Source organism: Pseudophryne corroboree, chromosome 10, assembly GCF_028390025.1.
Source record: "Pseudophryne corroboree isolate aPseCor3 chromosome 10, aPseCor3.hap2, whole genome shotgun sequence".
Taxonomy (NCBI): Eukaryota; Metazoa; Chordata; class Amphibia; order Anura; family Myobatrachidae; genus Pseudophryne; species Pseudophryne corroboree.
Window position 1 is genome coordinate 84,568,198 of NC_086453.1, and position 144,179 is coordinate 84,712,376.

At 47.2% G+C, this 144,179-nt stretch overlaps 1 protein-coding gene across 3 annotated transcripts; it reads right to left on the reverse strand.

Moving 5' to 3' along the window:
* Nucleotides 1–24,301: 24,301 nt before the first annotated feature.
* Nucleotides 24,302–119,309, reverse strand: RIC8A (RIC8 guanine nucleotide exchange factor A). Of its 3 annotated transcripts, XM_063942560.1 has the most exons (11): nucleotides 119,107–119,309; nucleotides 108,402–108,449; nucleotides 85,402–85,494; nucleotides 70,361–70,975; nucleotides 44,327–44,421; nucleotides 42,833–42,983; nucleotides 41,701–41,796; nucleotides 40,933–41,077; nucleotides 29,290–29,434; nucleotides 27,407–27,526; nucleotides 24,302–25,090 (listed from the first exon to the last, which is right to left on the reverse strand). In XM_063942560.1, exons 1-11 carry the CDS (start codon nucleotides 119,188–119,190, stop codon nucleotides 24,970–24,972), a joined length of 1,713 nt encoding a protein of 570 aa, XP_063798630.1. In that variant the 5' UTR covers nucleotides 119,191–119,309; the 3' UTR covers nucleotides 24,302–24,969. The 3 variants fall into 3 exon arrangements, with proteins under 3 accessions (XP_063798630.1, XP_063798631.1, XP_063798632.1); XM_063942561.1 differs by lacking the exon at nucleotides 85,402–85,494 and having other exon boundaries at nucleotides 119,107–119,308; XM_063942562.1 differs by lacking the exons at nucleotides 85,402–85,494; nucleotides 119,107–119,309 and adding an exon at nucleotides 109,147–109,209.
* Between the last annotated feature and the right edge of the window lie 24,870 nt (nucleotides 119,310–144,179).

The window sequence follows — 144,179 nt, forward strand, 5'->3', positions numbered from 1 at the left end:
CTTCTTGGACCGGCGATACATCGAGGGGTATACCCTTGGAGAGGTCTGATATCGTTTCCTGCTATCTGCAGGGAAAGGATAGGAGACCAAACAATGTTTGATACCTGAAATTGTGTAATCGGATGTCTCCAGGCCGCCGACTGGAGCATATCCAGCTCATCCGAAACTGGACAAATCGTTGTCATTTCTTCAGCGGCGCCGAACTCCGCGGTACGTGAAGTGCCCGATCTCTTTACCTGCAGTACCAGATGAACTGCTGTACAATGCACCTCGATATCCTGAGATACTGGTTCAGACTCCACCGAAAACCGACGTCATCAGTATCCTGGACATCTCTCGCCTCCTCCAAGAGAGGCCTCTCATCCGCAGAGTCGTGTCACATGGAGGTTAGCAACCTACTTATAGAAACCTGGAGAGGAGAAATGATGTACGAGGTCTCTGGTAAACAGCGACATTACCTGCATAAGCCGAGCTGTTCAAACAGTAGCGTCCTGCAGCTGCGTGGAGGGCTAAGCAGATGGCTCCACCGCACAATCCACACCTAACAGGGAATTCTCTGACTGACCCAGGTGATATGTTCAGTAAACGAAAAGAGAAAAGGTGGGTTAAAGAAGCATAGCCCTATGTAATGTCTGCACTATAACGTGCAGTAACAGATACGTTTCAAATAAACATTCTGGAGCAGCGGAAACTTGAACCGGTAGCGCTGCGCTGCGGGACAGGAGTTTTAGCCACTAGGCTATAGGCGCTTTAAAGTAGGTTGTTGTCAGATGTCCCCGCTACTAGCGTACTGAGCCACAGCGGCTATTTGTCTGATACCCCACACATTCCCCAAATTACAAACAGTATTATTACCAAGTGAAATAAAGGAATAATAAAGGGAAGATAACACCCGCCCTGGATGAAAAATTTTATGTGACGAGGTGAAGATATGTGGGACGTGAACCCAGGTCTGTACCCCTATCCGTTTGATAGATAGACAGTGTCTAGTTAGACAGTCAATAGATAGACACCATATATTAGACAGACATTAGGTCGACAGGGTCAAAAGGTCGACAGGGTCAAAAGGTCGACATGGAAAAGGTCGACAGGTCAAAAGGTCGACAGGCCAAAAGGTCGACATGGTCAAAAGGTCGACATGAAAATTGTCGACATAAAAAAGATAGACAAATGTTTTTTTTTTTAAATGTAACATGTTTTTGGATTATTTCATACTTTCTCTATCCATGTCGGCATAGAGTTGGTTATAAACCTTGTGGCGAGCGCAGCGAGCCACCGTGCCCGAAGCGTGGCGAGCAAAGCGAGCCCCGCGAGGGTATGCCTTTCTACAATTGGGGGTCCCAGATGACAAAACTATCCACACAAACCACAAAACTGCAAAAAACATGGTGTCTACCTTTTTCATGTCGACCTTTTGACCCTGTCGACCTTTTGACCTGTCGACCTTTTCCATGTCGACCTCTTGACCCTGTCGACCTTTTGACCCTGTCGACCTAATGTCCATCTAACATATGGTGTCTATCTATTGACTGTCTAACTAGACACTATCTATCTTTCATACCGGAACCCACTTTGCTCTAACTTCACACCATTCCCTTGCCCTGCGCTAGCGCCGTTGATTTTAAATATAGGTGCCATAGCGGGGGCGGGGCTTATACCCAGTGCTCCATTGTCCAAGGGGCTAGTGACCGTTATAGCCGGTTACGACTCACAACTCCTCCGCAATTTAATATAATAGCAGGGACATCCAGGTACAGACGGTTCCGGTATGAAAAATCAACGGAGCTAGCGCAGGGCAAGGGAATGGTGTGAAGTTAGAGCAAAGTGTTATTACTGTAAAATGTAATAGTTTGTACTTGGGCTTATCACTCTAGTACCTGTCTCTCTGAAAAACACTTTCACAGCAAGCAGCGGAATCCGGGTAGAGGAAAAGGCCGCCAGCGCATGCAGAGCCGCCGGGAGCTGAGGACCTCCGGGATTAAGCTCCGCCCCCCACATCATGGCGCCCATTTTAAATTTAACAAACTCCAGCGCAATCACAGCGGGGAGCGGGCGATGCTGAACCCGCTGTGCAGAGCGGGACTAAGCTCCACCCCCCCGCTGTGGCGCTCAATTTAAAACTAACAAGCTCCAGCGCCATCGGAGCGGGGGGCGTCGCATTCCCCGCCGGCAAAGTGCCGCTGAACCCAAGTGCCGCTGAACCCGCTGTGCCGAGCGGGACTAAGCTCCGCCCCCCCGCTGTGGCGCTCAATTTAAAACTGACAAGTTGCAGCGCCATCGGAGCGGGGGGCGCCGCATTCCCCGCCGGCAAAGTGCCGCTGAACCCAAGTGCCGCTGAACCCGCTGTGCCGAGCGGGACTAAGCTCCGCCCCCCCGCTGTGGCGCTCAATTTAAAACTGACAAGTTGCAGCGCTATCGGAGCGGGGGGCGCCGCATTCCCCGCCGGCAAAGTGCCGCTGAACCCAAGTGCCGCTGAACCCGCTGTGCAGAGCGGAATTAAGCTCCGCCCCCCCGCTATGGCGCCCAATTTGAAAGTAAACAACTCCAGCGCCATCGGAGCGGGGGGGGGGGGACCCGCATCCCCCTCCGGCAATGCGAGCCGTGGCCGGTGAGCTGGGGGATGCCGAAGCCGCTGTGCAGAGCGGGAACAAGCTCCGCCCCCTCTGTAATGGCGATGAGCTTGAAACTGAATAGGCGCCTCTGCTTAGTGCTGTTTTTTTTAGTGGAGGGAGCGGGGGGGGGGGGGGGGAGGATTCACCACAAGATGTAAACCATTGGTGAGCCACAAAAACAGGAAGTCCAGATTAGAGTTTGCCAAACAACATCTGAAAAAGTCTTTACAGTTCTGGAACAACATCCTATGGACAGATGAGACAAAGATCAACTTGTACCAGAGTGATGGGAAGAGAAGAGTATGGAGAAGGAAAGGAACTGCTCATGATCCAAAACATACCACCTCATCAGTGAAGCATGGTGGTGGTAGTGTCAGTGTCATGGCGTGGGCATGTATGGCTACCAATGGAACTGGTTCCCTTGTATTTATTGATGTGACTGTTGACAAAAGCAGCAGGATGAATTCTGAAGTGTTTCGGGCAATATTATCTGCTCATATTCAGTCAAATGCTTCAGAACTCATTGGACGGCGCTTCACAGTACAGATGGACAATGACCCGAAGCATACTGCGAAAGCAACCAGAGTTTTTTTTTTTGTTTTTTTAAAGTTAGAATTTTTATTGAGACTGGTCAGTGTCCAAAACAGTAACAGTAACAAAGTTGTACAGGTTGAGGTAATGAACATGAAGACAGTTGGTGTACATATTATACCAGCATAATAAAGACAATTCTATGGTGATACAGGCTAACCGGTATTAACAAAATGTGCCTTGTGTAAGTCCGAATGTGTACCTGATCAGTCTCATTTTATTTTTCATTTATCGGATCGATTCTATATCAAAACAGAGTATAAACCTATGGAGGATGGAAGCAAGAGAGAGAAAGAGGAGGAAGGGAGTGAAGAAGCAAGAAAACGAATGTTAATAGAGGAGGAACATTGAGAAAGTTCCCTATAGGGAAGCAAGAGGTTGGGAACAGTCTTCTGTTTTAATAACATAGGGAGGGACAATTGGAGTGCTAGAGGTAATAGTAATGCTAGCAGTATTAGCAGAGTCCGGGCATCAATAAAGAACGTGCGAGGTACCAAGGAGACCAGGTGTTGTGGAACTGAGCCACAGTGTTATTCCTTAGGCTTGTAATGTATTCCATATTGGCTATGTGGTTAATCTTGGTCAACAGTACAGCCTTGGAGGGTGGTTTATGATCTTTCCAGCATTTAGCGATCAGTGCTTTAGCCGCCATGCAAAGTTGCATGGTTAGCTTGTCTTGGGTTTTGGGTAGTGACGGTATGGGGGCGTGAAGCAAAGCAATTTCAGGGGAGAGATCAAGGTTATGCCCGCAGGTTTGAGCAATAAGTGCTCCAACCGTGTTCCAGAAGGGGCGGATAGAGGGGCAAGTCCACCATATGTGAAAAAAGGTGCCCTCCTCTCCACAGTGTCTCCAACACAGGTTTGATGTCGTGGGGAAAATGGAGTGAAGTCTGGAGGGAACCAGATACCACCTGGTGTAGACCTTATAACATGTTTCCTTAAGTGCCACACTAATAGAAGCTTTAGCGATGCGCATTCTGATTTCCTCCCATTGATCGTCTTCCAACGGATGGGAGAGATCTGATTCCCAAGCTAATTCATGGGATTCACGGATTGGGGGGTCTGGCGCCAAGATTGAGTTGTATATTGTTGAGATATTCCCCTTTTTGCCAATTGAACGTAAACACATATGTTCAAAGGAGGTGGGTGGTTTCAAAGGGGTAGTTTTAAGCTGAGATTTGAGGAAGCTAAGAATTTGGACATAATGGTATTGACACGAGGATGGGATACCAAAGCGTTCTTGAATGTCTCCAAAAGAGGTCGGTGCTGAGTGGCCTTTAACATGGATAAATCTCGTAATACCCTGGGATTGCCATGGGGCAGCTATTCTTCGCTCGCATCCTGGGGGAAAGGCGGGGTGACCCCAAATGGGTGATAAAGGTGAGGGGTATGAAGATAGATTGTGGGTGCTGCGGAGTTTGTCCTACAGTCCGAGGGTGAATTTAATCGTGGGGACTGAGTAGGCCGAGGCTGGTCTGCAGGACCTGGGGAGCCATGTAAGAGAGTCGAGGGGGACACCCTGATATATTGAATTCTCGATATCTACCCATTTTCTTATCCCTTGGGGGGAGTGCCAGGATACTATGTGGTTAAGATGACAGGCGTTAAAGTAAGCCTGAAGGTCAGGGTATCCCAAACCACCTGAGGTGGCACTCTTAGTCAACATTGTTCGTCGTAATCGAGATTTACGATGAGCCCAGATAAATTTGTTGCACAGTGATTGCAGGGACGCCAAAGTCACTCGGGGCACCATTATTGGAATGGTCTGAAACAGGTAAAGAATACGGGGGAGGAGATTCATTTTTAGGGCATTGATCCGTCCGATCCATGAAACAAATAAACGGTCCCATTTATCTAGGTCTTGAGTGAGAGTTTTAATCATGGGAACATAATTAGCCTGATATAGGCTGGTGTAGGATTTAGTAATAAAGATGCCAAGGTATTTAATAGCCGAAGGTCTCCAAAGAAAAGGGAAAGAGGAAGTTAAAATCATATGGGTATGGGATGGAACATTAAATGTAAGGGCCTCGGATTTGGTGTGGTTTATTTTGTAGCCTGAGAGGGAACCATATAAAAGTAGTTCCTTCTGTAGGTTAGGGAGAGAAATCAGAGGGTTAGAGAGAGTCAAGAATACGTCATCTGCAAACAAAGATATTTTATACGAGTTCTGTCCCACTGTGACGCCCCCAATGTCAGTATTAAGTCTGATTCGGGCCGCAAGAGGTTCAATGCATAGAGCAAAAAGTAGGGGTGAGAGAGGGCATCCCTGCAGAGTACCATTCTTCAGGTTAAATCGATGTGAGCTCAAGCCATTGGTCAGGACCGCGGATGAGGGGTTAGAATAGAGAGCCGCTATTGCTGTGATAAAGTGACCATGGAAGCCAAATGCGGATAAGGTAGAAAACAAAAAGGGCCAAGAGATGCGATCAAATGCCTTTTCGGCGTCTAGTGCCAAAGCAATCGCTGGTGTTTTCGTCGAGTTTATTTGATGAATCAAATTAACAATACGTCTGGTGTTGTCCGAGGCCTGGCGGCCGGGAACAAATTCCACTTGGTCAGGATCTATTAGTGATGGCAGGACAGCGTTTAGGCGTGATGCCAGTATTTTGGCAAAAAGTTTGAGATCGGTATTTATCAAAGATATGGGTCTGTAATTTGAGCAATGCGAGGGATCCTTTCCGGGTTTTGGGATTACTATAATGCGGGACGTCGTGGAGTCAGTGTGAAAAGGTGTGCCCTGTAGTATTTTATTAAACAAAGAAACCATGTGAGGAATGAGTTGAGGGGCGAAGGTTTTATAGTACACCATCGGATAGCCATCCGGGTCAGGTGCTTTAGAAGGCTTCTGGGTTTTTAATGCAGCCTCAATTTCCTCAGCAGAGATATCAGCATTGAGAGCAGAGTTAGTCTCCTCGTCTAACCGAGGGAGAGCGCATGTGTCTAGATATTGTTGTGTCTGGTCGGCTTGTGCTAAAGGGTCGGACGGGGGATCAAGATTATAAAGTGTCTTATAATAATCAAAAAAGACACTATTAATTTTTTTGGGGTCGTAAGTAATATTACCTGAGGGTTGTCTAATAGAGTGGATGCATTGGTTAGTCTTTTTGGCACGTAAGCGATTGGCCAACAAAGTGTGTGCTTTGTTACTTTTGTCGTAAAACGATTGGTTAGCCCATCGAAGTGAGCGCTCAATGTTCTCCGCCAAAAGTGATTGTAGGCCATCGCGTGCTTTAGAAAGTTCGGCTAGAGTTTTTTTAGAGCGTGTACGTTTGTGTTCCTGATCCAATGTTGCAATGTTATTTGTTAAAAAAGCAATTTGGTTTTCCCGGTTTCTCTTACGGCGGGATGCAAATTGGATAACAGATCCCCTGATGACTGCCTTATGGGCTTCCCATATAGTGGCTATGCTGCAATCACTTTCCACATTAACCGCAAAATATTCCCGAAGCTCAGTTTTAATTAAGTCTTGGAACTGAGGGATCTTCAATAACGTCTCGTTAAGTCTCCATGTCGGTCTACCGTCAGGGATATCAAAAATGTCAAATGTCGCAGCTAATGCTGCGTGGTCAGTCCAGGTAAGTGGGATTATCGAGGAAGAGTGAGCGGTCCGGGAAAGGGGTGCACAACTCAAAAACATATCAATGCGAGAGTACACATCATGTGGATTGGAATAAAAAGTGTAGTCTCTGGTGGTCGGGTTAAGAAAACGCCATACATCGAACAAACCAGCCTCGGCCATGCACCTGTGTAATACTGAGGAGTTTAGGGTTTGACCACTACGCAAAGGGCCGGATCTGTCCATGTTTGCGAGAGCCATATTAAAGTCACCTCCGACAAGTGTTTTGCCTCATCTATATGAGTAAAGGTCGTGAAAAAACTTACGGAAGAATTTGGATTGGGCAGTGTTTGGAGAGTATAGATTAGCCAAGGTAACCTCCTCGTGTCCAATTTTTCCTCGCACCATTATGTAGCGTCCTTCATTGTCACGTTTACAATCTAGAAATTGGAAAGGGACTGACCCTCTTACCAAGATGGCCACCCCATGTCTTTTTGCTGTGTGATTGGAGTACCAGGCCGTGGGAAATTGTTTAGATGTCAGGGAGGGATGGGAGTCAGCTTTCAAATGTGTCTCCTGTAAGAAAATCACGTCACCTTTTAACGTTTTAAGAGATCTGTGCAGATGAGAGCGCTTCTGGGGAGTATTCAGTCCCTTGACATTGATGGACAGGCATGTTTTATCAGCATGGTTGAAGCAAGAGAGGGAGTGGTTCGCTGGAAATCTTTAGGGTCCCGGACTCTGCTAAGGTGGACGAGAAGAACAGAAAGGAAAAATAGAAAGGGGGAAATGGAAATGTATGTTACTGTACACGAACAATACTTAATAACTAGGTCTGTCTGTCTGTGAATACAGAGATGTCAACTTGCAGCTGTACTGTAACGGGGGCCTAAGGGAGGAAGAAAATAGGAGAAAGAGAAACAAATAAGAAATAAGCAGGCGTAGTATCCAAGAGGCAGGATACTCGACTGCCAAGATTGAGCTCTAGAAAAGAGAAAGAGCTCACTTGCGGGATATAAATGCAGTATAGCAAAAGAGGGTATCAACCCACTATGTTTGAATGTACCTTTGATCCCTATGAGTCGGGGGAGGATGTATCAAGACAGAGCACTGACACCCCCCACCCGAGACCATTAATAAACAAAAATAATGGACCTTCATGTAGCTAACTAAGACTTAACTCTGGAGCGGAACAGTCTTGGATACAAAACGCTAAAGAAAAAGTAATCATGTTACAGCTAGTATCAATAGGATAATAACATAATAACACCAGAGCATACAGTAAAGTCGCCGAACAGGTCGGCGTCCAGAGACAGGCTCCATGGCGTCAGAAAAGGAGTCAATCCAGAACTCCATTCACAGGGCCATGTCTCCGAACCGCCGGCCAGACCGGCGAAACAACAACGCAGCAATGCGTGGAGTATATAAAGGTCCGCCAACAAGAACATTGTGTGAAAAAGGTAAAAGGGTCGTTAGTGTACTAAAACGGTATCTAAATCATGGATTACATGGCAGTTGAGCAAAGTTGAGAGCAAAATCAATTATACTAAACGTTACAAAAACATAGAGTTTAAACGTAAACGTAATGAGCGACATATCTATGAAGTAACAGCTGGGGACAACTGCAGCTTTCGAAGAAGCTTGTCCCCTTCATCAGGAGAGCGGATGGTGTGAACTTTGCCATCAATCTCCACAATGAGGCGAAAAGGAAAACCCCAGCGGTACTTGTAACCATTGTCGCGCAGTGTAGAGGTAACGGTACGTAGATCACGCCGTTTAGCAATGGTCACCGGTGACAAATCTTGGTAGATCTGAATCCGGGAGTCTTCAAATAAAATTGTGGTTGAATTCCTGCACGCCAGTGTGATACTATTTTTAATCTTGAAGGACAGAAACCGGAGGATGACGTCGCGGGGAGGGTCCGAATCCTTCGGTTTAGGTCTCAGGGCGCGGTGCGCTCTCTCTATCGAGATGGCAGAATCCGTAAGCGACGGGACCAAGTGAAGGAACAAGCGTCGAAGGTATGGTTCCAGTTCGGATGTTGAGACAGATTCGGGGATATTGCGGACGCGTAAATTATTCCGTCTTTCGCGATTTTCGCTATCCTCAACTTTATCCTTGAGGAGTTCCAGCTCGCTGGATAGGTAACTCATGTCCTCGCCCACTTGTTTGCGGAAATTTTGTTGGTGGTCTTCCCGTGATTCCAGCGCGGTTGTGCGGGAGTCTAGAGCCGCCATATCTGATTTTAATTCCCCGATCGCTGACTGAAGAGCTGTCGTGAAAGAGTTCTTAAGGTCTAAGATCATGTTCTGAAGGGATTGAATGTCCGCCTTGGTTGAAGGTGCTTCCGTCTGATCCATAATGGGGGTAGGCATCGGTGGGGGTGGAGATGAGGTTTCAGACAGTTTTTCCCGGCGTGAGAAATGTTGCGAGATATCTTGTGAAGCTCCCGGATTTTTTGCCCTGGTGTTCGCTCTGCTCATAATATCTGGTAGGATTAAAACGTCCGTTTAAGGATTGGTATCGAGAATGGTCTACTTGGATGTTACGTGTTCAACAATTGGTCCAGGTGAGGGGGAAAGTCAGGCATCCGTAATACTACATAATTTACAGGACCTAGGTCCTATTTATCTGTGAGATCAGTGAGAGGGATCCCCAGGAGAGCGTCCCGGTTTATCACACTCCCTTCCCTGAGTGTATGGAAAGGTATACCAGCAGCTACAGGTTTAAGGATCTGGACTGTTAAAGCAATTTAAATAAATCTGTTAGGGCAAGGAACTTGTTTCCATATAGCTCCAGCAGGGGCAGCACAATTCAGAGGAGAGGGGCCTGTCCTGCCACCTCCAAGATGGCCGCCGTCCGCAATGTGCAGTGAGTTTCCCCACTGGTTATCACAGCTTAGTCTCTGTGGGGCCAGACCCTCCCGATGCTCCTGGTCTCCTCAGCGCCCTCCGCCAGGTCCCCTCTGTCACCGTCGCGGCCCGCCGGTTGGTTACTACGATGCAGCATCTGATTTCCAGCAGACGCCACATCCAAGATGGCCGCCGCCACCGGATCTCCGCAGCGCTGTTTGTCTCCGGCCCTGCAGCTCCCGGGGCACCCAGGCTCACCTCGGCTCCACGTCCAGGTCTCCCCAGGCAAGGGGCACACAGCAGGACGGCGGGGTAGGTTCCTACATGATTTTTAAAGCGGACGGAAGTCGATCACTCTTGGGCGGGGGTGGATGAAAATTGAGGTCCCGGCTTCACCTCACAGGGAGGGCCGCAACCTGCAAGCACAGGGCAAGCCTGTGCTCCGGCTCCGCAGCTTGCTCCCCAAGTGTCCCCAGTTGTAGATGTTAATATGGGACAATATCTGGGAGATGTAGGCAACGTAAGGGCAATTTTAATGTATTATAGGGGCTTGGACCAGCGGAGCTCTCCAGGGGCACGTCCTCTCAGTCAGGCCACAAGCCACGCCCCCCTGCAACCAGAGTTTTTTTTAAGGCAAATAAGTGGAATGTTATGCAATGGCCAAGTCAATCACTTGACCTAAACCCGATTGAGCATGCATTTCACTTGATGAAGACAAAACTGAAGGGAAAATGCCCCAAGAGCAAGCAAGAACTGAAGACATTTGCAGTAGAGGCCTGGCAGAGCATCACTAGGAATGAAACCCAGGGTCTGGTGATGTCTATGCGTTCCAGACTTCAGGCTGTAATTGACTGCAAAAGGATTTGTAACAAAGTATTAAAAAGTGAAAGTTTGATTTAGGATTGTTTAGTTTGTCCCATTACTTTTGTTCCCTTAAAAAGTGGGAGTCACATATAGAAACCGTTGTAATTCCTACACTGTTCACCTGATTTGGATGTAAATACCCTCAAATTAAAGCGGAAAGTCTGAAGTTAAAGCACATCTTGTTTCTTTCATTTCAAATCCATTGTGGTGGTGTATAGAGCTCAAAATATGAGAATTGTGTCGATGTCCCAATATTTATGGACCTGACTGTAGATTTGCTATTCAGTGCATGCACAATGGGGGTAATTCCAAGTTGATTGCAGCAGGATTTTTGATAGCAATTGGGCAAAACCATGTGCACTGCAGGGGAGGCAGATAGAACATGTGCAGAAAGAGTTAGATTTGGGTGGGTTATTTTATTTCTGTGCAGGTTAAATATTGGCTGCTTTATTTTTACACTGCAAATTAGATTGCAGATTGAACACATCCCACCCAAATCTAACTCTCTCTGCACATGTTATATCTGCCTCCCCTGCATTGGACATGGTTTTGCCCAATTGCTAACAAAAATCCTGCTGCGATAAACTTGGAATTACCCCCAATGTCTCCAGTAGATAACACACCAGATAAACTTTTATGTATTTACCTTATGTACAAGTTTTTGTACTTTTATACTGTTTATTTTTTTATTACTAAACTATTGCCTCTGCTTATTTCACTGTAATTGTCCAGTTTATTTCCAATTTGAAGATCTGTATGGTGTACTTGCTGTACTATTTTGTGAGTGGTCTTCACAATTTTGGTTCAACACATCAGATGCACTTGCCATTAAAGCATTTAACTACGCAGCCTACATTATAAGGTTTTGCTGTATCTACTACACTATAAGTGCTCTGTTGTGGTTATAAATTCCAATTTATTTCCTTTCAGTTTACTGCGTAAGAATGGAACTTTTGTGAATATTATTACAATTCAAGTACCTACATGCTGAGTGTTAAGACTGAAAACGTGAGTGGGCTTCAGTCCTTTTTACTATGATGTGAGTACCGCCGCCAACTACGATGTACATCGTAAGAAAGATGATTTCCGCTACACCTGGAGGGCACTAGCGGATTTTATGATAGCTACACATGGAGGTGTGGAGTGCTACTGATTGTTCTATATATATATGTATATGTGTATATATTATATATACACATTTTTTTTATATAAGATTTTACTTACCGGTAAATCTATTTCTCGTAGTCCGTAGTGGATGCTGGGGACTCCGTAAGGACCATGGGGAATAGACGGGCTCCGCAGGAGACAGGGCACTTTAAGAAAGAATTTGGATACTGGTGTGCTCTGGCTCCTCCCTCTATGTCCCTCCTCCAGACCTCAGTTAGAGAGACTGTGCCCGGAAGAGCTGACAGTACAAGGAAAGGATTTTGGAATCCAGGGCAAGACTCATACCAGTCACACCAATCACACCGTATAACTTGTGATAAACTTACCCAGTTAACAGTATGAACAACAACGGAGCATCAGATCAACCCTGATGCAACCAAACATAACCCTTATGTAAGCAATAACTATATACAAGTATTGCAGAGAGTCCGCACTTGGGATGGGCGCCCAGCATCCACTACGGACTACGAGAAATAGATTTACCGGTAAGTAAAATCTTATATTCTCTAACGTCCTAGTGGATGCTGGGGACTCCGTAAGGACCATGGGGATTATACCAAAGCTCCCAAACGGGCGGGAGAGTGCGGATGACTCTGCAGCACCGAATGAGCAAACTCAAGGTCCTCCTCAGCCAGGGTATCAAACTTGTAAAACCTTGCAAAAGTGTTCGAACCTGACCAAGTAGCCGCTCGGCAAACCTGTAATGCCGAGACCCCTCGGGCAGCCGCCCTAGAAGAGCCCACCTTCCTTGTGGAGTGGGCTTTTACTGATTTTGGAAGCGGCAATCCAGTCGCAGAATGAGCCTGCTGAATCGTGTTACAGATCCAGCGAGCAATGGTTTGCTTTGAAGCAGGAGCACCCAGCTCTAGCCGTTCTGGCTACATAAACCTTCAAAGCCCTGACCACATCTAGTAACTCGGAATCCTCCAAGTCACGAGTAGCCACAGGCACCACAATAGGTTGGTTCATATGAAAGGATGACACCACTTTTGGCAGAAATTGTGGACGGGTCCGCAATTCTGCCCTGTCCATATGGAAAACCAGATAGGGGCTTTTATGTGACAAAGCCGCTAATTCTGACACACGCCTAGCTGAAGCCAAGGCTAATAGCATGACCACCTTCCACGTGAGAAATTTTAACTCCACGGTTTTTAGTGGCTCAAACCAGTGTGACTTCAGGAAACTCAACACCACGTTAAGATCCCAAGGTGCCACTGGAGGCACAAAAGGAGGCTGAATATGCAGCACCCCCTTTACAAACGTCTGGACTTCAGGAAGAGAAGCCAGTTCTTTTTGAAAGAAAATGGACAGGGCCGAAATCTGGACCTTAATGGAACCCAATTTTAGGCCCAAAGTCACTCCCGACTGTAGGAAGTGAAGGAACCGGCCCAGCTGGAATTCCTCCGTAGGGGCATTCCTGGCCTCACACCAAGCAACATATTTTCGCCATATACGGTGATAATGTTTAGCCGTCACGTCCTTCCTAGCCTTTATAAGCGTAGGAATCACCTCATCCGGAATGCCTTTTCCTGCTAGGATCCGGCGTTCAACCGCCATGCCGTCAAACGCAGCCGCGGTAAGTCTTGGAACAGACAGGGCCCCTGTTGCAACAGGTCCTGTCTTAGAGGCAGAGGCCATGGGTCCTCTGTGAGCATTTCTTGCAGCTCTGGATACCAAGTCCTTCTTGGCCAATCCGGAACAATGAGTATTGTTCTCACTCCTCTTTTTCTTATGATTCTCAGCACCTTGGATATGAGAGGAAGAGGAGGAAATACATAAACCGACTGGAACACCCACGGTGTCACTAGTGCGTCTACAGCTATCGCCTGAGGGTCTCTTTACCTGGCGCAATACCTCTGTAGCTTTTTGTTGAGGCGGGATGCCATCATGTCCACCTGTGGCAGTTCCCACCGACTTGCAGCCTGCGTGAAGACTTCTTGATGAAGTCCCCACTCTCCCGTGGTGGAGGTCGTGCCTGCTGAGGAAGTCTGCTTCCCAGTTGTCCACTCCCGGAATGAACACTGCTGACAGTGCTCTTACGTGATTCTCCGCCCAGCGAAGAATTCTGGTGGCTTCCGCCATTGCCACCCTGCTCCTTGTGCCGCCTTGGCGGTTTACATGAGCCACTGCGGTGATGTTGTCTGACTGAATCAGCACCAATTGGTCGCGAAGCAGGGTCTCCGCTTGACTTAGGGCGTTGTATATGGCCCTTAGTTCTAGGATATTGATGTGAAGGCAAGTCTCGTGACTTGACCACAGACCTTGGAAATTTCTTCCCTGTGTGACTGCCCCCCACCCTCGGAGGCTTGCATCCGTGGTCACCAGGACCCAGTCCTGAATGCCGAATCTGCGGCCCTCGAGAAGGTGAGCACTCTGCAGCCACCACAGAAGAGACACCCTGGCCCTGGGGGATAGGGTGATCAGCCGATGCATCTGTAGATGTGATCCGGACCACTTGTCCAACAGATCCCACTGAAAGGTCCTCGCATGGAGCCTGCCGAAAGAAATGGCCTCGTATGATGCCACCATCTTTCCCAGGACTCGCGTGCAGTGATGCACCGACAACTGTTTTGGTTTTAAGAGGTCTCTGACCAGTGTCATGAGTTCCTGAGCCTTCTCCGTCGGTAGAAAAACCTTCTTCTGGTCTGTGTCCAGAATCATGCCCAGGAAGGGCAGCCGTGTTGTAGGAATCAGCTGCGACTTTGGAATATTTAGAATCCAGCCGTGCTGTTGTAACACTTCCCGCGAGCGTGCTACACTGATCAGCAACTGCTCTCTGGACCTCGCCTTTATAAGGAGATCGTCCAAGTATGGGATAATTGTGACTCCTTGCCGTCGCAGGAGCACCATCATTTCCGCCATTACCTTGGTAAATATTCTCGGTGCCGTGGAGAGACCAAACGGCAACGTCTGGAATTGGTAATGACAATCCTGTACCACAAATCTGAGGTACTCCTGATGAGGTGGATAAATGGGGACATGAAGGTAAGCATCCTTTATGTCCAGAGACACCATAAAATCCCCCCCTTCCAGGCTTGCGATGACCGCTCTGAGCGATTCCATCTTGAACTTGAACCTTTTCAGGTATATGTTCAGGGATTTTAAATTCAATATGGGTCTGACCGAACCGTCCGGTTTTGGTACCACAAACATAGTCGAATAGTAACCCTTCCCTTGTTGAAGGAGGGGAACCTTGACCACCACCTGCTGAAGATACAATTTGTGAATTGCAGCTAACACTATTTCCCTCTCTAAGGGGGAAGCTGGCAGGGCCGATTTGAGGTAACGGTGAGGGGGCATCTCTTCGAATTCCAGCTTGTATCCCTGAGACACAATCTCTATAGCCCAGGGATCCACCTGGGAGTGAACCCACTTGTGGCTGAAATTTCGGAGACGCGCCCCCACCGAGCCTAGCTCCGCCTATGGAGCACCAGCGTCATGCGGTGGATTTAGTGGAAGCCGGGGAGGACTTCTGTTCCTGGGAACTAGCTGTATTGTGTAGCTTCTTTCCTCTACCCCTGCCTCTGGCAAGAAAGGACGCACCTCGGACCTTCTTGCCCTTTTGTGATCGAAAGGACTGCATTCGGTAATACGGTGCTTTCTTAGGTTGTGAGGGAACATATGGCAAAAAATTTGACTTTCCAGCCGTAGCTGTGGAGACCAGGTCCGAGAGACCCTCCCCAAACAACTCCTCACCCTTGTAAGGTAAAACCTCCATGTGCCTTTTTGAGTCGGCATCGCCTGTCCACTGCCGAGTCCACAGGACCCTTCTGGCAGAAATCGACATTGCATTTATTCTAGAGCCCTGTAGGCTAATGTCTCTTTGAGCATCTCTCATATATAGGACAGCGTCTTTTATATGCCCCAGGGTCAGTAATATAGTATCCTTGTCCAAGGTATCAAGTACCTCAGATAAGGTATCTGTCCATGCTGCTACAGCACTACACATCCAGGCCGACGCAATCGCCGGCCTTAGTAAGGTACCTGAATGTGTATAAATAGACTTCAGGGTACCCTCCTGCTTTCTATCCGCAGCATCTTTCAGGGTGGCCGTATCCTGTGACGGCAGGGCTACCCTCTTGGATAAGCGTGTTAAAGCTTTGTCTACCCTAGGGGAGGATTCCCAGCGTAACCTGTCCGTTGGTGGGAAAGGATACGCCATAAGCATCCGTTTGGAAACCTGCATTTTTTTATCAGGAGATTCCCAAGCTTTTTCACATAACTCATTTAGCTCATGTGAAGGGGGAAAGGTCACCTCTTGCCTTTTTTCCCCATACATATAAACCCTCTTGTCAGGGACTGGGGTTTCCTTTGTGATGTGCAACACATCCTTCATTGCTATAATCATATAACGGATGGCTCTAGCCAATTTAGGCTGTAACTTTGCATCATCGCCATCGACACTGGAGTCAGAATCCGTGTCGATATCTGTGTCAACAATTTGGGATAGTGGGCGCTTCAGAGACCCTGACGGCCTCTGCGACATAGGATCAGGCATGGGCTGAGGCCCCGGCTGTCCTAAGGCTTCAGCTTTATCCAACCTTTTATGCAAGGAATTAACATTATCATTTAAAACCTTCCACATATCCATCCAATCGGGTGTCGGCGCCGTCGGCGGCGATCCCACATTCATTTGTTCCCGCTCTGCTTCCACATAGCCTTCCTCGTCAAACATGCCGACACACGCGTACCGACACACCACACACACAGGGGATGCTCTTTTTGAAGACAGTTCCCCCACAAGGCCCTTTGGAGAGACAGAGAGAGAGTATGCCAGCACACACCCCAGCACTATATGTCCCAGGAATCACACAGTAACTTAGTGTTAACCCAGTAGCTGCTGTATATACTGTTTTTGCACCTAATTTATGTGCCCCCCCCTCTCTTTTTACCCTCTTCTACCGTGTTTCTGCAGGGGAGAGCCTGGGGAGCTTCCTCTCAGCGGAGCTGTGGAGAGAAAATGGCGCTGGTGAGTGCTGAGGAAGAAGCCCCGCCCCCTCAGCGGCGGGCTTCTGTCCCGCGTTTGTGTAAAAATATGGCGGGGGCCCATGCATATATACAGTGCCCAACTGTATATATGCCCACTTTTGCCAAGAGGTCTCTAATTGCTGCCCAGGGCGCACCCCCCCCCCCCCCCCCCTGCACCCTATAGTGACCGGAGTATGTGGGTGTAGTGTGGGAGCAATGGCGCACAGCTGCAGTGCTGTGCGCTACCTCAGTATGAAGACTGGAGTCTTCTGCCGCCGATTTCGAAGTCTTCTTGCTTCTGTCACCGGCTTCTGTCTTCCGGCTCTGCGAGGGGGACGGCGGCGCGGCTCCGGGATCGGACGACAAAGGGTGAGATCCTGTGTACGATCCCTCTGGAGCTAATGGTGTCCAGTAGCCTAAGAAGCAGGACCTATCTTCAGTGAGTAGGGCTGCTTCTCTCCCCTCAGTCCCACGTAGCAGAGAGTCTGTTGCCAGCAGATCTCTCTGAAAATAAAAAAACCTAACAAAATACTTTCTTTTATAGCAAGCTCAGGAGAGCTCACTAAGTAGCACCCAGCTCGTCCGGGCACAGATTCAAACTGAGGTCTGGAGGAGGGACATAGAGGGAGGAGCCAGAGCACACCAGTATCCAAATTCTTTCTTACAGTGCCCTGTCTCCTGCGGAGCCCGTCTATTCCCCATGGTCCTTACGGAGTCCCCAGCATCCACTAGGACGTTAGAGAAATAATTATATATAGATAGATAGATATAAAAACTCTGATCCACTAAGCACTAATATTTTTGTGTTCACATTTTCTCATGCACCCTATTCTAACTTTTTTTTATTATAGCTTGTGCCAGCTGTTCTCCTAGGTGCTTTAAAACAGTTGCGTTGGTAGTTGTCTCACCTATATAAGCAAAGCTGCTGTGAGCTTTAGAGCAGGTAGCATACCTAATGTTTAACACTAATGTGATAGCTATTTTTATGATAGTGGGGTCCCTTGTCGGGGGCTGCAGGCTTAAATGCATTGATCAATACAAAACTAAACTGTTTATTAGTGTTAGTTAATATAGTGAGTGCAGAGCCTCTGTGATATGATTTTTTATATATATATATATATATATATATATATATATATATATATATATATATATATATATTGGGGTGCAACATTGTATAAGATGCCACAATCGTCACTTAGGGCCTGATTCAGCATGGATCTCAAAAGCCCATTAGAGAGAGATTTTGCTTTTGCGATCCATGCTGAATCAGGAATAAATGGAGATATAATGCCAACATGTGACAGAATGTGAGATGCAGAGATTTCATGGATTTAGCCGCAGGTTGGTTTTATATTGTAAAAAAAGGTCACTTAATTGCTAACCTAAGACTTGGTGACAAGTTGGTGAGAACTTGGCACTCAATTAAATTTGGGCCATAGATGTCCAATACTACTGACCACTGCACTAGTGACAGCAAAATAGTCAACATGCCACAATAATGAATTTTGTATTATGTTCTGGTTAAAAAATGACAACTGATGCCCCGAGCTGTTTGTCAATCACTGCAACCCCCCCCCCCCCCCCCCCATGTTACTGGCACTGCACAAGTGACCAGTTCAGCCCCTTTAGGAACAGCACGCACCCAAAAAGACACATAAGGGGAGACTTGTCAAAGCCTAGAGAGAGATAAAGTACCATCCAATCAGCTCCTGTCACAGCCTGTGAAATGACAGTTAGGAGCTGATAGGTCCAAACCCCCCCCCCAAAAAAAGAACAAAAGAGAAACACACTTTGAAATAGTTGGCTATTTTATAAAACAGGTCATTGATAATTCGCTACAAGTATTTATTCCGTGTTCAGAATTATGCTCAGTGTGGTAGGACTTTCTGTTTGTTCATAGTCTGATCATTTGGAGCCAAGTCTAGCGAGAGAAGGACAAAGTAATACACCAGAAACATTGCTAATCTGTCACAGACATTAAACATTGCAGTTCTGACATCCATATATTGTGACTGTAACATTCTGTTGGTGCCCACCTGGCGTAGCTGTGCCATGATCCAGAGTCTGGAGATCAACATTGCCACCTATATCTTAGATCAAATCACCAGCTCTCGTGTCCCTTTCAGGTGATGATCACCTTGTGTTTCTCCCTGCAATGTGTAATAGACTAGAATCTAGACAACATCTTTGTGACTAAGTTGCACAATATAGGAACTGGATATAAAAATAAGAATTTACTTACCGATAATTCTATTTCTCGGAGTCCGTAGTGGATGCTGGGGTTCCTGAAAGGACCATGGGGAATAGCGGCTCCGCAGGAGACAGGGCACAAAAAGTAAAGCTTTCCGATCAGGTGGTGTGCACTGGCTCCTCCCCCTATGACCCTCCTCCAGACTCCAGTTAGGTACTGTGCCCGGACGAGCGTACACAATAAGGGAGGAATTTTGAATCCCGGGTAAGACTCATACCAGCCACACCAATCACACTGTACAACCTGTGATCTGAACCCAGTTAACAGTATGATAACAGCGGAGCCTCTGAAAAGATGGCTCACAACAACAATAACCCGATTTAGTTAGCAATAACTATGTACAAGTATTGCAGATAATCCGCACTTGGGATGGGCGCCCAGCATCCACTACGGACTCCGAGAAATAGAATTATCGGTAAGTAAATTCTTATTTTCTCTATCGTCCTTGTGGATGCTGGGGTTCCTGAAAGGACCATGGGGATTATACCAAAGCTCCCAAACGGGCGGGAGAGTGCGGATGACTCTGCAGCACCGAATGAGAGAACTCCAGGTCCTCTTTTGCCAGGGTATCAAATTTGTAGAATTTTACAAACGTGTTCTCCCCCGACCACGTAGCTGCTCGGCAAAGTTGTAATGCCGAGACCCCTCGGGCAGCCGCTCAAGATGAGCCCACCTTCCTTGTGGAATGGGCCTTAACAGATTTAGACTGTGGCAGGCCTGCCACAGAATGTGCAAGTTGAATTGTGCTACCAATCCCACGAGCAATCGACTGCTTAGAAGCAGAAGCACCCAGCATTGTTGGGTGCATACAGGATAAACAGCAAGTCAGATTTCCTGACTCCAGCCAACCTGGAAACTATATTTTCAGGGCCCTGATAACATCCAGCAACTTGGAGTCCTCCAAGTCCCTAGTAGCCGCAGGTACCACAATAAGCTGGTTCAGGTGAAACGCTGACACCACCTTAAGGAGAAACTGGGGACGAGTCCGCAGCTTTGCTCTGTCCGAATGGACAATCAGATATGGCTTTGTGAGATAAAGCCGCCAATTCTGACACTCGCCTGGCCGAGGCCAGGACCAACAGCATGGTCATTTTCCATGTGAGATATATCAAATCCACAGATTTGAGTTGTTTAAACCAATGTGATTTTTTAGGAATCCCAAAACTACGTTGAGATCGCCCAGTGCCACTGGAGACATCAAAGGGGCTGTATATGCAGTACTCCCTTAACAACTTCTGGACTTCAGGAACTGAAGCCAATTTCTTTCTGGAAGAAAATCAACAGGCCGAAATTTGAACCTTAATGGACCCAATTTGAGACCCATAGACACTCCTGTTTGCAGGAAATGTAGAAATTAACCTAGTTGAAATTCTTCCGTGGAGCCTTCCTGGACTCACACCCTGGCACATATTTTCACCTAAGTGGTGATAATGTTGTGCGGTCACCTCCTTCCTGGCTCTGACCAGGGTAGGGATGACCTCTTCCGGAATGCCTCTTTCCCTTAGGATCCGGCGTTCACCCGCCTTGGCGTCAACGCAGCTGCGGTAAGTCCCGGAACAGACACGGTTCTTGCCGAATCAAGACCCTTCTTAGTATCTCTTGAAGTTCCGGGAACCAAGTCCTTCTTGGCCAAACCGGAGCCACGAGTATAGTTCTTACTCCTCTCCTTCCTATCATTTTCAATACATTGGGTATGAAAAGCAGAGGATGGAACACATACACCGACTGGTACACCGACGGTGTTACCAGAGCGTCCCAGCTATTGCCTGAGTGTCTCTTGACCTGGCGCTTCAGGTGGGACGCCATCATAACCACCTTTGGTCTTTCCCAACGGTTTACAATCATGTGGAAACTTCCAGATTAAGTTTCCACTTTTCCGGGTGGAATTCATTTATGCTGAGGAAATCTTCCCAGTTGCCCACTCCCGGAATGAACACTGCTGACAGTGTTATCACATGATTTTCCGCCCAGCGAAGAATCCTTGCTGTCATTGCCCTCCTGCTTCTTGTGTCGCCCCGTCTGATAACGTGGGCGACCGCCATGATGATGTCCTACTGGATCAGCACCGGTTGACTTTGAAGCAGGAGTCTTCCTAGGCTCAGAGCATTGTAAATTGCCCTTAGCTCCAGTATATTCATGTGGAGAGAAGTCTCCAGACTTGACCACACTTCCTTGGAAATTTTTTTCCCTGTGTGACTACTCCCCAGCCTCTCAGGCTGGTATCCGTGGTCCCCAGAACACAGTCCTGAATGCTGAGTGTGCTGCCCTCTAAAAGATGAGCACTCTGCAGCCCCCACAGAAGAGACACCCTTGTCCTTGGAGACAGGATTATCCGCTGATGCATCTGAAAATGCGATCCGGACCATTCGTCCAGCAAATCCCCTGAGATCTGCCGAATGGAATCGCTTCGTAAGAAGCCACCATTTTTCCCAGGACTCCTGTGCATTGATGCACTGATACTTGGCCTGGTTTTAGGAGGTTTCTGACTAGGTCGAATAACTCCTTGGCTTTTTCCTCCCGGAGGAACACCTTTTTCTGGACTATGCCCAGAATCATTCCTAGGAACAGCAGACGTATCGTCGGAAAACAGCTGCGATTCTTGGAATATTTAGAATCCAGTCGTGCTGTCGTAGAACTACTTTAGATAGTGCTCTTCCGACCTCCAACTGTTCTCTGGAACTTGCCCTTTTCAGGATATCGTCCAAGTAAGGGATAATTTAGATGCCTTTTTTCTTTGAAGAAACATCTTTTCGGCCATTACCTTGGTAAAAGGCCCGGGGTGCCGTGGATAATTCAAACGGCATCGTCTGAAACTGATATTGACAGTTCTGTACCACGAACCAGAGGTACCCTTGTTGAGAAGGGCAAATTTGGACATGGAGGTAATCCTTGATGTCCAGGGACACCATATAGTCCCCTTTTTTCCGGTTCGCTATCACTGCTCTGAGTGACTCCATCTCGATTTGAACCTTTTATGTAAGTGTTCAAAGATTTCAGTTTAGACTATGTCTCACCAAGCCGTCTGGCGTCAGTACCACAATATAGTGTGGAAAAATAATACCCTTTTCCTTGTTGTAGGAGGGGTACTTTGATTATCACCTGCTGGATATACAGCTTGTGAATTGTTTCCAATGCTGCCTCCCTGTCGGAGGGAGCCGTTGGTAAAGCAGACTTCAGAAACCTGCGAGGAGAAGATGTCTCGACTCTCCAATCTGTACCCCTGGGATAATACTTGTACTATCTAGGGGTCAACCTGCGAGTGATCCCACTGCGCGCTGAGACTCTTGAGACTACCCCCCCACCTTGAGTCCGCTTGCATGGCCCCAGCGTCATGCTGAGGACTTGGCAGACGCGGTGGAGGGCTTCTTTTCCTGGGAAGGGGCTGCCTGCTGCAGTCTACTTCCCTTACCTCTATGTCTGGGCAGATATGACTGGCCTTTTGCCTGCATGCCCTCATGGGAAAGGAAGGGTTGAGGCTGAAAAGACGGTGTCTTTTTCAGCTGAGATGTAACTTGGGGTAAAAAAGGTTGGATTTCCCAGCTGTTGCCGTGGTCCCCAGGTCCGATGGACCGACCCCAACTAACTCCTTCCCTTTATACGGCAATACTTCCATGTGCCGTATGGGATCTGTATCACCTGACCACTGTCGTGTCCATGACATCTTCTGGGTGATATGGACAACGTACTTATCTTGATGCCAGAGAGCAAATATCCCTCTGTGCATCTCACGTACATATATATATAGAATGCATCCTATTAAATGCTCTATATGAATAAAATATTTTCAGTCAGGGAATCCGACCAAGCCAACCCAGCACTGCATCTCCAGGCTGATGGCGATCGCTGGTCGCAGTATAACCACCGTATGTGTGTATATACTTTTTAGGATATCTTTCCAGCTTCCTATCAGCTGGCTCCTTGAGGGCGGCCGTATCTGGAGACGGTAACGCCACTTGATAAGCGTGTGAGCGCCTTATCACCCTAAGGGGTGTTTCCCAACGCGCCCTAATTTCTGGCGGGAAAGGGTATAACGCCAATATTTGCTATCGGGGTAACCCCACGCATCATCACACACTTCATTTTATTTTATCTGATTCAGGAAAAACTACAGGTAGTTTTTTCACTCCCACATAATACCCTTTTTTGTGGTACTTGTAGTATCAGAAATATGCAACACCTCCTTCATTGCCCTTAACGTGTGGCCCTAATGAGAAATACGTTTGTTTATTCACCGTCGACACTGGATTCAGTGTCCGTGTCTGTGTCGACCGACTGAGGTAAATGGGCGTTTTTAACGCCCCTGACGGTGTTTCTGAGACGCCTGGACCGGTACTAATAGTTTGTCGGCCGTCTCACGTCGTCAACCGACCTTGCAGCGTGTTGACATTCTCACGTAATTCCCTAAATAAGCCATCCATTCCGGTGTCGACTCCCTAGAGAGTGACATCACCATTACAGGCAATTTCTCCGCCTCCTCACCAACATCGTCCTCATACATGTCGACACACACGTACCGACACACAGCACACACACCGGGAATGCTCTGACAGAGGACAGGACCCACACTAGCCCTTTGGGGAGACAGAGGGAGAGTTTGCCAGCACACACCAAAACGCTATAATTATATAGGGACAACCTTATATAAGTGTTTTCCCTTATAGCATCTTTATATATATCTCAATATCGCCAAAATCAGTGCCCCCCCTCTCTGTTTTAACCCTGTTTCTGTAGTGCAGTGCAGGGGAGAGCCTGGGAGCCTTCTCTCCAGGCTTTCTGTGAGAGAAAATGGCGCTGTGTGCTGAGGAGATAGGCCCCGCCCCTTTTTCGGCGGGCTCGTCTCCCGCTATTTAGTGAATCTTGGCAGGGGTTAAATATCTCCATATAGCCTCTGGGGGCTATATGTGAGGTATTTTTCGCCAAAAAAGGTTTTCATTTGCCTCCCAGGGCGCCCCCCTCCCAGCGCCCTGCACCCTCAGTGACTGCCGTGTGAAGTGTGCTGAGAGGAAAATGGCGCACAGCTGCAGTGCTGTGCGCTACCTTTAGAAGACTGCAGGAGTCTTCAGCCGCCGATTCTGGACCTCTTCTTACTTCAGCATCTGCAAGGGGGCCGGCGGCGCGGCTCCGGTGACCATCCAGGCTGTACCTGTGATCGTCCCTCTGGAGCTGATGTCCAGTAGCCAAGAAGCCAATCCATCCTGCACGCAGGTGAGTTCACTCCTTCTCCCCTAAGTCCCTCGTTGCAGTGATCCTGTTGCCAGCAGGACTCACTGTAAAATAAAAAACCTAAGCTAAACTTTCTCTAAGCAGCTCTTTAGGAGAGCCACCTAGATTGCACCCTTCTCGGCCGGGCACAAAAATCTAACTGGAGTCTGGAGGAGGGTCATAGGGGGAGGAGCCAGTGCACACCACCTGATCGGAAAGCTTTACTTTTTGTGCCCTGTCTCCTGCGGAGCCGCTATTCCCCATGGTCCTTTCAGGAACCCCAGCATCCACAAGGACGATAGAGAAACTGGCATTAAAGCTTTTATTATAAAGTATTGATGGGATTAAATTGTGTACATGGTGTAAGGGAGATTCGGAACAACTGTCCCCCCCTTGTAGTGTGCTCTTTTGTGAATGATTCTCTGTACTACTTTCCTGTTTAAGACAGGCCAGAACTAGCGTAATGGCACGCTGAACACTTCATACACTTCTGGGGTCTACCAATCTCTTTCATTGTGCCACAGCAGCACTGCTCTCTAGTGGGGAATGCTTGTTTTGTGCTAAAAATCCTTGGACTTCTGGAGAGGACGACTCACGAGCTGGAAGAAAGACACATCTACATAAGCAGAGCAGCTAGCACTCAGTGCCAAGTCCCTCAGGCAGCTGGGGTTTCACATCGTCACGTCCTCGACGGCTGAAGGTGCTCCTAGAAGGAACGTGTTACACTACAAGTGTCCCAGTGACCAATCTACAGCCGAGGTCTCAGAGATACATCTACAGTAATCTAGGTTTGGTTTCCCCTTGTGGTTTATGGGATCTGAGTAACTGTCCGCGGTTCTCATTCTCCGGCTCGGCTTCTGTGTTGGTCGGAATCTGGACTGTGCACTTCTCTTGTGAGATGGATCAGTCGGAGTCGGTCTCCAGGTCAGAGGACTCCTGCTGCTGTAGCATCTTCTGCGCAGCCTCATCTAAAGGTTCCAACCTCCCATCAGATGTCACCCCCATTGGCTGGATGATCTGTTCCCTGTTCCAATAATAAAAAAACAAAACCGTTTATGATTTGATATATTTATAAAGTCACAAACAATAATGCAAATCTGTACACCTGGCGCTGTCACCTACAAAGTGAGGGCAGCTAATCTTAGGGGACTTGATCCCGAGTTTCCCCAAAAGATAAAATAGCTAACCAAACAATAAGACAGCGCTTCTCACTTTGTAAAAACAATTTTTACTTCATATATATATATTTTTATATTTTTATCACAATAAAGCACCGGCCAGTGCTAAAATACTAAAACATACAAAATAATGTTAAAAATTGTGTTTTGTCACATACAAATACTATATTTTTTTCCACATGAATAAAGTGCACTGTGTAGATGTTATAATCCCTATATGGCTTTAGTTAAAAAAGACACATAGGGATATAGTATACAAATAAACTTTGAATTAATAGCACATAGCAAGCTTATATAAGCCGATCTTCATTAGCTAGTAAGTCCCACATGTGAAGTGTAAGATGTTAATTCAGCAAGCAGCATGAATTTTTTTTAAACCAGTCCACATGCAGGTAAATTACGATGTTAATCAAGCAGATGTCACTGATTAGAGTCCATCCTTATTAGTTCTTTATAACGTTGTTAGTATAATCAATAAATAGCAGATAAAGCTGAATTCTGCTGATATAAAAGCATATATGTGGGAGGCAGTAATTAAACACTGCAGTCCAAAGTCCACCTAAGGTACATTAGCTGTGTACCTCGGATTGGCACGGCCAAAGGAGCTGTGATAGCAGAATGCAGTGATTCAGACGGCCAAAGAGTCAAACGCGTTTCTCCGCCTACCCTCCGGCTTCAGCGGCTTCCTCAGTGTGTAAGCCGCTGAAGCCGGAGGGTAGGCGGAGAAACGCGTTTTCTGCTATCACAGCTCCTTTGGCCGTTATTGCTACATTGGAGAGAGGCTTTTTCCGAAAAGGGAACACTGCGCTGGTCTTCATCTGTCCACCGGTCTCCATGAATCAGGCTGCAAAGCCCTTCATCAATTAAGGAGAGGTATCAATCCGAGGTACACAGCTAATGTACCTTAGGTGGACTTTGGACTGCAGTGTTTAATTACTGCCTCCCACATATATGCTTTTATATCAGCAGAATTCAGCTTTATCTGCTATTTATTTATTATACTAACAACGTTATAAAGTACTAATATGGATGGACTCTAATCAGTGACATCTGCTTGATTAACATCGTAATTTACCTGCATGTGGACTGGTTTAAAAAAAATTCATGCTGCTTGCTGAATTAACATCTTACACTTCACATGTGGGACTTACTAGCTAATGAAGATCGGCTTATATAAGCTTGCTATGTGCTATTAATTCAAAGTTTATTTGTATACTATATCCCTATGTGTCTTTTTTAACTAAAGCCATATAGGGATTATAACATCTACACAGTGCACTTTATTCATGTGGAAAAAAATATAGTATTTGTATGTGACAAAACACAATTTTTAACATTATTTTGTATGTTTTAGTATTTTAGCACTGGCCGGTGCTTTATTGTGATAAAAATATAAAAATATATATATATGAAGTAAAAATTGTTTTTACAAAGTGAGAAGCGCTGTCTTATTGTTTGGTTAGCTAATTTATAAAGTCAAGTAGGTAATCTACCATGTTCCATGATAATCTAGCCATGGGCACTTTGACATTTTATCTGATGTCAACTAAACTTGCGGAACGGTAGCTCTCACTAATATAAATATTAATTAGATCAGAGGATAGCAAAATTGACCATATATTATGTGCATTGTGTCTATGGGCAGAATGTATTGTACTAATGGTAAAATGCAGTCAAACCTACAAAAACTTAAATATATATATATCAAGCTCTGCTTGTACCAGATAGGCAACACCATCTTTAGACAGCGTTGCCTATAGGGTTCTATGTGCTCCTTTCTGCACAAATCTCCAGACAATGATCAAAACGATCCCTCATCTCCCACGGTCCATCCATCCCCTACCTGCCTGGCGCTTGCCCATACTCAGACCGCCAGCTGCACATACGCAGGAGGACTCTAAGGTCATAAGCCCAAATGTCCTCACAATGCCAAGGACATCTCTTATCCGAGCTGCTGTCCTTTGCATTAATATTTGGAATCATTCATGCACACGTCATGCGATAAGTGGCGGGATGTAACACATGCAATATGCAATGCATTCCGACCCAAATCTCATTAGGTTTACCTAAATGCCTTAATATTACAGAAACTCTACGTACCTTAAAATGCATAAATAAAACTTGAGATGTTCTATGGGCACTACACTATACAGATCTCTCACCTAGATAACTTGTCAAACATGCTGACCAGCTTCATAGCTTCATATTCCTTCTGCTCATCCGTCATCCCATCCATAGGGTTGGGCTGTTTCTCTTCTACACGTCCCGTCACGGGGTTGATGCTACATAAGAATACAAGATGTAAACACAGTCTTCAAGATGTATGAACAAAACAATGGAATCCGCAGCGACACAACATAATGCCAGTAGTTGTAACAATTCCCAACAGCCACTCTTGTCAAAGTCTGAGATGTCTCAGAGGTTCCTCCCTTCCTCAGTCACTGCTGACGAGGACACACGCACTCATGAAATGTTGTGGCCTTGAAATCAGTGACTGGGATGGAAGATAGACACCGTCATGCAGAGGAACCAAATCCAAGGCAAAAAATACTCAGGCAGGTGTTCATTGAGGGCCACCTACCAGCTCCAGATGAATACGTGGTAAGAACGGTACCAATACTATGACTTAAAGAAATAGAAGCACCTGTGAAGAACTGTGCACACTATGGCCAGGTCAGCACAGCGCTGTCACACTGTAGATCATAGCGGCCGCTCTCCTGCAGTCCCTGGTCCTGCAACCAAATGTGCCCAGGACTGCAGCACTTCAACTTAACCTAAAGCCCAAGCTATAATGTTACTTGGGAAAGGAGTCAAGCGTTTTCTACCGTCTGACCCTGGCCTCAACGTAACTGGTCTCATGATCATTTCACGTAAGTGTAGAAGGAACACATCCTATAGATACGTGTTCATCCAAAGCACTTTGATTCATCTATAAGCTTATTACATGGTACTCATTGTATAATACATGCTTGCAGGCACAATTCGGGCTCATCAAAAAAAATTGCAACTGCAATTGTTATATGACAGGTCAGCAACATCAGCATATGTTCCAGGTTTACACCAGGCAGACATCACACACATTTAAGACCAGGGGCGAAATGTAATGCCGCCTGAGTTCGCCGGACGTGCGTGTTGCCAGCCGAACTGACTTTTTTGAGAGGGGCAGTCATTTATAAGGCATGGTTTTGCCTTGAAAATGACTGCCCCTTTAAAAAAAATGTCCGAGTTCGGCTGGCAACCCGCACGTCTGGTGAACCCGGACAGCATTGCATTTCGCCGCCATGTTTTAAATAATTTGTTTTGTATGCCAAATCCACATTCACTATTGAGAATGAAACGTCAAATACTTGAGTACAGTGATGTGCTCATACACCACGTGGCAACACTTGTATATCTGTGCGCGACGGAGTCTAAATCTGTACACGAAATACCACGGAACTTGGCATGAAAGAAAGCTGCTGCTGCTGCTGCTGTATCGTAGCACTTCTTATACAAAGTCAGACTCAGTTGCATAAAGATATACAAGCGTTGCGTACCAAATGATTCAGTGCAATTGTGTGAAGCAGTTTTGTCGCAGTGCGATTCAGATTCTTATTCGAGCAAAAAAGATCGGCGCAAACAGTGTCTTAGGGGACCTGGTGCGCCGAGAAGGGATATTTGGCACGACTGCAGCAATAGCGAATGAGGATACATCTGTATATGGGAAAAGTAAAGAAACAGTGGCCTAAACTGGCGCACCAGAGTATAATACATACCTGATAAATGCACCAATCAAAATCAATGGTGCATTTGCAAACAGCCAATCACAAACGCCCCACCAGTGCTGGCAACCTTTAGCACAATCCACTAACTACTCACAAATAAATACAGCTTTCCCAGGCATGTGGCTATAATAAAAGCAGCTGTTCTGTGCCTTATTACGCCTCTGCAGGCATAGGTGGTTGCAAGTGCAAGGTTCATGCAAACCTTCATAGGTGCATAGTCATCAGTCACACATCGTCTGCATAATACTCTATGGGCACAATGGGCCGGGAACTGCACTCACTTAGGTTTGGCTTCTCTGTATTCTTCTGTATCTGTGTCTTCATCCTCAGAATATCGCCCTTCTCCGCGTCCGCCTGCCAACAGTCCGCGGGCAGCAAGTAGCCCAGCAGCATTTCCATATCCCGTGTACTTCACAAAGCGAGACACTGTGTACCAAGACCGAGAAAAATCAACCATGTATCAACATAATGTCAGAGATAATATATAACCAACAAGATAAACAGATCCTACTTAGAGGTACATATACAACAACGCTCGTAACTTGGATCATGATCTTTTCTGAAGGGTCCCTAATTCTAAATGGCTGTTTCTTTTATTGTTTACATTTCAGATTATTCAAATGTCTATCATTTTACACTCAGAGTTTGATTTATTGGGTCTTATGCTACTAGGATATTTATTTCTGATGCTGAACACGATTGGCACACAGGGCCTAATTCAGATCTGATCGCAGCAGCAATTTTCTTAGCAAATGGGCAAAACCATGTGCAATACAAGGGGGGGGGGGGCAGATATACCATGTGCAGAGAGAGTTAGATTTGGGTGGGTTATTTTGTTTCTGTGCAGGGTAAATACTGGCTGCTTTATTTTTACACTGCAATTTAGATTTCAGTTTGAACACACCCCACCCAAATCTAACTCTCTCTGCACATGTTACATCTGCCCCCCCCTGCAGTGCACATGGTTTTGTCCTTTAGAGAACAAATTTGCTGCTGCAATCAGATCTGAATTAGGCCCACAGTTCAGACCCACAAACACTGATTTATATGTGCGAGTTCAGGGTCAGAAGGGCAAAAACAGCAGAGAGTTGGTGAAACAGCAGCAGACTAACTCCTGACATTTGCTTATGGCCTGTATTGGGACAGCCTACATCCACATCCAGCACATACATTCCCGGGTGCTAGGCACAATTAAGTCATTTATTTATGAACTTACAGTCTCTCATTTACCATTATGCCTGTAATCATATAGTGGTTTAAAAAGGCAGCTTGTATATATAAAAAGGCAGCTTGTATATATATCAGTTAATTATATAGCGCACCCATATTCCACAGCGCTTTACAGAAACATTGTGGCCATTCACATCGGTCCCTGCCCCAGTGAAGTTTACAGTCTAAAAGGCTTGATCAGCTTCAGTTTTGCAAAATTGCGAATTGGCCGATTAATGGATGACTGCGCATGCTCTGCGAATGCATTGAAACGTGTGACCAGGATGCGATCGAATGTTGATTGACAGGCGGCGGGCATTCACATGGCATTTCCGGGGAGTGGCTGAGAAAACTCAGGTGTGTCATGGTCGTTTTCAGGGCGTGCATCTGTAGTCAGCTGCTGCGACTTAAAACATGGCGCCCAGTGCAACTGCATTCTCACTATTCTGAGTAGCAACTCTCGATTTTTGCGATGCACTGCAATTCTGCGAGCGCATCAGTGGGTGGTTTGTTCTGTGCTGAGCGGCTCTTGCTGTGTGATTCTCAGCAGTTTTACTACAATCGCAGCACTGCAACTGAAGGTGAATAAGGCCCTATATCCCCTACCAAATGCACATGCTAGGGTTCATTTTGTTGGGAGTCAATTAACCTACCAGTATATTTTTGAATTGTGGGAGAACATCCACGCAAGTACGGGGAGAATGTACAAACTCCACACAGTTAGGGCAATTGAATCCATGACCTCAGGGCTGTGAGGCAGTAATGCTAACCATTATACCATCTGTATGTATAATAAAAGACTACTTGGAAAGTGTGGACAAAGGGCCTAATTCAGTAAGGATTGCAAATTCTGCTAATTAGCAGAATTTGCAATCCTTTGGATCGCATGCTGGGGGCTGCTGCCCTTCGCTGTGCAAGGAACGCCCAGCATGCTGACCGGAGCCTCCCCCTGTTGAACAAGCAGAAATTGTGATTGCATCGCAATTTCTGCTTGTTAGCAGAAACTAAAGAAGACTCCTGCTGGCGCAGCTTAGCTGCTCCTGCAGGAGGCCCGCCGCCATCTTCCCAATCGCGGCGGCTGCGTGTGAAGTCACGCAGCCGCTGTGATCACGCCCCTGTTTTGCCGCCTACGTTTTCACAACGCACCGCCCCCACAATGCTTCGTCTCCTCCCGGGAAACGAAGCGTTGAACGCCCCCGCCCCCTGATTGACAGGCAGAGGCGATCACATTTTCTGAGGCCCCCACACAGAAAATGCGGATGCATACACAGGACGGGCGCTGCGCATGTGCCCGCGGAGCGATTGTAAAAATTCCGGTTGGATCGCGATTTGCGAATCAAACTATTAGCCCCAATTTCTTCTTTATACAATATATTCTGCTGATTCCATTCAGTTTGTGTATACTGTAATGCACTCTTTGATCTTTATTTTACTATTTATATATGACATTATAGCATTCCTTCATGTGTATATTTGTTATTAGGTTCAATGTCTATGTATTTATTGCTCCATATACAGAGTGTGCCCTCATACACCAAGCCTCAATATGCCTAGCAGTGCACGAACGCCTGCCGCGAGTGCCCGGTGTCTTTTTCATTCAAATGTGCATCTTAAATGCAATGGCATCTGACTCTGTACACAAAGAACAATGGAACTTGGACCTGGTGCACTGAGAAGGAATGTTTGGGGCGACTGAAGCAATAGTGTAGGAGGACACATCTGTACTTCAGTCTATCTCAAATTTACTAATCACCAGCAATAAGTAATCTCAGCTTTTGGGGGTGATTCAGACCTGATCGCTGCTGTGCGTTTTCACACAGTGGATGATCAGCGATCAACTGCACATGCATATGCACCGCAATGTGCATGCGCGTCACCAAACATCGCATCGCCGATCAGTGACAGGCTGCTGCGAAAATTGTAATCGCACAGCCATTCGTATGATGATTGACAGGAAGAGGCCGTTTGTGGGTGGTAACTGACCGTTTTCTGGGAGTGTCAGGGAAAATGCAGGCGTTCCCAAGCATTTTCAAGGAGCGTGTGTGACGACAGCTCTGGCCCCGATCAGCCTTGTTCTCAATCCCTGGGAATTTGCCTCAGTTGTCCTTGTGGGAGTGTACGCCGCCCCCCCCCGCCTGCGCGAACGAAGCGCTGCACCACCTGGCCGTATGCATGTCCGATATAGAACAAAAACACCCAGACTCTCTGCTTATAGTGCTGGGCAACTTCAACAGAACTAACCTGAGCATGGAGCTACCTAAGTACAAACAACGTCACGTGTCCCACTGGGGAAGGGCGCACCCTTGACCACTGCTACACTACCCTCAAGTCTGCCTTCCGGTCTATCCCGCGTGCTGCACTCGGCCTATCTGACCACTGCCTCATCCACCTACTCCCTACCTATACACAGAAGCTAGGAGCGGTTAAGCCTGTCGTCAAGACTGTTAAGAACTGGACCAACGAGGCTGAGATGAAGCTCCAGGCCTGCTTCGACTCCACGGAATGGGGGGGTCTTCGAAACCTCGGCAACCGACCTGACAGACACTGTCCCATCCTACATCAGCTACTGTGAGGACATGTGTGCACCTACCAAGACTTTCTGTATTTACAACAACAACAAGCCCTGGCTCAACTCCCAACTCAGGCAACTTCGTCGGGCCAAAGAGGAGGCCTATAGCAGCGGTGATAGAGCACTATACAACCAAACTAGGAACTCTCTGACTAAAGAAATCAGGCTAGCAAAAGAGCATCTCTCGGACAAGCTGACAAACGATCTCTCCACCAATGACCCCGTATCTGTATGGAAAGGAATGCAATCCATAACCAACTACAAGAAAACATCTAAGTCCACCACCATGCACCAAGACCTAGCAGACGAGCTGAACCACTTTTATTGCAGGTTCGCAAAAGAAGTCCCCTGCGACCCAAACAATCACCTCTACGATGCCCCGAACACCGACGGCTAACTCCAGGCACTGAAAGTCACCCAAGAAGAGGTGGAGGCACTGATCAAAAGGGCCAAACCCAGGAAAGCATCTGCCCTGAGAACATGTGTGGGTCAGCTCGCCCCCATATTCATTAAGATCTTCAACAAATCGCTGGAGCTAAAGAAAGTCCATTCCTGCCTCAAAAGGTCCACTATCGTCCCGGTCCCCAAGAAACTCTCTATCACGAACCTGAACGACTACAGGCTGATAGCACGGACGTCTGTGGTCATGAAAACATCAGAACGTCTGGTTTTGAATCCCCTGAAAACTGTGACTGGCCCCCAACTGGACCCCCTACAGTTCGCCTATCGAGCGAATTGGTGTGTCGAGTATGCAGTCAACCTGGGCCTGCACTACAATCTACAGCACCTAGACATTCCCGGTACCTACGCGAGGGTCCTGTTTGTCGATTTCAGCTCGGCCTTCAATACAATCGTCCCCAGCATCCTCCACCCCAAATTACTTCGCCTAGGGGTCCCAGAAGCTACCTGTTCCTGGATAGAAGACTTCCTGACAGATAGGACACAGGTGGTGAAAGAGGGGGAATTCACCTCTCAAGCGCAGTCCATTAGTACAGAGGCCCCTAAGGGCTGTGTCCTCTCACCCCTGCTCTTCTCCCTGTACACAAATGACTGCACCTCGGAGGCGCAATCAGTAAAGACCATCAAATTCGCCGACGGCACCACCATCATCGGCCTCATCAAGGACAGGGACGAATCGGCCAATAGATGGGAAGTAGACCGGTTTTCCAAGTGGTGCAGCCACAACAACCTTGAGCTCAACCCTATCAAAACTGTCGAGATGATAGTGGACTTCAGGAAGAAGTCCGCTAGTGCACCTCCGCTAACGATTGCTGACAGTATGGTATCGATAGTGGACTCCTTTAAGTTTCTAGGGACCACAATCTGACGCCACTGTCGGTAAAGCGCAGCAGAGGTTGTTCTTCCTCATGCAACTAAGGAAGTTCAATATCCCACAGAAGCTCCTGCTCCTCTTCTACTCCGCGATTGTGGAGTCGGTACTGTGCTCCTCGATACTGGTATGGTACGGCTCCGCCAGCGCGAGGGACAGATGTAGGCTCCAAAAGGTGGTCAGAACCGCAGAGAAGATCGGGGCCGACCTTCCCTCAGTCCAGGACCTGTACCTATCCAGAGTTAAAAAGCGGGCAATGAAGATAGTAAAAGGACCAGCTACACCCCGGCCACAGCATGTTTAACTTGCTTCCTTCAGGAAGGTGTTACAAGACCGTCCCCGCCGGGTCCACCAGAAGCAGCAAAAATAGGATTTTAATTACCTACCGTTAAATTTTTCTCTCGTAGTCCCTAGAGGATGCTGGGGTCCACATTAGTACCATGGGGTATAGACGGGTCCCTTGGGAGCCATGGGCACTTTAAGAGTTTAATAGTGTGGGCTGGCTCCTCCCTCTATGCCCCTCCTACCAGACCCAGTCTAGAAACTGTGCCTGAGGAGACGGACATACTTCCAGAGAAAGAAATACACAGATAGTGGTGAGATTCACACCAGCTCACACATGACAAGGCAAACCAGGCCAACCAGCCTGAACAACCTCAGCAACAGCTGAATAACAGTACTTAACCAAGTAACAACACAGTACTTAACCAAGTAACAAGGCAGTACTGAACCAAGTAACAACTGCAGGAAAACAAAGCGCTGGCCGGGCGCCCAGCATCCTCTACGGACTACGAGAAAAGGATTTACCGGTAGGTAATTAAAATCCTATTTTCTCTTACGTCCTAGAGGATGCTGGGGTCCACATTACTACCATAGGGATGTACCAAAGCTCCCAGTACGGGAGGGAGAGCGTGAAGGCTCCTGCAGAACTGATTGACCAAACTTTAGGTCTTCAGAGGCCAAAGTATCGAACTTGTAGAACTTGGCAAACGTGTTCGACCCCGACCAAGCAGCTGCTCGGCAAAGCTGTAAAGCCGAGACACCCCGGGCAGCCGCCCAGGAAGAACCCACCTTACGAGTAGAGTGGGCCTTAACAGATTTTGGACACAGCAAGCCTGCCGTAGAGTAAGCATGCTGGATAGTGAACCTGATCCAGCTAGTATACGTCTGCTTAGAAGCAGGACACCCAATCTTGTTGGGATCATAAAAGACAAACAGAGACCCCGACTTTCTGTGACGTGAAGTCCTCTTTACATAAATCCTCAAAGCCCTCACAACATCCAAGGACTTTGAGGTAATTGAGGAGTCAGTAGCGACTGGCACCACAATAGGTTGGTTGATATGAAAAGCCGACACAACCTTTGGAAGAAACTGCTGACGCTCCTGAGCTCAGCTCTATCTTCATGGAAAATCAAGTAGGGGCTCTTGCAGGACAATGCCCCCAATTCAGACACACGCCTAGCCGAAGCTAATGCCAACAGTATGACCGCCTTCCAAGTGAGAAACTTGACCTCAACCTCCCGTAGAGGCCTGAACCAATCCGATTGCAGGAACTGTAACACCGCGTTAAGATCCCAAGGTGCCGTAGGAGGCACAAAGGGAGGCTGGATGTGCAACACCCCTTTCAAGAAAGTCTGAACCTCAGGGAGTGAAGCCAAATGTTTCTGGAAGAAAATGGATAAGGCCGAAACTTGGACCTTATGGATCCCAAACGCAGGCCCACATCCACACCTGCTTGCAGAAAGAGTAGAAACCGTCCAAGTTGAAACTCCACCATAGGAAACTTCTTGGATTCACACCAAGACACATACTTTTTCCAAATGTGATGGTAATGTTTAGACGTTACTCCCTTCCTAGCCTGAATCAGGGTAGGAATAACCTTGTTCGGAATGCCCTTCCGAGCTAAGATCTGGCGTTCAACCTACATGCCGTCAAACGTAGCTGCGGTAAGTCTTGATAAGCGAACAGCCCTTGTTGCAGAAGGTCCTCTTGAAGAGGAAGAGGCCTCGGGTCTTCCAGCAGTAACTCCAGAAGATCCGTGTACCAAGCTCTTCTTGGCCAGTCCGGAGCAATGAGGATCGCCTCAACTCTTGCTTTCTGTATGTCTTTAGAATTCTTGGGATGGGTGGAAGTGGAGGGAAGACGTACACTGAATTGAACACCCACGGAGTTACCAGGGCGTCTACCGCCACTGCGTGCGGATCCCGCGACCTGGAACAGTACCTCCAAAGCTTCATGTTGAGGCGGGAGGCCATCATGTCTATTTGAGGTACACCACAAAGACTTGTTACCTCCGTGAACACCACCGGATGGAGGCCCCGCTCTCCCGGATGGAGATCGTGTCTGCTGAGGAAGTCCGCTTCCCAGTTGTCCACTCCCGGAATGAAGATTGCTGACAACGCCACTGCGTGCTTTTCTGCCCAAAGGAGGATCTTTGTTACCTCCGACATTGCAGCCCTACTCTTCGTTACGCCTTGTCGGTTTATGTATGCCACAGTCGTTACATTGTCCGACTGAACCTGAATGGCCTGATCTTTCAGAAGATGTGCCGCCTGTAGAAGACCGTTGTACACGGCTCTTAGTTCCAGAATGTTTATTGGAAGAATGGATTCCAGACTTGACCACCTTCCTTGGAAGGTTCCCCCTTGGGTGACAGCGCCCCAACCTCTGAGACTTGCATCCGTGGTTAGAAGGATCCATTTCTGAATCCCGAACCTGCGGCCCTCGAGAAGGTGAAGCATCTGTAGCCACCATAGGAGCGAAATCCTGGCTTTCAGCGATAGCCATATTCTCCGGTGCATGTGCAGGTGAGATCCCGACCACTTGTCCAGGAGATCCAGTTGGAAGGACCGTGCATGAAATCTTCCGTACTGTAGAGCCTCGTAGGAGGCAACCATCTTTCCCAGAAGGCGAATGCACTGATGAACCGATACCCGGGCAGGCTTCAAGACATACCGGACCATTGTCTGTATCACCAACGCCTTTTCCACCAGTAGAAACACCCTCTGCACTTCCGTGTCGAGGATCATCCCCAGGAAAGACAATTTTCTTGTCGGCTCCAAATGAGACATTGGAAGATTCAGGATCCATCCATGATCCCTGTATGTGAAGGTACGCATCCTTGATATCCAGGTATACCAGGAATTCCCCCTCCTCCAGGCCTGAGATCACCGCTCTCAGAGACTCCATTTTGAACTTGAATTCCCTCAAATAAGGGTTTAATGACTTCAGGTTCAAAATTGGTCTGACCGAACCATCCGGTTTCGGTACCCCAAATAGGTTTGAATAGTAACCCTTGCTTTCCAGGTGAGGTGGGACCATAACAATGGCATTTGACCTTTCCAATTTTTTAATGGCTTCCTGTAGGATAGCCCTTTTCTGTCAGCAAAACTGGTAAGCCTGATTTGAAGAATCTGTGAGGTGGGAGCTCTTGAAATTCCAGTCTGTACCCCTGGGACACAATATCCTGCACCCAGGGATCCAGGCCGGATGATGCCCAGACGTGACTGAAAAGTCTGAGTCTCGCTCCCACCTGCCCGTTCTCCAGGCTGGGAGGTCCACCATCATGCTGAGGATTTTGAGGAAACAGAGCCAGGTTTCTGTTCCTGGGAACCTGCAGTTGCAGGTTTTCTGGATTTTCCCCGACCACCTCTGAAGAAAGTGGTAGGGGCTTTGGACGTCTTAACCTTTGCGGTCCGAAAGGACTGCATAGTAGATGCAGAAAACAATTTTTTCAGTGTCTGAGTGGCTGGGGGAAGAAAGGTTGACTTACCCGCGGTTGCCATGGAGATCCACGCATCCAAAGCTTCCCCAAATAGAGCCTGACCTGTGAAGGGTAGGTTCTCCACACTTCTCTTGGATTCCCCGTCTGCAAAACACTGGCACAGCCAGAGTCCCCTGCGTGCCGAGACAGCCATGGAAGATAGCCTTGCATTCAGATGACCCAGGTCCTTCATGGCCTCCACCATGAAACCTGCAGAATCCTGTATGTGACGTAAAAACATTTCAATGTCACTTCTATCCATAGAATCTAATTCCTCTAGTAATGTGCCTGACCACTTTACTATGGCTTTAGAAATCCATGCACAGGCAATAATGGGCCTTAACGCCATCCTATAGCAGTGTATATGGATTTGAGGGCAGTCTCAGTCTTGCGGTCTGCCGGTTCTTTCAACGCAGTAGACCCAGGGACCGGTAAAACCACCTTTTTAGACAGACAGTCTAGATACAGAAGCGTCTACTAAAGGGGGGTTTTGCCACTTTTTCCTATCCTCCTCAGGAAAGGGAAAAGCCACAAGAACCCTCTTTGGGATCTGTAATTTTTTTCTCCGGGTTTTCCCAGGATTTTTCAAATAACGCGTTTAATTCCTTAAGACGCAGGAAAGGTCAGGGAGACTTTCTTATTTTCTGTAAAGTAAGCCTCCTCTACCTGCTCAGGTACTTTGTCAGTAATGTGTAACACATCTCTAATTGCCTCAATCATGAGTTGCACCCCTTTTGCAAGGGATGCCTCACCCCCCACGTATCAGAGTCGGTATCAGTGTTGACTTGCATAATTTGGGCAAGACCACGCTTCTTTGGGCATATACCAGGGGAGTTTGAGGAGGTAGTGGGAACAGAAACAGACAAAACCTCTACAGATTTTTTTTAAAACCTGAGTTTCAGTCTCATTATGAGCTATCCTAGATGAAATCTGGGATATCATTCCCTTAATTGAACATGACATTACATTCCTGCGTACATGGAACGGATTCCCCTGGGGCAGATACATACTCTGCAGCACAAGACACAGAGGGGGTAATTCTGAGTTGATCGCAGCAGCAAGTTTGTTAGCAATTGGGCAAAACCATGTGCACTGCAGGGGGGGACAGATATAACATTTGCTGAGAGAGTTAGATTTGGGTGGGTTATTTTGTTTCTGTGCGGGGTAAATACTGACTGCTTTATTTTTATACTGCAATTTAGATTTCAGTTTGAATACACCCCACCCAAATCTAACTCTCTCTGCACATGTTATATGTGCCCCTCCTGCAGTGCACATGGTTTTGCCCAACTGCTAACAAAATTGCTGCTGCGATCAACTCAGAATTAGGCCCAGAGTCCCTGGACATGGTAATGTGAGAAATATGTACACACACACATAGGAAAATGTCAGACACAATTTCCCCCCAGGTACCTTCAGAGAGACACAGAGTTAATGGAGCTAGCACCCCCACAGCGCCCCAGTAGGCAGTAATATAATAAAAGCCTGGCGCTGACTGTGCAACCTTAATAGACTACACAGTGTAAAATAGTGACTAACACTCTCTCCCCCCCTTCCATAACCCCCTGGTACCGCACAGGATAGCTGGAGTTATGTGGAGGGTCAGCGCTCCCTGTCAGCGTCTCTTCGGATTATAGGATTATATTGGCCTGAGGTAAAAACATTGCTAGCAGTAGAAACGCTTCCCTGATAGCCCAGATGACCAGTTGTAAGGGTATTGCGCTGGCCCAGGGCGCCCCTCACAGCACCGCACAGCAGTACCTCTGAGCCCCCCGGAGCGCAGCTTCACCGCTGCGCTCCTACCATGGTGCCGCCATACTCACCGGTTCCCCGCTTGTCGGGTCGCCGGCAACCTACTCACCACTGACGTCTTCTGGCTCTGTTAGGGGGTGGCGGCATGCTGCGGGAGTGAGCGGTCGCCTCGGGGGCTTGCGATCATCACCCTCAGGAGCTCAGTGTCCTGTCAGTGGAGATAGTGGCCATTAACCTCAGAGGGTTGGACACTACTCCCCCCCCCAAATCCCACAAAGCAGGGAGGCTGTTGCCAGCAGCCTCCCTGTGCCTAACTCTAATAAAAAATAATAAAACTAGAAAAACTCCTAGGAGCTCCCATAGCTGTGACCGGCTCCACATGGCACATTTTCTAAACTGGGTCTGGTAGGAGGGGTATAGAGGAAGGAGCCAGCCCACACTCTCAAACTCTTAAAGTATACCTGGCCAATAAAGCTGATTCTGAGTAAGTCCTGGGCTGCGCACAGACTGCACACAGTGGAAAAATCATTAATTCATTGAGTGAGGTGCGAACGGATTCGCAGCTGTCCGCTGACTGAGGGATTTTTAGTCGCTCGGCGTACACATGCGATAGCACACTTGCACGACGAATATACACTGCCCTTGGGCAGCGACTATCTGAACGCAGGACAACAATTTTAGCAACCTAGCGATCAGGTCTAGACCTTAAGAAAAGTATATATTATATGGGCAACACGGTTGCTGTAATGGTTGGCATTACTGCCTCACAGCACTGAGGTCATAGGTTCGATTCCCACCACATCCCTATCTGTGTGGAGTTTGCATAGTCTCTCTGTGATTGCGTGGGTTTTCACCAGGTTCTTCCCAAATAAGCTGGTAGGTAACTGGCTCACGATAAAAAAAAAAGAACCCTTAAGTGTATGTGGGGAACATAGATTGTAGGCTCCACTGGGGCAGGGACTGATGTGAATGGAAAAATATTCTTTGTAACGCGCTGCGGAATATGTGTGCGCTATATAAATAACTGGCCATTAATAAGAATACAAAAATATCGAACCATCAATGTTAAATCACTAGCAGTTTAATCTATCTGTTGGCACTATTTTATAACCAGACCTATGTATTGTTACCGAACCACAAATCCATCTTACCCCAAACCAGATTTCCAACCCTACTTCCTATATATTGACTCCCATACCTTTCCTCCATTCATTTTCACTGCACTGTATCCTAACCTGCAGTAACACCTTTACCTGTCCTACCCCCACCACCCACACTTAAATATGAATAGTTTGACTTACCATTCTCCTTGCACAGGACAAAGAGGAATTCGGCAGCGCAGTGTTTCACATCAGTGTCTACGTGGGTCATTAGACGAACCAGTTTATTGCGCAGGGTATTCCCCACCTCAGGACGGTTCTTCACATCTCTCAGAGGGGGTAAAACCTGGAAGTAAAAAAAATGCCTTAACTTGTGCAAATGTGAATTGTGTTAAAAATTATCAGCTGCATCTGTTATCGAATGTTTGCCACTAATTATGTAAGAATGGCTGCAACATCTACGACATATACACCTGTTTGAGGCAACTAAACGCTGGATTAATACGGATTTGGGATCACAACGAAACATCAGCCAATTTCGGCTTGTAGCATGCAGTATTATCAGAACAGCAGGTTCTAGAACTGCGGGGCATGGACTTTCTATTTAACCAGATAGTCACTGAAATTGGGAACACGGACATGGGACATTTACGGTAGAGGAAATTGCAAGCATTGGACTAGGACTCTGGAGGCGAATACAGACGTCTGTGCTTGGGAAATGAAATAACTAATTAACAGCACGGCACAGCAACTAATTAATACTGATGACCTGATCAGAGTCCTCCCATTCTCCCCGAATGCTGTTCAGTTGGGGAACTTTCCCATTAGAGTCTGTCACCAGCAGAGAGTGCAGGAGCACCAGTCTGCAATCTTAGATGGACAGCTTAGAACCACCGAGCTGGAGTGAAATTAGGATATCTATAATTAGCTATATGAAGCTCTTGACCGTCTGACTGGCTGTCGTCTCACCTTAGAGCGGAGGAACTTTCGGGTCTCCCGATGGACACGAGAACTTTCAGTAAGGAGATTCAAGACAGGGGTCAGCGTCTCTCGTAACTTGTGGCCCTGAGGCGGCAAAATATAAATACAGGATTGTAGCGGGAAATAAATAGGTCCTAGTTAATCAGTTAAACTCTAAAAATGTAACTTTTAAGTGAGAAGCGAAAAAATTCCCCGTCCACTCCTCTATTTAATTCACCTGTGTTCACTAAAAGACCGCAAGCCAATTGCTCCGCCTTCTGCACTGCTCCACAGAAATGTATGGAGGTATAAGCGCTGACTATTCTATTAACTGTAGGCCTATTATTCATGTCAGCACTACATACGCGTTGATACTAATGTTTATTTGCTCTTTTAAGTAGATTTAACCCCCACCATAAATAAGTTTCCAAACTCCATTCAATGACGATGATCCGAGGCACTGATAGAACAATATGTTACAAATACAGGTTGAGTATCCCATATCCAAATACTCCGAAATACGGAATATTCCGAAATACGGACTTTTTTGAGTGAGAGTGAGATAGTGAACCTTTGTTTTCTGATGACTCAATGTACACAAACTTTGTTTAATACACAAAGTTATTAAAAATATTGTATTAAATGACCTTCAGGCTGTGTGTATAAGGTGTATATGAAACATAAATGAGTTGTGTGAATGTAGACACACTTTGTTTAATGTACAAATTATAAAAAATATTGGCTAAAATGACCTTCAGGCTGTGTGTATAAGGTGTATATGAAACATAAATACATTCTGTGCTTAGATTTAGGTCCCATCACCATGATATCTTATTATGGTATGCAATTATTCCAAAATACGGAAAAATCCCATATCCAAAATACCTCTGGTCCCGAGCATTTTGGATAAGGGATACTCAACCTGTAGTCCAAATGTGCTGTGACTGAAACAGTTATTGAAAGAGAAGAGGAAGAAAATCCAATGGTTGAAGGGTTGCAGTACACGTTATTGACCCGTGTTATTAAATGAGAATCTAAGGCAGGTCGTTCAGGTGGGTACTCGGCCTTAGAGGAACACAGCATTGCCTAAACCTTGCCCCCTCTGCACACACACATTTATAGTACACTCCTCGTCACTGACCCTGTCCAATCGCCTGTCCAAGAACTGAAGCAGAACCTCCACTGTGTCCATATTCATTCCCATGTATTCCACAGAGCCCAGATCCACCTTTGGAGTCAGCAGAACATCTAGACACATTAGAGGCAGGTTCACTAGTAGGTTTACTGTGTGCCTGTATACAGTAACAGAAATAAAGAGGTTACCAGCTCTGGATTACCACCACAAATTATTATCCCCCCATAAAAGAACATTTTATTTTAGGATTTAAATATAGATATGGTTATCAATGCCACAAGGCACACTTTATTTTGTCATAATTTATTTATACAACGCCACGTAGCACTGTACAGAGATTATGGGCCAGATGTAATGACGCCTGAGAACGCCGAAAGTGCAACATGCCGGACAATCTTGGGACTTTTTTTTTTTTTTTAAAGGGGCAATCACTTACAAGGCAAAACCGTCCCTTGTAAGTGATCACCCCTTTAAAGAACCACACATACCCACCGGGGCTAATTCTGTCAGAAGCCAGCAAGCCTACCAGTATGTTTTTGGAGTGTGAGAGAAAACTGGAGCCCCCACAGGAAAACCCACGCAAACTCAGGGAGAACACACAGACTCCACACAGATGGAGCCCTGGTAATAAAGTGAATGTATGATCTCAGTGCAGTGAGGCAGTAATAATAGCCACTATGCCACTGTGCTTTTCTTTCTGTTCTATACCTGAAGTCACTTTGTGCAGGTAAAATTCACCAAGTAGGTGCCCAATGACGATATTTATCATCAGTTCCCTCCCGTAGCCTGTCTACAGGCAACACTATCCGTCAGTTACTGATAATACTCAGTGAGGAAAGTCAGCAACGCAGGCAAAAAAACTACAGGCCATATAGAATCAGGGACAGAAGGAACTGTACTATAGACACGTATTTATAGAATATCTTAGATGGTCTTAGATTGTCTCCCTTTAATAACTAGGCATAGTATGGCGGCCGTATGTAGGCTGAACCAACTATAATGAGAACACAGCCTCTGAAATCAGTCTGAACCAGTGCTGCCAGCAAGAACAGTCATTCACTGTCCAAGTGGTGCCAATGCCTCCAGTGAGCCCACACCCCGCATGCTACACATCCCACATGCTACACTTCCAGGCAGGCGCATGAGACTTCAATCTTCAATTAATGGAGTGGTACATACACATTGGCATTTTTAGTGTGGTTCTCCGCTGGTGGTATTAATGTTCATCACTGATCTCTATGGTAAAAGAAGTGTCAGTATAAATAGTCACTGAATTGCAGAATGGATCATTAACGCTTGAAAAATAAAAAAGTGTTTCTGATTATTTTGCTCTTCCCAAAATTTTTTATATATAAGGACATTTACCACACAGATCGGTGATCCCTATAATTAGATCAGTTCAAGTCCTGTTCACAATGCGTTGGGACACACCTGGATGCCACCAGAGGGAAACTGCACTGAAAACTCTAGTGTGTACATACTCACTGTGTCCAATCTCACCCATGGAATTCCTCCGTTCGCTCTTCTCCGTCACTTTCCCTGAGCAAGCAGTGCCTAAGGATGGCTGCCAGGTGGCGATAGAGAGCTGCATCTTCCTGCAATCATGGAGAGAAGCAGAGTTAGTAAATGGAGGTGACAGCCATGACAGACTAGATCATAGGTCTGCAAACTCGGTCCTCATTACCCCACACAGTGCATGTTTTGCAGATAACCCAGCAGATGCACAGGTGTATTCAGTGGCGTAACTAGAAATTTTTCTCCCCCAAGCCAAAAAATTCTTCGGCGCCCCCCCCCCCCCCCCCCATCCCTCATAATTGGCACTATTAAAGAGATAAATGTGCGCCGCAAAATAGGGTGTGTGGCTTCGTTGGGATGGGCGTGGCTTCACATAAAGGGGCGTGGCATTGCCGGAAAAGACTACGTTATACCCCAGTTTTCCAACCTGCACGCCCAGACGTTAGCCACCACGGGAAAGAAAAATAATCCTGATTCAGGCCCCTTACATTATTTGTAATTTTTCCTCCTTATAGTAATGCCCAGTATACATTATGCCACATACTGCAATGGCCCTTAGACATTATGCCACACACAATAATGCACATACCATAATGCCCCCGACACATTATGCCACACACCGTAATGCCCCCGACACATTATGACAGGAATCGCAATGCCCGTTATACATTATGCTACACACTGCAATGCCCCTGATATAGTATACAACACACCGTAATGCCCCCGACACATTATGACAGGAATCGCAATGCCCGTTATACATTATGCTACACACTGCAATGCCCGATACATTATACCACATACCACAATACCCGTGATATAGTATACAACACACCGTAATGCCTGACACATACCGCAATGCCCGTTATACCCTATGCCACACACCGCAATGCCCGTTATACATTATGCCACACTGCAATGACCCTGAGACATTATACCACATACCACAATGCCCGTGATATAGTATGCCACACACCGTAATGCCTGTGACACATTATGACACACACCGCAATGTCCGTGATACATTATGACACACACCGCAATGATCCTGAGACATTATATCACATACCACAATGCCCGTGATATAGTATACAACACACCGTAATGCCTGACACATTATGACACACACCGCAATGTCCGTGATACATTATGCCACACACCGTAATGCCCATTACACATAAAGTCGTACAGTAAGGCTTCTAATTACTTTTAAATTACCTGCTCATTGCCAGGGGTTTCATGCACTGGGTGTCATGCTCGTTGCCAGGGGTTTCATGCACTGGGTGTCATGCTCGTTGCCAGGGGTTTCATGCTCTTGGTTCCATGCACGGTGCCAGGGGTTTTCATGCTCAGGGTGTCATGCTCGTTGCCAGGGGTATCATGCACTGGGTGTCATGCTCGTTGCTAGGGGGTAGTGCTTGTTGCTAGGGCTGTGCTCCCAGTGCCACATATGTCCCCAGTGCCAGATATTACCCCACGGTGCCAGGTACTCACATGACCCCAGTGCACAATATAGCCCCCCCCCCCCCCCCCCTATGTGCCAGGTACACATATACCCCCCCCCCCCCCAGTGCCACATATGCCTCCAGTGCCAGATATTCCCCCTCAGTGCCACATATGCCCCCAGTGCCAGATATCCCCCTCCCAGTGCCAGATATTCCCCCCCAGTGCCAGATATGCTCCCAGTGCCAGATATCCCCCCCAGTGCCAGATATGCCCCCAGTGCCAGATATTCCCCCCCAGTGCCAGATATGCTCCCAGTGCCAGATACCCCCATTCCCCCTCAGTGCCACATATGCCCCCAGTGCCAGATATCCCCCCCAGTGCCAGATATTCCCCCCCAGTGCCAGATATGCTCCCAGTGCCAGATTCCCCCACCCCCCCAGTGCCACATATGCCCCCAGTGCCAGATATTCCCCCCAGTGCCACATATGCCCCCAGTGCCAGATACCCCCCCCCCCAGTGCCAGATATGCTCCCAGTGCCAGATTCCCCACATATGCCCCCAGTGCCAGATATTCCCCCCAGTGCCACATATGCCCCCAGTGCCAGATATCCCCCCCCCCAGTGCCAGATATGCTCCCAGTGCCAGATCCCCCCCCCCAGTGCCACATATGCCCCCAGTGCCAGATATCCCCCCCCCAGTGCCAGATATGCTCCCAGTGCCAGATTTCCCCACCCCCCCAGTGCCACATATGCCCCCAGTGCCAGATATTCCCCCCCCAGTGCCATATATGCCCCCTCCCCCCTCCGCCGCCGCTGCTACCCCGCTGGTTTGTGTTGGAGGGACACGGAGGGCACAGCGCGCGCCTCTCCTGTGTCCCTCCTGCATATTCTCCGGCGGCCGCGGGTCTAATAAACGAAGTGCCGGTTCGTGAGCCAATCAGAGCTCACGAACGGCACTTCGCTTATTAGACCCGCGGCCGCCGGAGATGATGCAGGAGGGACACAGGAGAGGCGCGCGCTGTGCCCTCAGTGTCCCTCCAACACAGCAGGGAGGGTTAGCAGGAGCAGATTGACATGCGGACGCTCGTCCGCATGTCAATCTGCGCTAAATCAGTGGCGCCCCCGCAGCCCCTCGCCCCCAAGCCACCGCGAGGGCTGCGGGGGCAGTAGTTACGCCACTGGGTGTATTAATTACTCACAGACACATTTTAAAAGGTCCGCAGGTGGAGTTATTATTTCACTTGTGATTCTGTGAGGAGACCTGCAAAACATGCACTGTGTGAGGTAATGAGGATCGAGTTTGCAGACCTATGAACTACTAGATGTACAAAGCTAGTGCAGTCACTGAATTACTGTGTCGTAAACTCCACTAATAAATGATGCCAGAGTTGTGGGAAAAGTCCACAACATTTAACTGACCTGCCAGTCACAGGGGTAAATGTAATAAGGTGCGAGAAACCGAAGGTGCAGGAGTTTTAGGGGTATATGCAATTGCGGTTGAATTCCCGAAAATGTCGAAAAACGGGTCATTTTCGACACACAAAAAAAAAATCGACAATGCAATACAGTACTTTTCGTCAAAAAAACGGACTTTTCAGATTCGACTTTTTGCAATTCGACATTTTGAAAATTCGACATGTCTGCAGCGGTAAAAATGCGGCAATTCGACAAAAGTATATTCAATTGAAGAATGTGGATTCGACTTTAGTGCTTTTTCGACAGTAATATCGTCAATTTCCTTCCGCCTCACTTTGCTGGCGGAATCTAATAAAAAAAAATTAAAACATGTTTTTTGTGTGTTTTTTTTATTGCTAATAGCATATCAATTTATATTAGAAGGGATTATGTACTTGGTTTGTCTATTAGAGGGACACAAGTATTATTTTTATATTTTTTAAAAGATTTTTTTTTTTAACTGACTAAAATAGAGAGAGCATGGTTTTTAGTGGGAAGGGGTGGGAATGGGTTAAAATCAGGAAAAAAAAATGCGTGGGGTCCCCCCTCCTTAGCATAACCAGCCTCGGGCTCTTTGAGCCGGTCCTGGTTGCCAAAATACAGGGGGAAAAATGAATGACAGGGGATCCCCCGTATTTTAACAACCAGCACCGGGCTCTGCGCCTGGTCCTGGTGCAAAAAATACGGGGGACAAAAGACGTAGGGGTCCCCCGTATTTTTTGTACCAGCACCGGGCTCCACTAGCTGGACAGATAATGCCACAGCCGGGGGACACTTTTATACCGCTCCCTGCGGCCGTGGCATTAAATACCCAACTAGTCACCCCTGGCGGGGGTACCCTGAAGGAGTGGGGACCCCTTCAATCAAGGGGTCCACCCCCCCAGCCACCCAAGGGCCAGGGGTGAAGCCCGAGGCTGTCACCCCCATCCAAGGGCTGCGGATGGGGGGCTGATAGCCTTGAGTAAAATGAAAGAATATTGTTTTTTGCAGAAGAACCACAAGTCCCAGCAAGCCTCCCCCGCAAGCTGGTACTTGGAGAACCATAAGTACCAGCATGCGGGGGGGAAACGAGCCCGCTGGTACCTGTATTTCTACTGCAAAAAAAATACCCAAATAAAAACAGGGCACGCACACCTTGAAAGTACAACTTTATTACATACATGTCGACACACACACATACCTATGTTGACACGACGTTCGGTCCACTTGTCCAAGTAGAATCCACGGGGTGTACCTGAAAATAAAATTATACTCACCTAAATCCAGTGTCCAGTGATATTTGTAATCCACGTACTTGGCAAAATAAAAAAACGCATTTACCCGATCAACACAGACTGAAAGGGGGCCCATGTTTACACATGGGACCCCTTTCCCCGAATGCTGACACCCCCTGTGACTCCTGTCACAGAGAGTCCCTTCAGCCAATCAGGGAGCGCCACGTCGTGGCACTCTCCTGATTGGCTATGCGCGTCTGAGCTGTCAGACAGCGCATCGCACAGCCCCTCCATTATATTCAATGGTGGGAACTTTGCGGTCAGCGGTGAGGTTACTAGCGGTCAGCCGCTGACCGCTAGTAACCTCACCGCTGACCGCAAAGTTCCCACCATTGAATATAATGGAGGGGCTGTGCGATGCGCTGACAGCTCAGACGCGCATAGCCAATCAAGAGAGTGCCACGACGTGGCGCTCCCTGATTGGCTGAAGGGACTCTCTGTGACAGGAGTCACAGGGGGTGTCAGCATTCGGGGAAAGGGGTCCCATGTGTAAACATGGGACCCCTTTCAGTCCGTGTGGATCGGGTAAATGCGTTTTTCTCTGACGTCCTAAGTGGATGCTGGGGACTCCGTCAGGACCATGGGGAATAGCGGCTCCGCAGGAGACAGGGCACAAAAGTAAAAGCTTTAGGATCAGGTGGTGTGCACTGGCTCCTCCCCCTATGACCCTCCTCCAAGCCTCAGTTAGGTTTTTGTGCCCGGCCGAGAAGGGTGCAATCTAGGTGGCTCTCCTAAAGAGCTGCTTAGAGTAAAAGTTTTATTAGGTTTTTTATTTTCAGTGAGTCCTGCTGGCAACAGGCTCACTGCAACGAGGGACTTAGGGGAGAAGAAGTGAACTCACCTGCGTGCAGGATGGATTGGCTTCTTAGGCTACTGGACACTAGCTCCAGAGGGACGATCACAGGTACAGCCTGGATGGGTCACCGGAGCCGCGCCGCCGACCCCCTTGCAGATGCTGAAGAGAGAAGAGGTCCAGAAATCGGCGGCTGAAGACTTCTCAGTCTTCATGAGGTAGCGCACAGCACTGCAGCTGTGCGCCATTGCTCTCAGCACACTTCACACCAACGGTCACTGAGGGTGCAGGGCGCTGGGGGGGGCGCCCTGGGCAGCAATGAAAGTACCTATACTGGCTAAAAATACATCACATATAGCCTCTGGGGCTATATGGATGTATTTAACCCCTGCCAGGTTGTCAGAAAAACGGGAGAAGAAGCCCGCCGAAAAGGGGGCGGGGCCTATTCTCCTCAGCACACAGCGCCATTTTCCCTCACAGAACTGCTGGTGGGAGGGCTCCCAGGCTCTCCCCTGCACTGCACTACAGAAACAGGGTTAAAACAGAGAGGGGGGGCACTTATTTGGCGATATGCTTATATATTAAGATGCTATAAGGGAAAACACTTATATAAAGGTTGTCCCTGTATAATTATAGCGTTTTGGTGTGTGCTGGCAAACTCTCCCTCTGTCTCCCCAAAGGGCTAGTGGGGTCCTGTCCTCTATCAGAGCATTCCCTGTGTGTGTGCTGTGTGTCGGTACGTGTGTGTCGACATGTATGAGGACGATGTTGGTGAGGAGGCGGAGCAATTGCCTGTAATGGTAATGTCACTCTCTAGGGAGTCGACACCGGAATGGATGGCGTATTTAGGGAATTACGTGATAATGTCAACACGCTGCAAGGTCGGTTGACGACATGAGACGGCCGGCAAACAAATTAGTACCTGTCCAGGCGTCTCAAACACCGTCAGGGGCTTTAAAACGCCCATTTACCTCAGTCGGTCGACACAGACACGGACACTGACTCCAGTGTCGACGGTGAAGAAACAAACGTATTTTCCTTTAGGGCCACACGTTACATGTTAAGGGCAATGAAGGAGGTGTTACATATTTCTGATACTACAAGTACCACAAAAAAGGGTATTATGTGGGGTGTGAAAAAACTACCTGTAGTTTTTCCTGAATCATATAAATTAAATGAAGTGTGTGATGATGCGTGGGTTTCCCCCGATAGAAAATTATTGGCGGTATACCCTTTCCCGCCAGAAGTTAGGGCGCGTTGGGAAACACCCCTTAGGGTGGATAAGACGCTCACACGCTTATCAAGTGGCGTTACCGTCTCCAGATACGGCCGCCCTCAAGGAGCCAACTGATAGGAGGCTGGAAAATATCCTAAAAAGTATATACACACATACTGGTGTTATACTGTGACCAGCGATCGCCTCAGCCTGGATGTGCAGCGTTGGGGTGGCTTGGTCGGATTCCCTGACTGAAAATATTGATACCCTTGACAGGGACAGTATTTTATTGACTATAGAGCATTTAAAGGATGCATTTCTATATATGCGAGATGCACAGAGGGATATTTGCACTCTGGCATCAAGAGTAAGTGCGATGTCCATATCTGCCAGAAGATGTTTATGGACACGACAGTGGTCAGGTGATGCAGATTCCAAACGGCACATGGAAGTATTGCCGTATAAAGGGGAGGAGTTATTTGGGGTCGGTCCATCGGACCTGGTGGCCACGGCAACAGCTGGAAAATCCACCTTTTTTACCCCAAGTCACATCTCAGCAGAAAAAGACACCGTCTTTTCAGCCTCAGTCCTTTCGTCCCCATAAGGGCAAGCGGGCAAAAGGCCAGTCATATCTGCCCAGGGATAGAGGAAAGGGAAGAAGACTGCAGCAGGCAGCCCATTCCCAGGAACAGAAGCCCTCCACCGCTTCTGCCAAGTCCTCAGCATGACGCTGGGGCCGTACAAGCGGACTCAGGTGCGGTGGGGGGTCGTCTCAAGAGTTTCAGCACGCAGTGGCCTCACTCGCAAGTGGACCCCTGGATCCTACAAGTAGTATCCCAGGGGTACAGATTGGAAATTCGAGACGTCTCCCCCTCGCAGGTTCCTGAAGTCTGCTTTACCAACGTCTCCCTCCGACAGGGAGGCAGTATTGGAAACAATTCACAAGCTGTATTCCCAGCAGGTGATAATCAAAGTACCCCTCCTACAACAAGGAAAGGGGTATTATTCCACACTATATTGTGGTACTGAAGCCAGACGGCTCGGTGAGACCTATTCTAAATCTGAAATATTTGAACACTTACATACAAAGATTCAAATCAAGATGGAGTCACTCAGAGCAGTGATAGCGAACCAGGAAGAAGGGGACTATATGGTGTCCCTGGACATCAGGGATGCTTACCTCCATGTCCCAATTTGCCCTTCTCACCAAGGGTACCTCAGGTTCGTGGTACAGAACTGTCACTATCAGTTTCAGACGCTGCCGTTTGGATTGTCCACGGCACCCCGGGTCTTTACCAAGGTAATGGCCGAAATGATGATTCTTCTTCAAAGAAAATGGACGATCTCCTGATAAGGGCAAGGTCCAGAGAACAGTTGGAGGTCGGAGTAGCACTATCTCAAGTAGTTCTACGACAGCACGGGTGGATTCTAAATATTCCAAAATCGCAGCTGTTTCCGACGACACGTCTGCTGTTCCTAGGGATGATTCTGGATACAGTCCAGAAAAGGCTGTTTCTCCCGGAGAAGAAAGCCAGGGAGTTATCCGAGCTAGTCAGGAACCTCCTAAAACCAGGAAAAGTGTCAGTGCATCATTGCACAAGGGTCCTGGGAAAAAATAAGAATTTACTTACCGATAATTCTATTTCTCATAGTCCGTAGTGGATGCTGGGACTCCGTCAGGACCATGGGGAATAGCGGGCTCCGCAGGAGACAGGGCACATCTAAATAAAGCTTTTAGGATCACATGGTGCGTACTGGCTCCTCCCCCTATGACCCTCCTCCAAGCCTCAGTTAGGTACTGTGCCCGGACGAGCGTACACAATAAGGAAGGATCTTGAATCCCGGGTAAGACTCATACCAGCCACACCAATCACACCGTACAACTTGTGATCTGAACCCAGTTAACAGTATGATAACAACAAATGAAGTAGCCTCTGAAAAGATGGCTCACAACAATAGTAATAACCCGATTTTTGTAACAATAACTATGTACAAACATTGCAGACAATCCGCACTTGGGATGGGCGCCCAGCATCCACTACGGACTATGAGAAATAGAATTATCGGTAAGTAAATTCTTATTTTCTCTAACGTCCTAGTGGATGCTGGGACTCCGTCAGGACCATGGGGATTATACCAAAGCTCCCAAACGGGCGGGAGAGTGCGGATGACTCTGCAGCACCGAATGAGAGAACTCCAGGTCCTCCTTAGCCAGAGTATCAAATTTGTAAAATTTTACAAACGTGTTCTCCCCTGACCCCGTAGCTGCTCGGCAAAGTTGTAATGCCGAGACCCCTCGGGCAGCCGCCCAAGATGAGCCCACTTTCCTTGTGGAGTGGGCCTTTACAGATTTAGGCTGTGGCAGGCCTGCCACAGAATGTGCAAATTGGATTGTGCTACAGATCCAACGTGCAATCGTCTGTTTAGACGCAGGAGCACCCATCTTGTTGGGTGCATACAATATAAACAACGAGTCAGATTTTCTGACTTCAGCTGTCCTTGAAATATATATTTTTAATGCTCTGACAACGTCCAGTAACTTGGAGTCCTCCAAGTCGCTAGTAGCCGCAGGCACCACAATAGGCTGGTTCAAGTGAAAAGCCGAAACCACTTTAGGGAGAAAATGAGGACGTGTCCGCAGTTCTGCCCTGTCCGAATGGAAAATCAGATATGGGCTTTTGTACGATAAAGCCGCCAACTCTGAAACTCTCCTGCAGGGCCAATAACATGGTTACCTTCCATGTAAGGTATTTTAAATCTACCGATTTTAGAGGCTCAAACCAATGAGATTTGAGAAAATTCAAAACTACGTTCAAATCCCACGGTGCCACTGGAGGCACCATTGGGGGTTGTATATGTAGTACACCTTTGACAAAAGTTTGTACTTCAGGAACTGACGCCAATTCCGTCTGGAAGAAGATTGATAAGGCCGAAATTTGAACTTTAATGGACCCCAATTTTAGGCCCATAGACAATCCTGCTTGCAGGAAATGTAAGAATCGACCCAATTGAAATTCTTCCGTTGGGGCCTTTTTGGCCTCACACCACGCAACATATTTTCGCCAAATGCGGTGATAATGTTGTACAGTCACTTCCTTCCTAGCCTTCATCAAGGTAGGAATAACTTCCTCTGGAATGCCCTTTTCTTTTAGAATCCGGCGTTCAACCGCCATGCCGTCAAACGCAGACGCGGTAAGTCTTGGAACATACAAGGTCCCTGCTGAAGCAGATCCCTTCTTAGAGGTAGAGGCCACGGATCCTCCGTGAGCATCTCTTGAAGTTCCGGATACCAAGTTCTTCTTGGCCAGTCCGGAGCCACTAGTATTGTTCTTACTCCCCTTTTCCGTATAATTCTCAGTACCTTTGGTATGAGAGGCAGAGGAGGGAACACATACACTGACTGGTACACCCACGGTGTTACCAGAGCGTCCACAGCTATTGCCTGAGGGTCTCTTGACCTGGCGCAATATCTGTCCAATTTTTTGTTGAGGCGAGACGCCATCATGTCCACCTTTGGTTTTTCCCAACGGTTCACAATCATGTGGAAGACTTCTGGATGGAGTCCCCACTCTCCCGGGTGAAGGTCGTGTCTGCTGAGGAAATCTGCTTCCCAGTTGTCCACTCCCGGGATGAACACTGCTGACAGTGCTATGACATGATTTTCCGCCCAGCGCAGAATCCTTGCCGCTTCTGTCATTGCTCTTCTGCTTCTCGTGCCGCCTTGTCGGTTTACGTGGGCGACTGCCGTGATGTTGTCCGACTGGATCAACACCGGCTGACCCTGAAGCAGCGGTTTTGCCAGGCTTAGAGCATTGTAGATCGCTCTTAGCTCCAGTATATTTATGTGAAGGGACGTCTCCAGGTTTGACCACACGCCCTGGAAGTTCCTTCCCTGTGTGACTGCTCCCCAGCCTCGTAGGCTGGCATCCGTAGTCACCAGGACCCAGTCCTGTATGCCGAATCTGCGGCCCTCTAACAGATGGGCACTCTGCAACCACCACAGGAGAGACAACCTTGTTCTTGGTGACAGTGTTATCCGCTGATGCATGTGCAGATGCGATCCGGACCATTTGTCCAGCAGATCCCACTGAAATGTTCGTGCATGGAATCTGCCAAATGGAATTGCTTCGTAAGAAGCCACCATCTTTCCCAGGACTCTTGTGCATTGATGTACTGACACAGTTCCTGGTTTTAGGAGGTTCCTGACAAGTTCGGATAACTCCCTTGCTTTCTCCTCCGGGAGAAACACCTTTTTCTGAACCGTGTCCAGAATCATTCCCAGGAACAGCAGACGTGTTGTCGGGGTCAATTGAGATTTTGGAAGATTCAGAATCCACCCGTGTTGCTGAAGCACTACCTGGGTTAGTGCTACACCGACTTCCAGCTGTTCTCTGGACTTTGCCCTTATCAGGAGATCGTCCAAGTAAGGGATAATTAATACGCCTTTTCTTCGTAGAAGAACCATCATTTCGGTCATTACCTTGGTAAAGACCCGAGGAGCCGTGGACAAACCAAACGGCAGCGTTTGAAACTGATAATGACAGTCTTGTATCACGAACCTGAGATACCCTTGGTGTGAGGGGTAAATTGGGACATGCAGATAAGCATCTTTTATGTCCAGGGACACCATGAAGTCCCCTTCCTCCAGATTCGCTATCACTGCTCTGAGTGACTCCATCTTGAACTTGAATTTCTGTATGTACAGGTTCAAGGATTTCAGGTTTAGAATAGGTCTTACCGAACCGTCTGGCTTCGGTACCACAAATAGTGTGGAATAATACCCCTTTCCCTGTTGTAGGAGGGGTACCTTGACTATCACCTGCTGAGAATACAGCTTGTGAATGGCTTCCAATACCGACGTCCTTTCTGAGGGAGACGTTGGTAAAGCAGACTTTAGGAACCGGCGAGGGGGAGACCTTTCGAACTCCAACATGTAACCCTGAGATATTATCTGCAGGATCCACGGGTCCACTTGTGAGCGAGCCCACTGATTGCTGAAAATCTTGAGTCGACCCCCCACCGCTCCTGAGTCCGCTTGTAAAGCCCCAGCGTCATGCTGATGGCTTTGTAGAACCCGGGGCGGGCTTCTGGTCCTGGGCAGGGGCTGCTTGCTGCCCTCTCTTACCCTTTCCTCTGCTTCGCGGCAGATAAGACTGTCCTTTTGGTCGCTTGTTTTTATAGGAGCGAAAGGACTGCGGCTGAAAAGACGGTGTCTTTTTCTGTTGGGAGGGGGTCTGAGGTAAAAAAGTGGATTTGCCGGCAGTTGCCGTGGCCACCAGGTCCGAAAGACCGACCCCAAATAATTCCTCTCCTTTATATGGCAATACTTCCATATGCCTTTTGGAATCCGCATCACCTGACCACTGTCGCGTCCATAAACTTCTTCTGGCAGATATGGACATCGCGCTTACCCTTGATGCTAGAGTACAAATATCCCTCTGAGCATCTCGCATATAAAGAAACGCATCCTTTAATTGCTCTAGAGTCAATAAAATACTGTCCCTATCCAGGGTATCAATATTTTCAGTCAGGGAATCCAACCACACTACCCCAGCACTGCACATCCAGGCTGAGGCTATTGCCGGTCGCAGTATAACACCAGTATGTGTGTATATACTCTTCAGTGTAGTTTCCAGCCTCCTATCTGCTGGATCCTTGAGGGCGGCCGTATCAGGAGACGGCAACGCCACTTGCTTTGATAAACGTGTGAGCGCCTTATCCACCCTAGGGGGTGTTTCCCAGCGCGCCCTAACCTCTGGTGGGAAAGGGTATAATGCCAATAACTTCTTGGAAATTAGCAGTTTTCTATCTGGGTTAACCCACGCTTCATCACACACGTCATTCAATTCCTCTGATTCTGGAAAAGCTACAGGTAGTTTTTTCACCCCCCACATAATACCCCTTTTTGAGGTACCAGCAGTATCAGAGATCTGCAAAGCCTCCTTCATTGCCGTGATCATATAACGTGTGGCCCTATTGGAAAATACGTTTGTTTCTTCACCGTCGACACTAGATTCATCTGTGTCGGTACCCGTGTCGACTGACTGAGGTAAGGGACGTTTTACAGCCCCTGACGGTGTCTGAGACGCCTGAGCCGGTACTAACTGGTTTTCCGGCCGTCTCATTTCGTCAACTGACTTTTGTAATGTGCTAACATTATCACGTAATTCCATAACTAAAGCCATCCATTCCGGTGTCGACTCCCTAGGGGGTGACATCACCATTACCGGCAATTGCTCTGCCTCCACACCAACATCGTCCTCATACATGTCGACACACACGTACCGACACACAGCAGCCACACAGGGAATGCTCTAATCGAAGACAGGACCCTCTTAGCCCTTTGGGGAGACAGAGGGAGAGTTTGCCAGCACACACCAAAAGCGCTATAAATGTATATAAACAACCCTAGAAGGTGTTGTTTTTGATATAGGCGCTTTTAATATATCAATATCGCCAAATTATGCCCCCCTTCTCTTTGTTACCCTGTTTCTGTAGTGCAGTGCAGGGGAGAATCCTGGGAGCCTTCCTCACCAGCGGAGCTGAGCAGGAAAATGGCGCTGAGTGCTGAGGAGAATAAGCTCCGCCCCTTTTTCGGCGGGCTTTTCTCCCGGGTTTTAAGAAAACTGGCCTGGGTTAAATACATACATATAGCCTTAATGGCTATATGTGATGTATTTTTCGCCACTAAAGGTATTTAATATTGCTGCCCAGGGCGCCCCCAGCAGCGCCCTGCACCCTCCGTGACTGAATCAGTGAGACGTGTAGCAACAATGGCGCACAGCTGCAGTGCTGTGCGCTACCTTCATGAAGACTGAGGAGTCTTCTGCCGCCTGCTTTCCGGACCTCCGATCTTCAGCGTCTGTAAGGGGGGTCGGCGGCGCGGCTCCGGGACGAACCCCAGGATGACCTGTGTTCCGACTCCCTCTGGAGCTAAGTGTCCAGTAGCCTAAGACTCCAATCCATCCTGCACGCAGGTGAGTTGGAAATCTCTCCCCTAAGTCCCTCGATGCAGTGATCCTGTTGCCAGCAGGATTCACTGAGATTTAAACCTAAAAAAAACTTTGGCTAAGCAGCTCTTTAGGAGAGCCACCTAGATTGCACCCTTCTCGGACGGGCACAAAAACCTAACTGAGGCTTGGAGGAGGGTCATAGGGGGAGGAGCCAGTACGCACCATGTGATCCTAAAAGCTTTATTTAGATGTGCCCTGTCTCCTGCGGAGCCCGCTATTCCCCATGGTCCTGACGGAGTCCCAGCATCCACTAGGACGTTAGAGAAATGGTGGCTTCTTACGAAGCGATTCCATTCGGCAGATTTCACGCAAGAACTTTTCAGTGGGATCTGCTGGAAAAATGGTCCGGATCGCATCTTCAGATGCATCAGCGGATAACCCTGTCTCCAAGGACAAGGGTGTTTCTTCTGCGGTGGCTGCAGAGTGCTCATCTACTAAAGGGCCGCAGATTCGGCATTCAGGACTGGGTCCTGGTAACCACGGATGCCAGCCTGAGAGGCTGGGGAGCAGTCACACAGGGAAAAAATTTCCAGGGAGTGTGATCAAGTCTGGAGACTTCTCTCCACATAAATATACTGGAGCTAAGGACAATTTACAATGCTCTAAGCTTAGCAAGACCTCTGCTTCAAGGTCAGCCGGTATTGATCCAGTGGGACAACATCACGGCAGTCGCCCACGTAAACAGACAGGGCGGCACAAGAAGCAGGAGGGCAATGGCAGAAACTGCAAGGATTCTTCGCGGAAAATCATGTGATAGCACTGTCAGCAGTGTTCATTCCGGGAGTGGACAACTGGGAAGCAGACTTCCTCAGCAGGCACGACCTCCACCCGGGAGAGTGGGGACTTCATCGGGAAGTCTTCCACATGATTGTGAACCGTTGGGAAAGACCAAAGGTGGACATGATGGCGTCCCGCCTGAACAAAAAACTGGACAGGTATTGCGCCAGGTCAAGAGACCCTCAGGCAATAGCTGTGGACGTTCTGGTAACACCGTGGGTGTACCAGTCGGTGTATGTGTTCCCTCCTCTGCTTCTCATACCCAAGGTACTGAGAATTATAAGACGTAGAGGAGTAAGAACTATACTCGTGGCTCCGGATTGGCCAAGAAGGACTTGGTACCCGGAACTTCAAGAAATGCTCACAGAGGACTCATGGCCTCTGCCGCTAAGAAGGGACTTGCTTCAGCAAGTACCATGTCTGTTCCAAGACTTACCGCGGCTGCGTTTGACGGCATGGCGGTGGAACGCCGGATCCTAAGGGAAAAAGGCATTCCGGAAGAGGTCATTCCTACCCTGGTCAAAGCCAGGAAGGAGGTGACCGCACAACATTAACACCACATGTGGCGAAAATATGTTGCGTGGTGTGAGGCCAGGAAGGCCCCACGAAGAAATTTCAACTCGGTCGATTCCTGCATTTCCTGCAAACAGGAGTGTCTATGGGCCTCAAATTGGGGTCCATTAAGGTTCAAATTTCGGCCCTGTCAACATGAAAAGTGACCATGCTGTTGGCCCTGGCCTCGGCCAGGCGAGTGTCAGAATTGGCGGCTTTGTCTCACAAAGCCCATATCTGATTGTCCATTTGGACAGGGCAGAGCTGCGGACTCGTCCCTAGTTTCTCCCTAAGGTGGTGTCAGCGTTTCACCTGCACCAGCTTATTGTGGTACCTGCGGCTACTAGGGACTTGGAGGACTCCAAGTTGCTAGATGTTGTCAGGGCCCTGAAAATATAGGTTTCCAGGACGGCTGGAGTCAGGAAAACTGACTTGCTGTTATCCTGTAGGCACCCAAAAAACTGGGTGCTCTTGCTTCTAAGCAGACGATTGCTAGTTGGATGTGTAGTACAATTCAGCTTGCACATTCTGTGGCAGGCCTGCCACAGCCAAAATATGTAAATGCCCATTCCACAAGGAAGGTGGGCTCATCTTGGGCGGCTGCCCGAGGGGTCTCGGCTTTACAACTTTGCCGAGCTGCTACTTGGTCAGGGGCACACCCTGGCTGAGGAGGACCTGGAGTTCTCTCATTCGGTGCTGCAGAGTCATCCGCACTCTCCCGCCCGTTTGGGAGCTTTGGTATAATCCCCATGGTCCTGACGGAGTCCCCAGCATCCACTTAGGACGTCAGAGAAAATAAGAATTTACTTACCGATAATTCTATTTCTCGTAGTCCGTAGTGGATGCTGGGCGCCCATCCCAAGTGCGGATTGTCTGCAATACTTGTACATAGTTATTGTTACAAAAATCGGGTTATTATTGTTGTGAGCCATCTTTTCAGAGGCTCCGCTGTTCTCATGCTGTTAACTGGGTTCAGATCACAGGTTGTACAGTGTGATTGGTGTGGCTGGTATGAGTCTTACCCGGGATTCAAAATCCTTCCTTATTGTGTACGCTCGTCCGGGCACAGTATCCTAACTGAGGCTTGGAGGAGGGTCATAGGGGGAGGAGCCAGTGCACACCACCTGATCCTAAAGCTTTTACTTTTGTGCCCTGTCTCCTGCGGAGCCGCTATTCCCCATGGTCCTGACGGAGTCCCCAGCATCCACTACGGACTACGAGAAATAGAATTATCGGTAAGTAAATTCTTATTTTTTATTTTGCCAAGTACGTGGATTACAAATATCACTGGACACTGGATTTAGGTGAGTATAATTTTATTTTCAGCTACACCCAGTGGATTCTACTTGGACAAGTGGACCGAACGTCGTGTCAACATAGGTAAGTGTGTGTGTCGACATGTATGTAATAAAGTTGTACTTTCAAGGTGTGCGTGTCCTGTTTTTATTTGGGTATTTTTTTTGCAGTAGAAATACAGGTACCAGCGGGCCCGTTTCCCCCCCGCATGCTGGTACTTGTGGTTCTCCAAGTATCAGCTTGCGGGGGAGGCTTGCTGGGACTTGTAGTTCTTCTGCAAAAAACAATATTCTTTCATTTTACTCAAGGCTATCAGCCCCCGATCCGCTGCCCTTGGATGGGGGGGGGGACAGCCCCGGGCTTCACCCCTGGCCCTTGGGTGGCTGGGGGGGGGGTACCCCTTGATTGAAGGGGTCCCCACTCCTCCAGGGTACCCCGGCCAGGGGTGACTAGTTGGGTATTTAATGCCACGGCCGCAGGGAGCGGTATAAAAGTGTCCCCCGGCTGTGGTATTATCTGTCCAGCTAGTGGAGCCCAGAGCTGGTACAAAAAATACGGGGGACCCCTACATCTTTTGTCCCCCGTATTTTTTGCACCAGGACCTGGCGCAGAGCCCAGTGCTGGTTGTTAAAATACGGGGGATCCCCTGTCATTTTTTTCCCAGTATTTTGGCAACCAGGACCGGCTCAAAGAGCCCGAGGCTGGTTATGCTTAGGAGGGGGGACCCCACGCAATTTTTTTTCGGGTTTTTTACCGTTTTTTGTACAGTCTGAAAAGTCGATTCAAAATCCGTCAATTGGTCCGTTTTTCGACAGCGGGACTGTCTAATCCGTTTTTTATTGAATATGTCGAATTCCGGCACCCGCCGGCCGGAATTCGATGGTCGAATTGTGTCGAATTTAAAAACGGGCGAAAAAGTGCCGCAATTCGCCCGGAATTGCATATACCCCTTAAAGCGGCAATCATTTACAAGTCAAAACCAGGTTGGTTTTGCCTTGTAAATGATTGCCGCTTTAAAAACACGGGCATTCTCGCACAAACGTCCGCACCTCCGGCTTCTTGCACCCTAATACATTTACCCCATTGTTTTTATGTGTACTATAAAGCCAATCTATTTGTTTTCTGCCGTTTCGGTGTCCTATCGTAGGTTTCCAAGAGGAAGTCTGGTGTGCACAGAAAAAAGCTTCCCCAGGATAAAGACTTATTGCAGCTATCTGCATCTCTGATAAGATCCAGAAACTTTTGCATGTATAGTTGTGAATGTTAGTAGTAACTCACTAATACAAGGTTACTAAGGTCCCATATGCCTTTACAACATCAAACAAACATCAAGAGGGTTCGAAGCATACATTAAATTGCATCGGTTTGGTTTCCAGAGTTGCAGCGTCTTTATTATTTTTAGCAGTGAGAAGAATGCTGTATAGTTTTATACCCTCTCATTTGGAGATACCCAAGGATGCCGCTGACTAGCATAGGAGTAGGGAAGCCATATAATAATGAGGGCTCAGTATGATTTACCACCGCACGGGATGCCCAATGTCAGTATACCGACATCGGCATCCGGAGCGGTGGAATGCCGTTAGGGGGGCGAGTGCAACTAAGCCCCTTGCGGGCTCGGTGTCGAGCTTTGTGCGCCACAGGTTCTATTCTCCCTCTATGCGTGTTGTGGACACCCATAGAGGAGGAATCACCTTCTTCGCCGGTATACCGGCGTCGGTATGGTGCCCATTGGGATCCCAGTGTCTGTATTGTGACGGCCGGGATCTCGACGATCGGTATGCTAACCGCATACCAAGAATGATATTACTGAGATGAATCACATATTGGTGAATTAAGGAGATTGCAGTATACTACCGAATGAGACATAATACAATGGATGGCACCAAATATAGGTGTAAGATACTATTTCATAACAGTAGTAACTCGGGACCGATGACTGCCCTCGTGAATAACGTCATGGAACAGCTACAGTCACGAAATACAGATGCTTCATTCTTTCTTAGAATAGCAATGTAATACTGGAAAAAACCTAATCCAAACACAACAGCCAATAAAGTCTATCTATAGCCATAACTTCCTACTTATAAAATCTTCCAGAGAGCAAACAAACCCAGAAACATGATTTCAGTTTAGCAAACACTGGGGTTTGTGGTCACAGATTTAGCTTTAGATACTTCAGGCTTGCATTAAAAATGAAGAATTTGTGGGATTTTTTTTTTTCAAATGCATAAAAGACACAAAGGGGGAATCTAATCGTTTTGTGCGCCCAATCTCCCATCTAAAGTGACAGGAGATCGTGGGGCAATTCAATTATTGGTTATTTTTTTGTGCTGATCGCACCCAGAGAGGTTGTTGTTTTAGCCACATAAACCCAACCAAACTAATGGGTGCGACGTGAAAAATCCCGTTTGTCACTTTTTGCGCATTACAGCTTATCACCTCCGGGGGGTGTGAGCTGATATGCAGGCGCCGGGAACCCGATCGTGCCCAAACTGAGCTACAATTGAATAGCTCCGTTGGGCGTCATCTGCTGGCCGCTGTCGAAAACATCAATTGAATCCCCCCCCCCCCCCCCCCCCAAAGAACCCGATTTAAAGTTAGATGCAAAACCATTTTGAAAGTAAGCTTTGACACATTGCACCTGAATATACAGTTACATGTAAGATGCTTCAGGCCTGGACCAGTGGAACTTACATGCGGTGGTAGGGCGATTAAACATTGCGGGGCCAATTCAATTACCCAAGAGCTGGTGTTGAAATGGCTTCCCGCAGCTTCATGTGATGTGAGGGAGATGTATCAATGCTTGGAGAGAGATAAAGTATTAAATGCCATGTCACCGGCTGTATTAAAAAAAAAAAAAGACAATTAGTAGCTTATTGGTTGGTACTTTATCTCTCTCCAGGGTTTGATATTTCTCCTCCTACTTGATTTCTGCCAACCTAATTGCATTTATATCCGCAGCAGTACCTGCCAGCAGCATCAAGTATGTAATTGAATATGTCCTTATATTCTTAGTGGAAAAGTCACAGAGGTGGACAGATCCTCACAGCTACACCAAGCACAGCATGGGGGGAATGCAATATTCTAGCTCACCCTGACCTTCTACCGCAACTCTGTTTAAGTAAACAATAAAAAATGTCCCCCCTCAAAAAAAAACACAGAGGTATAGCACATCTGCAGTCACATCACTGGCTGTCTGGTTGAATTTACTGAAAAGCTTAAAAAGTAGCTCACTATTCTCCTCATGGATGAACCTGCCAATAGGCATGTACCGTACAAAGGGGGTTATTCAGCACGCACTGCAGATTCTGCTTTTTACCTTCTGTAGCATGCTGGGGTCCGCCAATTGCAGGGTAAGGCCGCCCAGTATGCTAACTACCATCGATGGTATTAAACCATTTACAGGGAAATTAACAATGGGGGTCATTCCGAGTTGTTCGCTCGCAAGCGGATTTTAGCAGATTTGCTCATGCTAAGCCGCCGCCTACTGGGAGTGAATCTTAGCATCTTAAAATTGCGAACGATGTATTCGCAATATTGCGATTACACACCTCGTAGCAGTTTCTGAGTAGCTCCAGACTTACTCGGCTTCTGCGATCAGTTCAGTGCTTGTCGTTCCTGGTTTGACGTCACAAACACACCCAGCGTTCGCCCAGACACTCCCCCGATTCTCCGGCCACTCCTGCGTTTTTTCCGGAAACTGTAGCGTTTTTTCCCACACGAACATAGAACGGCCTGTTTCCGCCCAGTAACACCCATTTCCTGTCAATCACATTACGATCACCAGAACGATGAAAATGCCGTGAGTAAAATTCCTAAGTGCATAGCAAATTTACTTGGCGCAGTCGCAGTGCGGACATTGCGCATGCGCATTAAGCGGAAAATCGCTGCGATGCGAAGATTTTTACCGAGCGAACAACTCGGAATGACCCCCAATGTTTTCACCCACCAATGGTCATCCCCGCTCTATGAAATGCGGGGCTGTCGGCCAATCAGAAGGGGCAGGAATTCACTGGTGCATCAGGGGGTGGAGCTAGGCTCAGTGTCCCGACATTAAGTAAAAAAAAAAAAAAAAACATTGATGAGGTCTGTGCCATCGATGGTAGAGAACCATTGGTTCTCCACCATTGATGGCAAAACTATCATCCATTGATGTTTTACAAGCATCAAAGGTCAAAGGACATCCTTAGTCTATCTGACTGCTAGACACAGACACAGTCTGCTTTACAGGCACAGGTTCACAGCTCCCAGCATGTGATAGTATAAGGGGCGAGAAGAAAGGGGAGGATATCACAGTGGACAGAGCAAATGCAAAGCAGCCAGACATGGGCTCACAGATCTCAGAGTGTGCCATGTGAAGGCAAGGGGGCGGGGGAGGAGGTTGTATCACTATACATTATAATGTGACTGTGGTTACCATGGGAGCCCATAGCACTGGAAAAACTTAAAAGCAGTCTGAAGACACAAACCATAGGAAAAAGTTAATTACCTTAAAATCTTACAGCCTGACAAAGTGTTTTTAAATAAACAAAACAGCAACACTTTGTCATGCCATTGCTGCTTTAAGCATTCATAGAACTTCCCTATAACAGTAATATTTTTACAATAAGGATAAGCTTCCCTGTCTCTCATGTCGTATGAGTCATACTCAGAGAATGGTCTCCAAATTCCCCATTACCAAAACCACTTATGTGTATCTATGTTCACCCAGTACCCCATCTGTCTGTTAGCAAATATATATATATATATATATATACACATATATACATATATATATATATACATATATATATATATATATATATATATATATATATATATATATATATATATACACATATACATATACACACTGCTCAAAAAAATAAAGGGAACACTAAAATAACACATCCTATATCTGAATGAATTAAATATTCTTATTAAATACTTTGTTATTTACATAGTTGAATGTGCTGACAACAAAATCAAATGGGGGTGTTGTGGGTGGGGGCCCGGAGCTACCGCAGGTGGGGGAGGGGCGGGTTACGGTGATGCCGCATGTAGGTAAGGGGCGGTTGCGGGGGTGCTGTGGGTGTGGGAGGGGGTCCGGAGCCACCGCGGGTGGTGGAGGGGGGCTGTGGGAGTGCCGCAGATGGGGCCCGGAGGTACTGCGAGTGGAGGGGTGGGTAATGCTTCTCCTCCTGGAAGCAGGTAAGCTGCTGTCCTCCCTTTGGCAGTGGCTCTCGCGGAGACTTGCACAGCAGCCAGTCACTATTGGGAGCTGTAGTCTATTTAGTGCGTCTACTTTCCTGTAATGCGGCGCGTTGGGACACAGACGCTAACAATAGTGACTGGCTGGCAGAACTGACTGACTCGCTGAATCAATGTAAGAGGTGAGAGCAGTGGCGTAACTAGAAATCTTTCTCCCCCAAGCCAAAAAATCCTTCGGCGCCCCCCCCCCCCATACCCCCCATAATTGGCACTAGTAAAGGGACAAATATGTGCGCACCTGCGGCGCGCGCCGCCATAAAGGGTGTGTGGCTTCATTGAAATGGGCGTGGCTTCACGTAAAGGGGCGTGGTATTGCAGGAAAATACTACCTTATACCCCAGTTTTGCAACCTGCACGCCCAGACGTTAGCCACCGCAGGAAAGAAAAATAATCCTGATTCATGCCCCTTACATTATTTGTCATTTTTCCTCCTTATAGTAATGCCCAGTATACATTATGCCACATACTGCAATGGCCCTTAGACATTATGCCACACACAATAATGCACATGACACAATATGCACACACCATAATGCCCCCGACACATTATGCCACACACCGTAATGCCTGTGACACATTATGACAGGAATCGCAATGCCCGTTATACATTATGCTACACACTACAATGCCCCTGATACATTATAGCACATACAATGTCTGTGACACTGTATGACACACACCACAATGATCCTGAGACATTATACCACATACCACAATGCCCGTGATATAGTATACAACACACCGTAATGCCTGACACATTATGACACGCACCGCAATGTCCGTGATACATTATGCCAAACACTGCAGTGACCCCGAGACATTATACCACATACCACACAATGCCCGTGATATAGTATACCATACACCGTAATGCCCATTACACATTAAGTTCTACAGTAAGGCTTCCAATTACTTTTAAATTACCTGCTCGTTGCCAGGGCTTTCATGCTCTTGGTTCCATGCACGGTGCCAGGGGTTTTCATGCTCAGGGTGTCATGCTCGTTGCCAGGGGTTTCATGCACTGGGTGTCATGCTCGTTGCTAGGGGGTAGTGCTTGTTGCTAGGGCCGTGCTCCCAGTGCCACATATGCCCCCAGTGCCAGATATTCCCCCACAGTGCCAGGTATATGCACCCAGTGCCAGATATTCCCCCACAGTGCCAGGTATATGCCCCCAGTGCCAGATATTCCCCCACAGTGCCACATATGCCCCCTCAGTGCCTGCTCCCCCCAGTGCCAAATATTCCCCCACAGTGCCAGGTATATGCCCCCAGTGCCAGATATTCCCCCACAGTGCCAGGTATATGCCCCCAGTGCCAGATCTTCCCCCACAGTGCCAGGTATATGCCCCCAGTGCCAGATCTTCCCCCACAGTGCCAGATCTTCCCCCACAGTGCCAGGTATATGCCCCCAGTGCTAGATCTTCCCCCACAGTGCCAGGTATATGCCCCCAGTGCCAGATCTTCCCCCACAGTGCCAGGTATATGCCCCCAGTGCCAGATATTCCCCCCAGTGCCAGGTATATGCCCCCAGTGCCAGATATTCCCCCCCAGTGCCAGGTATATGCCCCCAGTGCCAGATCTTCCCCCACAGTGCCAGGTATATGCCCCCAGTGCCAGATATTCCCCCCCAGTGCCAGGTATATGCCCCCAGTGCCAGATCTTCCCCCACAGTGCCAGGTATATGCCCCCAGTGCCAGATATTCCCCCCAGTGCCAGGTATATGCCCCCAGTGCCAGATATTCCCCCCCAGTGCCAGGTATATGCCCCCAGTGCCAGATCTTCCCCCACAGTGCCAGGTATATGCCCCCAGTGCGTATATGCGCCCCCCCCCCCCAGTGCCAGATATTCCCCCACAGTGCCTGCTTCCCCCCCAGTGCCAGATCTTCCCCCACAGTGCCAGATATATGCCCCCCAGTGCGTATATGCGCCCCCCCCCCCCCCAGTGCCAGATATTCCCCCACAGTGCCTGCTTCCCCCCCAGTGCCAGATATTCCCCCCCCAGTGCCAGGTATATGCCCCCAGTGCCAGATATTCCCCCACAGTGCCTGCTTCCCCCCCAGTGCCAGATATTCCCCCCAGTGCCAGGTATATGCCCCCAGTGCCAGATATTCCCCCCCAGTGCCAGGTATATGCCCCCAGTGCCAGGTATATGCCCCCCCCCCCCAGTGCCAGATATTCCCCCACAGTGCCTGCTTCCCCCCCAGTGCCAGATATTCCCCCCCAGTGCCAGGTATATGCCCCCAGTGCCAGATATTCCCCCCCAGTGCCAGATATTCCCCCCCAGTGCCAGGTATATGCCCCCAGTGCCAGATATTCTCCCCCAGTGCCAGGTATATGCCCCCAGTGCCAGATATCCCCCCCCAGTTGCAGGTATATGCCCCCCCCAGTGCCAGGTATATGGCCCCCCAGTGCCAGGTATATGCCCCCAGTGCCAGGTATATGCCCCCCCAGTGCCTGCTTCCCCCCTCCCTCGTGTTGGAGGGACACGGAGCGCATAGCGCGCCTCTCCAGTGTCCCTCCTGGCTCTCCCCCGGCCGGTCTAATAAAGGAAGTGCCGGTTCGTGAGCCAATCAGAGCTCACGAACGGCACTTCCTTTATTAGACCGGTCGGGGGAGAGCCAGGAGGGACACGGGGGGGCGCGTGATGTGCACTCCGTGTCCCTCCAACACAGGAGGCAGCAGCGGAGGGAAGGAGGGAGAGGAGACCGCAGATTGACATGCGGACATGCGGACGCTCGTCCGCATGTCAATCTGTGCAAAGTCAGTGGCGCCCCCGCAGCCCCTCGCCCCCAAGCCACCGCGAGGACTGCGGGGGCAGTAGTTAAGCCACTGGGTGAGAGTGCTGTGCAATGTCAGTGACACTGCACACCCACTGCACTGCACAGCACTGTCAACTTTTACATTGATTCAGCGTCCAGACATTATCCTCCGCAATATCACCCACTCTATCCGTTACATTAGCCATCTCGGGGCTTCCAGGCCGACTGCCCAGGTGCTGTGTTGAGGAGTCATGGCCTCTGGGGATCTGGGCATGGCTGTGGCGGGGAGGCACTTCTGACATCACACGCAGAGGAGGCTCCGGGGCTCAGAGAGTACGCGTCACAGGGAGGGCTATGAAAGTCTTCCGCTGCGCCGCTTTCATACACATCTATGCAGGTGGCCGCACCAGCTTTTGTTCCACCAAGGCTAGGGAGTGGGGATTGTTGATGCCGGAGGGGGCAGGCGGACTAGCAGCAAGACATAGGACACTGCAGTAAAAGGATTATTTACTAGAAAAATTACATGACAAAAGGTTTCATATGACAAAAGGTTTCTTTGGTGCTGAAACTATTGACAGTGACTTATTCAATTGATGAAAAGTAATGTATAGGCAATGAGGAGCGTACCACACTCACTATAGGCCAATTATGAAGCAAGCTTATAAAGGTATCTTTCGCCGGAAAAGGTAGGCGTACCCCACTCAGTGGCGGAACCACCACCAGTGCAAGAAGGAACCTTTCGTCACATGAAACCTTTTGCCATATAATTTTTCTTGTGTGAATTTCGGTACGCTATTTAAATACGATTTCATTCACGTAATAGTCACGTTCACATGATTATGGTGTATAAAAAAACTGTATTACACTATTTCCTTTTTTTTTTTTTACATTCTTTTGTATACATCACGTCACTTTTGAGTGCAAATCAAGCATTGAATGGATCAAGAGAGAGACACTGAAGAGTCCACTTGAAAGGAATGTATTGTACATATAAGAACTTTATACAAATTGAAGCGCCTAGGGTTGCATACACCCTATTTTTGTTGTGTATTCTGTTTTGCTTTAGATGTTTGGTGACATCTTAGGGTTGTTTAATAATCTAGGGCAGCTACATATAGCGCTGGTGTAGTGGAATTCTCCATCTTTCCCCTTATTTTTATATCTTGTATCATTTGTTTTTAAGGGGCAGATGTATTAACCTGGAGAAGGCATAAGCAAGTGATAACCCAGTTTGAAGGCATAAGCAAGTGATAACTCACCTTGCACATATCACTGGTTTATCACTTCCTTATGCCTTCTCCACATTAATACATCTGCCCCTAAGTACCAACAGTAAAAAGCTAAACAGTGTACAACCAGAGTAACATAGACACTGTCACAGTTTTATACATGGGCGGGATCAATAAAACAACAAGCATCCTAACTCGGTAATGTTAACATATAGAGTAACATTTTTAAGGCTATAAAAATAGTCACAAAAGGAGAGAAACACAGGGGAAAGATGGGAGGGTCTGGAATGTAGATTATTTTTAACCATGTAATTACTACTGTTAAATCTCACTGCTGCCTTTCACAATTAATTAACTGTAATTTATGCTAAGCAATTTCCATTGCTGCCATAATCACTCATTAATGATAGCAGTGCAGTGGAGTAATTAGAATATTATGAAAACCTCTTCTGAGGGGTCAGCACAATTCCACTCAATTCAAGTATGACGGACTGACAAGAAAAACTCAGAGCAGTAAGGATTATTAAGCGATTATCCATTACGCTACAGATTAGTGTGTGTTTAGCCTTAATTACTGTATAAAGGTACCAACATGCTTCTGCAATGTTGTGCAACAAAAGAAAGAAATAGAATTTGTTTTTGTTTTTAAATTACCTATATTTGCAAGTCGTTATTTTCTGTCTTTTGCTTTGCAACATGAAACCAATAAACTTTTCATGGTAAGTTACAGAAACATCCAGACTTGCATACTGTACCACAGCTGACAACCTCCATGGTTGTCCTCTACAGACTGTATAAGGTCATGTGTAATAATAATGGCCAGTAGGTATCCAAACATCGAACCCATTTAACCAAAAGGATTACGTTTTCCAAGACACTGGTTTAAGATGTTCTCAGCGGTAAAATACTTCTTTAGCTAATCCAAAAGGGGCAATCTATTGTGTGCTGACCAAAGCTTACCTCATCAACTTCCCTGCGGCTGATGTCAAAGGTGATGTTGAAGAGGGTCTTGAGAATCTCCATCACTCTTTCAGTCTCTTCTTTTCCTAAGGGTGGGGCAAGATGATCCGTCACCACCTCATAGATATCCGACCACTTCAAAGCCAGAGTGCTCTCTAGAGCATCGGTTAGAAGGCTAACGCCTCTCAACTCTCGGGCAAGCTGCCTCCGCACGTCTACCCTCAGAGCTGTGAGGAGGAAAAGCAGGCGGAGGTCAAAGAACTTGCTTTCGTGAGAAGACCTGGTTTCATTGTAGAGCTTGAGCCGGCGAGCAAGGCCACACACCAGGCGTAGCTCTGTGGCCACCTCTTGGGCTTCGACACTGTTGTAAACAATATTACACAGGCCCTTAAGAGCTTCTACCACACTCTCACTGTCCGGGATGCGGGGCACCTCCATCTCATCGAAGTAGTCCAAACCGGCATACTGGGCCAGGATTTGCATGGCTGAGCGGCTGGTGAACGGCGATAATCCATACTTGTCCCGAGAAAGAATGCGTATGGTCTCTAGACAGGCCATCTGACAGGAGGGCTGCAGATCTCGTTCCAGGAACTTAATCACTACCTCTCCCAGTTTCTAGTGGGACACAAAAACCAAGAAGACAGTAAGCAACAGAGAAATATAAATACTGAAGAATTTATGGCAGAATCTATCACATACTTTCATTTTATCAATGTATAATTTTTAGACACTAAGCAATATGATGTCTGCAGGTGCATGTACCAGGCAATTTTGCTTGATGCAGTCAACTATTGATTGGCTCAAAAAGTTGAGAGTATCTGGAGAGTGCATGAAAAAATAAGAATTTACTTACCGATAATTCTATTTCTCGGAGTCCGTAGTGGATGCTGGGGTTCCTGAAAGGACCATGGGGAATAGCGGCTCCGCAGGAGACAGGGCACAAAAAGTAAAGCTTTAGGATCAGGTGGTGTGCACTGGCTCCTCCCCCTATGACCCTCCTCCAAGCCTCAGTTAGGTACTGTGCCCGGACGAGCGTACACAATAAGGAAGGATTTATGAATCCCGGGTAAGACTCATACCAGCCACACCAATCACACTGTACAACCTGTGATCTGAACCCAGTTAACAGTATGATAACAGCGGAGCCTCTGAAAAGATGGCTCACAACAATAATAACCCGATTTTTGTAACTATGTACAAGTAATGCAGATAATCCGCACTTGGGATGGGCGCCCAGCATCCACTACGGACTCCGAGAAATAGAATTATCGGTAAGTAAATTCTTATTTTCTCTATCGTCCTAGTGGATGCTGGGGTTCCTGAAAGGACCATGGGGATTATACCAAAGCTCCCAAACGGGCGGGAGAGTGCGGATGACTCTGCAGCACCGAATGAGAGAACTCCAGGTCCTCCTTAGCCAGGGTATCAAATTTGTAGGATTTTACAAACGTGTTTGCCCCTGACTAAATAGCCGCTCGGCAAATTTGTAAAGCCGAGACCCCTCGGGCAGCCGCCCAAGATGAGCCCACCTTCCTTGTGGAATGGGCATTTACATATTTTGGCTGTGGCAGGCCTGCCACAGAATGTGCAAGCTGAATTGTATTACACATCCAACTAGCAAAAGTCTGCTTAAAAGCAAGAGCACCCAGTTTGTTGGGTGCATACAGGATAACAGCAAGTCAGTTTTCCTGACTCCAGCCGTCCTGGAACCTATATTTTCAGGGCCCTGACCACATCTAGCAACTTGGAGTCCTCCAAGTCCCTAGTAGGCGCAAGACACCACAATAAGCTGGTTCAGGTGAAACACTGACACCACCTTAGGGAGAGAACTGGGGACGAGTCCGCAGCTCTGCCCTGTCCGAACGGACAAACAGATATGGGCTTTTTTGAGAAAAAAAACCACCAATTTGACACTCGCCTGGTCCAGGCCAGGTCCAAGAGCATGTTCACTTTTCATGTGAGATGCTTCAAATCCACAGATTTGACTGGTTTTAAACCAATGTGTTTTGAGGAATCCCAGAACTACGTTGAGATCCCACAGTGCCACTGGAGGCACAAAAGGGGGTTGTATATGCAATACTCCCTTGACAAACTTCTGGACTTCAGGAACTGAAGCCAATTCTTTCTGGAAGAAAAATCGACAGGGCCGAAATTTGAACCTTAATGGACCCCAATTTGAGGCCCATAGACACTCCTGTTTGCAAGAAATGCAGGAATCGACCGAGTTGAAATTTCTTCGTGGGGCCTTCCTGGCCTCACACCACGCAACATATTTTGGCCACATGTGGTGATAATGTTGTGCGGTCACCTCCTTTCTGGCTTTGACCAGGGTAGGAATGACCTCTTCCTGAATGCCTTTTCCCTTAGGATCCGGCGTTCCACCGCCATGCCGTCAAACGCAGCTGCGGTAAGTCTTGGAACAGACATGGTACTTGCTGAAACAAGTCCCTTCTTAGCGGCAGAGGCCATAAGTCCTCTGTGAGCATCTCTTGAAGTTCCGGGTACCAAGTCCTTCTTGGCCAATCCGGAGCCATGAGTATAGTTCTTACTCCTCTACGTCTTATAATTCTCAGTACCTTAGGTATGAAAAGCAGAGGATGGAACACATACACCGACTGGTACACCCACGGTGTTACCAGAACGTCCACAGCTATTGCCTGAGGGTCTCTTAACCTGGCGCAATACCTGTCCCGTTTTTTGTTCAGACGGGACGCCATCATGTCCACCTTTGGTAATTCCCAACGGTTTACAATTATGTGGAAAACTTCCCCATGAAGTCCCCACTCTGCCGGGTGGAGGTCGTGCCTACTGAGGAAGTCTGCTTCCCAGTTTCCATTCCCGGAATGAAACACTGCTGACAGTGCTATCACATGATTTTCCGCCCAGCGAAAAGTCCTTGCAGTTTTTGCCACTGCCCTCCTGCTTCTTGTGCCGCCCTGTCTATTTACGTGGGCGACTGCCGTGATGTTTTATCCCACTGGATCAATACCGGCTGACCTTGAAGCAGAGGTCTTGCTAAGCTTAGAGCATTATAAATTTACCCTTAGCTATATTTATGTGGAGAAAAGTCTCCAGACTTGATCACACTCCCTGGAAATTTTTTCCTTGTGTGACTGCTCCCCAGCCTCTCGGGCTGGCCTCCGTGGTCACCAACATCCAAAACTGAATGCCGAATCTGCGGCCCTCTAGAAGATGAGCACTCTGTAACCACCACAGGAGAGACACCCTTGTCCTTGGATATAGGGTTATCCGCTGATGCATCTGAAGATGCGATCCGGACCATTTGTCCAGCAGATCCCACTGAAAAGTTCTTGCATGAAATCTGCCGACTGGAATTGCTTCGAAGGAAGTCACCATTTTTTTACCATGGCCCTTGTGCAATGATGCACTGATTTTAGGAGGTTCCTGACTAGCTCGGATAACTCCCTGGCTTTCTCTTCCGGGAGAAACACCTTTTTCTGGACTGTGTCCAGAATCATCCCTAAGCACAGGAGACTTGTTGTCGGGATCAGCTGCGATTTTGGAATATTTAGAATCCACCCCTGCTGTTGTAACAGTATCCGAGATAGTGCTACTCCGACCTCCAACTGTTCCCTGGACTTTGCCCTTATCAGGAGATCGTCCAAGTAAGGGATAATTAAGACGCCTTTTCTTCGAAGAAGAACCATCATTTCGGCCATTACCTTGGTAAAGACCCGGGGTGCCGTAGACAATCCAAACGGCAGCGTCTGAAACTGATAGTGACAGTTCTGTACCACGAACCTGAGGTACCCTTAGTGATAAGGGCAAATTTGGGACATGGAGGTAAGCATCCCTGATGTCTCGGGACACCAGATAGTCCCCTTCTTCCCGGTTCGTTATCACTGCTCTGAGTGACTCCATCTTGATTTGAACCTTTGTAAGTGTTCAAATTTTTTTAGATTTAGAATAGGTCTCACCTAGCCTTCTGGCTTCAGTACCACAATATAGTGTGGAATAATACCCCCTTTTCTTGTTGTAGGAGGGGTAATTTAATTATCACCTGCTGGGAATACAGCTCGTGAATTTTTTTTTTTTTTTCCATACTGCCTCCTTGTCGGAGGGAGACCTTGGTAAAGCAGACTTCAGGAGCCTGCGCAGGGGAAACGTCTCGACATTCCAAACTGTACCCCTGGGATACTACTTGTAGGATCCAGGGGTCCTGTACGGTCTCAGCGTCATGCTGAGAGCTTGTCAGAAGCGGTGGAACGCTTCTGTTCCTGGGAATGGGCTGCCTGCTGCAGTCTTCTTCCCTTTCCTCTATCCCTGGGCAGATATGACTCTTATAGGGACGAAAGGACTGAAGCTGAAAAGACGGTGTCTTTTTCTGCAGAGATGTGACTTAGGGTAAAAACGGTGGATTTTCCAGCAGTTGCCGTGGCCACCAGGTCCGATGGACCGACCCCAAATAACTCCTCTTCCTTTATACGGCAATACACCTTTGTGCCGTTTGGAATCTGCATCACCTGACCACTGTCGTGTCCATAAACATCTTCTGGCAGATATGGACATCGCACTTACTCTTGATGCCAGAGTGCAAATATCCCTCTGTGCATCTCGCATATATAGAAATACATCCTTTAAATGCTCTATAGTCAATAAAATACTGTCCCTGTCAAGGGTATCAATATTTTTAGTCAGGGAATCCGACCAAGCCACCCCAGCTCTGCACATCCAGGCTGAGGCGATCGCTGGTCGCAGTATAACACCAGTATGTGTGTATATACTTTTTATGATATTTTTCCAGCCTCCTGTCAGCTGGCTCCTTGAGGACGGCCCTATCTATAGACGGTACCGCCACTTGTTCTGATAAGCGTGTGAGCGCCTTATCCACCCTAAGGGGTGTTTCCCAACGCGCCCTAACTTCTGGCGGGAAAGGGTATACCGCCCATATTTTCTATCGGGGGGAACCCACGCATCATCACACACTTCATTTAATTTATCTGATTCAGGAAAAACTACGGTAGTTTTTTCACATCCCACATAATACCCTCTTTTGTGGTACTTGTAGTATCAGAAATATGTAACACCTCCTTCATTGCCCTTAACGTTTGGCCCTAATAAGGAATACGTTTGTTTATTCACCGTCGACACTGGATTCAGTGTCCCTGTCTGTGTCTGTGTCGACCGACTAAAGTAAACGGGCGTTTTAAAACCCCTGACGGTGTTTTTGAGACGTCTGGACCGGTACTAATTGTTTGTCGGCCGTCTCATGTCGTCAACCGACCTTGGCGCGTGTTGACATTATCACGTAATTCCCTAAATAAGCCATCCATTCCGGTGTCGACTCCCTAGAGAGTGACATCACCATTACAGGCAATTGCTCCGCCTCCTCACCAACATCGTCCTCATACATGTCGACACACACGTACCGACACACAGCACACACACAGGGAATGCTCTGATAGAGGACAGGACCTACTAGCCCTTTGGAGAGACAGAGGGAGAGTTTGCCAGCACACACCAAAAACGCTATAATTATATAGGGACAACCTTATATAAGTGTTTTCCCTTATAGCATCTTTTTTATATATTTCTAACGCCAAATTAGTGCCCCCCCTCTCTGTTTTAACCCTGTTTCTGTAGTGCAGTGCAGGGGAGAGCCTGGGAGCCTTCCCTCCAGCCTTTCTGTGAGGGAAAATGGCGCTGTGTGCTGAGGAGATAGGCCCCGCCCCTTTTTCAGCGGCCTCGTCTCCCGCTCTTAACGGATTTTGGCAGGGGTTAAATATCTCCATATAGCCCCCGGAGGCTATATGTGAGGTATTTTTAGCCAAAAAAGGTTTTCATTTGCCTCCCAGGGCGCCCCCCTCCCAGCGCCCTGCACCCTCAGTGACTGCCGTGTGAAGTGTGCTGAGAGGAAAATGGCGCACAGCTGCAGTGCTGTGCGCTACCTTAAGAAGACTGAGGAGTCTTCTGCCGCCGATTCTGGACCTCTTCTCGTTTCAGCATCTGCAAGGGGGCCGGCGGCGAGGCTCCGGTGACCATCCAGGCTGTACCTGTGATCGTCCCTCTGGAGCTAATGTCCAGTAGCCAAGAAGCCAATCCATCCTGCACGCAGGTGAGTTCACTTCTTCTCCCCTAAGTCCCTCGTTGCAGTGATCCTGTTGCCAGCAGGACTCACTGTAAAATAAAAAACCTAAGCTAAACTTTTCTAAGCAGCTCTTTAGGAGAGCCACCTAGATTGCACCCTTCTCGGCCGGGCACAAAAATCTAACTGAGGCTTGGAGGAGGGTCATAGGGGGAGGAGCCAGTGCACACCACCTGATCCTAAAGCTTTACTTTTTGTGCCCTGTCTCCTGCGGAGCCGCTATTCCCCATGGTCCTTTCAGGAACCCCAGCATCCACTAGGACGATAGAGAAAGAATTTTCCAGCATTAGACTAAACAAATGTGACATTTTGGAAACATTCACACAAAAAGGTGAAGAGAATACTACAACACTTATGTAGTTAAAAAGCATAGTAATCAAGAGACCTACCCGTTTCTTCTAAGGGGTGTAGTACGGGTGACCGGCGGTCTCCTGACCGCCGGTCACCTTACCGACGCCGGGATCCCGGCAGCATACCGACGCCGGGATCCCGGCGGGGAAGGGCGAGTGCAGCAAGCCCCTTGCGGGCTCGCTGCGCTCGCCACGCTGCGCTCGCCACGGGTTCTATTCCGACTCTATGGGTGTCGTGGACACCCACGAGTGGAAATAGTCCCTGTTGGTCGGCATGCCGACCATCGGGATAGTGAGCCGTCGGGCTCACGGAGGAGGTCATGTGACTGTCGGTCAGCCGACCGGCGGTCACATGACTACCACCCCTTCTAAGATACCAGCTAGCATTTTTACAGATGCAACACTACACATGTTCGATACTTAACACCCTGTCGAGGGCGGACTACGCGAATGATCTAGATGTCTTTCTCAGAACACCGCTGGCCACTAAAAAGGCCTTATCTATATTTCTCTATCGTCCTAAGTGGATGCTGGGGTTCCTGAAAGGACCATGGGGGGGATAGCGGCTCCGCAGGAGACAGGGCACAAAAGTAAAGCTTTTACAGGTCAGGTGGTGTGTACTGGCTCCTCCCCCTATGACCCTCCTCCAGACTCCAGTTAGATTTTTGTGCCCGGCCGAGAAGGGTGCAATTCTAGGTGGCTCTCATAAAGAGCTGCTTAGAGAGTTTAGCTTAGGTTTTTTATTTTACAGTGATTCCTGCTGGCAACAGGATCACTGCAACGAGGGACAGAGGGGAGAAGAAGTGAACTCACCTGCGTGCAGGATGGATTGGCTTCTTGGCTACTGGACATGAAGCTCCAGAGGGACGATCACAGGTACAGCCTGGATGGTCACCGGAGCCACGCCGCCGGCCCCCTCACAGATGCTGAAGCAAGAAGAGGTCCAGAATCGGCGGCTGAAGACTCCTGCAGTCTTCTTAAGGTAGCGCACAGCACTGCAGCTGTGCGCCATTTTCCTCTCAGCACACTTCACACGGCAGTCACTGAGGGTGCAGGGCGCTGGGAGGGGGGCGCCCTGGGAGGCAAATGAAAACCTTTAAAAAGGCTAAAAATACCTCACATATAGCCCCAGAGGCTATATGGAGATATTTACCCCTGCCTAAATGTACTAAATAGCGGGAGACGAGCCCGCCGAAAAAGGGGCGGGGCCTATCTCCTCAGCACACGGCGCCATTTTCTGTCACAGCTCCGCTGGTCAGGAAGGCTCCCAGGTCTCTCCCCTGCACTGCACTACAGAAACAGGGTATAACAGAGAGGGGGGGCAAAATAAATGGCAATATATATTAATATAAAAGCAGCTATAAGGGAGCACTTAATCATAAGGCTATCCCTGTCATATATAGCGCTTTTTGGTGTGTGCTGGCAGACTCTCCCTCTGTCTCCCCAAAGGGCTAGTGGGTCCTGTCTTCGTATAGAGCATTCCCTGTGTGTCTGCTGTGTGTCGGTACGTGTGTGTCGACATGTATGAGGACGTTATTGGTGTGGAGGCGGAGCAATTGCCAAATATGAGGATGTCACCTCCTAGGGGGTCGACACCAGAATGGATGCCTTTATTTGTGGAATTACGGGATAGCGTCAACTCGCTTAAGCAGTCGTTTGCCGACATGAGGCGGCCGGACACTCAATTAGTGCCTGTCCAGGCGCCTCAAACACCGTCAGGGGCTGTAAAACGCCCCTTGCCTCAGTCGGTCGACACAGACCCAGACACAGGCACTGATTCCGGTGGTGAAGGTGACGAATCAACCGTATTTTCCAGTAGGGCCACACGTTATATGATTTTGGCAATAAAGGAGATGTTACATTTAGCTGATACTACAGGTACCACTAAACAGGGTATTATGTGGGGTGTGAAAAAACTACCAGTAGTTTTTACCGAATCAGAAGAATTAAATGACGTGTGTGATGAAGCGTGGGGTGCCCCGATAAAAAACTGCTAATTTCAAAGAAGTTATTGGCTTTATACCCTTTCCCGCCAGAGGTTAGGGAGCGCTGGGAAACACCTCCTAGGGTGGACAAAGCGCTAACACGCTTATCAAAACAAGTGGCGTTACCCTCTCCTGAGACGGCCGCACTTAAAGATCCATCAGATAGGAGGATGGAAAATATCCAAAAAGGTATATACACACATGCAGGTGTTATACTACGACCAGCTATTGCGACTGCCTGGATGTGCAGTGCTGGGGTAGTTTGGTCAGAGTCCCTGATCGAAAATATTGATACCCTGGACAGGGACAATATTTTACTGTCGTTAGAACAAATAAAGGATGCATTTCTTTATATGCGTGATGCACAGGGAGATATCTACACACTGGCATCACGGGTAAGTGCTATGTCCATTTCGGCCAGAAGAGCTTTATGGACACGACAGTGGACAGGCGATGCGTAGAGGAGTTATTTGGGGTCGGTCTATCGGATTTGGTGGCCACGGCTACGGCCGGGAAATCCACCTTTCTACCTCAAGTCACTCCCCAACAGAAAAAGGCACCGACCTTTCAACCGCAGCCCTTTCGTTCCTTTAAAAATAAGAGAGCAAAGGGCTATTCATATCTGCCACGAGGCAGAGGACGAGGGAAGAGACAGCAACAGGCAGCTCCTTCCCAGGAACAGAAGCCCTCCCCGGCTTCTACAAAAGCCTCAGCATGACGCTGGGGCTTCGCAAGCGGACTCGGGGGCGGTAGGCGGTCGTCTCAAGAATTACAGCGCGCAGTGGGCTCACTCGCAGGTAAATCCCTGGATCCTGCAGATAATATCTCAGGGGTACAGGTTGAAATTAGAGACAGAGCCACCTCGCCGTTTCCTGAAGTCTGCTTTACCAACGTCCCCCTCAGAAAGGGAGACGGTTTTGGAAGCCATTCACAAGCTGTATTCTCAGCAGGTGATAGTCAAGGTACCTCTTCTACAACAAGGGAAGGGGTATTATTCCACTCTTTTTGTGGTACCGAAGCCGGATGGCTCGGTAAGGCCTATTCTAAATCTGAAGTCCTTGAACCTGTACATAAAGAAGTTCAAGTTCAAGATGGAGTCACTCAGAGCAGTGATAGCGAACCTGGAAGAAGGGGACTTTATGGTATCCTTGGACATCAAGGATGCGTATCTCCACGTTCCAATTACCCCTCACACCAGGGGTACCTCAGGTTCGTTGTACAAAACTGTCACTATCAGTTTCAGACGCTGCCGTTTGGTTTGTCCACGGCACCTCGGGTCTTTACAAAGGTAATGGCCGAGATAATATTTCTTCTTCGAAGAAAAGGCGTATTAATTATCCCATACTTGGACGATCTCCTAATAAGGGCAAGGTCCAGAGAACAGCTAGAGATGGGTTTAGCACTATCTCAAGAGGTGCTAAAGCAGCACGGATGGATTCTGAATATTCCAAAATCCCAATTAATGCCGACAACTCGTCTGCTGTTCCTGGGGATGATTCTGGACACAGTTCAGAAAAAGGTTTTTCTTCCCGAAGAAAAAGCCAAGGAGTTATCTGACCTGGTCAGGAACCTCCTAAAACCAGGAAAGGTGTCTGTACATCAATGCACAAGAGTCCTGGGAAAAAAAATGGTAGCTTCTTACGAAGCAATCCCTTTCGGCAGATTCCATGCAAAGGGATCTGTTGGACAAATGGTCAGGGTCGCATCTTCAGATGCACCTGCGGATAACCCTGTCGCTGAGGACAAGGGTATCCCTTCTGTGGTGGTTGCAGGAGGCTCATCTATTGGAGGGCCGCAGATTCGGCATGCAGGATTGGATCCTGGTGACCACGGATGCCAGCCTGAGAGGCTGGGGAGCAGTCACACAGGGAAGAAATTTCCAGGGAGTGTGGTCGAGCCTGAAAAAGTCTCTTCACATAAGCATTCTGGAACTAAGAGCAATCTACAATGCTCTAAGCCAGGCGGAACCTCTGCTTCAAGGAAGACCGGTGTTGATCCAGTCGGACAACATCACGGCAGTCGCACATGTAAACAGACAGGGCGGCACAAGAAGCAGGAGGGCAATGGCAGAAGCTGCCAGGATCCTTCGCTGGGCGGAGAATCACGTGATAGCACTGTCAGCAGTATTCATCCCGGGCGTGGACAACTGGGAAGCAGACTTCCTCAGCAGACACGACCTTCACCCGGGAGAGTGGGGACTTCATCCAGAAGTTTTCCACATGCTATTAAACCGTTGGGTAAAACCAATGGTGGACATGATGGCGTCTCGCCTCAACAAAACACTGGACAGATATTGCGCCAGGTCAAGAGATCCGCAGGCAATAGCTGTGGACGCGCTGGTAACACCTTGGGTGTACCAGTCGGTATATGTGTTTCCTCCTCTGCCTCTCATACCAAAGGTATTGAGGATTATACGGCAAAGAGGAGTAAGACTAGTGGCTCCGGATTGGCCAAGAAGGACTTGGTACCCGGAACTTCAAGAGATGGTCACGGACGATCCGTGGCCTCTACTTCTGAGAAGGGACCTGCTTCAGCAGGGTCCTTGTCTTTTTCAAGACTTACCGCGGCTGCGTTTGACGGCATGGCGTTTGAATGCCAGATCCTAAAAGGAAAAGGCATTCCGGAAGAAGTCATTCCTACCTTGATAAAGGCAAGGAAGGAAGTCACCGCGAAGCATTATCGCCGTATTTGGCGAAAATATGTTGCGTGGTGCGAGCAGCGGAGTGCTCCGATGGAGGAATTTCAACTGGGTCGTTTTCCTACATTTCCTGCAATCAGGATTGTCTATGGGTCTCAAATTGGGATCTATTAAGGTTCAAATTTCGGCCATATCAATATTCTTCCAAAAAGAATTGGCCTCAGTCCCTGAGGTCCAGATTTTTATCAAAGGAGTACTGCATATACAGCCTCCTGTGGTGCCTAAGGTGGCACCGTGGGATCTAAATGTAGTTTTAGATTTCCTCAAATCCAATTGGTTTGAACCACTAAAGAATGTGGATTTGAAATATCTCACATGGAAAGTGACTATGTTACTGGCCCTGGCTTCGGCCGGGAGAGTATCTGAACTGGCGGCTTTGTTTTATAAAAGCCCTTATTTAATTTTCCATTCGACATAGGGCAGAGCGGCGGACGCGTCCGCATTTTCTCCCTAAGGTGGTATCAGCGTTTCACCTGAACCAGCCTATTGTAGTGCCTGCGGCTACAGACGACTTGAAGGACTCCAAGTTGTTGGACGTTGTCAGAGCCTTAAAAATATACATTTAAAGGACGGCTGGAGTCAGAAAATCTGACTCGCTGTTTATACTGTATGCACCCAACAAGTTGGGTGCACCTGCTTCTAAGCAGTCGATTGCTCGTTGGATTTGTAACAAAATTCAACTTGTACATTCTGTGGCAGGCCTGCCACAGCCTAAATCTGTTAAGGCCCATTCCGCAAGGAAGGTGGGCTCATCTTGGGCGCCTGCCCGAGGGGTCTCGGCATTACAACTCTGCCGAGCAGCTACGTGGTCAGGGGAGAACACGTTTGTAAATTTTTACAAATTTGATACCCTGGCAAAGGAGGACCTGGAGTTCTCTCATTCGGTGCTGCAGAGTCATCCGCACTCTCCCGCCCGTTTGGGAGCTTTGGTATAATCCCCATGGTCCTTTCAGGAACCCCAGCATCCACTTAGGACGATAGAGAAAATAAGAATTTACTTACCGATAATTCTATTTCTCGGAGTCCGTAGTGGATGCTGGGCGCCCATCCCAAGTGCGGATTATCTGCAATACTTGTACATAGTTATTGTTAACTAATTCGGGTTATTGTTTAGGAAGCCATCTTTCAGAGGCTCCTCTGTTATCATACTGTTAACTGGGTTTAGATCACAAGTTGTACGGTGTGATTGGTGTGGCTGGTATGAGTCTTACCCGGGATTCAAAATCCTCCCTTATTGTGTACGCTCGTCCGGGCACAGTACCTAACTGGAGTCTGGAGGAGGGTCATAGGGGGAGGAGCCAGTACACACCACCTGACCTGTAAAAGCTTTACTTTTGTGCCCTGTCTCCTGCGGAGCCGCTATCCCCCCCATGGTCCTTTCAGGAACCCCAGCATCCACTACGGACTCCGAGAAATAGAATTATCGGTAAGTAAATTCTTATTATTACAGAAAACTTAACACTCCGATGGATCACGCAAGGTCGCAATCGGGAATGACAAAATGGTTATCAGATTTTCCCGCGCTTATATGTGAGATGTTGCTAGACAATCTGCTCCTTTCTTGCAAGTTATTACCATCGGCACAATATGTTCTACAATATTGTCCATAGGGCGTATTTTTCCCCTGAGAAACAATATAAAGCGGGCATGGTAGATTCAGACAGATGTCCGAAATGCCATGCACCCAAAGCAGATCTCATGCATTGTTTTTGGTTATGCCCGATGCTCCGTCGCTTTTGGCTTCAGGTGAGGCAATATGTCACAGAGCAGCTGATAAATTTCATTCCCTTCACGGCAGAATGGGCAATTTTTGGGTTAATTCCGGCTGGACAAAGGGTAACGAAGGGATGCAAGAGATTGTTACTGGCGATTAGTGTGGCTGCCCTTAGAGCAATTTTGCAGTCTTGGATATATAAAGATCCGCCTACTTTAGCTTTGTTTAAGGGAAAGCTCCATCATTTGTTTCAGATGCAATGGCTAGAAACCACGCTACAGAAAGACAAATTGGTGGGGAGATTTTTCGACTCCTGGGAGAGCTATATCGCCACTCTCCCTGTAGATTTTCAGGCTAGACTTATATACTCCTTTAAAACCACTGAGTGGTATGAGTCAAGAGGCGGTGGGAGACCCTCCCATTGTGCTAGACAACTGAGTACTGGTGGTGTTGTGGGGCCCCGGCTTCCCCCACCTCTCCGTATCGCCTAAGATGCAGGTTTCTTGTAGTAAAAAATTGTATGATACCCAATCTCTATGGTATGTGTAGACTACTATAATATCAATGTAAAGCATGGGTCCTTGAAGTGACTTACTGTGAATTGTGTGCTCATACCTAAACGGTACACTTGCTTTTATATCCGACTCTATTTGCTATATGTACACATCTGAAACTATGTACTGTTTATACAACTTTTATTGTAGTGTGAAGTGATGCATTAATAAAAAAAATTTACGTTAAAAAAAAAAAGCATAGTAAAAAAAATAAATGTTATCTACCAACTGTTGCTTGAACAGACCCACTATATAGACGCTTCTCCATACAGCGATTCCATAATATCCTTTCCCAACTGAGCTAATACTATAACCCAACCACTGTGGCCAATCAGCAGCATTGGATAGGAGGAGCTTGGGTGACTGCAGGTGATGAGAGGGAGGATTCATCCCAGCAGGAGAGGGAGATGTGTGTTGATTTATAAGGCACTTCATTAAACAGGTGCTGTTTAAGTTTGACTTCAATTTATATTTCCACAATTGCTGAGCAAAATGTGTGGGACAGCGAGCAGAATCCCACCACGCATGGTTATGAGCACTACGTAACTGTCTATGCCAAGTTTGGCCACAGATACTGTATTCCTGACCAAAATGGACAGATCCTGTGCTCAGTGCCCCGGGATATCATAGCTTAGTAGTGAATACACAGGAATATTGATTCATACTACAAAATGGCTGCCTCCACTGTGGGAGCATAAACAATACCTGCACTGACACCAAGGATAGCATATAGCTACAGTATTGTACACATTACTGATATTTGCCTGTAGACATGTAAAAACCAGACTGGCGATACTAATGGAACATTTATGACTACAATCTATATTTCCCCCCCGACTGGTCATATGTTTTCCTATCCAATTATTTGACATATGCAGGATGCAACAGTAGAACCACAATTGTCCAGCATTTGTTTAACCTGACCACAGCTAAAAGCTAGTAACTTTTAGACCACTGTGGACAAATCACTGAAGTAATAAGATTAAGAGAATTGTGAGGAACCCTGGATTTTATTACTTCTGCATTGTCACACAGTTCCAGTCCTCGTGCACTGTATATTCAGAATGACCGTTTATATGGCAAACACGCAATATATTCACCTTAATCACTGTGATAGTCCCATGACTTTTCATATTTGTAGGATTATTCCAGTTGTTCCTTACATTATTACTTTGTTGTTCATACATGGAATTAATACTTAAAAAACATAGGGTCAGATTTAACAACGAGTGATATTCTTGTTATCACTTGGTATGAATGATAAATGTTGCTCCAGCCAATCAACTCCTAATGGTCATGTGTTTGAAAAATGACAGGAGCTGACTGGCTGGAGCACCATTTATCATTCGTAAGGAGTGATAATATTCATAAATGTCACTGGCCGCCTGTTTTTGTTGTTTGCGGAGACTAAAAACATTTTTTAGACTAGCAAGCATGTAAAATACAAAACTGCTGAAGCTGCTAGATGGGCAGTGAAATTTTGTAAAAATCAATGACCGCCCAAAATGAATATGAACACACACACATATATATCTTTTTTTATTTCAAGCCTATGTTAAAGCCTGACTTTATATTCTCAGTTGACTGGCTGGATCATTGCACCATCAGTTCTCCAATATTCCACCATGACTCACCTGCCGCAGTTTGACACCCTGTTCCTCCGAGTACTCAAAATCATATTCTGAGTCGGACTTGGGGACCCAGTCCCGGAATTTCTTTTTCTTGAACTACAGGTGTGAATGGAGTGAAAATGAAGATGGAAAGTAAAGGGGCAATCAGAACCCGGGGGAAAAAGGACAAGAGAGAGCAGGAGAAAGATCTACAATGGAGGTGGGCATTCTAATGCAATGTGCATGACTACTCAGATTTCTTGTGCTAATCCCCTGGAGAGGAGTTTGGAGATAAAAGCAAGGTAGCCAGAGGAGGAGATTGATGACACATACATAAGGCACAAATGGTTTTTCTTCTGTACTAGGGCATCGTTACCAACCGCCCATCGCACTTCAAGGTATGCACCTACTCTCCAGTTTTTCTAGACCACTCTAGAAACTAAACGTGTGGCTAGAACTGCAGGAAGGTGGAAAAGTCTTGAGGCGCAATGGGCAAATATAAAATCGTCACACCATGTCCAACCTATTACCCCTGTAGAGTTGACCAACATTAAAGGAAACTTTCTCTTAACTTAAAAAAACAACAACTTTCTAGTTTAGTCTAATTTATACTTAAGCTAATCATGAAAATGAGGGGAGATCATGTCTGATCAGAGGCGGCACTTTTGTATGTTTAAAGGATTCAAATTGTGCACTGAAGCCTATGATACGACCTGATGACTGTCACTCCAGACCCCTTACAGAGTGGAAATGGCTGTGCTTCCTCCTGTGGATCACGGAACACCCTTCATAATATGCCCTTTCCACCTTAATAATGTCTCTGTGCAAAATTATACACAGTTTATACACTGCCCTGTAATACTTGGAGCTCCGGTGCGCCTGCTCCATAGTCACCATTGTTCTGCCCAATACATCTTCCTATTGGCATGTGTAAAATACTGCTTTTCTGCAAATGCTGCCAACTTACTTTGCAAATCCATGCACTTTACCAGAAATGTAGGTGTACTAGCGCAGATACAGGGCAGTGACATGAAAGCCATTCTGCATGTTGTAAAGTAGATCTACTTACTATAGGATAAATGGCAGGGGCAACAGGAACTGACATCAACAGCAAAGTAGCCACGTGTGATTCTATAACATGCTGGCGATACTTGTGTGAATCTTGCAAGCCTTATGTTTTTAGCCATCCTGACCCACTTCCGCAACAAGTTCTTTATTTGCACCCAATCAAACTCTGTACATAGTTTATTGCATGGCTTATAGAACACTGGCCCTCATTCCGAGTTGATCACTAGCTGCCGTTGGTCGCTGCGTAGAGATCATTTAAAAAAATGGCAAAACTATAAATGCGTATGGACCACAATGTGCACACCCGGCGTACGAGTACAAAGAGCATCGTCGTTTTGCACTGCTTCTAGCGGCGATTCCATTCGCACAGCCGATCGCAAGGAGATTGAGAGGAAGTGGGAGTTTATGGGTGTCAACTGACCGTTTTCTGGGTGTGTTTGGAAAAACGCAGGCGTGTCCAAGCGTTTGCAGGGCGGGTGTCTGATGTCAATTCCAGGACCTTCGTCGCAGCAATCATCGCACAGAATAAGTAACTACAGGGCTAGTCTTGTTTTGCACAAAATATTTTTGTACCGCTCGGCTGCACAGGTGTTCGCACACTTGCAAAGCAAAAATACACTCCCCCGTGGGTGGCGACTATGCGTTTGCACGGCTGCTAAAAGTAGCTAGCTCAACTCGGAATGAGGGCCACTATTTCTACCATTCTTATGTAAACCTGAATTTATAGGATAGCCCCACTAATTAACCGCAGTTAACTGCATATCGGTCAATCCGAGAGACCAAATGACACAGCACAGAGTTACTGCATTTAGCCGATAGCGAACACATGGCAGAGTTGCAGTCACAGGCTAGCTATAGCTGGATATGCAGTTAGCACAATCAACAGCAGACCAAACCCGTAACGACATTTATAGGACTTGCCGGTGATTTAGGACCCTAAGCATCATGAGTGCCATCCTGTATGCATGCTATACTAACTCCTTTTTGACTGGCACCTTGGCAAGTTGTGCTGATATGGGCGTGCCGGCCACATGGATCTTTTTTTTTTATAATTATATATATATACATACACACACACATATACAGTGTATATAAATAAATTAGTGAATATTATAGTTCTTTTATAGAAGGCGATTTGTATTTTAGGTTTAGATGCCATTTAAGTGAAAATAACACATCGTAGCTGTTGTTCATATCAACCAACCAGACACCTGCATTCATTAATCTCTCCACTAAACGGATAAAAGCCAGTATCTCATTGGCTGGTTGTCCTGGGCTGTAGCGAGTTGTACAGTATTTCGAATAAGGAAAATACAAGATGTGTTGCACTTTATTGAACTATAGAGCGAACAGTAGAGCATACTGTATATTATATGTATCCAATATGCTCAATAGTCTAAAACCTATTTCAACATATTCTTACTATATCGTCGACACAGGGCCTACACAGCACTAAGGAAGGGTACAGTCTACACCTAGAGATACTATTGCTCTGTGTTACCTCTTCCAGCTCCACGCGCTGCATTTCAGAAATAAGAAATAAAGTATAGTAAAAAAGACAGTTTAAGAAGAGAGGAGTGTTGCAGTGGAAGATACAATAGCAGATATTACAATGTGGAACAATAATGCTATAATCCACATAATCTGGATATTAGCTTTTCTTGCACTGGGATGATAAAATATTGATTACTATAGGTGCACTAATTAGTAAAATATTAAATAATGCCTATCATTAACATAGGCTAGCCAATTTGCTGTTTTCCTATTGTCCTTGATTGTACAATTGCACCAGTGTTATATTATAGAATAAACAGAAATATAATTCGGTATAATAGACTATCCCGATCTAATATTCTCCCATTTCACTGAGCAACCTTCATTGCAGAGCAGTGATGTTTTCTGCACACATCGATGATTAGCATAACACTAGTGATAAAGGGGGAGATTTATCAAAGCTTGGAGAGAGATAAAGTGGAGAGAGATTCAGGGGCAGATGTCTTAAGCCTGGAGAAGTGATACAGTCGAGGTGATAATGCGCAAATCAGCTCCTAACTGTCATTTTTCAAACCCAGCCTGTAACTTGACAGTTAAGAGCTGATTGGCTGGTCATAATCACCTTCCAGTTTATCACTTCTTCAGACTTAATACAGCAACCAGCTCCTAGCTGTAATTTTTCAAACACAGTCTGTAGCATGACAATTAGGAGCTGATTGGCTGGTACATTATCTCTCTCCAAATTTTGATAAATCTCCCCCAAAATGCCCACGAGCAGGTTTGGTTGTAAGCTATAGATTCTTTTCTATGAAGCGGCGCTCAGTAAATGGCCACTAGAAATGGCATTCTGCAGACATTGTGTGTCAGCAGGTGTGGGCATCATTCTGCTGCCGAGAGACCTATTTATAAGTGGGGATGCGGTGAGCATCCCGATGATACAGGATGCCAGTGGTCATGTGACTGACGCCGGAATCCCGACACCACTCGGGAGATCGGCGTGGAAGACCAACTGCCGAAATGCCGAAGGTAAGTATGTTAGTGTTAGGGCCCAGGGAGCAAGGGGGTTAGGGCAGGGGAGTGGGGGCTAAAAATACTTATCCCCTCTGCCGTCAGGCTCTTTAATGTCGGGATGCCAGTGTCGGTCATGTGACCGCCGGCATCCCGGCTACAGGGATAGCATACCCAACCCGGTAAGTGAACCTGGGGATTGAAGAAAATGTGAGCTAGGGATCATAGTGCTGTTAAGTTCAGATGAAAAAGGCAGCTGATGTTTATGTGGCTGCAAACAGGGCGTGGCTGGTCATTGGCAGCTTCTTAACATATTGTATAGATGTGTCCTTATTCCCCTTATTCTTTGCTTTATAAGGCTCAAGGTGCTTGGTGATAGACTAGGGGCCTAATTCAGATCTGATCGCAGCAGCAAATCTGTTAGCAGTTGGGCAAAACCATGTGCTCTGCAGGGGAGGCAGATATAATATGTGCAGAGAGAGTTAGATTTGGGTGGGGTGTGTTCAAACTGAAATCTAAATTGCAGTGTAAAAATAAAGCAGCCAGTATTTACCCTGCGCAGAAACAATATAACCCACCCAAATCTAACTCTCTCTGCACATGTTATATCTGCCTCCCCTGCAGTGCACATGGTTTTTCCCATTAGTTAACAAATTTGCTGCTGTGATCAAATCTGAATTAGGCCCTATGTGGGGTAAATTTACTAGGATGGGGGTTCTATTTAAGATGGGATGTTGCCCATAGCAACCAATCAGATTTTACTTCTCATTTACCTAGCACCTTCTAGAAGATAATACCTGAAATCTGATTGCCCATAGCAACCAATCAGATTTCAGGTATTATCTTCTAGAAGGTGCTAGGTAAATGAGAAGTAAAATCTGATTGGTTGCTATGGGCAACATCCCATCTTAAACAGAACTTCCATCTTAGTAAATTCCCCCCTAAGGGGGATATCCTATTAGCCCCGGTAAAACATAGGGTGTGAAAAACGTATGTTTTTCGTGATTTTTCCGGATGTTTCACTAATTTTTTTTTTTTTTTTCTTTTTACAGGCTATTCTGATTGATCGCCTCTAAAAAAAAAAAAATGCCCTGTCTCCCGAAAACACACAGGTTCAGTGAAAACTGTGTTTTCGGTAGAAACAGCCCCGTTTTCGCACGAAAACGGGGCAGTTTCCAGGGTTTTGGTTTTGCCTGGCTGAGGCAGACGAAACAAAATCCCCGATGACCGCGGACAACCTGTAGCATCCTATGCCAGCTGCAGCAGCAGGCTGGGACTGCCGGCATTGCGCCGCAGCCCGGAACTTGAAGCTGCTACTCGGCGCGGTGACCCCCGGCGGGGAAGCCAGAGCAGCGCTCTGACCCGCATCCCCCTGCCTCCGGTTACATGACGGGGGAGCGGCCATGTGATCGGTCGGAGCCTTAGGAGCAGCGCTGCACCGGGAGCTGTCAGCAGCCGGCACCCAGTGCGGCAACAGGTAACCCCCAATAAGCCACCACTTGTGCTGGCTTATCAGGGCTAATAGGATAGCCCCCGGTGGGACAATTAGCCCCCGGTAAATTACCAGGGCTAATTGGATATCCCTCTAACACTGCTAATTTTGTGCTTTTTGCAATTTAGCATCTTTGTAGGCTGCAGCCATAGATCAATCGACGTGTAATGTACTGATGCATATTGTGTTTCAGCCATATCGACCCCTGGTCTCTTGACTTTTTCTAAGATTAGTGTCCTTCTCGCACTATTACAGCATGCAAAGATTAGAGATGTAAAATTACTAGCCACAGTAGGCACGGCGTGGCATAAAGCCCCCATAGAGCCAACCACCGTTTCCCCAACCAGACCAGAACTGCCAAACAGATTCGCCAATCGGCGGCCACCGATCATCGGCGATCAGGAATTTTCCATTTTAAAAATCCCTGAATTTATATTTTTAAACATCAATTCAGGGAATTGATATTTTTAAACATCAATTCAACTCCCTGATCCGGCCGCCTTTTGGTCACATTTTTCATAGCGTGCCAATTGGGCTATTTGGTGCGATTTAAGGATAGGTATTGAGGACACATCTGTGTTGGCCAAGATGATGCTAGTAAGTGAATGGACATGAATGTTTGGATAAGTTTAGATGTTTGGAGAGGTTAAATGTAATTAGTAGCTTTACTTTTAATTTAGTATATATGACAGTTTTGCATGAATTTGAGTAACTTAATATGTATGTGTTGTTAAAAGGAGATTTATGGTAGACTTACTATAGTTAAATCTCTTTCTGCGAGGTACACTGGATTTCACAGGGAATAACATCGGGGGGGTGTAGAGTTGGATCTTGATCCGAGGCACCAACAGGCTAAAGCTTTGACTGTTCCCAGGATGCATTGCACCGCCTCCTCTATAACCCCGCCTCCAGGCATTGGAGCTCAGTTTCGTTAACCAGTCCAATGCAGTAGCAGGTAAAAGAGACGGTAGATGTTAGTCACGCAGAACCACATTTTCACGACAGGAGAAGGGACTAGCGGCTAATGCCATACATACCCAAAGAAGCTAAGTGCGTCAGGGTGGGCGCCCTGTGGAATCCAGTGTACCTCGCAGAAAGAGATTTAACTATGGTAAGTCTATCATAAATCTTGTTTTCTGCAGCGGGGTACACTGGTATTCCACAGGGGATAACATCGGGGATGTCCTAAAGCAGTTCATCATGGGAGAGGATGCACTGTAGCGGGCACAAGAACCCGGCGTCCAAAGGAAGCATCCTGGGAGGCGGAAGTATCAAAGGCATAGAACCTGATGAATGTGTTCACAGAGGACCATATAGCCTCCTTGCACAATTGTTCAGCAGACGCGCCTCGGCGGGCCGCCAAGAAGGTCCAACAGACCAGGTAGAATGGGCTTGGATAGCAGCAGGAGCTGGAAGACCAGCCTGTGCATATGCTTGTGCAATCACCATTCTAATCCATCTGGCCAAGGTTTGCTTATTCGCAGGCCAGCCACGTTTGTGAAAACCAAAAAGTCCAAAAAGGGTATCTGACCTCCTGAGGGAGGCAATCCTCTCTACGTAAATACAGAGAGCCCGTACCACATCCAAAGACCGCTCTTTGGAGGACAAACCAGAAGAGAGAAAGAGCGGAACCACAATCTCCTGGTTAAGATGAAAAGATGATTCCACCTTAGGTAGATAACCAGGGCGAGTTCGAAGAACTGCCCGGTCACGGTGAAAAATCAGAAAGGGTGGACGACAGAACAAGGCGCCTACGTCCGACACCCTCCTAGCCGAGGCAACAGCCAGTACAAACACGACCTTAAGTGTAAGATATTTAAGATCCACAGACTCAAGAGGTTCAAATGGAGACTCTTGTAAGGCATTTAAGACAACAGACAGATCCCATGGAGCCACAGGCGGGACATAGGGAGGCTGAATCTGTAACACGCCCTGAGTGAAAGTATGAACGTCAGGAATAGACGTAATTGTCCTCTAAAACCACACTGACAAGGCAGATGTATGAACCTTGAGGGAGGCCAGACGAAGGCCTAAATCTAGGCCTTGTTGCAGAAAAGTCAAAAGCCTAGAAGTACTGAACGAATAGGCATCATAATTCTTAGCAGCACACCATGTGAAGTAAGAGTTCCAGACCCTGTAATAAATCCATGCAGAAGCCGGCTTGCGGGCATTCAACATAGTTTGAATAACCGCCTCTGAGAATCCCTTGGCCCTCAGGAGTGAAGCTTCAAGAGTCACGCCGTCAAAGCCAGTCTGGCCAGGTCCAGATAGACATAAGGGCCCTGAACAAAGGAGGTCTGGGTGCTGAGGAAGTAGAAGAAGACGCTCTATCGATAGACCCTGCAGGTCTGATAACCAATGCCTTCTGGGCGACGCTGGAGCGACTAGAAGTAGTATTCCTAGGAGTTGAAAGACTTCCGGATGAAGACTCCACTCTACGGCGTGAACGTCTTGACGACTGAGGAAATCCGCTTCCCAGTTGAGGACTCCGGAGATGAACACTGCCAATACTGCTGACAGATGGCGTTCCGCCCAACGGAGGATTTTTGATACTTCCAGCATTGCCATGCAGCTTTGAGTGCTGCCTTGATGATTTATATACGCCACCGTGGTGGCGCTGTCTGATTGTATTTGAACAGGCCTGTTCTGTACTAGAGGCAGGGCCAGTGTCAACACATTTAACACTGCCCGCAATTCCAGAATGTTTGTCGGGAGGAGAGATTCCTCCCTGGTCCACCGGCCCTGGAGAGAGTGTTGCTCCAACACCGCGCCCCAACCCCGCAGACTGGCATCCATTGTCAGGAGGACCCAGTTGGAGATCCAGATGGGACGGCCCCTGCTCAACTGTTGGTCCGGTAGCCACCAGCTTAGTGACAGACGAACCTCCGGAGTCAAGGAGATCATTTGAGACCTGATCCGATGAGGCAGGCCGTACCACTTGGAAAGGATTAACCTCTGCAGAGGGCGAGAGTGAAATTGAGCGTACTCTACCATGTTGAAAGCCGACACCATGAGGCCTAGTACTTGCATCGCCGAATGTATTGACATTCTTGGGCGAGAGAGAAAATATCTGATCCTGTCCTGAAGTTTCAAGACTTTCTCTGGAGAGAGAAACAACCGCTGGCTGTGTGTGTCCGGTAGTGCCCCCAGGTGCACCATGCTCTGAGCAGGGACCAGCAAGGACTTTTTCCAGTTGATGAGCCACCCGTGGGCTAGTAGTGCTTTGACCGTCAGTTCCAGATGACTGAGGAGAACCTCTTGGGAGTTCGCCAGGATCAGCAAGTCGTCCAGATACGGCAAGATCCTGATTCCCCGACGACGGAGATGGGCCGTCATCACAGCCATTACCTTGGTGTATATCCGAGGGTCCGTGGTCAATCCAAATGATAGGGCCTGGAATTGATAATGTTGGTTGCCAATAGCAAACCGCAGATACTGCTGATACGACATGGCAATAGGAATATGCAGGTAAGCATCCTGTATGCCCAGGGACACCATATAGTCTTCGGGTTCCATGGCCAGTACAATAGAGCGCAGAGTTTCCATACGGAATTTGGACACTCACAAATTTGTTCAATGATTTGAGGTTGAGTATAGGCCGGAAGTACCCATTTGGCTTCGGAACTAGAAACAGGGTCAAATAGTATCCCCTGCCTCTCTGAGACAGAGGTACCGGCACTACCACTCCTGTATCCAGGACGAGTTGTACAACCAAGTGTAGAGCTTGCGCTTTTAATGGATCCGCAGGGATAACCGTTGTGCAAAACTGGCGAGGGGGACGTCTCTTGAAAGAGATTGCGTACCCGTGAGAGACATCCAAAGCGGTCTTTAACCAGGCCTGGGTGAACTGCAGAAGTTGGCCTCCCAACCTGGGGTCCCCCAGGGGGAGGCCCGCCCCGTCATGTAGCAGGCTTGTCGACGGCCCAGGATTGTTTCGATTTAGGCTTAGTGGTTTTGGAAGCACGAGTCTGTCGCTGATACGCTTGACCTTTTGCTTTCCCTGGAGATCGAAAGGAACGAAAAGTGGTACTCTTAGCCTTCTGAGCCAAAGGAGTAGTATTTGAGAGACACGCAGTTTTGGAAGTAGCCAAGTCAGTTACAATCTTGTTCAGATCCTCCCCAAATAGGATGTCTCTTTTGAAAGAGAGCACCTCCAAGGTCTTTTTGGAGTCCAGGTCCACCTTCCAGGACCTCAACCACATAATTCAACAAGCCAGGATAGACGTAGTAGATGCCTTGGCCGCCATTACACCTGCATCAGAGGCTGCCTCATGAATATAGTGGGAGGCTGTGGTAATAGAAGACAGATATTGTCTGGCAGCGTCAGAAAAATCCTGAGGCAGCTCATCCTCAATTGCCTGAACCCATGCTTCAATTCCTTTCGCAGCCCAGAAGGCTGCCATAGTGGGTCTATGTACAGCACCTGTAAGTGAGTAAATAGACTTCAGGCATCCCTCGACACACTTATCCGTCGGTTCCTTCACTGAGGTGACAGGCAGAGTAGATGACACCACTAGACGGGCGAAATGAGAGTCCACCAGCGGTGGAATTTCCCACTTGTTACTAAACTCCGCAGGGATAGGATAACGAGCCAACATCTTTTTAGACAGCGAACATTTTCAGCTTAGATCAAAGTATCATAAATAGTTAATTTAGGGCCCTAAATTAACTATTTATGATACTTTGATGTAAGCTGTATAATTTAGGCATTGATTATCCATAAACACATTAATTCCTGCGCTAATTAATTCTACAAAATGATATGGCTCAGAGTTTGCTTGACTCAATAAAAACAAAACAAGAGGATAATTAAATATATTTTATATGATTCTTTTTTATTTTTATCAATGAAGAAAATAGAGTGCTTAACATAAAATATAGTTCTAAAATAGTTCTTAAAAAAGGGATTGTATATATGTAAAATCCTCAGTTTAGAGTGCAAAAAATAGCCTGTGCAAATAAGCTTATTTAAAAAGTGGAATAAATAGCATATGGTCTTAACTGATATAGCAGGAGGTCTCTGGGTGAAGGCCACCCAGAGACCTCCTGCTATATCAGTTATTTTCTTCATTTTTTCATATGTTAATTTTTACAGAAAATTGTCTCTCATCTGCATTGCATTTTAAATTCATTCCTAATGTTGTGAAATAAATTGATATTTTATCTTTACTTTTATAATTCTTATAAATCTTTTTAATACACTTGGCAACATAAAAACACCACAGGTCGCTCATACCCCTATCCGGTATCTCTATTCTTTGTCTTGCGGCAACATACCATTGCCGTTTTATTAGGGGGCAGCTGACGCCCAAATAACTGGGAGTTTTTTTCAATTGAGAGTTTGTGTTATCACAAGTGGCGCGGCATTCTATTGCATATATATACATATATATATATATATATATGATATATGTGGGACCCTGACGCACCTAACCTCTCAGGGTACAGAATATAGTATGTGACGACGCAGGAGAATGGAATCCACACAGCAGCTACAGGTACACTCAGTCACATGTACAATGCAGAAGTTATTAAATATAAACAATAAAACTGCACTGGACTAGTAAAACTACATAGAAATATGTATGAGTATAGATATAACAATGCTCAGTAGATACTGGATGTATAATCACAGAATACTTGTACTAAACGTTCAGATAAGAGTCCACTTGTTCTTAACTAACACTGTCTAAAATGACATGTAGAATACTTAAGTACCTGTAAATGCACAGCGCTGATGAGACAGGCGGCTTTACAGAGACAGAGCCCTGCAGTCCCAGATATCAGTGCACGTAGTAATGAAGAAGGCGCCAAAATCTCTGCCAGGGAGTGAGGGAGAGTGAACTGCAGCTCCAGGGCGGGAACACCAGCAGTAGATGGCGCCCGGAGCTAAGGGAGGGGCCACATGTCAGCGCCTTATCCCCTATACTGGTCCTCACCACCGGATACTGTGGAGCCTATACCAAACGGATTTTAGTAAATACAACCTGTGCTCCCTTGCCCTGGTGGATATAGTGGGGTCCCTGTGCAGTACAGTGTCCACGCAAGCGTCGCGGTCCGTCTCCTGGGACCGCGACCGGATCGCGATTACCGGCGGGTCCTACCTGGGGGACCCTCTTACCTACTCCCTGATGTGCAGCCACGCGATCCTGGAGAGCGCCAGCGGTGGTGTGCCTGATGACAGGTGCGCCTCCGCTGCAAGTACCCGGGAACCCAGCCGCAGGAGTATGCAGCGCTGCTGGGGGAGGTGATGGAGCCGCAGCACAGAAAGTCAGAATGACATAAACAGTGCGGCCCTTGAAGTCTTCTTTAAAACGTTATTTTCAGTGCTGCCTAGCTCTGCTCTGCAGGCACCAACTTACAAACTGAGCTCCAGTGCCTGGAGGCGGGCTTATAGAGGAGGTGGTGCAATGCATCCTGGGAAGTCAAAGCTTTAGCCTGTTGGTGCCTCGGATCAAGATCCAACTCTACACCCCCAATGTTATTCCCTGTGGAATACCAGTGTACCCCGCTGCAGAAAGATTAATTTGCGTTTTTATACTATTTGTTCATTAAAAATATATACAATAATAACATAGGTAGCCACATCAATACGCCTTCAGATTATATTAGTCAAATTGGTCTAAAAATTTTTATTATAGTACAACAGGTTATCTAGTATAGACAATGTTTTATTGATTTCCCCTGTTTTATGTAACCCAGTAAAATGAGGTGTGGTCTGTTTCTGTGGAGGCAGCCATTTTGGGGGCTGCACCAATAGTCATGAGGTTGCAATTCAATGCAGTAAGTAAACAATGAGGTATAAAATGGACCTCTTTGTGCCTTAAGATGTCACTAGTTCCTGGGAAGCCGATAGGCTACGGTCTCATGATTCATACCACAAGCTGTCTGCCTGCACAGGGTGTAGGTAACAGCTTCACATTAATGCCCCTGTCCTTTGCAGACTGCTTTCTCCCTTACAGTCTCTTCTCCAACTCTAATATAGAAGAGTTCAATTAATTTATTAGTGTTCAGTAACAATTATTTGGCATGTAAAAATGTATATTAAATGCTTAAAGTTCACACTGAAACTCATTGGGGATATTTAGCAAATCTTGGAGAAGTTGCTCATAAGCTGGGTACACATTGGAGCGATGTGTACCCAGTCGATATGTCAGGCCGATATATCGGAAACTGGGTACACATTAAGCAATGTTAATGAAGGACGGAACGATCACTGTTCCATCTATCATTAGCATATATGTTGTCGCTAGCGATATCATCAGGTGCAGCACATCAAACCTGACGTCGCTACCAGCCGCGTCATACACACTGCTCGATATGCGCCGATGTGAGCAATATGTCGGTCTGATCTGCCGGACGGACATGCCGCTCAGTGTGTACCCAGCTATATAAACCAATCAGCTTCTGTCATATTTTTCAAGCACTTTATCTCTCTCCAAGATTTGATAAATCTCTCCCATTATTTAAAAAGGTAGTCCACCTCCTGGTCACTTTAATTTGAGCGCCTTTGTGCCACCTTTACGAAACACACGGGTCTATCTTTTGGATTTGCAGTTGTAATATTCCGCCATGGATTGTTATCATTCAGAGTTTATGGTCTGTGACACTGGATATGATACAATGATAGTTATACGGAGGGCAGCTATGTGCCTTATCTAGTGGCAGCAGGCGCACACAACTTGCCCTGCGATAAGGACATAAGAGGCCCAGGAATCAGAAGAAACAGCAACGTAGTTAGTTTGTAGTTAAGACACAGCAAGACGTTAAATAACATGCAGGCTGGCACTGCCCTCATGAAATGGGGAATTTGAGTATGAATGAAATATGCCCCAGACGTATTCTGCCATGCCTTTTAGTCTTGCAAGCCTCATAATACAGTGTGCCTCCACTGCCCAGTGTACAGTATGCCGTCCAGTCAAGATGTTATTTTATTGTGTGGCCCCTCCTAGGCATTTTTGGTGGCATTGTTCAATCTCTGCCTACGGCCCTGAGTGCGCCACCCTCCACAACAACTCCAGTATAAAATATATAAAAGTATTATGCTACCTATCTCTGCACGTTTACTACCCCATGTCTGCTGGAGCAGTGCCAGCATACTGTGTGCCAAACAGTGTCATTACACAGTAGGCCTCCGATGCCAGTATACAGAAAGCCTTACAGTGTAAGTACACCACACAGTGCCAGTACGCCATGCAGTGTCAAAATACAGTATTCAGTTATAGACTTATACCCCACAGTACCAGTATACAAAAATCCTTACAGTGTCAGTATACCACACAGTGCCAGCACACAATGCAGTGTCATAATACAGTATCCATCAGTCACAGGACTCATTATATCACACAGTGCCAGTAATGTCAAAATACAGTATTCAGTTATAGACTTTTACTCCACAGTGCCAGTATACAGAAATCCTTACAGTGTCAGTATACCACACAGTGCCAGTACGCCATGCAGTGTCATAATACAGTATTCCGTTATAGGGGTATATGCAATTGCCGGCGAATCGCGGCAATTTTTCGCCCATTTTTTAATTCGACACAATTCGACCGTCGAATTCCGGCAAGTGGGTGCCGAATTCAACATATTCAATAAAAAACGGATTCGACAGTCCCGCTGTCGAAAAACGGCCGATTTGACGGATTTTGATCCGATTTTTAAAAAACGTGAAAAAACGGTAAAACACCAGAAAAAAAATTGCGTGGGGTCCCCCCTCCAAAGCATAACCAGCCTCGGGCTCTTCGAGCTGGTCCTGGTTCTAAAAATCCGTGGGAAAAACTGACAGGGGATCCCCCGTATTTTTAAAACCAGCACCGGGCTCTGCGCCTGGTGCTGGTGCAAAAAATACGGGGGACAAAAAGAGTAGGGGTCCCCCATATTTTTTACACCAGCTTCGGGCTCCACTAGCTGGACAGATAATGCCACAGCCGGGGCTCACTTTTATACAGCGCCATGCGGCCGTGGCATTAAATATCCAACTAGTCACCCCTGGCCGGGTTACCCTGGGGGAGTGGGGACTCGTTCAATGAAGGGGTCCCCCCCACCCCAGCCACCCAAGGGCCAGGGGTGAAGCCCGAGGCTGTCCCCCCCATCCAAGGGCTGCGGATGGGGGTCTGATAGCCTTGAGTAAAATTATAGAATATTGTTTTTTTCAGTAGTACTACAAGTCCCAGCAAGCCTCCCCCGCAAGCTGGTACTTGGAGAACCACAAGTACCAGCATGCGGGAGAAAAACGGGCCCGCTGGTACCTGTATTTCTACTGGGAAAAAAATACCCAAATAAAAACAGGAGACACACACCTTGAAAGTAAAAGTTTATTTCACACCTGCCGACACACACATACTTACCTATGTTGACCCGCCGACTGCCACGCCCCCCTCGTCACTGAAGAATCCGGGGTACCTGTGAATAAAATTATACTCACCTGATCCAGTGTCCAGATTATAATCCACGTACTTGGCAAAAAAAAACAAAACGAACACCCGGACCAGGCGGACTGAAAGGGGTCCCATGTTTACACATGGGACCCCTTTCCCCGAATACAGAGACCCCCCATGACTCCTGTCACAGAAAGGTCTCTTCAGCCAATCAGGAAGCGCCACGTCGTGGCACTCTCCTGATTGGCTGTATGCGCGTCTGAGCTCAGACAGCGCATCGCACAGCTCCCTCCATTAGTTTCAATGGTGGGAACTTTGCGGTCAGCGGTGGGGTTACCCGCGGTCAGGACACTGGATCAGGTGAGTATAATTTTATTCACAGGTACCCCGGATTCTTCAGTGATGAGGGGGGCGTGGCAGTCGGCGGGTCAACATAGGTAAGTATGTGTGTGTCGGCAGGTGTGAAATAAACTTTTACTTTCACGGTGTGTGCCTCCTGTTTTTATTTGGGTATTTTTTTTTTCAGTAGAACTACAGGTACCAGCGGGCCCGTTTTTCTCCCGCATGCTGGTACTTGTGGTTCTCCAAGTACCAGCTTGCGGGGAGGCTTGCTGGGACTTGTAGTACTACTGGAAAAAACAGTATTCTTTCATTTTTCTCAAGGCTATCAGCCCCCCATCCGCAGCCCTTGGATGGGGGGGGACAGCCTCGGGCTTCACCCCTGGCCCTTGGGTGGCTGGGGGGGGGACCCCTTGATTGAAGGGGTCCCCACTCCCCCAGGGTACCCCGGCCAGGGGTGACTAGTTGGATATTTAATGCCACGGCCGCAGGGCGCTGTATAAAAGTGACCCCCGGCTGTGGCATTATCTGTCCAGCTAGTGGAGCCCGATGCTGGTGTAAAAAATACGGGGGACCCCTACTCTTTTTGTCCCCCGTATTTTTTGCACCAGCACCAGGTGCAGAGCCCGGTGCTGGTTTTAAAAATACGGGGGATCCCGTCAGTTTTTCCCCCGGATTTTTAGAACCAGGACCGGCTCGAAGAGCCCGAGGCTGGTTATGCTTTGGAGGGGGGACCCCACGCAATTTTTTTCTGATTTTTACCATTCCATTTAAAATAATAATAATAATATTTTTAAAAATATATAAATAATACTTGTGCCTCCAAAATAGACAAACCAAGTACCTAATCCCTTCTAATATAAATAGATATGCTATTACCAATAAAAAAAACACCCAAAAAAACATGTTTTAAATTTTTTTTATTAGATTTCGCCACCAAAGTGTGGCGGATTGAAAATGACGAATTTACTGTCTAAAAGCACTGTTGTCGAATTTCCAAACTTCAATTGAATATACTTTTGTCGAATTGCCGCATTTGTACCATTGCAGAAATGTCGAATTTGACAAATGTCGAATTTCAAAAAGTCAAATTTGGAAAGTCCGTTTTATTGGCGAAAATCACTGAATTGCATTGTCGAATTTTTTTGGGGGGCGAAAATGTCCAGTTTTTCGACATTTTCGGGAATTCGACCGCAATTGCATATACCCCATAGACTTATACCCCACAGTGCCAGTAAACCATGTCATGTCACCTAGCGTCAGTGTACAGCATGCAGCACAGTGTTAGTATACAGTATGCCCTAGGGCTGGTAAAAAAAATAAGAATTTACTTACCGATAATTCTATTTCTCGTAGTCCGTAGTGGATGCTGGGAACTCCGTAAGGACCATGGGGAATAGCGGCTCCGCAGGAGACTGGGCACAAAAGTAAAGCTTTAGGACTACCTGGTGTGCACTGGCTCCTCCCCCTATGACCCTCCTCCAAGCCTCAGTTAGGATACTGTGCCCGGACGAGCGTACACAATAAGGAAGGATTTTGAATCCCGGGTAAGACTCATACCAGCCACACCAATCACACCGTACAACCTGTGATCTGAACCCAGTTAACAGCATGATAACAGAGGAGCCTCTGAAAAGATGGCTCACAACAATAATAACCCGATTTTTGTAACAATAACTATGTACCAGTATTGCAGACAATCCGCACTTGGGATGGGCGCCCAGCATCCACTACGGACTACGAGAAATAGAATTATCGGTAAGTAAATTCTTATTTTCTCTGACGTCCTAGTGGATGCTGGGAACTCCGTAAGGACCATGGGGATTATACCAAAGCTCCCAAACGGGCGGGAGAGTGCGGATGACTCTGCAGCACCGAATGAGAGAACTCCAGGTCCTCCTCAGCCAGGGTATCAAATTTGTAGAATTTAGCAAACGTGTTTGCCCCTGACCAAGTAGCTGCTCGGCAAAGTTGTAACGCCGAGACCCCTCGGGCAGCCGCCCAAGATGAGCCCACCTTCCTTGTGGAATGGGCTTTTACAGATTTTGGCTATGGCAGGCCTGCCACAGAATGTGCAAGCTGAATTGTACTACAAATCCAACGAGCAATAGTCTGCTTAGAAGCAGGAGCACCCAGCTTGTTGGGTGCATACAGGATAAACAGCGAGTCAGATTTCCTGACTCCAGCCGTCCTGGAAACATATTTTCAAGGCCCTGACTACGTCCAACAACTTGGAGTCCTCCAAGTCACTAGTAGCCGCAGGTACCACAATAGGTTGGTTCAGATGAAACACTGAAACCCCTTAGGGAGAAAATGAGGACCAGTCCTCAATTCCGCCCTGTCTGAATGGAAGATCAGATAAGGGCTTTTACAGGATAAAGCCCGCCAATTCTGACACGCGCCTGGCCGAGGCCAGGGCCAACCACATGACCACGTTCCATGTGAGATATTTTAACTCCACAGAATCAAGTGGTTCAAACCAATGTGACTTTAGGAACCCCAAAACTACATTGAGATCCCCAAGGTGCCACTGGAGGCACAAAAGGAGGCTGTATATGCAGTACCCCTTTTACAAACGTCTGAACTTCAGGAACTGAAGCTAGTTCTTTCTGGAAGAAAATTGACAGGGCCGAAATTTGAACCTTAATGGACCCCAATTTTAGGCCCATAGACACTCCTGTTTACAGGAAATGCAGGAATCGACCTAGTTGAAAATCCTCCATCGGGGCCTTACTGGCCTCGCACCACGCAACATATTTTCGCCAAATGCGGTGATAATGCTTTGCGGTTACATCCTTCCTGGCTTGATCAGGGTAGGGATGACTTCATCCGGAATGCCTTTTTCCTTCAGGATCCGGCGGTCAACCGCCCTGCCGTCAAACGCAGCCGCGGTAAGTCTTGGAATAGACAGGGTCCTTGCTGGAGCAGGTCCCTTCTTAGAGGTAGAGGCCACGGGTCCGCCGTGAGCATTTCTTGAAGTTCCGGGTACCAAGTCCTTCTTGGCCAATCCGGAGCCACGAGTATAGTTCTTACTCCCCTCCGTCTTATAATTCTCAGTACTTTTGGTATGAGAGGAAGAGGAGGGAACACATACACTGACTGGTACCCCCACGGTGTTACCAGAGCGTCCACAGCTATTGCCTGAGGGTCCCTTGACCTGGCGCAATACCTGTCCAATTTTTTGTTTAGGCGGGACGCCATCATGTCCACCTTTGGTTTTTCCCAATGGTTTACAATCATGTGGAGGACTTCTGGGTGAAGTCCCCACTCTCCCGGGTGGAGGTCGTGCCTGCTGAGGAAGTCTGCTTCCCAGTTGTCCACTCCCGGAATGAACACTGCTGACAATGCTATCACATGATTTTCCGCCCAGCGAAAAATCCTTGCAGCTTCTGCCATTGCCCTCCTGCTTCTTGTGCCACCCTGTCTGTTTACGTGGGCGACCGCCGTGATGTTTTCCGACTGGATCAGCACCGGCTGACCTTGAAGCAGAGGTCTTGCTTGGCTTAGGGCATTGTAAATGGCCCTTAGCTCCAAAATATTTATGTGAAGTGATGTCTCCAGGCTTGACCACAAGCCCTGGAAATTTCTTCCCTGTGCGACTGCTCCCCAGCCTCGCAGGCTGGCATCCGTGGTCACCAGGACCCAGTCCTGAATGCCGAATCTGCGGCCCTCTAGAAGATGAGCACTCTGCAACCACCACAGGAGAGACACCCTTGTCTTTGGTGACAGGGTTATCCGCTGATGCATCTGAAGATGCGATCCGGACCATTTGTCCAGCAGGTCCCACTGGAAAGTTCTTGCGTGGAATCTGCCGAATGGAATTGCTTCGTAGGAAGCCACCATTTTTCCCAGGACCCTTGTGCACTGATGCACTGACACTTGGCCTGGTTTTAGGAGGTTTCTGACTAGTTCGGATAACTCCCTGGCTTTCTCCTCCGGGAGAAAACACCTTTTTCTGGACTGTGTCCAGGATCATCCTTAGGAATAGCAGGCGTGTCGTCGGGATCAGCTGCGATTTTGGAATATTGAGAATCCAACCGTGCTGCCGCAGCACTATCTGAGATAGTGCTACCCCGACTTCCAACTGTTCTCTGGATCTTGCCCTTATCAGGAGATCGTCCAAGTAAGGGATAACTAACACTCCCTTCTTTCGAAAGAGTATCATCATTTCGGCCATTACCTTGGTAAAGACCCGGGGTGCCGTGGACAATCCAAACGGTACCACAAACCTGAGGTACCCTTGGAGAAGGGTAAATTGGGACATGTAGGTAAGCATCTTTGATGTCCAGAGAGACCATATAGTCCCCTTCTTCCAGGTTTGCAATCACTGCTCTGAGTGACTCCATCTTGAATTTGAACCTTTGTATGTAAGTGTTCAAGGGTTTTAGATTTAAAATTGGTCTCACCGAGCCGTCCGGCTTCGGTACCACAAATAGGCCCTCATTCCGAGTTGATCGCTCGCAAGGCGATTTTAGCAGAGTTGCTCACGCTAAGCCGCCGCCTACTGGGAGTGTATCTTAGCATCTTAAAATTGCGAACGATGTATTCGCAATATTGCGATTACAAACTACTTAGCAGTTTCAGAGTAGCTCCACACTTACTCGGCATCTGCGATCAGTTCAGTGCTTGTCGTTCCTGGTTTGACGTCACAAACACACCCAGCGTTCGCCCAGACACTCCCCCGTTTCCCCGGCCACTCCTGCGTTTTTTCCGGAAACGGTAGCGTTTTTTCCCGCACGCCCATAAAACAGCCTGTTTCCGCCCAGTAACACCCATTTCCTGTCAATCACACTACGATCGCCGGAGCAATGAAAAAGCCGTGAGTAAAAATACTATCTCCACTGTAAAATTACTTGGCGCAGTCGCAGTGCGAATATTGCGCATGCGTACTAAGCGGAATTTCACTGCGATGCGATGAAAAATACAGAGCGAACGACTCGGAATGAGGGCCATAGTGTGGAATAGTACCCCTTTCCCTGTTGCAGGAGGGGTACCTTGATTATCACCTGCTGGGAATACAGACTGTGAATGGCTTGCAATACTGCCTCCCTGTCTGAGGGAGACGTCGGTAAAGCAGACTTTATGAAACGGCGAGGGGGAGACGTCTCGAATTTCTTGAGACGGGCCCCCACCGTGCCTGAGTCCGCTTGTAAAGCCCCAGCGTCATGCTGAGGACTTTGCGGAGGCGGGAGAGGGCTTTTGTTCCTGGGAACTGGCTGTTTGCTGCAGCCTTTTTCCTCTCCCTCTGCCACGGGGCAGAAATGAGGCGCCTTTTGCCCGCTTGCCCTTATGGGGCCGAAAGGACTGCGCCTGATAATACGGCGTCTTCTTAGGTTGAGAAGCTACCTGGGGTAAAAATGTGGATTTTCCAGCAGTTGCCGTGGCTACCAGGTCTGATAGACCTACCCCAAATAACTCCTCCCCCTTATAAGGCGATACTTCCATGTGCCTTTTAGAATCCGCATCACCTGACCACTGCCGCGTCCATAAACCTCTTCTTGCAGAAATGGACAGCGCGCTAACTCTTGATGCCAGTCGGCAAATATCCCTCTGTGCATCACGCATATATAAAAATGCATCTTTCAAATGCTCTATAGTCAGTAATATACTGTCCCTATCTAGGGTATCAATATTTTCAGTCAGGGAATCCGACCACACCACGCCCGCACTGCACATTCAGGCTGAGGCGATTGCTGGTCGCAGTATAACACCCGTGTGAGTGTATATACATTTTAGGATATTCTCCTGCTTTCTATCGGCAGGTTCCTTTAGGGCGGCCGTATCAGGAGAGGGTAGTGCTACCTGTTTTAGACAAGCGTGAGAGCGCTTTATCCACCCTAGGGGGTGTTTCCCAACGTGCCCTATCCTCTGGCGGGAAAGGGTATGATGCCAATAACCTTTTAGGAATTATCAGTTTTTTATCGGGGGAAACCCACGCCTCATCACACACTTCATTTAATTCCTCGGATACAGGAAAAACTACAGGCAGTTTTTTCTCACCAAACATAATACCCTTTTTAGTGGTACTTGTATTATCAGAGATATGCAATACATTTTTCATTGCTGCAATCATGTAACGTGTGGCCCTACTGGAAGTCACGTTTGTCTCCTCATCATCGACACTGGAGTCAGTATCCGTGTCTGTGTCTGCCATTTGAGGTAACGGGCGTTTTAAAGCCCCTGATGGCGTTTGAGACCCCTGGACAGGCACAAGCTGAGTAGCCGGCTGTCTCATGTCGTCAACTGTCTTTCGTAAAGGACTGACACTGTCACGCAATTCCTTCCATAAGCTCATCCACTCAGGTGTCGACTCCCTAGGGGGTGACAACTCTATAATAGGCAATTGCTCCGCCTCCATCTCATTTTCCTCCTCAAACATGTCGACACAATCGTACCGACACACCGCACACACACAGGGAATGCTCTGATAGAGGACAGGACCCCACTAGCCCTTTGGGGAGACAGAGGGAGAGTATGCCAGCACACACCAGAGCGCTATATATAGACAGGAATACCACTATAAAATGTGCTTTTCCCTTTATAGCTGCTGTTAGTATTAAAACTGCGCCAAATTAGTGCTCCCCTCTCTTTTTTACCCTTTTCTGTAGTGCAGGACTGCAGGGGAGAGTCAGGGAGACGTCCTTCCAGCGGAGCTGTGATGGAGAATGGCGCCCGTGTGCTGAGGAGATAGGCTCCGCCCCCTTCTCGGCGGCCTTTTCTCCCGCTTTTTGGTGAGTTCTGGCAGGGGTTAAAATACATCCATATAGCCCTGGGGGTTATATGTGGTGTATTTATGCCAGCCAAGGTGTTTACATTGCTGCTCAGGGCGCCCCCCCCTAGCGCCCTGCACCCTCAGTGACCGAAGTGTGAAGTGTGCCTGAGTAACAATGGCGCACAGCTGCAGTGCTGTGCGCTACCTTGTTGAAGACTGATGTCTTCTGCCGCCGATTTTTCCGGACCTCTTCTTGCTTCTGGCTCTGTAAGGGGGCCGGCGGCGCGGCTCTGGGACCGAGCTCCGAGGCTGGGCCTGTGTTCGGTCCCTCTGGAGCTAATGGTGTCCAGTAGCCTAAGAAGCCCAAGCTACCACCACTTAGGTAGGTTCGCTTCTTCTCCCCTTAGTCCCTCGATGCAGTGAGCCTGTTGCCAGCAGGTCTCACTGAAAATAAAAAACCTAAAACTAAACTTTCACTAAGAAGCTCAGGAGAGCCCCTAGTGTGCACCCTTCTCGGCCGGGCACAAAAATCTAACTGAGGCTTGGAGGAGGGTCATAGGGGGAGGAGCCAGTGCACACCAGGTAGTCCTAAAGCTTTACTTTTGTGCCCAGTCTCCTGCGGAGCCGCTATTCCCCATGGTCCTTACGGAGTTCCCAGCATCCACTAGGACGTCAGAGAAATAATTATTAACATACAGAATGCACTGTCGAGTCAGCATACACCACAGTGCAAGTGCATTGGGTATGGTATGCCGGCGGTCCGCATACCGACGCCCTACGCTCGCCACGCTGTGGGCTCGGTTCCTCGCTGCTCTCGCCACAGGTTCTATTCCCACTCTATGGGTGTCGTGGGCACCCATGAGTGGGAATTGCCCGTAAGCCGGGATTCCGGCTGGCGGCATTGTCAGTGTCCCCTGTTAGCCGGGATTCCGGCGTCTGTATCCTGACCGCCAGGATCCCGACTGCCGGCAATGTAACCGCATCCCGTGCCAGTATACTGTATGTTCTACAGTTCTAGTTACTTATACAATTTATGACAGGGCATAAGTTGTCCATATGCAACAACATCAAGCAGCGATATAACCCTATTTAATGTAACCATACAATTGTTGCTGCATATATGACACATGGATGATAGAAACCGATGTAAAATGACTGAAGAGAGCCTTCAGAAGCGTGATAAGCCAGGGTTGCCTGTATCACTATACAATTACTTGAAAACACTTTGATTGTTGTGCATCTTACTTCTGCACACGAGCAAGAACGCAGGCATCAACTGATGTTACAGAAATATAAATATCCGTTCCAAAGACTGCCCATCCTTTCCTTGCTTGGCACAGTGATTCTGGGGGTAGCAGGCTGACTCTCTGTTCTGCTAGAATCTATTATACAGTTACTCAGGTAACTGCTGACCTACAGTACTCTGCAGAACCACGAAACGAGCTCTAAAATAAAAGCAGTTACATAAAAGGTATCAGAGAATATAAGACTCGGTGAGATATCTCTCATCCTCAGCACAGACTGTCCTCACCTTCCGCTGTTCTCTCTGCTCCGTATTGAAGAAGAAACACTGGGAATTCTGCAAAAGAAAAAAAGAGCAGAGTGTAAGCTCTTTGAAACAAGATATTTTAGCAAAAACATTGTATATTGGTTTTATCTGTATCTGAGAAAGGGAAGTAGAATACCGACGCCAGCATCCTGACACCATAATGAATGCCGACATCGGCATCCAGAATGGGTGCACCATCCCGATGCTGGAATTCTGACAGCCAGGGCGCTGACTGAAGATACACCGCAGCGCTGGAGAGGAAAGCCGCACAGGGATGGGGATGGGTTAGGGTTAGGCTGCGACCCGGGTGGTAGGGTTAGGCACCCCCCCTCAGAGGGTTAGGCTACAGGGGGGACGGGAGGGTTAGGTTTAGGCAGTGGGGACAGGAGGTTAGGTTTAGGCACCTCCGGGTGGTGGTTAGGGTTAGGCTGCGGTAGAGAGGGTTAGGGGGTGGGGAGAGGGGAGAACCCCCCTCACTCACCACTGCCGGCCTTTTTAATCAGCGGGATCCCGGCATCGGTATTTCGAACACCGGGATCCCGTACGCCGAGATCTCATACTGATCCCCTGAGAATAACCCCAGTTATGTAGCCAGTAAGTCCCCCAGAGGATGCAGAGTAGTACAGAGTTGGAAACATTTACTTGGTAGCTATAAAATAAGTGCAATTTCTAATATGACAGAAGCCACGGTAATTCAGTCAAGAGCTTCATCTACTTTAAAACCTACCACCGATACAGCTAGGGGAGCCTGGGCCTGAGTCCGTCACCACCGGCATCTCTCTTCGTTCCTAGCTGTTGAACATCAGTGATGCACGGCCTATCTCTGGATGCATGGAATGTGGACAGCTCATTTCATCGATATTTTTACATTTCATGTATTTACAGAGACATTGATATCAATAGATAAATACTCATGCATTTGTGCTGCAGCAACCGAGTGAAATTATCCATAAACTACAGTATGAACTCAACATTAACCAGATAATCTTGTTATTATCCAGTTTTATAATATTATGCTTAACATATTCCACGCATGCTCCTGTACTGTTTACTTTTACTGTAAGTGTGCTTTTTTTTGTTAAGTTTTATCAAGCACATAACATTTTTTTAATGCTGCCCTGCCCAACAGAACAGATAACTGCAGCACTATCGCAGACACTCACCGCATTAATTTTATTGCAAACAAACAAGTGTTTTTTTGTACACACCAACAGGGGTGTATCTAAGGGTCCGAGCGCCCCTGGCAAAGTCAGGGGCTGGTGCCCATCCTGGCCAATAGGTAGATACACCCCTGCACACCAACGTACTATGAACACTTTTACATACTTACCGACATCTCAAATCTCCTCTCCGGGAGATGCCCGGAGAGGAGAAGCAGGTGGGCGGCGACGAGGGCGGGGCTGAGATAATTACATCATTAAGCCCCGCCTACTCACCAGGAAAAGCCCACAGTAGGTTAATATTTGCATAGGGGCGGAGCGAAATGACGCGATTAGCATATGACCGCGTCATTAGGCTCCGCCCCCTCCACCAGTCCGCGATTTTGCTGTATCTTTCTCCACATTCTGCCCACTTCACTAGGAAGTGGGCAGAATGCGGGAGGTGTGCCCACTCTTCCGGGGCTGCGGGGGACTACTCGAAAAACCGGGACTCTCCCGCAGAATCCGGGAGAGTAGGTAAGTATAACTCAACACACTTTACAATTTAAATTATCTTTCATTCTATCCGTTTTAGTCGGATCAGGTCAGATTGTCAGAGAAAGGGGAAAGCTGGAGCATAAGTCTAACACTGAAATCGGTATTCATACCAACTTTCATATAACTGGGGTATTTCCAGGGTAGGTATAGAAAAGCCACAAAGCAACAACACTTTGCAGCACCTGGTTTGGAGTTTTGCGGACGGCAGCAGACAGCACACAGAAGGTAAACACTAGATATAATCACACAGTATCACATTACCATGAGCACACCCTGGGGAACAATTAAAACTGTATGACAAAACAGATGTATCTATACACAGTAGAAAGAAAAAAACCACACTGGCCTAGCACACTGCGATATAATACAGGGAGATACTGCAACACAGCCTTCCTCCATCCTCAGGGTACCCTGACACCCCATGGTCATTCCGAGTTAATCGCTAGCTGCATCTGTTCGCAGCGCAGTGATCAGCTAAAAAACGGCAGTTCTGCACATGTGTATGCGGCGCAATGCGCACGTGCGTCGTATGGACACAACAAACGATGTAGTTTTGCACAGGGTCTAGCGAAGCATTTCAGTCGCACTGGTGGCCGCAGAGTGACTGACCTGAAGTGGGCGTTTCTGGGTGTCAACTGACCGTTTTCAGGGAGTGTTCGGAAAAACGCAGGCGTGCCAGCAAAAACGCAGGCGTGACTGGGCGAACGCAGGGCGGGTTTGTGACGTCAAAACAGGAACTGAACAGTCTGAAGTGATCGCAAGCGCCGAGTAGGTTTTGAGCTACTCTGAAACTGCACAAAAAAACTTTGTAGCCGCTGTGCAATACAACCGTTCGCACTTCTGCTAAGCTAAAATACACTCCCAGTGGGCAGCGGCATAGCGTTTGCACGGCTGCTAAAAACTGCTAGCGAGCAATTAACTCGGAATGACCCCCATGGTGCAGATGTTATCATCAAACTGACTGAGGTGCTAATTAAGTCACCTGTGCTTAAGCATGGCCATCCTTAAAACCTGGACTGTTATGTTGCCTTGAAGACTGAGTTTGGGAACAACGGTGCTAGAAAACCAACGCCTGGGAGAAAGTTCACCCTCCAGTAGGACAACGAGCCCATGCACAAGGTCAAAGCAACACTGGCGTGGTTGAACAGAAATGCTGAACATTCTACAAAAGCCAAGCTAAAGTCTAGATCTCTCCAGAATGCTTTGCATTTCCGATAAATCGGCCAGCATCGAAACCCCCATGGAAACCTATGGGGGATGCGGCTACCGGCAGGAATTGAGGCATCACAGGTATCGGAGATATAAGGGGTTATTCAGGTGGCATCACCGCAATAACTCAGCGGCAGTGCGCACGCGCAGGTACCGTCCTGTGCGTGCGCGGCCGAATACGTTGGGGTCGCAGCGGGTGCAAACGCATCTGCCTTATTGACAGGCAGAGGCGTTCGCAGGGCGGGTGGGGATGAAGCGTTGTGGGGGCAGCGCAGGGAGAATGAGGGCGGGGTGGCGGCATTTCCGGCACAGCTGCGCAATGGGAAAAATAGCAGCTGAGATCTGCATATGCAGCCTAGCTGCGGCTGCAGTGGGTCGTCCACAATTGCTGCGAACACAATATAAATTGCGGTCGCAGCTGGTGGCCTCCATTTTGAATACTGGGCGGCCTTGCCATGCGATGGGTAGCCCCCAGCATGGGAAAGAATAGATTTGCTTAAAAGCAGAATTTTCAATCTGTACTAAATAACCCCCATAGTACGGTCCCTGATACATACATTCACTATTTAGGGTGGCGCGGCTCCCTCGGCGTCACATCTTGGGGGTGTGCCCAGCCATGGTGTCACATCTTGAGGGCGCGCTAGCCGCGGTGTCACATCTTGGGGATGTGCCTAGCACTTACGGAGGCATTAAGCTCTCCCCTTAATGTGAATAGATGCTGTGTGCTATTCACGTGGCCGCAGATTGGCACCGGTCAGGCTGTTTTAGCAGGGCATTGGTAAAAGGGCAAGAAGCATTTTGGCATTTAAAAATCCTCCAGGACATGGCGTTCTGCTGAAACAGCCTAGCATGAACACTACTATAGTGGCAAAGTCATTTTGGAACGGACCATCAAAAATAACTTTTCTATTCTTTTCTTCATTTATCCTAGTAAAATGCACTAAAAATAGAAATGTATTTTTGTTTCCAAGTAAAAGTCATATGTGTTTGATAAAGAACTGTTTAAATATAGAAAGAGGAAATACCAAATGAAACTGGACACAGGATAAAAATGTGATGCAACAGTAAAGGTAATTTGATATCCTGTCAGGTCTCTACAATGATCAGATAATAATTGTTTACCCAGGATGAAAAGGAAACAGGTTTCACCTGAACAGAAGGTAAACACGTCCTGTTTACGGTCATATGTCATTGTCAGATCTGCTATTAAAATGTCTTCTCATGCCAGCTCTTAGCTGGGTCCACTTCAGTCCACAAAAGTGTAGAGCCAAGTTACATGAAGGTAGAAGAGAACAATCTCATATGAGGGCCTATTATACATTATTGCTTTGCTTAAAGAGGACTCCTGGGAGTACCAACATTCTATAGAGATCTGAGAGTTGTTCCCATGAGCTGGTCAGCACAAGTAAATTTGTTCTGTCCAACTAGCAGCTATGTGGGTACGATGTGTAGCCACAGATGCATCGGACGCTCCTTGGACCGACACATCGGTTGGCCATACACACGGAGCAAGCCCGTGCACGGCTTCCCGCATAGCGCTGCATGGGATCAGCAGCCGCTTCCCCCCATCTTTTGAACATGCAATAAGATCAGGGGAAGCGACGGAAGACCCCACGATATCGTGCATACACATGGAACGATTGATCGGGGCATTCCCGAGGCGTTCGACCGTGTGTCCATTCGTACCGTGTGTATGCACCTTTAAACAGCCACTATAGACTACCTACATATGAGAATTTAATAGTAGAATTTGGCCCGTGAGCACACAGTCTTATCATATATGCAGCCCTCTATATGTAAATACTTATCGTTCAGTCCTGGCTGGCTTAAAAAAACATATGCCACCCTGTAACATGTTTAACATAAAGGCAATTCTACAGTACACACAGGTTTAAATCCACTTTTGAGATAAACATTCTAGAATCAGACTTCAGGGATAGCACTAATTATACCTCCACCGCCTCCAATTCCTGCAGCAACTCGTGTTTCATGACACTGGGAGTGCCTGGTTAGATCTGACCCATTTTTCAGTGGCTTATGCTGACATTACTAAATATTTGTGCAGCTCTGAAATCCCATATTACCCAGGAACCCAGATTACTTATTGCAGGGGATCTGGGGAACTTAAAGGGATGCGTTTGTCACAATCTTACCGAGGTGGACGCAGTTAGCTGCTGCCGCTGTGTCTTTGTACATAGGGACAGTACTAAAATAGGCAGAAGCCACAGGAGGTGTCTTGTGTAAATAGATGCACACTCCTGGCTTTTGTGATCCCCTGCTGCATCTGAGCACGCAGCATCGGATCCCTTTTCCATGACCATCTGACATCACACAGCCACTATCTATGGCATGCCCGGACAACTGGGCCAACTCGACCCCATTTTCTGATACACTGCCCATCGCCGTCCCCAATTGCCAGCATGTCAATTAAGCTGTGGGTTTTGGGGACACTGCGAGGGACATCGCAAACCCAGATCTGTGCATGTGCAGATCTGAAAACATCGGGCCCATAGATTACAGTCACAATTACTGGCACACGTTATAAGCACTTTACCGTATCCTTGATGTGTGCCCAGGCCTGATCACCAGCAGCTGGCAGGAAGGCTGATCGCCTCCATCTGCTACCGAGTGATGCTTTATTGGAAAACAGATTGGAAACAAAACGACTACAAACCCACTGCTAGGCCCACACTACTCCTCTGCTGGTTTGGTATACTTGTTCAACATTTATTCTGTGGGGTCTATTCACTGAGCAGAGAAAAGCCCTGTTTTCCGGGAAACAGGGATTTTCTCTGCCAAGTGCTATTCACAGAGCGGGTTACCGTGAAGAAGATCCTGACTTCTCTAGCGGCACCCCAGCTCCGTGCCTGAATCGCATCACCATACTTTTGTATGGTGAGCGCGATTCATAAAAGAACGGAAAGCTCAGCTTTCTACTCCACTGCTGATTTCAGATTCACCATCTCAGGATGGCATAATCTGAACTTCAGCGCGACACGGGCAGTTGCTTACTTGTTTTCTACCTGGCATCCTTTTTTGGCTCCACCCCTTGATATCCAGTAGGCACAGCAGCCTCCCCTGAGCTCAGCTGCTGGCGCATGCACAGGAAGGATGGCCTCCAGGCGGGATCAGTACGAAATCCCGCCGGACGGGATCCCGGCGGTCGGTCTCCCAACAGGGGGCGAGCGCAACGCAGCCCCTTGCGGGATCGCTGCGCTCGCCACGCTGCGGGCACAGTGCCTTGCTGCGCTCGCCACACTAATTTATTCTCCCTCTACGGATGTCGTGGACACCTGCAGAGGGAGAATATGTCGGGATTGTGCCGATCGGGATTCCGGTGTCGGTATTCCGACCGCCGGGATTCCGTCCAGCGGGATCTTGACCGCATCCCCTCCAGGCTTCTCACACTGGACCGCAGCTGAAGACAGGAGCTCTGGATACTGGATTGCATCACCGGAAAGGTAAGTATACAAAATGGCTACTTAACAAAGCTATATATCGCATCGAACCGAAGTAACAATTCTGTTTTCATTTTCTTCACGAATAGACCCCTTTATGTTAACATTGTTGCAAGTCGATACACACAAACACACACAAAAGTTATATTTTATATCTGTAGACGCCTTCTTATGGCAGCAATTCTGATAAATCCCCCTGAGATGGGATCCGGTCTGAAGATCGACAATGTTTAGGTCGACAGTCACTAGGTCGACAGGGTCAGAAGGTCGACATGAGTTTTTCACATTTTTTTTTTTGAAACTTTTTCATACTTAACGATTCACGTGGACTACGATTGGAACGGTAACCTGTGCCGAGCTAAGCGGCAGCGGAGTGAGGAACCTTGCCTGACGCATGGCGAGCGAAGCGAGCCATGCGAGGGGACACGGTGCACTAATTGGGGTTCACGGTCACTCTACGAAGAAAATGACACCAAAAAAACATTAAAAAACTCATGTCGACCTTTTGACCTGTCGACCTAGAACATGTCGACCTAGTGACTGTCGACCTATAGTGGTCAACCTAAATATTGTCGATCTAATGATCCACACCCCCTGAGATACTTGTACTGAACGCACCATTATACAGTATCTGTCCAGATAAGGAGAGGAATTGCTGGGAGCACTGCTGATTTAGGAAATGTTTCTGTGACCTCAGAGTCCTGATAAGGGGGGTGAATATGTTTCATGAAGTAAAATCAGGTGCAGTAGAGACGGTAAGTTTCTATACCTTAGCAAAGAGTTAGCTTTTATTATATTATTTTCAATTATTGCACTATGGGGTTTGATCAACCCTCCCCCCTCCATATCTGGTGGGGGGCAAGCTGCCAAATGTCATTAGTAGCTGAATAAAACACCAACGGCTTATTAAAATGTACCATGCTGGGGACATGTAATATTCAGAGACCAAGTGGTACGCAAGGTAGACTACCAAATTTCAGGGGGGAGGGGGGGGGGGGGGGGGGGGGGACAGAGCCGATGGCTTGATGACACGATTCCTGGTGAAATGTGTGCCCTCCTCCCTGGTGTGCTTTCCCTTCCCTCATTTACACCATCATCTCCTACCTACTGTCTACAATTGTAGCAGAACCTGCTTATTTGGGTATTAGAACCAGTGATGCAGCAATGTTTATACCATGCCCTGCAACGTTCTGTACTGTAATCACCTCTTTCTTGTTTTGTTCTACTGTTCCTGTTTATGTACCATGTAAGGCGCTGCAGACCTCTTGTGGCACCATATCAATAAAGGAAAATAATAATAATCTCTCAGCCCGTGGAATAGGTGTTTTCAGATGTCAGCTGGATAGCTACTTTGCAGACACAAGCACGAGCACGGTTTCTTGGGCGTGTTGTGAGTGTAGCCGTCAGAGCCGTAACTACGTGTGTGCCAGGTGTGTCTGGCACACAGCGCAGTCGCCCTGGGGGCGCAACGGCCAGCGGCTTGTAATGAGTCAAATTGACTCATTACAAGCCACCTGTGCTGTGCTGTGTGTGCCGCGGCCGGAGGAGAAGAGGAGAGCAGCAGCGCCGGAGGCAGGGGAGGAGGAGGAGGGAGGGGGACTGGAGCCGCAGCAGCGCTATGTAATTGGTAGTGGCGCCACTGCAGATGTCCCTCTCTCCTTCAGCATTGGCTGCCCGGCGCTGCTGTGAATGCTGGGATTCGCTTCCCTCATCCCAGCATTCACAGCGGCGTCGGCCAGCCAATGCGGAAGGAGAGGGACTGCTGCAGTGGCGCCTCTACCAATTACATAGCGCTGCTGCGGCTCCAGTCCCCTTCCCTCCTCCTCCTTCTCTCCTGCCCGGGATCTGCTGCGTGAAGCCTGCACCGAGGAGCCTTCCCGATGAAGCCACGCCCCTATATATTTTCCGCACGCCTACGGCGCGCACTGACCCTATCTTACATAGGGAAGGGGGGGCGCCAATGACGTTTCTTGCACACAGCGCTAAAATGCCTAGTTACGGCACTGGTAGCCATACTTCCATTCTATACTGAGGAGTGTGCGCAGAGATGGGACACCTGTTTCAGACTGATCTTTTACAGCCCAGCATGGATCAGGTATAAGTGCCAATACTAATGAAGACAAATATGGCCATAGACGGAGAAACAGTGGACGCTCTGAGTATACCCGCAAGGCAATACATATACTCCATGTAGCATATGGGGGGAAATGTATAAGTGCCGGTCACCCATACCCAACCTGTATGAAGCAGTGAAAAAAGTGTTTTAGTGGAGAAGTTGCCCTTGGCAACCAATCAGCTTTGAGCACTTACCAAGTGCAGTCTATAAAATTATAGGTAGCAGCTGTATGGTTGACATGGGCAACTTCTCCACTGACAAACTCCTCCACTCTTTTCACTGGCTTCATACATCTCCTCCATGATTCCAAATCTGGCACCAGGGACTTGCGCCCAATTTACGTGCAACTTTTTGACAACCAGGACATCAGTGATAGGCAACCTCTTACGGGATCAGTACTAAATCCTGCTGGACGGGATCCCGGCGGTCGAAATACCGACGCCGGAATCCCGACCACACAATCCCGACAGGGGTGGCGAGCGGAACGCAGCCCCTTGCGGGCTCGCTACGCTCGGCACACTCATTTATTCTCCCTCTATGGGTGTCGTGGACACCCACGGAGGGAGAATATGTCGGGATTGTGCCGGTTGGGATTCCGGTGTCGGTATTTCAACTGCCGGGATTCCGTCCGGCGGGATCTTGACCACATCCCCCTCTTACACTGCCTTGAAATCAGCAACCGATTACTTTTAATTTCAGTACTAACATTTTAAATAAATGTTACAAGTTATAACAAATTTGGGAATAAAGTAGGAAGGATCAAGGGTTGCAGGAGAAGACTTGATGGGCCACATGAGGCCTTGGGGCCACCTGTTACGCATCAATGCAATGCACATAGCTACAGAAAAGGGTCAGCACTCCGTAACAGCAAACAAAAACACAACAACTGCCTGCACCAGAGTAACTAGTCATATCTATAACAATATAAAATGTAGAATACCCGTGCATAAAGTGTTATATGCATCAATAAAGCCTAGAAAATGTCTCCGATCAGGTGGGCTAGCTCACACAGTACTAGGTGATTGTGAAGTTGGTACTGTGCTCCTCGATACTGGTATGGTACGGCTCCACCAGTGCGAGGGACAGATGCAGGCTCCAAAAGGTGGTCAGAACTACAGAGAAGATCATCAGGGCCGACCTTCCCTCAGTCCAGTACCTTGTACCTGTCCAGGACCAAAAAGCGGGCAACGAAGATAGTAAAGGACCAGCTACACCCCGGCCACAGCATGTTTAACTTGCTTCCTTCAGGCAAGTGTTACAGGACAAATTCCCAGTATACGCAAGTATACCTGCCCAATAAAGCGGATTCTGATCATCCCCGGGTCTTTTCCAATCGGATTCCCTCTACCTACGCGTTTCTCCTGACACCTAATAAATCTAGGGCAACGTCAAGTCGACTACCAGTTCTTACAGTAAGCTCATTCAGTATAGAGGCCATTAAAAATCAGTCTTACGCTAAATTACCAGACATGTCAGTGATGAAACAGCAGTCTCCTGACAGACAGGGGAGAAACACTGATATTCTATGTGCTATAACATATGGCTATTAAAAGAGCCAGGGCACGCATTATCTGCTAGAGAGAGGGTTTATACATCCACAACAGCTGAGCACCCAGATTGTGACCTGTCTGAATGCTGGTGCTTGTAGTTCCACAACAGCTGGAGACCCAAGCATAACAATCACACCCAGAGAAAGGCACAGGTGTACAGTTCAGTACCCTGCCTTGGCAAACAGTACCATAGATAGTGATTCTATTAATGTGCTTAATTGTAGCTTCTCCACACCAGTAATGTACACAGCCAATATCAACAGCAGGCTGCAGCCCTGGAGCTATATAATACACAGAATATGCAAATCATTACACCCACATGCATCAACAGCACACATGCATGCCCACCCTATTCAGAGTGAGAAGCAGAAAATCCTCTACTCATCCCTTTTAATCTCCTCCCACTATTGTAGCACCCAGACATTATCATACCTCCCAACATGACCCTCTCCAGGAGGGACAGAATGCTCTGCTCCTGGACGACCCTCTTAATTTAGGATTGCCATCACCTGTGCTGAAACACATTTCTTATCCATTAACCTGTTCAACACAGGTGCTGGCAATCATAAATTAAGAGAGAAGTCCAGAAGCAGAGCATTTTGTCCCTCCTGGAGAGGGTCATGTTGGGAGGTATGCATTATACTGGAGCATCCTTACCTCTTTATTATACTCCATCAGCGCTTTATGCACCAGCTCCTGTTCCCCAGTCTCCAGCTGGTCTAGGACGGCATCCAGGTCCATGGCTGGCAGAGGGTGAGGTGCAATGTGTACGACTGCCAGTGCCCTGTGCTGTGCAGGAAGTGGACCAGGCTGTGCTGCTGCTCTCTTCCCCCTGCTCTCCACTGACACGGTGACGACACCGGGGGCGTGGCCTGCCCGGGGCCTGGCTGTCACTCACTGGAGGAGGCTCAGGGCTGCAGATCACATCCTAGGGAACGTGTCAGGGGCACAGGGAGATCAGTGTGATTTGCATTACTGATGTCAATGCATATCTGTCCTAATCATGCATTAGCCTGGTTGTCATTCAGAAGTGCAGAGCTGTGACAGTTTAATGTGTTACTGACAGACAGCATTTTTACTGACATTTCTTCAAAAGTAAAAGTAGTAGACTAGCTGTAAGCAGTTTAGGAAAGGCGGCACAGTGAGTATTTCAGAACACCATGCAATGACAACCCCACTGCTATCTATGGTGTCTGCGATGATGTGCGCTTTGTGTTAGCAGGATGATACATTTTTACTAGAGATGTACGGGTGCGGATTTACCCAGATCTCAAAACGGATGTCGCGTGTTTTGGAGAGTCAATAAGAAAAATCCAGATAAATTCGAATGTGCGTTAATTTTGGCATTAAGAACTGAGTAAATCTGAACATGCAAATGTCACATTTTTACTGAGCTGTATGTTTTTTTTTTACTTAATTGTTATGGACTCAGAAAATACAAAACATCTTTGCCTCCCTGTCAGGGTATATCAATCTTTGTGCATGGAAGCCATTGTAAAGGCAAGTTCATTCCAAGTGTACTGTACAAAGGAATAAGAGCGGCTAAAGTAGAAACTGAAAAACTAGTAGCAAAGGAAAGCAAAGCGAATCCCCCAAAATATTTTAAGTACATTAACAGCAAGAGACTAAAGAAGGAGAGTATAGGCCCTTTAAAGGACAAGAGGGGAGTCTTAATCAAAAATGATAATAACATAGCAAACAAACTAAACAAGTTTTTTTCAACAGTATTTACCAGAGAGGACCAAATGGTGGGTCTAACACAAAATCTCAACAAAGATAATGTCTCACTGCTAAATGCTTATTTATGTGAGGAGGTAGTCTGTGACCGATTAAAAAAGTTAAAGATTAATAAGTCACTTGGTCCAGATGGAATTCAACCGAGAGTTCTTATGGAGTTGCACGCTGAACTAGCAAGACCTCTATATTTGCTCTTCATGGATTCGGTTAAAAATGCCAATATTCAAAAAGGGGAGCAAAGCTGAACCAGGTAATTATAGACCTATTAGTCTTACATCTATAGTGGGGAAAGTATTGGAAGGTATTCTAAGGGACGGTATTCAAAAGTTCCTTGAAGCAAATAAGGTCATTAAAAGGAACCAACATGGATTTGTGAAGGACAGATCATGTCAAACCAACTTGGCTCTAATGAAACAGTAAGTGCGAACCTTGATCAGGGTAAGGAGGTGGATGTAATCTTTTCAGACTTTGCCAAAGCTTTCGACACTACCACATATGCGTCTTATCTATAAGCTACAAGAAATAGGGCTAGGGAGCACAATAGGCACTTGGGTCAGTAATTGGTTAGATAATAGGGAGCAGCGCGTTGTGGTCAATGGATCATTTTCCAATTGGACTAAAGTACTAAGTGGTGTGCCACAAGGGTCTGTACTTGGACCACTTTTGTTCAACATTTTCATCAACGACCTAACAGTAGGTCTAGAGAGCATGGTGTCAATTTTCGCAGACCATACCAAATTGTGTAAGGCTATAAATACGGAGGGGGATGCTGAGTCTCTTCAGAATGACTTAATTAAACTGGAAGCATGGGCAGCAAAATGGAGAATGAGATTCAACACAGACAAGTGTAAGGTAATGCACTGTGGGCGCAAGACCAGAAATTACACCTACATACTAAATGGGGTAATACTAGGGGATTCTGTACTGGAAAAAGACTTAGGAGTTCACATAGATAACAAATTAAGCAGCAGTACCCAAAGTAGAAGTGCAGCAAAGAAGGCTAAAAAGATATTAGCATGCATAAAACAGGGAATTGATGCAAGGGACGAGAGTATTATACTCCCATTATATAAATCACTAGTGAGGCCACATTTTGAATATTGTGTGCAATTTTGGGCACCATGGGGGTCATTCCGAGTTGTTCGCTCGGTAAATTTCTTCGCATCGCAGCGATTTTCCGCTTAGTGCGCATGCGCAATGTTCGCACTGCGACTGCGCCAAGTAAATTTGCTATGAAGTTAGGAATTTTACTCACGGATTTTTCATCATTCAGGCGATCGTAATGTGATTGACAGGAAGTGGGTGTTTCTGGGCGGAAACTGGCCGTTTTATGGGTGTGTGTGAAAAAACGCTACCGTTTCAGGGAAAAACGCGGGAGTGGCTGGAGAAACGGAGGAGTGTCTGGGCGAACGCTGGGTGTGTTTGTGACGTCAAACCAGGAACGACAAGCACTGAACTGATCGCAGATGCCGAGTAAGTCTGGAGCTACTCTGAAACTGCTAAGACTTGTGTAATCGCAATATTGCGAATCTTTCGTTCGCAATTTTACTATGCTAAGATTCACTCCCAGTAGGCGGCGGCTTAGCGTGTGCAAAGCTGCTAAAAACAGCTTGCGAGCGAACAACTCGGAATGACCACCCATATTACAAAAAGGATATCCTGGAGCTAGAAAAGGTTCAGAGGCGGGCGACCAAACTAATCAAGGGCATGGAGACGCTGGAATACGAGGAAAGGCTTGCAAGGCTAGGCATGTTTACATTGGAAAAGAGGAGACATGATCAACATCTACAAATATATAAAGGGTCAATACACAGAGCTTGGGAGGGACCTGTTTTCTATAAGATCAGCACAGAGGACACGTGGTCACTCGCTTAGGTTAGAGGAGAGGAGTTTCCGCACATTGAGGCGAAAAGGTTTTTTCACAGTAAGGACAATACGTGTTTGGAATTCCCTGCCTGAGAGAGTAGTAACAGCGGACTCAGTCAACACCCTTAAGAATGGGTTAGATAAATTCCTATTGGATAAAGATATTCAGGGTTATGGTGCGTAGGCACGCATTACAGTTAATATAACTAGTCCTATAATAAGACTGCATAGGAGACCACAAATAGGTTGAACTCGATGGACAATTGTCTTTTTTCAACCTTAGTTACTATGTTACATATGTACAGAAATCACCTGTAACACTAAATATTGTCCCAGGGTACACCAATTGGCAGCGGATCACCCGGTGAGTCAGTCAGATTCTGCAAATGTGTACCAAGCAAACCCAGACCATACCGCCACTATGATTTAGGATTTGAGTTGGAGCACGAGAAGTGGGTGTGGCCACTCTAGTAGGGTACGCCATATCCAATTGACATTGGGGAGTACTACATCCCCCTCGTTAGGGTTGACCATCTTCAATTCTGCCATCAGGGATTTCTAACCATCGTTGAGGAACCATCGATGGTTATTTATTTATTTATTACCAGTTATTTATATAGCACACACATATTCCGCAGCGCTTTACAGAGAATACTTGGCCATTCACATCAGTCCCTGCCCCAGTGGAGCTTACACTCTATATTCCCTACCACATGTACACACACACATTCACGCTAGGGTTCATTTTGTTGGGATCCAATTAAACTACCAGTATATTTTTGGATTGTGGGAGGAAACCGGAGTACCTGGAGGAAACCCACGCAAGTACGGGGAGAATATACAAACTCCACACAGTTAGAGCCATGGTGGGAAACGAACCCATGACCTCAGTGCTGTGAGGCAGTAATGCTAATCATTACACAATCCGTACTGCCACACATCTGCCATAAGACCTCTGCACCAGTGTACCACTTGACTGGTCCCCCATCAATGGTAAAACCACCTAACATTGAGCCTAATTCAAGGTTGATTGCAAAACAACATTTCTCTTACGTCCTAGAGGATGCTGGGGTCCACATTAGTAACATGGGCTATAACGGCACTAGGAGCCATGGGCACTTAAAGAGATTAATAGTGTGGGCTGGCTCCTCCCTCTATGCCCCTCCTGCCAGACTCAGTTCAGAAAATGTCCCTGAAGGAGCCGGTCACAGCTAGGGGAGCACCTAGGAGTTTTCTTAGTTTTTTAGTTTTATTAGAACATTAGGTTACAAGAAGGCTGCTGGCAACAGCCTTCCTTCTTCGTGGGACTTAGGTGGGGAGTAGGAACCAACTCTTGAAGTTAATGGTTCTCTATCTCCGCTGACAGGACACTGAGCTCCTGAGGGTGATGATCACAAGCCCACAAGGCGACCGCTCACTCCCGCAGCACGACCGCCACCCCCTAACAGAGCCAGAAGATAGAAGGCGGTGAGTACAGCGCCGGCGTCCCGGTTAGCGGGTCGCCGGCGGGTATGGCGGCACAAGGGTGGAAGTGCAGCTCTGACAGGTTGCACTCCATGAAGGCTCAGCAACTCTAAGTGTAGGTGCTTGGAGGGGCATCCTGGGCCAGTGCGGTCACCCTAAACTGGTCAAAGAAGCTAACAGGGGCTAATCCCCGCTGTTAGCATAGTATACCTCCGGCCAGTATAATCAAATTTGTACGGGAAGCCGCGTGCCATTACAGGGGGCGGGGCTTCTCCTCAGAGCGGATACAGCACTCACCAGCGCCATTTTTCTCTCTGCAGACATAGAAGGAAGACGCTGACAGGGAGCACTGACCCTCCACATAACTCCAGTTATCCTCTGCGGTACCAGGGTGTTATAGACAGGGGGGGAGTGTAGCGCCGGGCTTTTATCATAATAACTGCCCACAGGGGCGCTGGGTGGCTGGCTACTTAGATTCTGTGACTCTCTGAAGGTACTCTGGGGGAAACTGTATCTGACATTTTCGTGTGTGTGTGTGTATATATCCCACATTACCATGTCTAAGGACTCTGTGTCCTGTGCTGCAGAGTGTTTATCTTCTCCTGAGGAGTCTATTTCATGTACTCAGGACTGCAATATACTGTCTCAGCCTTTGGAAACCAAACCCCCATGGGTGGATTCTTTAAGGGGAATGATATCCCAGATTTCTACAAGGATGTCACATACTGAGAAAGAGACACCATTTTTGAGGAAATCTGTGGAGGGGTTACAATATTTGGCCCCCACTACTTCATCAAAAAACCCCACCTACATACCCACAAAAGCGTTGACAATGCTAAATTCCTTTGTCGTATAAACAACCCTTTATGAAGTCTAAGAACACTGTACGCTGCTTACTTAAGAAGTACCGTAAGGGTACGCTATTTGCGTAACGATCGCTCAGCCGTAGGCGAGACGCTCAAGCGTCACGTTCGCTCACGGCCCAGTGATCACAGGACAACACGTTATTGGTTATGACTAGAGTAATGATTCGCTATGGCGTAGCGGACGCTCAAGACCACGAGGAGATCACCAGCGGCGCAGACGCTCACAACGCTATACCTTTATGTCTAAACCTTATACCAATGAAATGCACAGAATACCTTAATGTGAGTACAGGGTGTAAGTGCAACCTTGTGTAACCTGACTAACTACAAAGCTGCTTGAGCGTCACCGACGCTCAAGTGAACACTTAACACTATAGAAAATACACAGATACTGGTTTAGGGTCCAAAGCCTATTAACTGTATTATATCTAATATACTTGTAAAAGGGGATAACAGTACAAATGATACACTACAATATAACAGAGACTTCCTAACCAAAATACAATACTATCTAATACAATTCAATACTAGTCTAGGGGAGATGTGAGAGAAAAGAGAAAGGAGAGAGAGAGAGAGAGAAATGGAGAGAGATGAGAGAAATTGGCTCACAGTAAGACAATGATTACGGAGAGAAACTTACGCACAAGGGTAAACGATCGCATGCGCCTGGACATCCAGCACCCGATTTTCAGCAATGAGAACCGTTGAAGAGTGAGAGCTGGATGTGGTCGGCCTGCCTATTTATGCCCCACACACAATGCAATCTCATAGTCCCTACAATCCCATTGTCCATTGGACGTCGGAATTCGGCCCTGTATCATAACAAAAGGTCATAGGTTGATTCATACAGGTGGGCTGTGACGATTTCAAACAGCTCAGGTGGGTGGGAAACTAGGTTTTCCGCCGCATACCTGAGTATGAGTAAATAATAGAAATGGACATAAACTTCTTATGTCCATAACTATTCGCACGAGCGATTAATACGCTCCAAACCAACACCGGAATATTGCTAATTAAATACTCTTCCGATGGGTACCAAACACTGCTGCATGACTCTTGTTAGACCCTTCCCACAATACAAAGAGGGATTCCTCAGCTCAGGGACATTCTATATTAACTAAACTTTCAGAAACTATCAAAGGGATCATGATCTACAAACTACATTAATTGTGAAAATATGTAACGATTGGGTCGCACGCTACGACTACATACTCTTTACCGTAAATACGCATACCGATGCGAGCGGGTGCACGCATCAGCGGGTATGCGCTATCACGGGAAAGCGCACGCATGCGCAGCACGGACCAGCATGAGGTGCAAATATGGCAGCGTGTATAGGGATATTTTTCTGACTTTGACAGTCCACCCTTTGGCAGTCAATAATAACTGCCACCTTCTAAAACATTTCAAAAGGAGAAAAATATATGTCAGGGGTTAATTCATTTCCATGGTTGGGTGAGGGAGGAGAGAGGAGTAGGTGTGAAGAGGGTATGACCTAGTGTGATAGCAGAAGCATGTGTGTATGAATCCATGTTTGGGGGGGTCATGTATCATCGTGCCGTACGTGTTGTACATCAAGCTTCGAGGTATTGCGAAGTATACATTTGAATTCCTTCTTATCCCGTGGTACAGGTCTGTGGATGGGCTGTCAAACTTTACCGAGCTCTTTTCGGATTTTGAACAAAATGGGGAGCACATTTTAGTTGATGATACAGGAATGGGGGGATATGTGATTGCTGATATCTGTGCCTGTATTCCCTATACTATGTGTGTTATTACCTGAGGGTTGTAGAGATGAAGATAAAGAACACTTATGGAAAATGCAATGATATTCTATGTCAGGTAAATGTACATCTGTCGTCGAAGTTTTGTTCGGTATCAGTTGAGAGTCGTCTTCTTTGCGCTGTATTGCTCCTTGGGCATGAGCAAATAGCTTTGTCAGTGCCATCAGATTTACAAAAATGTTGGGCTAGCGTGAGTTTAAGAATACTAGGGAAACTGGGGATCCATGGCAAAGTTCATCAAATGTCCATTTCTCAAGTGGTCAAAACTTCATCTTTGGTGCTTGTCTGTTGTCTGTATAGCGTCTCGTCAACTTCCTCGTCCAAGGGGGTCTTTGTATCTTGGAGAAAAGCAGAAAAACAGGTGAAAGAAACGGACCGTATAATCGCATTTTCATCACATTCTGGTTTCTATCATTGGGTCATAAATCAAATCCAGGTTAATTACGGTTTCCTCACTCCTCAAGCTCATCACTTTTGTACTTTGTTTGCACCTCATTAAAGCCTGCCCGCATCTAAATATCAATCCAATCGATATAACGACACCCAAGATACATAGTAGAAACTTTCCAACATCCATTATGACTCCTTGAGCCCAGTCTCCTAAACCGGAGAACCAATTTCGCGGGTTCAACCATGACACCCAACCAGTCAGCTCATTACCTACAGCAGCAAGGGTGAGATTGTGTTTTCGACGAAATTCCCACTTCAATTGGGGAATATCGTCCATCTTTTGGTCTATGACCTCTACCGGATCCTCGGTGCTATTTGTGATATACGTGCAACACTTTATGCCATACTGTGTTGCCAATGTAACACAATATCCGCCTGTTACTGCTGTAAGATAATTAAGAACCATCCTATGCTGAACTAGTTCTGTTTTGTAAGCTTGAAGTTCTCTTCCAGTGTATCTAAACGTGTCATCATACATTTCAGTGATATTATCTAACAAATTGGCGAGTGCGGAAATGTATCTATAATTCATCACTCCTCGAGCGGTACGAGTGAAATCTAACGCTACCAGAACCTGAATCCCGGTGGATTCATGGATAAGATCAGAGGCCGGGTGCTCTAACCTTTCTGACAGTTGTCTTTTAACTCGGTGCTCGTAATGAGTGTGAGTATAAGGAGCTTGGGCACCACGGTGTATGTCCTTCATTTTGTCATGTGTAACAGTCATCACTTCAGGCAATACTTTTCCAATATAACACAATCCTTCAGAGTTTGGGGCAAGCCACTTGTACGCCTTTCTCCCGCATATGAAATATGCATCATCGGGGAGAACATATGGGACGGAGAAGGACATTACCATGTTACAAACCTTCCAGGTGAAATCTCCTGACCCTAATTCTTCCATCTGCTTAATGCACGTATCAGTTTGTACGATATGTGCACAGTATCCTGGTGATACCTCTCCAACTCTAGTAATCCTATTTCCTAAGGTATATCGATACCGGAAAGATTTTCCTCTACTGGCTATGTGGCGTACAAGCTCTGTATCTGTAGGCATTCTATCTGCTCTGTGTGAAAAGGTCATGGTAAGGTTGCTCCATGACACTTCCCAATTTCCCGGCTTACGGGGATTGGAGATGTTGAAACATAAGAGGGACCTATCCATATGGTATTGGTGGAGCTTCAAACTAGGAGGGCTGGAGATATTAAACCTCCGGTCCACCGGTCTCCCACCACTTAGCTCAAGTACCTCCCCTAACGTTAAAGGAAATGGTACTAGCCCTGATTTGCTATGACCCTGAGGTACTTGAGAGCATACCCAACAATCTGTTTGGTTTAATACGTTAGCCACTACGGAGTGATAGTCACTCAATGGATGCCGGTCTATATGGATATTAAAACTGGATTGGCATTTCTTTATGCATCCATCTTCAACCAGATTATCACAGAGCCTACAGATACAGTTTTCTTTTTGAACTAACAATCCTTCAAAGAAAATGTTTACAGATAACATGGTTGTTAGATCGTGCCCGGTACTCGCCTTTGCTTGGTGATTGGGTTGCTATTGGAAATTTACACCTCCGTCTCAGTCATCAGGACCTTTCTGGATCCTTTCTCGACCTCACTGGTACTCTCACCGAAACAGACTGCTCTGGTCAACATCATGGTTAACGGGAAAATCCATATCACAGTCTCTTGGGGCAAGTCCATCTTACAGGAGGAGAAAAGAAGAAATTTGTAAAGGGGGCATAAGAAAACAGTTTGAGGGGGAGAGAACTTGTTACGATAATAAGTTCTCTCGTCTTGTTGTTCTTCTTGTTCTGCTGTCCTCTCAAAGGTGCTGTCTCTCAGTCTTCCAAACGAACATTCTGGTGATGCAATATTCCCTTCCTAACCGACGATCTTTCTGTAAGGAGCAAAAATCTGGCATTACCATTGGTCCAACTGAGGGGTGACATAGCATCTTTAAACCATGGAAACATGAGTGAGAAGAGAGAGAAAACACAAAAAAACAAAAGAGATAGAGAACAATTCATGTGCATATATACATTACATAACTCGACAATAACCACCAATGAGAAAAGAGAAACAAAACATTTTTTTTTTTTTTTTAACATTGTCAACATTAAGAAAACATTGTTAGCATTAGAAAAACATTGTCAGACTTATTAGGCTGTCATATCTATGTGTCTAATGGTCTCCTTGAGCAGTCCCTCCCCAGCAGCACCTGCATTACTCCACTGTCTGTATCTGGCCAGAAATACATTGTGGCGGAGGTCATGCTGGGGTTTGGTAGACTTCTGCAAGGACCAAGTGGGTATGCAATGTGTGAATTCTTACCAATACTCGTCAGAGATGGGGATAGAGAGAGAGAGAGAAAAAAAAACATTTCACTGATACATTTACAACGTTTCACCTGGTCATTCCTGTGTCTTTCAGTGAATGACCTCCCAATTTATTAACCGTTACCTCAGGCTTACCATCAGTCCTAATGATCACCTTTCCTGACTATATATTATGGGTGTGGCCCAAAATTCTTCCTATATGATCCCTGATTATAATGGTGTGTGTTGTAATTTTGCTCATTTCTTGGTCTAGGGGGTCTAACTTTATGTGGGTTATTACAGTTGTTGGCATAATGCCCTTCTCTTCTACAATGGTAACAGATCCTTGGCTTTCTCCGAGTGTCAGTGAACTGGGGTCTTGGCTGATTTGATGCCTCCTCAAACGCTCGGATGCTCATCATCATCAACCGTTTCCCCTGTTCTTCCCTGATTCCTTGGATTTCATGATTATGGTGTTGTCTTTCTCTTGATCTACAATCTCTTGCAAAGTGTCCCTTTTTATGACAATTGTAACAGACTTCCATATCTGGATTTCTCGCAGGGGTGTGGGGCTTTTGTTGGGGTGGTCTTGTGGTTAGGGCCTGTATATTTGCTGCCATTAACTTATCTCTTAGTGACTCTCTGTATCTGGTGATATTCTGATCATGATTAATGACGGCCTCTCTTAGTGCGGTCACCGAGATATCTCTCCAGTTTGGGTTGGTGGTCTGTACCTTTGTTTTTAATTCATCCTTTAAACCATTCATTAATACCTTAACCGCTATTCCTTTATGTTGTGCATTTGTCTTGATGTCTGCGATCCCAGTGTTTCTAGCCATTATTTGCAGTGCTCGATTGAAATAATTAGAAACATTTTCCCTTTCGTTTTGCCTTATGGAGAAAATGTCATTCCACTTGACAGCGGCTGGGAAATATATTCCTAACTGTCGGTTAATCTGCCTAATACATTCCTGATTGTGTTCCTCCATACAAGGTACCTCCGTGTCTAATTTACAATCAGCAATGAATTTTGCAGGGTCAACACTGGAGGGCAAACATGCCCTCAGCACTGTCCGCCACTCTTGGTTGGTGGGTCCTGTGGCGTTTCCTAGTTCTTTAATAAACCTTTGACATTTGGCTAGATTTTTCCTAGGATCAGGAAATTCAGACATAATTGATCTCAATTCGGTCCGGGACCAGAGACAGTGCATTGCACTGTCCTTGACGGGAATGATTCCCTGATCGTCAGTCTTCCCATTGGGGACTGAGATCACCCTGGCCAGATCGAACTCAGTTACATCATCTTGTGTTGGTCTTACAATATGGGGTACATTTGTTTGTGCGTGATATAAAACATTGTACGTACCTGTGGACACGACCTCACCTGACCCTCCGTTAGGGGGTTTGATTATTGCCTTTACCGATTTGATCGTGTCCACCTGGATGTCTTGTAGGATGGCTTCTGGAAGAGGTGCCGACATTGTTCTGGGCTCACTTTCTTGTTTGTATTCCTGGGGAAAGTTTGACATGGGGTGCAACTTGCATAGGTTAATAGTTGTACATTCAACAACATTACAATAATCATTGTTACATTTATTACACTTATTCTTATGATCTATACTACAGTTGCTAAGAGCGTTTTTATTGTTCAACCTTGTGCTTTTCTCCGCAACCACAATCCTCCCTGATGCCATGTCTCTCTTCTCAAGATAAGAGTCAGAAAAGTCAATTGACTCTCTTTGTAATTCACCTTCCTGTTGCCATAACTGCAAATAATCATAATGTTTACTTCGTCTCTTTGTTGGTTCAATGAGACATATCCTCCTCCTTAAATTTTGTAACACTTTTGGGCTGAAGCTACCTATTCTTGGGAACTTCTCCCCATCATGTACAGTCATTCTCTCCCATTCATCACATAAAACTTCAGCGTGATTTCCATATTTCTTACACATCACATATCGTGCCGACCCGACTGGCCGGTTCCCTAAATCAACCCGAACCGAGGTTGATCGCCCCCTACCTGAACAACTGGCCCCCATAATCTGCAGGTGTTGCTTACTACTCCTTTGATCTTTATATCAAGGTTTTCAGCGAACCCTTACAAACAAACCAAGATGTCCTGGGCAGGCTGGCGGTGGCGGTTTACCAAGTACCCCACTTACTTCTCGCCCACGTTGGCCAGTACTGCAATCACTGTAACCAGAGCTGCTGTACCCAACTCAGGGCCCCTGTGAACCTGTGTTTACTGGAACATATGAGGGTTACCCGCAGGACACTTACTCTTTCCAGTAAAGGTGGGGTTGTTAGATAGTTCCTGAGTGACCAGCGAACTTCCCTTTAAAAATAAAAAATTACACAAATCACGTCAGAATGTACAAATAGCGTTTGTGACCACTTTACTCTAATGGTATTAGGTCAGATTACTAACTACTGCACACAATTACGTGCGGTCCAATCGTTCAGTACATAAGCACTACCTGTTATGTACTGAGAGATTAATGGAATCGATGTTTCCGGCCGCGATTCCTTCAGCATGAGCTTATGGCCTATATGGGTTCTGCACCAACACCCCAGGCGTTGTGCCTCTTGTACCTTTATAGCGGACCTCTTTGTCTATTTTACCTGTTACCTTATGACCTCCTGGTCTGTTATGTTAATGACCTCCTGGTCTGTTACCTTATGACCTCCTGGTCTGTTACCTTATGGTCCGCTATACTCTAATGCTCAAATATTTATTTAACCAGGGATGCCTCCCTAGCCACCGTATATGTCACTTACACGTATGTCCTTTGACGAGTACCCGACTTTCCTTTTGGTTCAACCTCTAAGTTATATAAACTTATGTGATAAAAACACACTCACTCAACACATGTACACTTTGTTTCTATATCTATTTCTGCGCAGAAATTTTCTTCAGCCCAGCTGTGTTACCAATTAGGAGCAGGATCTGTTAAACTAAATTTCAGATTTTTCCAAAAATAGATTTGCGTTATTTACCGCGTCGCGTTATTTACCGCTGTGCGTTACTTATCGCCTTTGCGCTAATTATCGCTTTGCGCTAATTCAACTTTTCGTGACTTGAGCTACGTGGGCGTAACCGGACGCTACGTTGCGTAACGTACGCTGCGTGCGTCTGCCTTTGGATTGCGTACGCAAGTCTTTTGTTAGGGACATGTGTACGCAAAACAAAGATCCACCGTAACACAATTTCTATTTTTATCAATGTAGATGATCCCTGATCATCTACCGCACACCACACTGACTGCCTTGTCTCCCAGACAAGCCGTGTGTTGGTCTATATTTTAACTATCACCTCTACTATGAAATAACAGCAAATCTCTTTTAGCACTTTCTATCAACTATAAAAATTGGCAAACAGGAATAGTGATATACGAAATTGAAAAAGAAATGCAGATATATATGTATGCGTGCGTGTATACGCAAGACAGAAGAGAAATAAAACAGTTTTAAAAGACACAAGCGTTTTGTTCTTACTTCCGGTTCCCGGATTCCTTCAGCACTCTTTATCTAAGCGAAGCAGACGCTTATCCCGTCAGCACTGCGAGACAACCTCCCACCCTTTGCTGGGGGGATAATGTCTGCTGATCTACCTAGTGCAGATATGAGAAGGATAGGACGAGTCCCCAATTGACAATGCTAAATTCCTTTGTCGTATAAACAACCCTTTATGAAGTCTAAGAACACTGTACGCTGCTTACTTAAGAAGTACCGTAAGGGTACGCTATTTGCGTAACGATCGCTCAGCCGTAGGCGAGACGCTCAAGCGTCACGTTCGCTCACGGCCCAGTGATCACAGGACAACACGTTATTGGTTATGACTAGAGTAATGATTCGCTATGGCGTAGCGGACGCTCGAGACCACGAGGAGATCACCAGCGGCGCAGACGCTCACAACGCTATACCTTTATGTCTAAACCTTATACCAATGAAATGCACAGAATACCTTAATGTGAGTACAGGGTGTAAGTGCAACCTTGTGTAACCTGACTAACTACAAAGCTGCTTGAGCGTCACCGACGCTCAAGTGAACACTTAACACTATAGAAAATACACAGATACTGGTTTAGGGTCCAAAGCCTATTAACTGTATTATATCTAATATACTTGTAAAAGGGGATAACAGTACAAATGATACACTACAATATAACAGAGACTTCCTAACCAAAATACAATACTATCTAATACAATTCAATACTAGTCTAGGGGAGATGTGAGAGAAAAGAGAAAGGAGAGAGAGAGAGAGAGAGAAATGGAGAGAGATGAGAGAAATTGGCTCACAGTAAGACAATGATTACGGAGAGAAACTTACGCACAAGGGTAAACGATCGCATGCGCCTGGACATCCAGCACCCGATTTTCAGCAATGAGAACCGTTGAAGAGTGAGAGCTGGATGTGGTCGGCCTGCCTATTTATGCCCCACACACAATGCAATCTCATAGTCCCTACAATCCCATTGTCCATTGGACGTCGGAATTCGGCCCTGTATCATAACAAAAGGTCATAGGTTGATTCATACAGGTGGGCTGTGACGATTTCAAACAGCTCAGGTGGGTGGGAAACTAGGTTTCCCGCCGCATACCTGAGTATGAGTAAATAATAGAAATGGACATAAACTTCTTATGTCCATAACTATTCGCACGAGCGATTAATACGCTCCAAACCAACACCGGAATATTGCTAATTAAATACTCTTCCGATGGGTACCAAACACTGCTGCATGACTCTTGTTAGACCCTTCCCACAATACAAAGAGGGATTCCTCAGCTCAGGGACATTCTATATTAACTAAACTTTCAGAAACTATCAAAGGGATCATGATCTACAAACTACATTAATTGTGAAAATATGTAACGATTGGGTCGCACGCTACGACTACATACTCTTTACCGTAAATACGCATACCGATGCGAGCGGGTGCACGCATCAGCGGGTATGCGCTATCACGGGAAAGCGCACGCATGCGCAGCACGGACCAGCATGAGGTGCAAATATGGCAGCGTGTATAGGGATATTTTTCTGACTTTGACAGCGTACACTTGCCCAGATAATGCAAGCTGACACTGATACCGACTCTGATACAGGGGACGGTGATGGGGATATGCAGGGGGGGATGCATCCCTTGCTAAAGGGGTGCAAATAATGATTGAAGCCATTAGGGATGTTTTACACATTTCTGAGAACGTACCTGAACAGGTGGAGTAATCTTATTTTACAGAAAGTAAGAAATCCTTGCTTACCTTTCCGGTTTCCAAGGAGTTAAACTCTTTGTTTGAAAAATCCTGGGAAAACCCAGAGCAAAAATTCCAGATCCCAAAAAGGGTTCTTATTGCTTTCCGTTTTCCTGAAGAGGATAGAAAAAAGTGGGAAAACCCCCCTATAGTTGATGCTTCTGTATCTAGGTTGTCAAAAAAGGTGGTTTTACCTGTTTCTGGTTCCACCGCTTTGAAAGAGACGGCTGACCGCAAAATTGAGACTGCACTCAAATCACTATACACAGCTACTGGCGTAGTTTTAAGGTCCACTATTGCTTGTGCGTGGATTTCTAAAGCCATAGTGAAGTGGTCAGGCACATTGCTAGAGGACTTAGATACTATGGATAGAAGTGACATTGATTTGTTCTTACGTCACATACAGGATTCTGCAGGGTTCATGGTGGAGGCCATGAAGGACATTGGCATGCTGAATGCACGGGCTACTTCTCTGGTGGTCTCGGCGCGCAGAGGACTCTGGCTACGCCAATGGATTCAGAATCCAAGAGAAGTGTGGAGAACCTACCCTTCACAGGTCAGGCTCTGTTTGGGGATGTGTGGCTCTTCACGGCAACTGCGGGTACAGTAAGTCAACCTTTCATCCCTCAGCAGCACCACCGACTAGGAAATCTTATCCTTCGCCTACACTGCAGTTCTTTCGGACCGCAAAATTTAAAAAATACAAACCCCCTCCCACCTTCTTTAGAAGAGGTCAGGGAAAGTCCAGAAAACCTGCACCATCAGGTTCCCAGGAACAGAAACCAGGTTCTGTTTCCTCAAAATCGTCAGCATGATGGTGGACCTCCCAGCATGGAGGTAAGGCAGGTGGGAGAGAGACTAAAAGCTTTCAGTCACGTTTGGGCGTCATCATGCTTAGACCCCTGGGTAAAAGATATTGTTGCCCAGGGATACAGGCTGGAGTTTTAAGAGCACCCACCTCACAGATTCTTCAAATCAGGCTTACCAGTTTCGCTGACAGAAAGGGCCATCCTACAGGAAGCCATTCAAAAATTGGTTCATACAAATGTCATTGTTCCAGTTCCACTTCACCTGCAACACAAGGGTTATTACTCAAGCCTGTTTGTGGTACCGAAACTGGACGGTTCGGTAAGGCAAATATTAAACCTAAAGTCATTGAACCCCTACTTGAGGGAATTCAAATTCAAGATGGAGTCTCTGAGAGCGGTGATCTCAGTTCTGGAGGAGGGGGAATTCCTAGTATCCCTGGATATCAAGGATGCATACCTTCACATTCCGTTCTGGCTGCCTCACCTGGCTTATCTCAGATTTGCGCTGCTGGACTGTCACTATCAGTTCCAGGCACTGCCATTTGGCCTATCCACAGCACCAAGGGTGTTCACCAAGGTCATGGCGGAGATGATGCTACTCCTCCACAGACAGGGTGTGAACATAATTCCATATCTGGACGATCTGCTGATAAAAGCATCTTCCAAGGAGAAGATGTTGTAGAGTATTGCTATCTCAACTCGGCTACTACAGGATATTGGGTGGATCCTGGATCTTCCAAAGTCACATTTGGAGCCAACAAAGAGACTGCCCTTCCTGGGGATGATACTCGACACGGAAGTGCAGAAGGTGTTTCTGCCGGTGGAGAAAGTGTTGGTGATCCAATCAATGGTCCGGGAGCTTCTGAAGCCAACCCGGGTATCGGTTCATCAGTGTATTCACCTTCTGGGGAAGATGGTTGCCTCCTACGAGGCTCTTCAGTACGGAAGATTCCATGCGAGGTTCTTCCAACTGGATCCCCTAGACAAGTGGTCGGGATCACACCTTCACATGCACCAGCAGATACGCCTGTCTCCAAAAGCCAGAATTTACTCCTCTGGTGGCTCCAAGCTTCTCACCTACTCTAAGGCCGCAGGTTCGGGATTCAGAACTGGATCCTTCTAACCACGGACGCAAGTCTCAGAGGTTGGGGAGCTGTCACCCAAGGGGAAAATTTCCAAGGAAGGTGGTCCAGTCAGGAATCTCTCCTTCCAATAAACATTCTGGAACTAAGGGCCATTTACAACAGCTTTCTACAAGCGGCACATCTTCTGCAAAAAATGCCATTCAGGTTCAGTCGGACGACACAGCGTTGTCCTACATAAACAGACAGGGCGGAACGAAGAGCAAAGCTGCGATGTCAGAGGTAACAAGAATCCTCCTCTGGGCAGAAAAGCATGCGGTGGCGCTGTCAGCAATCTTCATTCCGGGAGTGGACAACTGGGAAGCGGACTTCCTCAGCAGACACAATCTCCATCCAGGAGAATGGGGCCTCCAACCAGAGGTGTTCGCAGAGGTGACAAGCCGATGGGGTGTACCTCAGATAGACATGATGGCCTCTCGCCTCAACAAGAAGCTTCGGAGGTACTGTTTCAGGTCGAGTGACCTACACGCAGTGGCGGTGGAAGCACTGGTAACTCCGTGGACGTACCAGTCAGTGTATGTCTTCCCTCCACTTCCACTCATCCCAAGGAGTCTCAAGCTCATAAAAAGAACAAGAGTTCAGGTGATCCTCATTGCTCTGGACTGGCCAAGACGGGCTTGGTACGCGCCCCTTCCTCTTCGCGAGGACCTTCTTCTACAGGGGCCATTCACCTATCAAGACTTACCGCGGCTACATTTGACGGCATGGAGGTTGAACGCCAGATCTTAGCTCGGAAAGGCATTCCGATAAAGGTCATTCTTACCCTGATACAGGCTAGGAAGGGAGTAACGTCAAAACATTACCATCGGATTTGGAAAGAGTATGTGTCTTGGTGTGAATCCAAGAAGTTTCCTGCGGTGGAGTTTCAACTGGGACGGTTTCTCCTCTTTCTGCAAGCAGGTGTGGATTTAGGCCTACGCTTGGGCTCCATAAAGGTCCAGATTTCAGCCTTGTCCATTTTTTTCCAGAAACAATTGGCGACTCTTCCTGAGGTTCAGACTCTTGAAAGGGGTTTTGCATATTCAACCACCCTTTGTGCCTCCTACGACACCTTTGGATCTTAATGTTGTGCTGCAGTTCCTGCAACCGGATTGGTTTGAACATTTACAGGATGTGGACGTCAAGTTTCTTACTTGGAAAGCGGTCACACTGTTGGCATTGGCGTCTGCTCGACGTGTGTTGGAATTGGGAGCTTTGTCATGCAAGAGCCCCTATTTGATTTTTCATGAGGATAGAGCTGAGCTCAGAACGTGTCAGCAATTTCTTCCGAAGGTTGTGTTAGCCTTTCATATCAATCAGCCTATTGTGGTGCCAGTGGCTACTGACTCCTCAATTCCCTCAAGGTCCTTGGATGTTGTGATGGCTTTGAAAATATATGTGAACTTCTCAATCAGTTCTGCAGGAACCTCAGCACTCTCCCTCCCGTCCCTCCCGTACTGGGAGTTTTGGTACATCCCCATGGTACTAATGTGGACCCCAGCATCCTGAAGGACGTAAGAGAAAATAGGATTTTAATTACCTACCGGTAAATCCTTTTCTCAGAGTCCGTAGAGGATGCTGGGCGCCCGCCCAGCGCTTCATTTTCCTGCATTGTTACTTGGTTCAGTTTGTGAGTTCAGCCGTTGCTGAATTGTTCTAAGTTGTTTAGCTTGGCTTTCCTCTTGTTGTACGTGTAAGCTGGTGTGAACCTCACCACTCTCTGTGTATTTCCTTCTCTCTAAGTATGTATGTCTGTCTCCTCGGGCACAATTTCTAGACTGAGTCTGGTAGGAGGGGCATAGAGGGAGGAGCCAGCCTGCCGGAATGTGTAAAATGGGGACATTTGCCTGCCATCATGTGTAAAATGGGGGCACTTGCCTGCCATCATGTGTAAAATGGGGACACTTGCCTGCCGTATTGTGTAAAATGGGGACACTTGCCTGCCGTAATGTGTAAAATGGGGACTCTTGCCTGCCGTAATGTGGAAAATGGGGACACGTACCTGCCGTATTGTGTAAAATGGGGACACGTGCCTGCCGTAATGTGTAAAATGGGGTCTCTTGCCTGCCGTAATGTGGAAAATGGGGACACGTACCTGCCGTATTGTGTAAAATGGGGACACGTGCCTGCTGTAATGTGTAAAATGGGGACTCTTGCCTGCCGTAATGTGGAAAATGGGGACACGTACCTGCCGTATTGTGTAAAATGGGGACACTTGCCTGCCGTAATGTGTAAAATGGGGACTCTTGCCTGCCGTAATGTGGAAAATGGGGACTCTTGCCTGCCGTAATGTGGAAAATGGGAATTTAATGTATCAAGGGCATTGCGGTGTTTGGCATAATATATATAGATTTTTTTTTCTTGTGCTCGCCGTGATCTGTCGGTGCATGGTCAAAAACTGGGGTGCAAGGTAGTCTTTTCAGATGAGGCCACGCCTATTTTACATAGACCACGCCCATTTTATCGAGGCCACGCCCCCCATTGCCGAGCGCGCGCATACCTTTTACATTTTATATCTATGGACAGCATTTTTTTGGTTATGTCAAAAGGGGAGGGGGGCGCATTTTTAAATCTCGCACTGGGAGCCAAATTGGCTAGAAACAGCCCTGTGTGTGCCCCTGCATGTTTTATGTGTGGAACGGGCATCCTTTACAGGAATACATTTACCAACTCTCACCGAATCAGGGTGGAAGATATGATGCATGGGACATCCATATTTCTGTTTCACAAACTAATTTGAGGTGACAGTTCTGCATCCATCACGATTAGCGAGGGTGTTGAGAGGGATTCCCATTCTTCAGGCACATGATCAGAGCCGGCCCTAACCAATATGATGCCCTAGGCAAGATTTTGGCTGGTGCCCCCTAGCACCACCGCTGGTTCCACCTCTGACCTTGTACCTCTTTCCCAGCACCACCACCCCTCATCCATAGCAGTCCTTATTTTGGTGTTTGTACCCCCTATATTTTAAATAGGAACAGTTCGCACATTTGGCGCACAGCCCAAAAAGGGGTGTGTTTTTGCTGGCAAGGGGCATGGCCACACAATAGTACCCCAATTCCAATTACGCCACACAGTACTGCAACTTTATTCACATTTGATCATGCGATAGTGTTCATAATTCATATTACATCCCACAGTAGTATCACTTTACCTTATAAACTTTACTCCTCACAGTAGAGCCCCTTATTCACATTACATCACACTGAATTGCTCCTTATTCACATTACACCACACCCTATTGCTCTTTATTCATATTAGATGACACAGTAGTGCCCTTTCTATACGCAATGCCACATAGTAGAGCACCTTATACACATAATGCCACACAGTAATGCCCCTTACACATATGAGATACATTATTAATGTCCTTATAAACATAATGCATCTTACACATTATGACAACCTTTATTAATGCCCTTTTACACATAATGTCCCTTACACATATGCTGCACATTATTAATGCCCTTATACACATAATGACACACATAGTTCCCCCTACACATTAGCTGCACATTTTTAGTGCCCCTATACACATACAGTAGTACCCTGTTACACATATGCTGCACATTATTAACTAATAATGCCCGCGAAACTGCTCAACAGGGACCAGGACATCTGCTCCAGAAGACACTGGCTTTGGCACTCCCTGTTTTCAGGAACGCTGGCCAGCCCTGCCACCCCCTACCTCCGAACAACCGCAGCCTGTCAATTAGGCTTCGGCTTTGGGGGCACTGTGTAAGATCTCGCAGGACCTGTTCTGCATATGCGAGGTCCACCCACCATCGGAGATGTACGCATACCATGAGGGTTGTGTACTTCTCTGATTCAGGCTCTGGGGCTGAGAATATATTGATAGAGCAGTGCAGGAAGCCTGACACTAGGGATGGCCATCAAAGAGCTCACTTTGAGTTCCTCGCCCGCGATGGATCTGGGAGGCACTCATTTTGTCCTAATCTGGGGTTGAACGCTGCTGCACCCGCCTGCTGGCGGAATTGTAGGAGTGCTAATATGCAAATGCTAGTTACAGGCTTCTCCTGGTATACTAGCGTGTGCCTGAATGTGTAGATCCTGAGATGCCCTCCTTTGGCGTCTTAGCACGCTGCAACACCACAAGTGATTCTTGACACATCACCATCGGCGTGCCATCGACACTTGCACCTGTCCGATTGCAATTACAGTAGTTCCATCTAAGAAAGCAGCTGCTTTCACTGAAATGCCTGCAGCAATTCCGGGTTACGTCCATGAGATGGACTTTTTTTTGCGTTCACTTCAGTCCACCTTCCATTAGTGAGCACTAGCAGACTCAAAATGACAATGTCTGTCGCACCATTTTCCTGGTGATTTGAGCAGCGCTGCTGCTGCCGGCTCAGCACATGTTCCTCAGACCAGGCTACAATGGCTTGTTCAATGTCAGACCAGGCATCATGGAGGAAGAGCCTGGAAGCTGCTGTAGACTCATCAAATGGGAGGAGAGACTACAAGGATCATATACTTTTGTGCCCCAGTCTATCTAGCTGTATGTGACAAAACCCTCCCCGATTGATTGACAGCTAACCCTAAACAGCTCGCAAAAATGCATTGTGTGTATTGGTGGATTCAAACTTTGAGGCGGAGCTAGTGACATCACAGCAGCTCCACTGACTGCATTCACATCTTTTTTTTTCTGTAATAAAGTGATGGGTAGAAGAGGTCATTATTTTAACAGTGCTGCCGCGGAATGCCGGGTTATCATTGATCACTGAATTTTACCTTGATGGATCTGAAGATTTCAGATTTGGGGATTACAGGTGGTAACATGCTGAATAACCCAGAGATCTATGGGGTATCTATAACACAGGCCCAGAAAAACTGTAAGGCTATATTTTTGTGACTCATGGTATACTTGGATAGAAATATCTTTCTTTAGAAATAAAATATTTATTTTCAGCATTATTTTGTGAGATTGTTTTATTCTATCTGGCACTATTTGCATATTATGCCTCTTCAGTACATTCAGTTTTAGTGTAAACATCCTGCTCTGAGAATGCCTGTTCTTGCAGCACAGCTCTTGGAGTGGTGGCGATGTTTAGTCTATGTGCCGATTCTTCTTTCTGCTGTTGTGCAATCATCTCATAGTTGACAATGTCCTTGTTTTCCAGAATTTTTAAATAATGTGCCATTGAAATTTTCGGTAGACAACTTGCCCAGCAGCAGTTTATTCCTCCATATCTTGATTAATATTACCTGTGGATCGCTGCCACATCCTTGGCTTGATGCCTCTTTGAAATTCCAATGTGTTTTTGTTCCTGATGTTTTGTTGTTACTGCCCAACTTTTATACTTGGTGGTGGTGTTGGGGGGGGGGGGGGGGTTTGGGTTGAAGGGTGTCATCTGCGCCTCCAGGTTTGCAATCGTCTGGTGTTTCCGAGCCACAGGTTGTTGGATATATTGTATGTCCGGTGGTGGTTTATGTACACACCAGTGAAATTTGTGTCTGTACCAATCCCAAGTCAGGCTTAACCAGGTAGTTTGTTTTATTAAATAAGTGATGGTACAGCTCGCTGTTACACTGGTTGATGGCATCAAGAAGAGCAGGGTTCTGAAGGCTTACCAGCCGGTGACTGTCTGCTGGATGCGGGTACTGGAACAGCGGTATTGCGTTGTAAATGGTTGCAATTCTCCTAGTATGTCACTCATACACAGTAACAAGATGGCACCGTGCATATGCAGTACTACTGTAACTCTGGAGGAGCCATGTTGGAGAATGCACAGTAACACTCTCCCATTCTAACATAGGTGACCTTCATCCGTGACCTGCGTTTGCTTTCCTAACAGCTGGGCTGCGTCCTCTTTTCTGCCTCTCAGCCGTCTGTCATGTCTATGATCTATATAGGGACTGGGAGGAGCGAGTGACTGCGCTACTAGAAAGACAGTCGGCAAGAATGCTAATTGGTGAATAGCACTGGCTATCCACCAATCACAATGATGGGAGGGCTCCACACACTGATTGGCGGACGGCTGATGCTATTCTCCAATCAGAGTGCAGTAAGACGAAGAGCACCATGCAGTAGCGGTCGAGAGACTGCAGGAAGAGTGAGTTATGTGATTAGATGGCCCCACAGATCTGAAGTCTGATTTACATTGTGTAAAAGAATAAAATTTGATTGTTTGAAAATCAGGGTTTTGATCCGACTATACTGGCCGCTAGGGAGGCCAATCCCGGGATCGGGATCGGCGGGATCCCGGGATTTGAGGCCAAAAATGCCGGGATTTGAATCCTGGGATTGGAGGCTCCAATCCCGGGATTCACGGGATTAAGGTGCGCATGCGCATTACTGTTTTTTTGGCCGGGCAGCGCCGCTGAGCTCTAGCGCTTGGCTCAGCCTCAGACGCTGCCCGACCCCGGCTGCCTTGCTGTGCGCAGCGTGACGTCAGCAAGGTCACGCTGCGCAGCCCCAGCCGTGCCCGCCGCGTCTGCCTTCAGCGCGCCTGCCCGTCAGTGAGTCCACCCGCCTTCAATACAAAGCTGGTGAACAGTGAATGGTGTGTGGTGAACGGCTCTGCTGCAGTGCTGTCACTGTGCCGCTGCTGCCTGCCTGCCTCTCAACCTTGGGGACCCTTTTATTTACTGTAGTAAGTATGTTCTTTTTTTTTCTGATTTGAAATGGGGCTGTAGATTATAGTACAGTTCAATCCCGGGATTGAGCATTTTTCAATCCCGAATCCCGGGATTGAAAAAACAGTCCGGGATTGGCCTCCCTACTGGCCGCTCCTTGCTTTATGGAAGACTTTGTAATCTACAAAGGGGCTTCATACAATAGTTTAGAGATGGTTAAATTCAGGTTTTGTGCTATACGTTAAATGTGGCGCATCTTCACCTGTACTGTGGCACTACGACAGTGAAGATAATTTTCATGCCACTTTTGCACGGGTCCTTTGGTCCTTATGATATTAATCCAAAGGACCATCTGATCTAAACAGAGCTTTTCCGAAAACCTGGTGTTCTTGATTGGAAGTAGATTCTATTTGACAGATGATCACATCCTGTATTCAGCTGGGCCCCATACGCCTCTGGGTTGGCCGGTTAGCTCACCCATGTGCAGATAGAGCCACACACTGTGCAATTATCACCACATATAGCTAAAAATGATTGATACCATATGCTAACCACATGTGGCTCATTCACACTTTCATGGGTCATGTCCTTTTTTTCTGGGCCTTAATGAGAAATGTAATTGTATTGGCTTGCTCATGTTAGGATATGGTGCACTCTGTACCTGTCTCCTTCTGTGCATCCCCTAGTGTTAGACCGCTAGTGCCAGGAGTCACTCAGAGGCGGAGTTATATGATGTAGTTCCTGCTACCTAATGCTGTTACCTTGTGTGAAATATGGGCTACTGATTACCGCTATCAGTGTTACATCTGTGTCACCTGTGTTCACTAAATAAACCTGCTTTACTGTTTAAGTCGTAAAAGAGGTTGTGATTCCGCACAAGTCTCCTAATATGTCCTAGAAAACAATATGACCAAGTATAATGAAATACTATCTGAGAATAGATTGATTAGTATCAATATCTCTGGCAATTCCTCTCCAATCGATAACATTGATACTGCTGCTGATGTTTAGGCAATGCTATTAGGTGGCTCACAGTAATGATAGCAACTGATCCCAATGCGCACTAGTGGTCATATTTAGAACTATTTATATAGTTGGCTTGGACATGTCAGTGATACTGCCGTGTCTGTGTCTTTTGAGCTGAGCTTATATGCATACTTTTTTGCAGTCAACGGCACCTACGGGATTGTGTAAAATAACAAGGGATTGCCCTGTATTCATGCCTTCTGCTTTCTGCTCAGCTGATGTGTGTGTATATATGCTTACACTTGTTGATGACCAGTGTCTCTAAGAGTTGCTATTACTAGCATATGTAATTTTTTCTTGTCCTATTAAAATTGCTGTGAATGACCATTTGAATCCTAAATATTAGTGGTGATATTATATGATATGAGATGTCATATTTTTGCATTTCTATATTTATCACCTGTACTTATTCAGTGGACTCTCATCCACGATTCAT

Coding starts and splice junctions, on each gene's coding strand:
- RIC8A (XM_063942560.1), bottom strand. CDS start 119,190: ATGGACCTGGATGCCGTCCTAGACCAGCTGGAGACTGGGGAACAGGAG. Junction 29,435..40,932: donor TGTCCTGTGCAAGGAGAATG/GTAAGTCAAACT, acceptor CTTGGTACACAG/TGTCTCGCTTTGTGAAGTAC. Junction 25,091..27,406: donor ATGTTTGACAAGTTATCTAG/GTGAGAGATCTG, acceptor TTATTGGAACAG/GGAACAGATCATCCAGCCAA.